Source organism: Gigantopelta aegis, chromosome 10 (genome assembly GCF_016097555.1).
Source record: "Gigantopelta aegis isolate Gae_Host chromosome 10, Gae_host_genome, whole genome shotgun sequence".
NCBI lineage: Eukaryota > Metazoa > Mollusca > Gastropoda > Neomphalida > Peltospiridae > Gigantopelta > Gigantopelta aegis.
This window is the reverse complement of record NC_054708.1, coordinates 21557909-21702087: the sequence shown is the minus strand read 5'-3', so window position 1 is coordinate 21702087 and position 144179 is coordinate 21557909. Positions and strand designations below refer to the sequence as shown.

The window sequence follows — 144179 nt, the reverse complement described above, 5'->3', positions numbered from 1 at the left end:
ATCAGGCGAGCGCTTTACCACTGGGCTACGTTTCGCCCCTCGGGATCAGGCCAGCAAAGTGATGCGAATATGTTTTCCACAGATCACTCGTTGACATAAAAATCGTATTCGAAAAAACCCCATGAAATAGCTTCTATTCATTATTCAAATATTAGTCGTCAACATCATGGTAATAAGCAGAGCTGTACCTAACCTAAATGAACCTACGACATGCAGTGCAGTGCAGTGCACCCACCCACCCCCACCCCATTCTCCCCTCCCCCAAATTAAAAAAAAAAAAAAAAAAAAATAAAAATAATAATAATAATAATAAATGTAGAAGAAAAAAAACATGTCTCATTAATATAATTACAAATGTATATGTGTATATGTGCTTGCGCGCGTGTGTGCGTGTGTGTGTTTGGGTATTCAAATATTTTATGCTAAGGTCAAAATGTATCAACAGAACAACCTACCGCAAAGATTGGACGCGTAACAAACGACACCTTAACTAAACGTTTACGAATATTAATTCAAAGGAAAAACGTCGCATCGCCTACACTTTGAAATACTACTCCTGGGGTTATTTCAGTTTAACCGGTGTCAGTTATAGATTTAGCGAAAGTGACACATCGAACAAAACGATACACAGTACAAACTCAGTGTCGCTCGCTTCCATTTATATCTGCTTTGCCTAGTTATGAATGACGATGATTTATATTAGCCAAAATATATACTCACCAAATTGTTAATCTCTTTGACAGTGGTGAATATCTGGCGTGAAAATACCTGAAAATTACAGGCCACGGGAACAAAGCCGTTGAGATTCGGGTGTTGGTTTATAGTACTATTGTCAGTCAAAATAGGAGAATTGGAACCAAGCTGGGAGTACGCCAGGGAGATCGCATTTTGGGTTTTCTCTTTCCATATTGTGTCGCATTACCTTAATTTGACTGTAACATCGAACGCAATATTTTGGGATTATATTTCCTAACATTGAAGTAGACTTGTTCACTTCTTGGAGGATCATTAACGTCAGTCATCTGCAAAAAAGGATCTTTTCTCCTTAACTCAGCAACGCGAAGCCAGCTGACGCCTGTTGGTTCTCTGGGCGGTCACCCAAATGATATGTTTGTCAAATTTTTTAAAACGTTGTCATTTCGCAAAGTTATGCTATTCTATTTCGATGATCACACGCAGAGATAATGCTATTAACTCGTCTATGAGATAAAAACCCTTTACGAAAACTATAGTTACACACAGCTTACAATCTAATCCTTTAGTTTGCGTATATTCATAGTTTAGTACACTGGAGATTTTTATCACAACAAAGTTCTAACTTACAAATACTTAAATTAGGAACGCACCCCTGGTCTCTTAGATTATTTAATCGTTAGAAACCGTTTAATCGTAATAGACTCATTAAAGAGGTGTTCACTAAGTGGGCTTAAGAATGTGATGTGTCATAAATATCAGGAGATCGAATATGACCTTAAGTAATAGTTCCTATAAAGAGACATACCCTAGTTTCAACCCGTGAAAATGCACACTAAGTTTAGTTAAAGGGACATACCCTAGTTTCAACCCATGAAAATGCACACTAAGTTTAGTTAAAGGGACATACCCTAGTTTCAACCCGTGAAAATGCACACTAAGTTTAGTTAATTTACAAACCTGTAACACACTTGGATAAAGTTACAATTGGGTGAAACATGAGTTTGTGACTTCTAAATAGTGAAATACCCTCTAAAAATAGACTAAAACTCGACTCCATAACTTATTTCTCAGACGCATGGGCGTTAAAAAAAGAAGAAAGAGAAATGCATTTTGTGATATTAAAAACACCAGGATGACCAAAAACACTTCGAATGTACGGAAATTGATAATATAACTAATAAAATCTAAGTAAAGTATGATTTCAGTTATCAAAAACGGCTCTTAATAGTCAAAAACTAGGGCATGTCCCTTTAAGTAATAGTTCCTTTAAAAAGGCTATTCCGAGTTTGCTACTAGTGTAACACGTTTCCGATTGACAGAGCATTTTAATGACTAAAATTACATATGATATGCATTTGTGTAAAAAGGAAAATCAGACTAGTTTGCCAACCAATAATTTTGTGTGTACTAAAAAAATATATATATATATTAGGAAGTAAATTGAAACGCACTGAATATTCAGACGTTGTCTGATTATAGAGTTGGGTTGATGTGGGTTAAGAAGTGCCTGCATATTTGATTTTATTTCATACCTTAAAAAAATAAAAAAAAAAAAAAAAAAAATCCCCCCCAAAATCCCCCCCCCCCCAAAAACAAAAACAAAAACAAAACAAAAACAAAACACGGAATAAAAGGTATGCAACTACAACGACGACCATTGTAATACAAAATCAGAACATTTCTTTCTAGTCTTTTCATTGAATGATAAACCATTTTGAAGATACGTATCAATGTTTACTGCACACATACAAATGCTGGTGTTTTATTTGCATGCATGGCTGACTTTATCAAGTTGGTTGTAAAAATATCCACATACTAGGACAACGATATTTAAAGACCCGGATATATCGACATGTGAAATTTACTGCCTTGAAGTACCTTCTTATTTTATTTTCAGAACTAATCAATTGTCGATAACGTATAGTGGTAGGAGTGTACATATCTTTTAATTTGTTGACTCAAGAGTATGATATACACACGTGGGTATGCCAAGATCCCCCCAATACTCTTCTCTGAGCCTGGACGATCGACCACGTATCCATATAAGGTCGTTCCCTCTCTGTACTAATATTCAGTTGCCTTTTTTTTGAAGACCTAACTGTAATTTGTAAACAGTGTCTTATTTACATTTCGTCTTTGACAATGTCGCTATCAAGAGCCAGTACGATGTGGGAGGCATTTTAAGAGTCCAGAGTCCTCGAATCTGCCAATATACGAGCTAATATACCCACGCGACGAATCTGCCTTAACCCCCCTGGATCGATTGGGAACATGGTTTATAGCTGAGCCCACTTGCCGAGCGCTGGTGTGTGTTTGTTTGTTTGTGTGAATGTTGTGTGTACTACTGACTGACTAACCCGAATTCTAGACGGAACGCTACGTTTGTTGAACTTCCATAAAACAACGGGAAAGGAGATGAATGGCCTTCTTGTTGCTGTTGTTTGATGGGGATTTCTGCATATGAAATAATCTGGTTTAAATAAAGAAAGCAAGTAAGGGGAAGGTCAAACACTTCATCAGTCATTCAGTTCATCCATCATTGAATTAATGAATAAATTCATCAATTAATCAACCAACCAATTCATTAATTCATTTATCCATCCCTCCATCCCTCCATCCATCTATCAACCAACCAACAATTCATCCATCGATCAATCAACCAACCAACCAACCAACCAGCTAACCAACCAACCAATCAACCAACCAACCAACCAACCAACCAACCATCCATCCATCCATCCATCGACCAATCAACCAACCAATCAATCAACCATCCAACCATCCATCAATTAACCTTCCAATCAACCATCTAACCAACCAACCAACCAACCATCCGTCAACCAATCCATCTATCAATCAACCAACCAATCATCCATCCATCCATCAAATAACCATATAACCAACCAACCATTCACCCATCAATCAATCAACCAATCAACCAACCACCCAACCAACCAACCATCCATCCATCCATCCATCGACCAACCAACCGACCAACCAAACAACCAACTAACCAACCAACCAACCATCCAACCATCTATCCATCGATCAAACAACCAACCATCCATCTATCAAATCAAGCAAGTAATCACGCGATCGATCGACCAATCAAATAATTAATCAACTGGTTAAGCAATTAATTAATCAACAAATCGGTCAATCAATCATTCAATCAATCAATCAATAAACTAGTTCACAAGAGACCAATTCTCCAGCCAACCAGCCAGCCAACGTCCCCTATCCACCCAGGCAGTCACCCTTCCATCCAGCCAGTCAGCCGGTAAGTCCGTTAGTGCTTCTCGACTGTTATCTAAGCACGCTGTTTACGACTAGTTATGTTCAATGTCAAAAGAATCGTCGTTCATTTGATATGGTGCCAGAAATTTGTGTCATCATGAGAATTTATCTTATGTACAACCTGAGGAAAAAAACAGCAATAAGGAAGTCGTAATATGTCATCGCAATACTCTTACGTCTGATTTAAAGTGCACGCTTGCAATATTGTTGTTACCTTTCATGTAGAGCAACGGAACTAAACTACTAGCTGCAGGCGACTGCTAATCTCGTATCTAAGTATGTGTATATATCCAGGTCCAATCAGAAGAAAGGAAGGAAGGAAATGTTTATTTAACGACGCGCTCAACACATTTTATTTACGGTTATATGGCGTCGGACATATGGTTAAGGACCACACATATATTAAGAGAGGAAACCCGCAATCGCCACTTCATGGGCTACTCTTTTTCGATTAGCAGCAAGGGATCTTTTATATGCACCATCCCACAGACAGGGTAGTACATACCACGGCCTTTGATATACCAATCGTGGTGCACGGGCTGGAACGAAATCGCTTGAGGTGGATCCACACAACATACACTTCAGGCGAGCGCTCGGGGAAAAACTTGTTAAAGCCGTAGTTGAGTGTGTGTTTTGCATTAGCAAAAGAAAGTGAAAGTTTGTTTTGTTTAACGACACCATCAGAGCACATTGATTTATTAATCACCGGCTATTAGATGTCAAACATTTGGATAATTTTGACATAGGCTACAATAGAATCTCATTGGCTCCAACGCCCAACGGTCGAACCTTCCGGTATTCTCGAACCAAGAACAAAGTCCCGATTTTTCTCTCTATTATACCCTTTTATTTTGGTGCTGCTTGGTTGAATACCCCTGGGGTCGAACAGAAGCTTTCTCTCGAACCAGTTTATTGGTCCGAATGTTAAAATTAATCATATTTAGCTCGAACGGCTAAGTCTATTCGACCCCCCCCCCCCCCCCCCAAAAAAAAAAAAAAAAAAACCCGCTACATTTTTGCATGCACCATGCTGTATACAGGATAACACTTACCAGGGCTATTTAGTGTCAAATATTTGGTAATTTTGACATATAAAGTTTGTTTGTTTTGTTTCACGAGACCACTAGAACATCATGATTTATTAATCATCGGCTAATTCTGAAATATAGCCGTAGAGAGGAAACCCGCTACATTTGTTCCATTAGTAGCAAGGGATATTTTTTATGCACCATCCCATAGACATGATAGCACATACTACGACCATTGATATACCAGTCGTGGTGCACTGGCTGGAGCGAGAAATAGCCCAATGGGCCTACCGATGGAAAGAAAAAGAAAGAAATGTTTTATTTAATCACGCACTCAACACTTTATTTGCGGTTATATGGCGTCAAACATATGGTTAAGGACCACACAGATAATGGGAGAGGAAACCCGCTGTCGCCACGTCATGGGCTACTCTTTTCGATTAGCAGCAAGGGATCTTTTATATGCACCATCCCACAGACAGAGTAGTACATACCACGGCCTTTGATATACCAGTCGTGGTGCACTGGCTGGAACGAGAAATATCCCAATAGGGCCTACCGATGGGGGATCGATCCCAAACCGACCGTGCATCTAGCGAGCGCTTTACCACTGGGCTACACCCCCGCCCCTAGCACAAGAGTTTGACTGATGGCCTAACACGCAATGTTGGGCCGGGGCTTTATAAGTAAATTAATGTTGAGGAAGCCGCTGGGGATCAGGTATACGATATGCTTTACTAGTATGCATTCCCACGCTCTTGTCTTTAAAGCATTTGGCCGGGTACAAGCCAGGTAGATAAAGATATCTCTAATCAAAATTCCAAACAACTTAAGGAATGCCCGTGAAGCGTGTGATGCGTGATTTTAAGAAATGTAATTCTAGATTAAAACAAGGTGTGGCGCGGTAATTTTGTCAAATGAAAGCTATCAAGTCCAGGGCTTCCAAACCGTTATCATCTTTCGTGCTTTATCGCGCATTTCATGTTATAATAACGCACCTGTAACGTCGTAGATATTAATGACTGGGCGTCATCTGGCTCAGCCCGTAGAGGTTGTAGGATCGAATATCCTCGGTGGATCAGTTGTTTTCTTCACTCATCCCAACCAGTGCTCCACGACTAGTATATCCAAGGCCGTGGTACGTGCTGCCTTGTCTGTGGGGAAAGTGTATGTAAAAATATCTACCGGCCTCGGTGGTATAGTGGTTAAATCGTCGGACATACGGCTGGTAGGTACAGGGTTCGCAGCCCGGTACCGAGAGCGAGTTTTAACGACTCAATAGGTAGGTATAAGACCACTGCACCCTCTTCGCTCTCACTAACCACTAACAACAAACGACTAACCCACTGGCCTGGCCTGGCAGCCCAGATAGCTGAGGTGTGTGCCCAGGGCAGCGTGCTTGAACCTTAATTGGATATAAGCACGAAATTAAATTGAAGTGAAATGAATAAAACATCTATTTCTGCTAATAAAAAACAGGTAACGGGGTTTCATCTGAAGACAACGTGTCAAAGATACCAAATATTTAACATCCAATAGCTGAGGATTAATACATGAATGTGTTAAAGTAGTGTCATTATATGATTATAATAAACAAAATCAACTTACAGTAATTTTTTTGTAAACGACGTCCATTGTTTGAAAGAGCATACTAGCTGGGGGACGAGTACATTCATTCTCGGATATTTAAAATTTACTTTTCTATCATATTGCAATGAATTAATTTTCTGGATTGGAAATATTTAACGTGCATGTTGAGAGCTTTTTTGTAAGTTATGGCGTACGCCTTTCTTGGACGCAAGTTTTGATGTGGGTCAGTTCTTTCGTCCATGAGAGGAGGGGAGTTGGGGAAGGAATAAGAGGGGGCTCACACACTCAAACTGGCAAGTGCTGGGGAACACAGGCAGCTCTATCCGAAAACCTGAACAATTTCTACTTTTATCGTAAATATATAAAATATTGTATTAATACACTACCAGTTATCTCCCTTATACCGTGTGCTCGATTTACGCCAAGCTTTAATGCATTTGACTGCATTTCATAACGAGTGCTTATGTTACACACAGAAATGTATCCCTGCATTAAAAAGTGACATTCCGAGGACTGTTAATTAAAATTCTGTAACAAGAGAAAACAGATTCCACCATTACCCCGTCACCCGAACCCAGTTCACACAGTCACGTCATCATTACGTTAACACAGTGCAGCGATATCAGGGCATCTCGTGAATGCCACTTCTAAGAGGATCCACAGCTTTTCACGGACTCGATAGCATATACATAGTACATCTGATAGTGCATTAACATTTTAAGGGCAAATCCAGTAATAATCATATTGGGTTTGGGGATGAAAACAGTTTGTTGTTATGTATAGTTGTATATACAAACATACATATATACATACATACATACATACATACATACACACACGCGCGCACACATTATTTATATTATTTTTGTGCTAATATCCAATTAAGGTTCAAGCACGCTGTCTTGGACAACACCTCAGCTATCTGGGCTGTCTGTCCAGGACAGTGGGTTAGTGGTTTGTGAGAGACAAGTCGGTGTAGTGTTCTCACACCTACCCATTGAGTCGTTTAAAACTCGCTGTGGGAGGGAGCCGGTACTTACCAGCCTTGTGCCCGATGGCTTAACCAGGACACCACCGAGGCCGGTACGTACATACATACATTCATATACATACATATATACATATACATGTACATGTACACGTACACGTACACGTACATATACATACGTGTGATAGTGGTGGTTTCGCTTTTGTTTTGGGTTTGCAACGGATGTTTTGGTTTTAAATTTTTAATTGAAATTATTGTTGTTGCTTTTTACACTGTAATACTTGTACACGTATGCATGCACGTACGTATGCCCGCATGCACGCCCCCCCCCCCCCCCACACACGCACACACGCACACGTAAATCAATAAGACATTCCAGGTACATTTTTCAAATTTGATACTGTTGCAAAACAAGTACTTGATCGTAACATTTCCGTATCAGTTTAAATTCCTGACATAGTTTCCCACATGTATGTGTTTCAGAACTAATCGCCACGCTTGTATACATCACTATCTTCAAAGTAAACCCAAAGGTAAGGATGAATCATATTTGGAGAATTTTAATGATCAGGACGAATAAAACTCGTACAAAAAACATCAAATGCAGCACTAGATTTATTTTCTTTTCTGGTTTTTTCTTTTCTTTTTTTCCTTTAAAAAAAAATCAAAAAAATCAGTCAGGCTCCACAATGTTGAAATATCTAAGTAACGGCTAATTTAGATTGGATACGTGCGGTGCGCATAAAAAAATTAATTCGAAAAACATCGACGTAGCGTCAAAAGTTGAGACCCAAGACTGTAACACGAACATGACGTCAAAATGTAGAAATAAATGTGTAAAATTTAATTTAATTTCAATAAAAGCGTCTAGACTGAATGCGTGCAAAAACGCATGCGGCCAGCCGTAATGAAATAATAGTATATGATGTACATGCCCAAGAAGGAAGAAAGGAAATTTTTATTTAACGACGCACTCAACACATTTTATTTACGGTTATATGACGTGGGACGTATGGTTAAGGACCACACAGACATAGAGAGAGGAAACCCGCTGTCGCCACTTCATGGGCTACTCTTTTCGATTAGCAGCAAGGGATCTTTTATATGCACCATCCCATAGACAGGATAGCACATACCACGGTCTTTGATGTACCAGTCGTGGTGCACTGGCTGGAGCGAGAAATAGCGCAATGAGTCCACTGACGGGGATTGACCCCAAACCGACCGCGCAACAGGCGGACGCTTGACCACTGGGCTACGTCCCCGCCCCTATGTCCGATGAATTAAGCACTACACCACCGAACAAGCATGCTGTTCTGGATACACGCTTCAATTGTGCGGGTGGTTTACTAATAGACTAACGATACTGTTGTCGGCATAATGACCACTCATCTCTACGAGGACAGTGCAGTTGGCGTGCTTCTGTTAAAGTGACAGACCCTGGTTTTTAAACACTACGGCGAGACACTTAGAGACAAGTTTATATGTATCAATAGAATAAAACATTATCTACATTTTTGTTGTTTATATTATTCATTCCTGTACATCCGAAGTTCTTTTTTTTGGTCATCCTGCGTTTTCTTTTACCACAAAATGTATTTTTCATATTTTAACAACGCACGTACTTCCGATAACAAAAAGTTTGTTTTGTTAACGACACCACTAGAGCATATTGATTTATTAATAATCGGCGATTGGATGTCAAACATTTGGTAATTTTGACATATAGTCTTATAGAGGAAACTCGCTACATTTTTCCATTAGTAGCAAGGGATCTGTTATATGCACCATCTCACAGACAGGATAGCACATATCACAGCCTTTGATATACCAGTCGTGGTGCACTGGATGGAACAAAAAATAGCCCAATGGGCCCACCGACGGGGATCGATCCCAAACCGATCACGCATCAAGTGAGCGCTTTATCATGGAGCTACGTCCCGCCCCATACTTCCGAGAAATAACGGTTATGGAGACGGACTCTAGTATATTTTTTAACGGCATTTACCCGTGCCAATGTCACATACTCTTGTTTCCTTCTATTGTAATTTTATTCAAACGTGTTACAGATTTGTAGATTAGCTAAATTTAGTTTCCATTTTCACGGGATGAAACTAAGGTCTGCTACTTTAAAAGAACTGTCCAATCACATCTCATTCTGGACTGGAACAAACATTATTTTTCATTTCGACTTGTTTTCGTGCTTATATCCAATTAAGGTTCAAGCACGTTGGGTACCCACCTTAGCTATCTGGGCTGTCTGTCCAGGACAGTGGGTTAGTTGTTAGTGGTTAGTAAGAAAGAAGAGGGTGTAGTGGTTTTGCACCTACCCGATGAGTCGTTAAAACTCGCTCTGGCTGGGAGCCGGTACCGGGCTCTGATCGTAGTACCTACCAGCCTGTAGTCCGATGGCTCAACCACGACACCACCGAGGCCCATGCAGTCCATTTCATTTCATTTCAACTTATTTTCGTGCTTACATCGAATTTAGGTTCAGATACGCTGTCCTAGGCACACACTTCAGATATCTGGGGCCTAATTCACAAAGGTCTCTTACGCTATGCTAGACAACAAAGCATCCTCTTTGTATGTCTTTTAGCATTGCACTGCGAGATCGCAAAGTTGCGAGAGTTTAGTGAATTAGGCCCCTGGTTGTCCAGAAAATAAATTGTGTTGAGTGCGTCGTTAAATAAAACATTTCTTTCTTTCTTTGTCCAGAACAGAGTGTTAATGGTTAGTTGTTAGTGAAATAGAAGCCGTGGTAGTGGCCTTACACCTACCCATTGAGTCTTTAAAACTCCCTCTGGATGGGAGCCGGTACCGGGCTGCGAACCCTGGCTTAACTACGACACCATCGAAGCCGGTGCAGGGTCTGTGTTGTTGTTGTTTGTTTGTTTTTTTGTTTGCAATATACCGGTGCATATACAGACCCCATTGGCATATAGATTATTATGGTACATAATGGTAGTAAAATGATTCGAGAGACACGTTTCATTTATGCTATTAATGACGCAAATCTTCATTCTTCAATTTCAAACAAATTTAAATGGTTTTCTCTATTTATATTCCTAAACAAACATACTGCTGTAGATCTCATAGAGGCGGCAATGAATTATATCTCTCATTGTATGTGTGGTCCTCAAACAGAGTCACAGTGGTCATTAAATAAAACATTTCTTTCTTTACAATAATAAACGTACGAGACGGGGGGTGGGGGTGGGGGCAGAGAGGCAACCCCCCCCCCCCCCCAGTCCTGGAGCAAAACGTTAAATTCGAGTAAAAATTATAGAGATATTCGATCAAAATGAGCTAACCTGAGACCATTTTACCATGTATTTCCATCGTTTTACCCTCAAAATTAGTTGTAGCCTAATCCATTTAAAAATCCGTAATGATTCGTTTGCCACCTTATATAGCTGTTAGGCAGTAATGCTAATATGAAAAAAAGGGTTGTTATCCAGATTCGGGCATTTTCGTTTCATTCGGGCAAAAACCAGCTCCACCCCCCCCCCCCCCCCCCCCCCCCCCCCCCCCCCCCCCCCCCCCCCCTTCCTGTTACAAAAATGGGAGCCCGTACACCTATGTTTACAATAACAATAATAATATAGCTATCAAGGGAACTAACTAGCATTCAACGTTGTCCTCTTATTGTACGTTCAGAATAGTGTTTGCGTCCTAAACGATTGCGCGTTGTGCAAACAGTCTGGGGATAAATATAATATTACTTCATTTTTGACGAGTTGGCTATTGTGGCAATAACAAGATGTCATGCTTTAGAATTTGAGCGGATTATCAAACACGCTGCTCATTCTCGCCTCCCTTGATCCTGGAGGCCACCGGGGGTACGCGGCGGTTCGAAGTAAACCGTTTTCAATTATAGCCTTATTCTTGCAGTAATGTGTTCTTCTAAAGTGAACAAAATTACATTGGAGGTAAACCGCGTTTTCAATGGAGGTGTAGTCGTAGTGTTTACCGTCACAAACATATCGTTTAACTGCGATTAGTTTATTCTGCCGTACAAAAGAGGACACCGTGTGGGTTTTGGGGGTAAAAGTGTTATAATCTGTACTGCGGTGAAAATTCCTGGCGCCATGTATTTACACAGTCGGGTCATATTGCAAAGGAGAACGGAATGCAATTTTAGTTGAGTAAATTTTTTTTTTTTTAAATTGTTGTTTTAAGAACGTCGCCCCTTTAATGAACTACGGGCCTCGGTGGCGCAGTGGTTAAGTCATGACATCTGGTAGGTACATGGTTCGCAGCCCAGTACCGGCTCCAACCCAGAGCGATTTCTTAAGGGCTCAGTGGGTAGGTGTAAGGCCACTACACCCTCTTCTCTCTCACTAACCAACTAACAACTAACCCACCCTGTCCTGGACAGACAACCCACAAAAATAAGCTGAAATAAAATGAAATGCACTATACTTGTAGGGTACATGCACTTGTTGTTGAGAGCTATAGTAGTTCTATAAAATGTTAGAGGCCAGACATGCAAATGGAGATAACTGGAAAGAAGAAAACAGGATAAAAATCAGGTAGGAAAAAAAAGTGAAACAGTGAAAAATAAACAAAACCCCCCAGATATTCATACTCTGTCAGATGTTAAAGGGGCATTCCTGAGTTTGCTGCAATTTTTAAGATGTTATCGACTAACAGAGACTTTTTAACGATTGTAATTACATATCAAATTTAAAAAGGATTGTAATTACACATCAAATATATTTGTCTGCATAAAATATTAATGGCTGTATATTAAACGTGTTTCTGATCGTTCTAATGTTTGTACTAGGTTAGATTTCATTTTATTTCCTAAAATATAGTTTTTTCGTAAGTACGAAATTATCTGAACACAAAATCCAGTTTGGGCTTCTTAGAAATATTAAGACGACCAGAAACACATTGATATACAGACACTGATATTCTACACGAGAAAATATATTTAATATGTAAGTTTAATCATAGAATATTTTATTAGTCGGAAACATCTTACAATGGGGCAACCTCAGGAATGTCCCTTTAAAACGTTGCACAAAAAGGGAGAAGAAAAACACTCCAAATAATTCACATATTTATCATATGATTCTACTGGAGATTCTTCACGACATCTGATGCCAAATCTTTATTCCCTATACTTAGTTCTATACGTGGAGTCTTTTGATATGACTTATTACATTAAACGTATCACATTTATATCACATTCATTCACCATGAGCAAACGCCAATGGTTCAATGAGAAGCCCTTAGTGATATGGATGTTGTGCCCAACACCATCCAGAAAGTCCAGAATCGACTTGAAGCCACTGGCACGGTCCTGATAGAGGTTCCAGAATCGACTTGAAGCCACTGGCACGGTCCTGACAGAGGTTCCAGAATCGACTTGAAGCCACTGGCACGGTCCTGACAGAGATTCCAGAATCGACTTGAAGCCACTTGCACGGTCCTGACAGAGGTTCCAGAATCGACTTGAAGCCACTGGCACGGTCCTGACAGAGGTTCCAGAATCGACTTGAAGCCACTGGCACGGTCCTGACAGAGGTTCCAGAATCGACTTGAAGCCACTGGCACGGTCCTGACAGAAGGTTTTCGGCAGACCTACTTGCTTATGGTTGATTATCAGTATTGATTATGATAACATTCTCTAAACCATTTTATATCTTTAACATATTCACTATGATTTGGGGATTCCGTTAAATGCAATTACGGTTCAGGATTTAAAAAAAAGGTATCAAATATACTATTAGGGTTATTAGGTTTCTCAGGACTGTTTTCTTTTAATTGTTTCATGAAAGGTCAATGTTGTTTTGTTTAACGACATCACTAGAGCACATTGATTTATTAATCATCGGCTATTGGATGTCAAACATTTGGCAATTTTGACATATAGTCTTAGAGAGGAAACCCGCTATATTTTTCATTAGTAGCAAGGGTTCATGATGTCTTATATCCTACACTCGTGTATGGTTTTGCCTCTTCCTCAGACCCAAAGCCCCTACTAATAAAAGAAATGCATAATATCATAAGATTAAAGTTTGTTTTGTTTACCGACACCACTGGAGCACATTTATTAATTAATCATCAGCTATTGGATGTCAAATATTTGGTAATTCTGACTCGTAGTCACCAGAGGAAACCCGCTACGGACAATTGCTCACCGGACAATTGTTCACCGGACAATACCTCACCGGAATGAGAAATAGGACAATTGCTCACCTTTATTATTATTACTGTTTACTTTCCTTTTTCATGATCACCCTAATGTCGTGGTCACCTTTGATATGTTTTCTTTTGTTAATAAAACATATAATTTCTAAAGGCACAACTTCGAAGCTGTGTTAATAACACAATTCACTTAATTAAAGGGACATACCCTAGTTTTTAAACACTAAGGCAGATTTTTGACTATTATAACCGTTTTTGATAACTTAAATCATACTTTACTTAGATTTTATTGTTTAGATTGTCAATTTCCGTACATTCGGAGTGTTTTTGGTCATCCTGGTGTTTTCAATATCACAAAATGCATTTCTCATATTTTTAAAAACGCACGTGCGTCTGAGAAGTAACAGTTATGGAGTTGAGTTTTAGTCAATTTTAGAAGTAATTTCACCATTTCAAAGTCGCAAACTCATGTTTCACTCAACTGTAACTTTATCCAAATGTGTTACAGGTTTGTAGATTAACTAAACTTAGTGTTAATTGTCACGGGTTAAAATTAGGGTATGTCCCTTTAATGTTATTGTTGGTTTAGGTAGATTCCTTCAGAACATCTCGCACAATATTCGATTGTGCTGAACATTTCTATACTGAACTGATGTGCTGAACTTGTTTAAAATATAGTTGTTTTATAATTGGTTTTGTTATTTTATTAAAATGTGTTTAACTGACATTTCTATACTGAACTGATGTGCTAAACTTGTTTAAAATATAGTTGTTTTATAATTAGTTTTGTTATTTTATTAAAATGTGTTTAACTGACATTTCTATGCTGAACTGATGTGCTGAATTGGAATAAAATATAGTTAATTTAGAATTAATTTTGTTATTTTATTGTGTTTAACTGATATTTCACTGATACTGGAAATGAAATTTTTATTTAAATTTTTTTTTAAAATTAAAATGAAAAATAAAGGTGAGCAATTGTCCTATTTCTCACTTTATTAGTGAGCAATTGTCCGGTGAGCAATTGTCCGGTGAGGTATTGTCCGGTGAGCAATTGTCCGGTGAGCAATTGTCCTACATTAATTTTTCCTAATGCAACAAGGGATCTTTCATATGCACTTTCCCACAGACAGGAAAACACACACCACGGCCTTTGACCAGTTGTGATGCACTGGTTGGAACGATAAAAAAAACCCACTCAGTTGAATGGATCCACTGAGGTGGTTCGATCCCGACTGAAATGAATCCAGCCCCAATATCATAAGAATAAAAAAAACTAAATAAATAAACACATTAAAAATTAAAACAAAATATAATAATAATAATAATAATAATAATAATAATATTTAAAATCTTTATTGTCACTTTTTAAGTACTAGTAATTTAAAAGTGCGATTGGTCGGCCTCACATATTTTAGGCTTCTACAATTATATCCATTACATATATTTTAATACGTCTACGTACGTGCGGATCATCACATTAACAAATCTGTTTCATGTTTATATGTACTAAGTATATGTTTTATTCGTCCTTATGTTACTGCCTGCATTATGCGAGTCTGGATCCGCCCAGGGTGGCCAACGACAGCCCGGATTAGCGAGACACAACATGACACGTCCGTGGTACGTCAAGAACCTTTGTCCTAGACTATCGGACGGTTTGGACGCCAATTCTACCTGTCAGAGGGGATAATACGGAGCAGCATTCGTGAAAGGAGAACGAAGGATGTCATAAATTTGAGTGCTGAAGGAATTAAGACGAAGCTTAACACCATTTAGATGTCCTCCGTCTGGCGAATATAACACCACTCGGAACTGTCACGTCGCCCGTGTTATCTGGAGCGCTCTGTTGCCTCTTGTAACAGAATCCAGGAGAGATGAGGGAGAAAAAGGAAAGGAAAGTGCACGAGCCAATTCAGAAGACCCAAAAGTGCAGTGGGATAATTTTGCAAGGTCTAGTTGGTGCACTGGAGTAGCCTGAGAAGGGGGCAGGGGGGTGGTGGGGGTTTGCAGGCGCGTGAGGTTTCGGAAGCGCCATGCGAATTTTCTTCTTTCAAAAAAAATAAAAAAATCCCGAGGGACACGACCCGAAGCCCCCATGAAACCTCACTTACCAGTACAGAGCTACCCCCACCCCCACCCCTGCAGAATTTCCTGCAAGCCCTCACCAATCACACCTCTTTCTGTACCACCACCTTTTATATTTGCCCGACACCCCATAACACGACTCATTGACAGTGTAAAATCCTCGTTGTGTCAATGGGTCAGCGAGGGATGGTGTGTCAAATTAACATTCTATATAACATAACTGCATAGCCTACATCTCAGGCACAGCTGCTGGATTTTTCTTGGGAGGAGTGCATCTTCAAAAGAAAAATGGCCCATACAGTACTTCAAAGTAAACTAACATGCATCAGAGGCGGATCTAGGGGGCCCCAGGCCACTCCTAAATTTTGCGATAGTTATAATTTTATTATATATTATTTTCATTTTTTTTACAAGTCCCCTTGGCATTCCACCTCATGTCACTGCCCCCCAATGGATTTTCTGGATCCGCCACTGTGCATTATATAAAGGTGATCGTCATCTAGAAAAATACAGCCGATTAAAATAATCTTCCTCAATAAAAGGAACTAAATTATACATTATATGCACACCCCAGCTCCCTTCTCTGGATCCAGGCCTACAAATTCTACTAACATCAGGAAGGAACGAATGTTATATTTAACGACGCGCTCAACATGTTTTAATTACGCTGACGTCGAACATATGTTTAAGGAGAGATGAGATCCACCGACGCCACAATGGGCTACTCTTTTCGATTAGCAACAAGGGATCTTTTATAGGACTAATTCCATAAAGAAAGAAAGAAATGTTTTATTTAACGACGCACTCAACACATTTTATTTACGGTTATATGGCGTCAGACATATGGTTAAGGACCACACAGATTTTAAGAGGAAACCCGCTGTCGCACTCTTTCCGATTAGCAGCAAGGGATCTTTTATTTGCGCTTCCCACATGCAGGATAGCACAAACCATGGCCTTTATTGAACCAGTTATGGATCACTGGTCGGTGCAAATGGTTTACACCTACCCATTGAGCCTTGCGGAGCACTCACTTCACTCAGGGTTTGGAGTCGGTATCTGGATTAAAAATCCCATGCCTCGACTGGGATCCAAACCCAGTACCTACCAGCCTGTTGACCGATGGCCTAACCATGACGCCACCGAGGCCGGTAATTCCATAAAGAGGATAGTACATATCACGGTATTTGTTACACCAGTTGTGGAGCACCGACTAGAACAAGAATTTATAGTCCAATGAGCCCACCGACGGGGTTCGATCCTAGACCGACCGCGCATCAGGCGAGCTCTTTACCACTGGACTATACCCCACCCCAACCAGCATCAGATGGTGTACATGTACTGTGGCACGAAAGGTTACCATGTAAGAAGTTACAAAGGGTGAAGTGTGAAGGTGGGCGGAGTTAGGAAATAAGAAATTATGTTTTGTCCTCGGGCGCCGCACACCCTCACTAATCCAGTGGCCATAACAAGATTAAAGAAACTGTCCCGAGTTTGTTACAATTGTAAGACGTTTCCTACAGAGCATTTTAACAATGAAAATTACATATTGAATACATTTTTGTTGGTTTTGAATATCAGTGTCTGTATATCTAATGTGTTTCTGGTGGTCCGAATGTTTCTTGTAACACCTGGAGATTTTGTCGCACAATAAATTCATACGTACGAAAACAGCAGCAACACCACCAACAACAACAAAAAACACCCAGAAAACGAAGATAGTCTTACATTACGCACAGAGGCGGATCTGGGAGGGGGCACCTCATGTCACTGTCCCCCCCCCCCCCAAATTGATTTTCTGGATCCGCCACTGACGAAGTAAAACGAACTTTGAGCTACTACGAACATTATTTAGGCTTACCAGACATTGAAAACAAGAAAATGCAATTTTAGTCATTAAAAATTATCTATTAGTTGGAAATATCTCACAGCAGCAAGGGATCTGTTACATGCACATACCACAGCCGTTAGCAGCAGTTGTGGAGCACTGGCTGGAACGAGAAATAGCCGAAATGTCCCACCGACAGGGATCGACCCTAGACCGACCGCAATCCAGGCGATCCCTTTACCACTAGGCTACGTCCCGCCCACAATCACTGATAAGTTATAGTAACCATCTCTGTTAATCCTCAGTCAAGAATTCCAGGCAGTGTCAGACGAAACGATAACTATGAGTCTGACAAAAAAACAACAACAATTTACGAGAGAATATTTTTTTATGCTAATAAACTGGATTAAAGAGATACACCAACAGACCCTAGACCGACCACGCATCAGACGAACGCTTTACCACTGGGTTTTTTCCCGCCTTCCATCAATATAGTATTAGCGGGAGGGAGGGGGGAGGGTAAGGGGGCATGTGCCCCCCCCCCCCCACACTTTGTGGAAGCAGCAATGTTTTTTAAAAATATATTTTTATACATGTATTTATATATACACGTGCGTGTGCTGCCTCCCCCCCCCCCCCCCCCCTCTTCCACACACACACTTTTTGGCACTTTCTTACGCCCGTGAGTAACCATCTCTAGTAATGCTCAACGAAGACTTCCTAGGCAGCCAGATTAAACGATAACTATATGAGTCTGACGAAAAGCAAAAACTGTTTATGCGAATAAATTGGATCAGATACACCAACAGGAAGGAAGTGATTTATTTAACGACGCGCTCAACACATTTTATTTACGGTTATATGGCGTCGGACATATGGTTAAGGACAACACAGATATTGAGAGAGGAAACCCGCTGTCGCCACTTCATGGGCTACTCTTTTTCGATCAGCAGCAAGGGATCTTTTATATGCACCATCCCACAGACAGGACAGAACATACCACGGCCTTTGATATACCAGTCGTGGTGCACTGGCTGGAACGAGAAATAGCCCAATGGGCCTACCGATGGGGGATCGATCCCAGACCAACCGCGCATCAAGCGAGCGCTTTACCACTGGGCTACACCCCGCCCCTAGCACAAGAGTTTGACTGATGGCCTAACACGCAATGTTGGGCCGGGCTTTATAAGTAAATTAATGTTGAGGAAGCCGCTGGGGATCAGGTATACGACGGGGAGATACACCAACAGATCCTAGACCAACCACACGTTATACGAGCGCTTTACCACTGGCCTGCATGTACGTCTCGCCATCCATCTCTAGTAATGCTCAACGAATAATTCCAGGCATAATCAGACTAAACGATAACCACGAGTCTGACAAAAAGCAAAAACAATTTTCGATTGAAAATATTGTTTATGCTAATAAACTGGATTAGAGAGACACACCAACATACACAACATTCCATCGTGTAGACGTCTGCCTCGTATCATTGTAGCGATTGAACCGAGTGATCGTCGACCACTGTGGACGCCAACAGCTGGATACCTAATAGAGTCCAGTTCATGTCGGGTAACACCCGTGTCAAACACGTGTTCCGGCCCTGATTTAGGACCTGTTCTTGTGGATATACGAGAATAGGTAAGTCAACAGTAATCCACTCGCACCATCTTCCCTTTGTTGGCTAGGCGCGTATGTGTGCAGCTTCCGAGGTGGCATGTCGGGCCGGTGATTGCTTTTACGTCAAACCGTCTCATCGGCTACAGCGAAAGACTGCAAGTTTCAAATGTCTTCTCGCCCGGGTCATGGTGGAGGGAACGGGTCATGACCCGAAGAAAAAAAAGAAAAAAAAAGAAGAAGAAAAAAAAGAGAGATGCAGTTGTGGTCGCCCTAAGTCTGTTTGGCAGTGTCACTGACATGTCAATGGTATTCCTTCCCACGCAAGACCTACCTCGTCAACAAATGCGTCGCCATCATCATCATCATCACCATCAAGATTGATAATTTTCCTCTTCAACTTTTGATGTTGTTCGAGATGCTCAAAAGACTGCTTATAGCTTGTCATGTTTTTATTTTAAAAAACCTAAAGTCTACATTTTTTTCATTACTAGGATTTTTTTAAATGCACCACCCCCCCCCCCCCCCACCCCCCGATAGAAAGGACAGCACATACCATGGCCATATATCAGTCGTAATGCACTGGCTGAGACGAGAAATAGACCAATGGGTCCACCGACGGTGATCGATTCCAAACCGACCGTGCATCAAGCGAGCGCTTTACCGCATATATGTTTTTAAATGTCTGCATCAACCTTTTTTTGCAAATTATAGCGGTTATTTAAATTTGCGATGTTGAACTGATGCCATCTTACATATTTTGACAAGCACATAACTTCAAAAGCCATATAAAAGTTAGACTTTGAAACAAAGTGAACACATCATTTATGTGATGAAACGACAAACGGTTACCTGTACAAACGCATACAATGGGTATTTTAACAATGCTTTAAATCAATATTACAAAAAACCCCACCCCAGAATTGTGCCTAATATGTTGTATGAAAATATCCTGCCAGTGCACCACGACTGGTACATCAAAGGCCGGGGTGGTATGTGCCATCCCGTCCGTGGGACGGTATATATAAAAGATCCCTTGTAACTAATTAAAATATGTAGCCAGTTTCCTCGCTAAGACTATATATGTCAAAATACCAAATGTCTGACATTAAATAGCCGATGGTTAATAAATCAACGTGCTCTAGTGGTGTCGTTAAACGAAACAAACTCTCTGTATTGAAATCCTTACGCAGTTCAGAGCGTCTGCACACAAGAACTGTATTCGAACCTTCAGTGGACGGTCACGTCACTGACCAGTGGTTATACTATGAATTTATAATTTTTGGAATCCTATGAAAAAGTTTTTTGCATTGCGGAAAGTTGACAACGAGAGACCAAGTTAATATTTAACAAACTTTATTTGCACATATAAAATACCTCCAAAATAACAATGTGATATTTCAAGCTGCAATGAATTTTGTCTTCTAAAATACTGTTAAACACCAAAATCACCACTACAATGAATGCCATAACATAAACAACCCACGTGAAACGAATGTTTAGCGTACTTTTTAATATGATCACATGGGGAATGCACAAAAGATATATATCGAGGACTGCCAACTAGAATTGATAACGTCTAAAGTCATAGGGACAAATTTAGGAAGTTTGGGGTTTTTTTTTTAAACGCAGGCGTTTAAGCATGGTAAAATTCAGGTGACTGGCTATATATGTATAAGACAAAAAATTCGGCCTGTAGGGTGTCTACTACCAAATCAAATCCCATAGACGACAATCTTAACATATGTGGCTAAAACTCCTACCTGCAGCGTATCAATCGACATAAATACTCCACGCCTCACCCTTGAAGTGAATCGGAAAAAAAATAGGGGCCAAGCTGCTCATTTGTAAGTAACGGGTAGCGTCTATGACGACCCTAGTTCCGCACAAAATGCGATTTAAAAAACCACAGGTATCCCATCCATACATGTTTGAAGCACAAGACTACTTCACACAGTGGTACTAGATAAAATAAAATTGAATACATTTTTTGCCCAAATGAAACTATTTTTTTAATTAAAAAATCAACACACATTTAGCACCAATTACAGGACTTGTGATATTCACTTCTCTATCAAAAGTGCGGTGCACCTCGAACTATGTCCCAGCCGGAAGTTATTTGATTTACTACTACCTGTAAAGTCGGCCCATGGCTTTCAGAAAAACCAAATTTTAATTTTTTTTAAATTCCTTAAAATTCGAAACAAAAGAAACTGTAGTAATTTTTCTGTCCAAATTATATATCTTTGCACTAATCCTTTAACATAAAAGACAAAATATGAAATAGTGGACTACTCACATTTTCACATAGAGTGGACATAACCAGTTCTGGGCCCAGATTTTTGAAGCTAATCTGAGTACTACGCTATGGCAACCCCTGCAATTAAGAAAATGTCCAAGGCAAAACAGTGCCGTGGATAATTGAAAACCCCACGGCAATCGGCAACTCCGTGAATTGCAGGGGTTGGGCATATGCGTCGTACTGGTGTCATAGTTTACGACAGTTTTACGATATCGTAGAGCTATGATAGCTTCGACAATCTCTAACCTGGTTGTCAGTTGCAGACATATTGTTCCTATAGTGTTGGATTGACAAAAAAGTATCATTATTTAAGGAAAATAATACATCATACCATCTAAATATTTGATTTAATATTTACGAGTTGTGCAGTACGGTTTGGTACTACATACCATGTTTTTTTTGTTTTTTTTTTTTTTGTTTTTTTTTTTGTCTCAACACTGCATTTAGCAATAAATGGTTACTGAGTAAAAAAAATAAAAAATCGTTTAACCCACAGCAGCAGATAAGCCACTCGGAACAATTTTAAAAAGTATAGCTCGCGGGCTTTACACGTGATATTACGGTAGTCGATTAGAGGGATGGGGAGAGGGGCAAACATTGGATCCATTCCTAACCACTGGCCACTGGCGTATTAAAAGTACAAGTAACTTGAAACACTAGCTTTCATCTTGTGAAATAATGTACAGTCAAGAACATATTTACATTAATACCATATCCCAGCCTCTACTAAATGTAGGTTGTTTTTGTTGTTGTTTTTCTTTGTTTTTCTGTTTGTTTGGTGGGGTTTTTTGGGGTTTTTTTTTTTTTATTAATAATTTTATTTTGGCAAGACGTACAAACTCATGGAAAAGTTTTTAAGAAATATTATATCTATTCTATATTTTTTGTGCAATTTGTTACACATTAGTGAATATATCAGTAAACCACCAGACAGTGATGAATGTCATCAGCCCCCAAAGGATGAAATATTTTATCGACTACTTTATACTATTAGTTCAAATAGATCTTTAAATATGCTACATAAGGACAGATTAAGAAAAGAATAATAAAATATGGAGTTTAGTAAGATAAATTAATCCATAAAGTATAATTTTATTCCAATACGTATACATATTTTATTGACACACTGACAAAATAAAAGACCTAAAACCATTTTAAATAAATAAATAAATAAATAAATCACAAAACATGCACAACACCCCCCCCCCCCCCCCCGACAATATTTTTTTATTTTTTTTAATTAAAGCCAACAAGAAAGTTCACAAAAAATGCAAAAAAATAAAATAAAATAATAAATAAAAAATAAAAATAAAATAATATAAAACAAAAAATAAAAAATCCAACAAGAAACGTTTAGTGGGGGCAGGGTATACACCTTTCTAACACAAAAAAAGTAATAATTAACAGAAATGAGAATATGGTTGCCTACCCATCGTTATTTAGACAGGGCAAACTGAGGCTTCGTGTAACTTGTTCAAAAGTAGAAAACATCAGAAAAGACCAACCTGAACTCCATAGTTTAAAGTTTCAATGGAATGCACTATACACACTATACAAAACATATCACATTGATGGCGATCTATCCTGGGACACATATCATACCTCAGAGATGAGTATTGTACCACTAAGCCATATCCCACCTCTAGTTCATATAATTGAATTCTATTGCTAAATCACACTGACATTTTTAAAGACATACCCTAGCAACTAAGCTCACATTATGTTCAACTACATGTGTTCTGTGAAAATTATATTGCATAGTAAGCATCAAAATAAAACAACCCCAGCCATTTACCTGCACCCCCCAAACCCAGCCATTTACCCGCACCCCAACCCCCCCCCCAACAACAACAAAAAACAACACCCAAACAACAACAAAAAACCAATCCCCTAAACCCTCCAAACACACACACACATGCACACACACACACACACACACACAGACACACACAGACAGACACACAAACAGACACACCGACAGACAAACATCACAACTGACTAAATGTTTATATCTTACATTATGTTTTAAATACATACTGACAATTTTTATCTTTTTAATGGAAAAATTGATATATAAATATACATGCAAGCAGGTGGGTTTATAAATAATGGTCTGAGACTAATACTGTATGAGACAATCTTTAGCAACATTATGCATGTGCAAATATATACTGGAATGTTTCAAGCAGGATTCATGGAGGGGTAGCTGTACATACATATATATACATACACATACATACATACACACATACAATTTGTGAGGCCAGAAAGGATTTAATTATCCCCTGTGCCAGTGCGTTAATATCCATGTATGTAACAGTCAACCTCGACATACATACAATATATAGATATTCATACATCAATACATACTTTTTTTTTTTTTTTTTAAATTTTTGGTGGTGGGGTGGAGGGGGAGGGGCAATGGGGGTTCAAAAGTATCAAACATACTCTAAGGATGTATCACCCTGGGTAGTAGCTTCATGGCAGAAGTCATGACCTGATTAAAACTTCTCTTTGACTCGGATTTGTGCAGATATGATTTTTGATTATGGTAATGATTTTGTCTTTTAAATTTATGGGTAATGATATTTACATAATTAATCTGATAAATTAACAGTAGTATCTACCTGTAACAGTCAAACATGAGCATATGCTATCACTGGGCCCCGTTCCACGAAGCGATCTTAGCACTAAGATCACCTTAATGCATAAGGTAACTATGGACTTAAGGTAATCTTAGGGCTAAGATCGCTTTGTGGAACAGGGCCCTGGTGTCCTTATCTTTCATTTTCTAATATATATATTGAGGATTTGTTATGAGTATTTTTTAATATGGAAAATATCAACTGAGCCTATGTTAATCGGTATTTGTTGACGCTCTGCCGAGACAAATACCTATTAACTAGATGAGGTTCATATGTTACATATTAAAAAAACATGAGTTGTGAATTCTATTTATCCTTTAACACTTCTAAAATAACATTTTAATTCGATTGTTAGTAAATCACAGTACTAAAGTTGCCTCCATTAGTAATATGATGTCACCACAATTCGCACAAACGAGTTTGACGTTTCGCATTTTAACTAAATCTTATGAACATGTATACAGGTCTTGTTTGTAAACAAATGACCCATTCACAGCAACATATTATTACCTAGAGACCTCACAAATTTGCATATACCTTTAAATGTGTATACCATTATTAACTGGGTTAATACACATGTAAATGCTATCTAACAGACTTGAATGTAGTTTTCTATTTCTTACATATCCTCGAAAAACCAGGTTTAAAACAAACTGAAACATCTTTTCCAAGTACAACAAGCAATCAATTTTAGGTTAACTTACAGGTCACAAAGCTATCAATTTCTATCGCTCCTATTTGATTGGATGGTATGACTGCTGTAATCAGGTCATAAAAGAGCAGGCAGATGTTATGTCTTTAAATTGATAAATTGATATGCGTCTTTCATAAAAAATTAATGATGTTCACACCAATGGGTGTGTAAGAAAAATAATTTCATTAGCATTAAATACATTGTAGCTTAAGCATTATATTAAAATAATGATATGTGTACAAATGGCATCAATTACAATGCATATTTTGCTGAATTTTTAATCTATAAATATGACAGGTTTTGCTATGAAACAAGATAAATGACCGTTTCAACTTCTGTTTTGAACATATGCTAGCAACCACACCCACATACCAAGATTTTCTTTCACTGAACTGTACCACAACTAAAATAACTAATGACTTCAGGCAATAAAATTCACATGTAATTAAATCTTTAAAAACCCACAAAACATTGTTCTATAGACTGTTAACATTATTTAGGTACATGTATCTTCTTAGAAAAATAATCTGAATTCCATAACTCCCTGAAGGATAACAACACCAACAATTGTTCGATCATTTAGGAGTTGGAGTAGACATGATGTGCCATCTAGGAACACTTGCATATAAAATCATTGGAAACCTCCAATACATGTGGTTTGTAGCACCACCCGTCAGTCTTATCTAAAAAGTAAAACAAAAAAGTGAGATGGGTGTTCAGTTTGAACAAGCATTTCAAGAGAAACAAATTTTAATATCTCTCATATAACTCTGTCAACAAGAGTACCAGTGAGGTACATGATACGCCCATCAGGAATTTGATGGAAAACCATATCTATATTAATGAATATGTTAGAGTATGATTCAATTCTAATAATGTGAAATTTTTGCAATGGGATGGATGAACAGTTTTTTTCACACCAACCACCATCCTAAGTTGTTCCTACAAGTGAGGTTTGATGGTCCTGTATGCATCTGTATGCAAGATATGATCCGGACAAGGATTTAATTTTATGTGCAGTAGACCGTGAAAAGTAGGTCACGGTGATCTAGTAATAAAACGCGACAGACAGCCATCCCAAGTTGTTCCTACATGTGAGGTTTGATGGTCCTGTATGCAAGATATACAATGTAGTCCGGACAAGAATTTACTGTTATGTGCAGTAGACTGTGAAAAATAGGTCATAGTGACCTTGTAATAGTACACGACACACAACCATTCCAAGTTAATCCTACATGTTAGGTTTGATGGTCCTGTATGCAAGATGTGGTCCAGACTAGGATTTACTGTTATGAGCAGTAGAGCATGAGAAGTAGGTCACAGTGACCTAGTAATAGTATGTGACACACCGCCATCCCAAGTTGTTCCTACATGTGAGGTTTAATGGTCCTGTATGCATCTGTATGCAAGATATGGTTCTGGACAAGGATTTATTGTTATGTGCAGTAGACCGTGAAAAGTACGGGCGGACAGACGAACGGACAACGCCATACCATAATACAACCCATAGATGGGCGTATAAAAATGGGTAAATTGCCATGAACGACAAACTTAATATAAAACTGTACATGATAAGGCTATACCCAACATTTCAGATCAATATCTTGAGGCATTGCTAAACAAAGTCCGGAAAACCATGTGGGACAAACGGACAGACGGACAGAAGGACAGAGATGAATCCTACAGACCCCTCTGGTTGCACCGATAGGGAACTAAAAATATATTTATCTTAAAACCCTTCATATTATATCATGATATAAAAAGCAGCTTATTTACAGTATTTAACACAATAGAAAACTTGAATGAACTTGTCTGAATGAATCATGGCAGGATGACCAATAAAAGGACATTATAACGTCTGTATTCCGTCATCACAGCTCTTCCTTCAAGTGCAGAGACTTAAACATGATGTTCAACGTGTTCACAAGACCCTGGAAATATCCATCATCCTCGAATTCCTCTTTCGCCAGATCCCTGTACTCTGTTAAAAGTCGTGTCAGGGTGGGGCGCACATCGGCAAAACTGTTCCGACATTCCTCCGTCAGTGACAACATGGCATTTAAAACCTTTTCCCGGCTGTCGTGTTCACTGACATCCAGAAGTTTTGCTATCAGTGTGCACCAGCCCATGTCCTTCAAACCGTCTTTTAAATTAACACTGAAAAAAAAGAAGAATTTTTTAATGTTAATTAACAATTAGGGCTTCTGATTATATATATTATTTTAATATGGTAGCCCCACTACCATGGCTAGTGATATTCAATGTTGGGCTAGTAAATAACTACTATTGCCATGCCCAACAGCTAGTGAATTGTTTTGTTGTCAAATGATGCAGTTAAGTCTATTTTGTAAATATGAATATCCTGCCCCCAACCCAACATCTCAATGTTAGTCTTTTTAAGCTCTATGTCCCTCTAAGAGTCTTTAGGTGTCATATCTGATTATTACTATTATTTAGTAAAATTGTATTAACTTAAAGTAAAGTAGGGCTAGTGAATTTTTAATTGTGGCTAGTAAATTTTTTAAATCACTGATCCCATGGCTAGTGGATTTTATAAAAATTGTAGAAGCCCTGATATGGAATAACAATTGAGGGGTCTGATTAACTGTTCTCCTGTCACCATGTAGCAACGAACCACCAGTCTGAAAAGTGATCTCTAACATACAATGCATATTGGAGATGAAAGTTAACTAGATTATAGGTGATCTCTCACTTGGAGCTGTAGAAAATTAATCAGTCATGCCAATAATTTTTATCTTCAAGAGACTATATCTGACGGCCATTTTGTCACACAGCAGTTTAGCAAGGTCTAGACCTGGGGAATTCAAATACGAAACGTAGTGGAACCATTTGTCTAGACATCTATGTGATTAGCCTAGTATTGCACTGTAAACAGAATTTGTTTTAGTCTCAGTTGAGGAGGGGAGATCATCCGACCCACCCCCCCCCCCTCCAGCCAACACCCCTGTTAGTTATGTGTTTTTACATTGTGCGTAGTTTAAATGTAATCCTTTGATTTATAAAATGGCAATATTGCAATACTTCATTAAAATACATACATTTACATTATTTTAAGATCAACATGATATTTTTCTCTGAGTCAGATTGTTAACATGATAGGATCACAACACAAAGAAGTTCACAAACTCATGAATAAAGTATGTAAGTTCATGATGGATTGGGGGGGGGGGGGAGGGGGAGGGAGAGAAAGGTGATTAATACCACAAATAGATGTGTTCTGAAATACTATGTTCACAAATATACCAGAATTTTGTTTTAATTTATTTTGCATGGCTTTGAAGTCAACATGCATGGGTGCAGTTATGTAAAGGAGGGATTACATAAAAACCCTTCTATTTTTCACCAGTCCCACTTTTAAATATTAAATAAACAGTGTTCTCATGCAGTGCACACATACATGATGCAGTAATATTTACAATTCCATTGTGGTTGGTTGCACTGAAGGCAATTTTATTAGCAAAAACCAGCAGTTGCTGCCATTAAATGTAAAGGAATGAAAATTTAATGTAACGGAAAGAGTTAAAATTCAAAAAAACGTTTTATAACTAGTTACGTCATTTTAAAAATAAAATATAGTTATGATGCAGCATGATGTAGAGTATATCACACAAAGCAGAGTTTTAACATCCTCTTCATAGAGCATAGATTGTGTTTTGATGGAAGCTTTGGGGCAGGACGTAGCCCAGTGGTAAAGCGCTTGCTCGATGCGCAGTTGGTCTGGGATCGATCCCCGTTGGTGGGCCAACTGGGCTATTTCTCGTTCCAGCCAGTGCACCATGACTGGTATATCAAAGACATCTATGTGATTAGCCTAGTATTGCACTGTTAACAGAATTTGTTTTAGTCTCAGTCGAGGAGGGGAGATCATCCGAACCCCCCCCCCCCCCCCCCCCCCCCGCCTGGTCTGGGATCGATCCCCGTCGGTGGTCCATTTGGGCTATTTCTCGTTCCAGCCAGTGCACCATGAGTGGTGTATCAAAGTCCATGGTATGTACTACCTTGTCTGTAGGATGGTGCATATAACAGATCCCTTGCTGCTAATCGAAAAGAGTAGCCCATGAAGTGGCGACAGCAGGTTTTCTCTCTCAACATCTGTGTGGTCCTTAACCATATGTCTGACGTCATATAACCGTAAATAAAATGTGTTGAGTGCGTCGTTAAATAAAACATTTCTTTCTTTGATGGAAACTTTATTGTCCTATTGGGGGGCGGGATGTAGACCTGTGGTAAAGTGCTCACCTGATACAGGGTCGGTCTAGGATCAATCCCTGTAGATGGGCCCATTTGAGATATTTATCGTTCCAGCCAGTGTACCACGACAGGTATATCAAAGACAGTGGTATGTGTTATCCTGTCTGTGTGATAGTGCATATACATGATCCCTTGGTACTAATGGAAAAATGTAACAGGCTTTTTCTATAACACTACATGTACATCGTATATATCAAAATCACCAAACAAACCTTTTTTTACTGTTCTGTTGTTGAGATGTATTAACATCAGTTTATAATTACTGTATGTACCTTCACTGCTGACAAAACATTTTTGTAAGTTAACTTATACAAGCACATCATTTTGGAAATGAACTCGTCATGTGATATACTGTTTTCTAGTTCTAGAAGAGATACCTGTATTTTATTTAAAAAACTGGAAGGGCTGTATCCTAAGCACATGTGTATATTAATAAATTTAGGTCATTACTTATTTACGTCAACACAATAAAATTTTGCTTAAATTTTTTATGAAACACTGAAGACATGAAAAACAAATTAGAAATTACAGCTGAAGTAAAATGTGAACTAATGCAGTTTTCATAACTTAGAGATGTAATTATATGTAAGTAATTTGGAAGCTATTAAGATTGGCTAATTTTTATATATTTTTAAAATTATTTCATGGAATGACATGGTATATGTATATGTATATGAACAACAGGACCCAGTTGCTCAGTGCTTTAAATTAAGGTTTTTACTCTATACCAGTACACTTTTCTCGGTGTTGTAGTGGTTAAGCCATCTAGTTAAGGCTAATAGGTACTGGGTTCATCTCTTGGTACCGGCTCCCACCCAGAACGAGTTTAAAGACTCAATGCTCAATGGTTCTGACCACTACACCAACTTCTATCTTGATCACTTACCACTAACAAACAACTACTAACTCACTGTCCTGAACAGACAGCCCAGATAGCTGAGGTGTGTGCCCAGGACAGCATGCTTCAACTTTAATTGGATATGAGCATGGGAATAATTAAGTATAAATGAATTAATACATTTCATTAGAAAAACGAAGAAGAGGACTATCCAAACTTCTCAAGGCCCATGCATGTATTCTATTCTTCATATCTTATAAGTTATACATAAATTATGTCATCATCTGAAACAACAAAAGAAATATCCCACAAGATCACTTGTTTGACAAATTATGTTAATAAATACATATAAAGTTCATTTTATTGATAGGTCGATGATCACAAAATGTTTATTACAAAGCACTTAGAAATCTAGGTCTAAAGTCGGACCTGATATAGAGGACACCTACATGTAGCCTTCTGCCCAGGAATTGGTCACTGGCTATGTCAGAGATTAAGTCTAGGGTGGGTGTGCCTAAACCTTCAGGATATAGGCACGTAAAAATAGTTCCTTCCCTACATGTAGTTGGGATACCCATGAACATATCTAGTAGAGGGCATTTGTCCCCACCCCCAATAAAATAAAATAAACTTTTTTTTTCTATCTAAAGAAGACCGTATGTCCTATATAATTTACTAGACAATATGTCCTATATAATTTACTAGACCCTATGTCCTATATAATTTACTAGACCCTATGTCCAGTATAATTTACTAGACCCTATGTCCAGTATAATTTACCTGACCATATGTCCTATATAATTTACTAGACCCTATCTCCTATATAATTTACTAGACCCTATGTCCAGTATAATTTACCTGACCATATGTCCTATATAATTTACTAGACCCTATGTCCAGTATAATTTACTAGACCCTATCTCCTATATAATTTACTATACCCTATGTCCAGTATAATTTACTAGACCCTATCTCCTATATAATTTACTATACCCTATGTCCAGTATAATTTACTAGACCCTATGTCCTATATAATTTACTAGACCCTGTCCTACATAATTTACTAGACCCTATGTCCTATATAATTTACTGTGTACTGATTTTTCTTTACAGCTGCCACACACACACACACACACACACACACACACTGAGATAGATACACACACACACACACACACACACAGACAAACACACACATACACACACACACACACACACACACACACACACACACACAGACACACAGAGAAACACACACCCTTCCCCACCATAGTTATTTTAGGCTATACGTAAGTATATGGTCCTGGTATCTGACACCTGATCACTTGAACCATGCAGCAAAATTGCCCCAATGCCCTATTAATTCTTATTCTCCAATGCCCTGAAAATTAAAGTTTCATGGCCAAATTTGCAAATTAGTAATATGTCATCATACTTGAACATGACTCCTGAAAGTTGTTTTATTTTATTATGAAAACATCAAATCGTTCACACTTCTTTAATAATTTTGAAGGCGTGCTGTTATATATTAAGACGCTTGTTACGTCTGCGTTGTTGGCCTGCCTTCTGATCATAATTAATGCCCTAAAAAAAATATCTCCACCCAGAGCTTGAAATAGCAGCCTGTGAAAAGCAGTAAAACTATTTTATACCTAGCAGGTGAAATTGATATTCATCTGCTAAATTTACCACACAAAAGTGCATGGTCATCTTTCATGAGATCTGCTATTTAGTTAGTAATTAATGAAAGTCAAACTTGACCTGTAACAGTACACGATAAAGAAAGAAATGTTTTATTTAACGACACACTGAACACATTTTATTTACGGTTATATGGTGTCAGACATATGATTAAGGACCACACAGATATTGAGAGAGGAAACCCGCAGTCGCCACTTCATGGGCTACTATTTTCGATTAGCAGCAAGGAATATTTTATATGCACCATCCCAGAGAGGGTAGTACATACCATGGCCTTTGATATACCAGTCGTGGTGCACTGGCTGGAACGAAAAATAGCCCAATGGGTCCATTGACGGGGATCGATCCCACACCGAGCGAGCACTGAACCACTGGGCTACGTCCCGCTCCCAGTACACGATAAAGCTATACACAGAATTTCAGCTCAATATCTTAAGGCTCTGTGAAAAAACAAAAAAACATCCAGAAAACTATATGTGGGACAGACAGACAAATAGACAGACAGACAGACTGACAGAGAGACAGACAAACAGAATTAAGGACAGAGATGAAACCTTTTGTCCCAGGCCTCTGCCTGGACCGGTAGGGGACTAAGAGAAGCAGCTTATCACAGATATCATGCTGGTAAACCCTTACTATAGCAATATAACTGCATGGCTAACACATACATGTACAGAATGTACACCCAGATATTAAGGACACCTGTTTTAGAGGTCATAACATTCTGCAGATCATTGTGCGACCTTGACACAAAGGTTTTTACTGTTTACTAATTACACACAAGTAAATATGAGTTATGGTAATGGTAACTCTGGCCCCTCACTTGGGCTCCGACCTTGCAAAATTAACACACAACAATAAACAATGCTCAGTGCTGTAAAAGCCTATTCCCGTTTTTCTTCCCAGAATTAAACTCTGTGACAGCCATAAACAGAGTGGTGAAGAGGTTGTCCGTGCTACAGTGTGTTTGTATATCCAAAACTATAATCCTTGTTTCCTAATTTAGAGCCACACTACTATCAGCTGTCATAATAATATACCTCGGGAGAAAGGCAACATTGTGATAAGAAAATGTTTACAGCATTTGTATCTCTCTTTGATGTGAAGTCAAGATGGTGTTAAGCCCCGTTTGTGATTAGATCCGCTTGTTGACTTGCCCTGATCAAGTTTGTGGTGTTGATATAACGGGACTTACGGTGTCTGTGCCATTGTATCTATCCTCAAGTCTCGTCTCAATCACAAGGGGGTGTTTCAATATTTCGTTGGTGCTGCTATTGTTTGTGGTGGAAATGAAAAAATCAGCAGTTCATGACAGTTTCTTTATTGTCATATATAATTTCTAGAGCTGGGCGGTATTAAAATTTGAGGTTCGGTATCGATATCGGTATTTTTTGGGTGATATACCTTGGTATCGGTACGGTATTCGGTATTGACACAATACCAATACCGATATTGAGCCGTATTTTTGGTATACACGGCTTTAAATGCATGCCTGAGTTAAGGCTAACCCACTAATTTCATCTAAATAAAATTAAATTTCATACACAAATGCCAGGAAAAAATGTTCAACACCGAAAGTTTGGTATTTAAAAATTTGCTTGGTATGGTAAATCGGTATTGAAATGATACCGATACCAAACCTCTCTGGACCAGAATATGTTAACATAATAGTACACTGAAGAAACCTAGGGGTGCAAGGGTTATAGCATTATTCAGCATATGCCCACTTTTGTTTTGCACAATAAACTTTTCCTGCCATCGTATATTCCATGATAATCTACTGCCCCCATCCATTACGTCTCACCGGCCTCGGTGGTGTCGTGGCAGGCCATCGGTCTACAGGCTGGTAGGTACAGGGTTCAGATCCCAGTCGAGGCATGGGATTTTTAATCCAGATACTGACTCCAAACCCTGAGTGAGTGCTCCACAAGGCTCAATGGGTAGGTGTAAACCACTTGCACCGACCAGTGATCCATAACTGGTTCAACAAAGGCCATGGTTTGTGCTATCCTGCCTGTGGGAAGCGCAAATAAAAGATCCCTTGCTGCCTATCAGAAGAGTAGCCCATGTAGTGGCGACAGCGGGTTTCCTCTCAAAACCTGTGTGGTCCTGAACCATATGTCTGACGCCATATAACCGTAAATAAAATGTGTTGAGTGCGTCGTTAAATAAAACACTTCTTTCCATTACGTCTCCTTCAATAAGCACACTGATACTCTGTTATTCATTCACACCACTGTTCTCATACAGATATAATTAAATTCCCATTACATTCATTACCACATAATATCATCCCATTGGTTCAGCCGTAGCAATGAGAGTTTGTTCATTTCTCGATGAATGAAAAAATTACGTTGTTAGGTAACGTCATACCTGATGACGTCATTTTATACTGGTAATTTTTCTTACTGAGCGTTATTGTTTTAACCCCAAAAAATAAATCAAAATAAAATATGAACTTTTCATGTTAATATTAGTAAATATGCTTCAAATTATATTATAAGTATTGTCTGTTATATGTTTTATGTTCATCAAGGTATGAACATAAAAAATCATCCACAAACTTTTGTGAGTACGGCTTTGCCAGTGCACCATGACTGGTATATCAAAGGCCATGGTATGTGCACTAGCTGGAACAAGAGACAGCCAAATGGGCAGAGTTTTATACATGTAACTGCAAACATGAAAAATAGGCAACAGTAACAGCTGCAATAGCCACCCAAAACTGCCTGCTATCTATTAATGAACATGCTGAAGTGTAACAAGAAGATACATGTAGCTGTAATACCACTATAACTACTAACTAGTATTTTCCCAAGACATTGTAGACTAAACACTTTTTTCCCTCACCATTCTAAGGGCACTTCCCCCACTCCCCATTAAAGACCAGAAATTAATTAAAATTAAAATAAATGTAATTAATGCACTTGCTTTAATAAATGAATGACAAAATTAATATATAAAGAGGGACATTTTATTAATTAATAATACATTGTCTGAGTGTTTTAATTTACAAAGGCAATTTTAGAATTAATTACTGAAAAAAGCTAGGCTTCTTTTAATCTCAGGGCAGCATGTCACTGATTACGGCAAGATAGCACTAAACCACTGAGACATGGTGCTACGCTATGCTAAAATAAGCTAGAAGAGAAAACACTAAGTACATGTACATGTATGTGTATACTGGCAAACTGGAGAAATTCAAAATTACAATGTGTGGCAAGACACCTTGCACGTATCTCATTTCAAAAGAGGCCGATATAGAATGAATGACTCCTTAACCTTCTACAGTCAGCGAGGTGAGTCATAAATCCATTACGTTCTACTAAATCTATCTCGATGATTGTCATAAATCTAAATTCAATCTCCTGCTACCTATCGCATCTATAGCTATGTTTACAAGTTCACTTGGTGCATCCATTAAAGAGAATAAAGAACACACGATGATGATCATAGAGCTTGGTGCATGTACAGATATTTCCATTCAGTTTGCATGCTAATGCTTATGCACAGCTTCTGTACTCTGACTTCAGTGGACTTGGTTTGAGTTTGGAGTTTTCTTTCTCCTAGGAGAATTTCCTTACTAGGATTCTGAGCCTCTCCAGCCCAGTTTTGATTTTGGAGTTTGCTTCTCCTAGACAGTTGTCTTTCTTGACACTCGTCCTCTGTCTGTCCAGTCCATATTAGTCTAGTTTCTACCCTTTGACCAGTCCAGCTTGGGTGACCCTACCAGGAGCTGATACTCCAGCTGGCATAGCTCTCTGAGTCATTGAGACATTCAAGCTACCTCACCACGTCAAGGAATGGACCATGAGATAGTAAAGAACACACATCATTGCAATTACATATCCTGTGAAGTCTTTGTTCGAACAAATTATGACCAACATTGAACAAACATATGCTACATTTTGAAAATAATTTTATAAATATAAATTAAACAGTCTTTAGTTCCATATTGATAGTAATATAGATCCATCAATTGATTAAGAGAGATTGAAAAAATGGGGTATGATCGATAGAAGAATATTTAAGTGGATTGACTTTTCTAAATGTTACAAATGACATTTTTGAGCATCAAATCAAAAAACTCCCAGTGGTTATTTTTTAAATGTTCTGGCGTAGCCAGGTGTTGGGAGAATGGGGATGGGTCACTGGCCATGCTCCAACCCCCCAATCACACCTCCTATTTCCACACCACCTTTTATTATGCACGTTGCCCCATAACATGACACTAATTAATGTGCATGTTCTCAACCCCACCCCACCCCACCAAAAAACCCAAATCCTGGTTATGCCAGTGTTTTTCCATACATGCTCACACACTTCTATTTATAAATTTCAAAGTTTGTTTTGTTTAATGACACCACTAGAGTACATTGATTTATTAATCATTTGCTACTGGATTGGTAATTTTGACAAATAGTCTTAGAAAAAAAGAAGAAAAAAACCTGCCACATTTTTCCATTAGTAGCAAGGAATCTTTTATATGCACCATCCCACATACAGGACAGCATCTACCACAGTATTTGATATTTCAGTCATGGTGCACTGGCTTGAATGAGAAATAGCCCAATGGGCCACTGATGGGAATCGATCCTAGACCGACCTCTCATTAGGCGAGTGCTTTACCACTGAGCTATGCCCTGCCCACTTCTATTTATATGCATTCTGTCCAAAATTATTTCTAAAAAAATGTTTTATGACACCTCAGCACATTTTAAAGATGTTTATGGTTAAACATCGACAACAATATAAATGTAAACACCTAAAAAAACATACCTGGGAAAACCCTGAACTGTACGATACATTTGCACACATATATACATGTACAATGTATACACTCTAATGTATGTAAACATAGGAAAGACCCAGGCAGATTGTTGAAATTTGCATTACATATTCACGTATGCATTCATTTTTGATTTAAAAGTGAAATACGTAAGTCAAGGGCACTGCCGTAGGATCTACAGGTTATCAATTACCACACAAAGCAACGACATTAAATGTTCCAGGTAAGAATTGGCCCACAACAAAAGGCTCTCATCACTGTTGGGGACTTACTCTACTATCTAGCCAATGCTTATCAACAGCATTGTTTGAAGAAGTGAGATTTATGTCACGGCAGGTGGGCCTTTACTTGTCTAAACGCAGGTAAAACACACACAAGGTCGCAGCTTTCAACAGCCGAAAACGTTGCCCACTTGTGGACGTCAGTTATGAAAATAAGGAATCTATCAAGAAACGATGAAAATGCTTATATCGAAGAATAGTGTCAGTGTGACTTCCACCACAGTGTTTCACTCTTTTGAATGGCTCTACTTGTGATGTCATATAAACATTGCAGTAACATGTACACATGTATGTATGGTTTGTACTGATGTACCAGTTGGTATGCATTTCATAATGCTTGTATAGTCAAACTTGTATTAAACTATATGACCACAACTAAAGAAGGGAGGGAGGAGGAGAGACAGTTGGCCCTTTAAAAAAAAAAAAAAAAAAACACCTGAAAAAGTGCAATTTTGTTTTAATGATCTAGATTTAGATGATCTAAAAACAAAAGATTTTGTTTTTTTTTAAAGTTAAAAGGTGGTAACATTTTCACAAATATATGGAAGAGCCATCATCAATAATCCACTGCAGGGTACTGTGCCTGTGGTACATGTATTCAGTATTTAAAAAAAAAAAATTCTTTGTTTGCCAGAATTTACACCCTTATCTTGATGTGACCTGATTTATTTGTACTGCCTCCCACCTCCCTTCCAGTTAATTTAGGTTAGGTATGGCCCTGTGAAATGCCACCTATATACATGTATATGGGAGTAATAAAATGGGTATTTTAAGACAGTTGATTGCTTAATATGGGTCACAAAGGTTTTGGATTGGAGTTCAGACGTGGTTTTAGACCAACCTACTGAACTCTTTCTTTAGCTGATAACTTTCTCAATTCCTCAGTAAAACAAATATGTTTCCATAACATGTGTTCTAGAAACAGTTTCAGTACTTCCTTCAGTTAACATTTGAAAAGTGACTGCTAAATGTTTATTGCATGAGGGCTAGTTTCCTTTTTAACAACTTAAAAAAAAGAAGCGGAAAAAACGAGAGGTAATTTTTATAATTAATTTCAAGTTAAAAAGAATGTCACTGGTGAAGGCATCTTATTATATATATATGTCCAGTTTTAAATCATTTATGGAAACTGCTGTACTTCATTTTGTCAGATCAGAGTTGTAAAATATGTGTACAGCAGGTAACTTAATTAGTTCCCTACCCAGAGGCAGATCTAGGGAGTCCCAGGGGCCCGACCCCCAAACATTTTGTGACAGTTATAATTTTATTATATATTAAACAAAATGTTTTTTTACGATCCCCCTCCAAACCTCCCCCAAAGTTCCCATGGCATTCCACCTCATGCCATTGCCCCCCCCCCCCCCCCCCCAAAACCCCCAAAATAGATTTTCTGGTTCCGCCAAAGCTACCTATTACTTGTGTTGGGAATTGGTTGGAATTTCATCATCTATCATACATGCAGGTTACAACTGGTTGGTTACAGTAATACACAATCGGTTAGAATTATATGAACACATAAAGGATTTTAATTATAATGACCATGCCCCAAATGGACCCTACAAATGGCTAATTTACTTCAATATCTATTTAATATCTTCTGGGGTTTTTATACATGTACTTATGAAAATAAACTCCTAACTCAACTTACTCGCATCAATTTCATCATCTAAACGGGAGGAACAATTATTACAGTTAACATTTTCCCACACAATCGATTGTGGATTTTTGTAATCGATCATCACATTTGTAGAGCCAAACCGATACATTTTATATTATAATCAATCATTAGATTCAGAACATCACTACAATACATATAATACATTTGAAGTGTTATTTTATCATTCTTTCTCACCCTCCCTTCTTCCCTCTCCCTGTCTCTCAAAACAGTGTATACAGTGCAGTAGAACTAGAACCAATTTTAGACCAATATTAAATGTGCCACCCATGTGTTATTTTATCATTCTTTCTCACCCTCCCTTCTTCCCTCTCCCTGTCTCTCAAAACAGTGTATACAGTGCAGCAGAACTAGAACCAATTTTAGACCAATATTAAATGTGCCACCCATGTGTTATTTTATCATTCTTTCTCACCCTCCCTTCTTCCCTCTCCCCGTCTCTCAAAACAGTGTATACAGTGCAGCAGAACTAGAACCAATTTTAGACCAATATTAAATGTGCCACCCATGTGTTATTTTATCATTCTTTCTCACCCTCCCTTCTTCCCTCTCCCTGTCTCTCAAAACAGTGTATACAGTGCAGTAGAACTAGAACCAATTTTAGACCAATATTAAATGTGCCACCCAAGTGTTATTTTATCATTCTTTCTCACCCTCCCTTCTTCCCTCTCCCCGTCTCTCAAAACAGTGTATACAGTGCAGTAGAACTAGAACCAATTTTAGACCAATATTAAATGTGCCACCCAAGTGTTATTTTATGGTAAACACACCACTTAAAACGGTCACTTAAAAACAGATTAGCAAACTGCTTTTTTTTCTTCTCTACTGAGGTAATACATACATACATATATAAAACTACAATACAGACAGGTGACCGACTCCCATAATCTGTTTAGCATATATTTGCACAAGGACTTAGAAAAGATATCCTGTTTTTAAAACTGTACATCAAAGTATGCCACACACATGGTCATTAATATACTACTATTACATACACATGGGAGTACGTGAATGCAAATTAAGAAAGAAAACAACACAAGTTTCCTACAAAACAGCTTGTGGACAATTTATGTTTGAGATAGTCGATGACATACAGGTGCTAATCCTGAGTATGGTTTAAAGTGGCGACATCATCAGTGTGACACTTCAAAGTGATGGAAGTGAGAAACTATCTGTTTTGTTGGTATAGAATACGCTGTTAACTAAATCTTCCTAATCCTCATCATAAACACTGTCCCACAATTGTTGATACCAGTGCCACCCACCCTTCATAAAGAACGACCAACATGAAATATTTGTACCGAGATGACAGTTTCGTGCTTCACTGAACTGACCTAATTTTATCAAGATATTAATATACATATACATGTACGTCCCTTTTTTTGTACAATTTACCAACTGTCATCTCCTCTCACTACAACCATGACTTGTTAGGTACTTGACATCAATCATTTTTTGAATTAAGAAATAAACAACCAAAGAATCATTTATTAAACAAATATTATCATGGTGTCAATGCAATGTACATACGGTATTATTTTATTATTATTATTTTGTTAACCTTTGTTTTATGATGTATAGTTTGTTGTAGGTGTTGTTACGTTAAGCAAAAGAAATTTTTGGTCTCTGGTCAGCATGTGTTAATTTTGACCCTCATGCATCAACATTTTTGTTTTTTAATTTTCTGCGGTATGACGTCGATTTTTGCCGGGCTATTCTTGCTATAAAACCGCATTTGAAGCCAAAATGCCATCGCACATGAATTAGGACGTGCATTCTGATTACAATTTAAATATGTCCCCTATTTCGGTATCAGATATACCCACCTTTTCTGTGCAATCCATGCTTTAAAAAAAGAAGAAAGAAAAAATGCATCGCAAAATCAATTCTGAAACTGTGGTCTGACCAGAGACAAACATTTTTGAGGGGCCTTAAATAGGCAATGAATTTAAGGATTCTTGTTTAGGATTCTGTCGGAATCACAAAAATTATGTACTACACATGTAGATATCTCATAACGTTATGCTTCCAACTCAGTATCTGGGGTTTGCAGAGGAATGAAATCAAGCTAAATTGACAGGCTGTTAAACATTAATTCTAGTTAATATTATTACTTTTTGAAAAAACCCCACAATTATTTGGTAAGTTCATATCGCCAAAACTATTTATTACAATCTAGTATATCAAAGGCCATGGTACACTGTACAATCTTTTCTATGGGAAAATGCACAAAATAATCCCTTGATGCTTTTTTAGTTGGAATAGCCTATATGACATAAGAAGGTTTATCTCTCCCCCTCCGTATCTTCCCCTTCCATCAACCCTCTCTCTCCCCCTTCCACCAACCCTATCTCTCCCTCCTTTATCTCTTCCTCCCTCCTTTTTCTCTCTCTCTTTCCCTCCTCTCTATTCCTCCCTCCTCTCTGTCTATCCTTCCCTCCTCTCTCTTGCTTACCTAAGTGTGGAAATAACCATGTTTTTTTACATCAAATAGCTATATATTTTAAAATATGCTGAAGTGTAGTGTAAATAAATACTATTGTTAATTTTATTTTATGCGTACAATCTTTTTTTCAAGTGTAATGTGGCAATTTCATGAAAGGGGAAGTGATTAAAAAACACCAAGGGAAACATGTAAACAAGTGAAAACAAAAAAACTTACTCTTTGTATTGTTTTTGTTTCTCTTTCAGTAACTTGTCCTGTCTTGAATCTTTGACTGTCAGCTCCTTCAGAAAAAACAAAATACATCCAAACATGAATTACTTATATTTGTTGTGGGTTCAATTTCTGAAATGTAATTTGACTTGGACAAATTTAGAAAAGAGAATTTCACATACAAATGGGAATTATAATTTATTTTAATAACCGTAACAAAGTCTCTACTTTCAAACAGGGGGGTGGGTGGGTGGAGAGACACACACCAAGACCCCGCCAAACCAAACATCATGCCCCTCTACCACCACCATGGTATGTCCTTAACTCCCTGAGTAGAAGGACAATACCAATAGAAGACCCACATGCTTTTAATGAGCAATAACATTAGTCCAGGGATCGAAATTAATGGTGGCATCAATTAATAGCAATTGGGGTAGCTGTGATGTGAAATGCCATACATGTAGGTCAGGGGACTTTACCGATGGCAGCTTTTTGACATTTGATAAATATTGGTTGGTTGGCTGATTGAATGGATAACATATTTGATTTTGATTTTTGTATTTATTTGTTGTCAAAGTTACTAGCTCAAAATTGACTTAGGTCTGCATTTTGCCTGTGGGAAAAAAACCTTCCAAAATTGCTGTGGCTACAAATTCTTAAATTCGAACTATGGTAGTTTATATAGTAGCAGCACCATCTTGTCTCTGTCTTCACACAGACATTCAATAGCCAATGATTAATAAATCAATGTGCTCTAGTGGTGTTGTTAAACAAAAACAAACTGTCTTTACATCAACTACAATATGCAAGCCACCAGCTAAACAATGTGCAGGGCTAGCTTTGACACTAACCAAATTCGCCTATAGTGAATTTTAGGAACATTTGGTGAATTTTATTTTAATATGGCGAAATAATTTCATGTTTAATTAATATTTTGTTAGAAAATAATTGGGTTTCTGCAGTTTTTGAAGATGAGTAGATAATTAGTAGATTAAATGTTCTGCTTACCCACAGCCAGCCCTGTGTGCTGTTAAACAGAGGATATTCCCCGAGTGTCTTGTGATTTCATAATTTATCAGCACGAGTTACAAAAGTATAAAATCTGAGGTTTATTGTTATCAACGAGTGCTAATAAATTACATCACAAGACACGAGGGGGTATTCTTTTTATCATCCATTATCATTCTTTTCATTTTAATTAGAATGCAGTGATTAAACTTTGACCAATCAAGATTATAAGAAGCGATATATCCTAGGAGAATATCACAGGAGATATCGCAAAATTATAGTGCCAGAGATACCTCCTACAAAAGCCTTTAATGGATGATAAACAAAAATCTCACCTTCTCGGTAACAAGGTCGTACATCAAGGTCACGGCTTTCACTTGCAGTTGTTCTGCCTCAGCACCAGAATCTTCAAACAGCTTCTTCAACGACGCCAGTCCTCCCAGCTCCAGGAACTTCTTCTGTGCGAACGGGAAATGTCTGAGTATGGACGAGAGGGCGTACATTGTTTTCTTCCTCACGGTGAACGAAGATTCTGTCGACAGGACTCGCAACATCGACTGTATAGCACCATTCTCAACAGCGGAGATCTGCACTTTTGGATTGCTGTTAAAACAATGTCGACAACAATCGTGAATTTAACAGGGATGGAATGATATTGAACACAAGATGTGGATATCTTTGCAAGGTGGGGGGTTGGACATTACCTAGTGGGAAAGTTAAAAGTTTGTTTTGTTTAATGACACCAGTAGAGCACATTGATTAATGAATCATAGACTATTGGATGTCAAACATTTGGTAATTATGACAAGAAGTCATCAGAGGAAACCTGTGACATTTTGTCCTAATGCAGCAAGGGATCTTTTATATGCACTTTGCCACGGACTTTGGCCAGTTGTGGTGCACTGGTTGGAACGAGATAAAATACAATCAGTTGAATGGGTCCACTGAGGTGGTTCATTTCTGTGATGTAAGCACCTCAAGCGTGCACTCAACTCACTGAGCTAAATCCCGCCCCCTAATGGTAAAGTGCTCGCCTGAGGCACAGTCGGTCTGGGATCGAGGCACGGTCGGTCTGGGATCGAGGCACGGTCGGTCTGGGATCGATCCATGTTGGTCGGCCCATTGGGCTATTTCTCATTCCAGCCAGTGCACCAAGACTGGTGTAACAAAAACTGTGGTATGTGCTATCCTGTTTGTGGGATGATGTATATAAAATATCCCTTGCTACCAATGAATAAATGTAGCAGGTTTCCTTTCTTAACCCTACATGTATATGTCAAACTTATCAAATGTGTGATATCCAGTAGACGATGATAAATAAATCTAGTGGTGTCATTAAACAAAACAAACAAACAAACAGAGATGGAATGATATTGAACACAAGTTATGGAAATCTTTGCAAGGTGTGGATTTACTGTGAGGTTTCAATGTGCTTTAGTTGTAGGACTGAATCCCCTCAATGGAGTCATTCTTTGATTAGGTTTTTTCCCATCCCAACCAGTTCCTCACAACTGGTATATCATAGGGCATGATATGTGCTGTCCGGTCTGTGGGAAAGGACATATGACAGATGCCTTTCTGCTAGTGGTAAAATGTAGCAGGTTTCTTCTGAAGACTGTGTCAGAATTATGGGATTTTTAATCCAGATACTGACTCCAAACCCTCAAAGCTCAATGGGTAGGTGTAAACCACTTGCACCGACCAGTGATCCATAACTGGTTCAACAAAGGCCATGGTTTGTGCTATCCTGACTTTGGGAAGCGCAAACAAAAGATCCCTTGCTGCTAATCGGAAAGAGTAGCCCATGTAGTGGCGACAGCAGGTTTCCTTTCAAAATCTGTGTTGTCCTTAACCATATGTCTGACGCCATATAACCGTAAATAAAATGTGTTGAGTGTGTCGTTCAATAAAACATTTCTTTCTTTCTTTTCTTGTGTCAGAATTAACAAAATGTTTGACATTCAACACTCGATGATTAATCAATGTGCTCTAACTTCAACAAAGGAAAAGGACAGTTACAGTTTTACATGTAGCACCAAAATGTGGCATTCTAGAAACAAGTCTGGAGGATGGCCAGGAAATTGCTTCAGCTGTAATTCCTAAACTGTGATTGCAGTAATTTGACATTCTAGTGATCATGAAACTGGAACCGTCAAATCAATGCTATATATATAATATGCTACATAAAATGTCATATTATAAGATCCTTACCTTGGTGTATATCCTCCACCCTCTCAACTACTGTTTCCCATCTTTTTAAATCCCAGCACACCCTCCCTCCACCCCCCACCCCCCACCCAATGAACAACAAGGACTAGCACTCCACTCCTTCCAAACACATTTTTTTTTTAATGAACATGAATTATGTTGAAACAGAAAAACTTTAAATTTAAGTAATTAATATACATGTGATCATGTCCTATCCCCTCTTCCCCAAAATACTATAAAACATTACTCTGCTCTGTTCTATTGTTATATCCCCATCCCAAATCTAAAAAAAAAAACCCACTGATTGGTTTGTGAAAAATTACAGATCATCCCATTTCATCCACTGCCAACTGTAATCAAAGATACCAAATGTTTACCTTTGAAGAGCGGAACCCAGAACAAAAGCAGCCTCAGCTCGGATATTTTCATTTGTATCATTCAGACATCTGATCAGATCTGGCATGGCTCCAATGTCACAGAAATGTACTGCATTGTCAATCTGAAAATTTAACATACATTACACGACGTCTAAGAAAATATGGAGCATCATGGCCCCATAGTTCCCAATCTATCTTAGCGCTATGAAACCGTAAAACCATTGTAAGCTATGACATCACTATAGTGTGTGCTGTTGTGACGGCATAGCCTACGATGATTTTACAATTTGTCGTAGCGTGGCCCATATTTCCCAATCTATCTTAGCGCTATGAAACCGTAAAACCATTGTAAGCTATGACATCACTATAGTGTGTGCTGTTGTGACGGCATAGCCTACGATGATTTTACAATTTGTCGTAGCGTGGCCCATATTTCCCAATCTATCTTAGCGCTATGAAACCGTAAAACCATTGTAAGCTATGACATCACTATAGTGTGTGCTGTTGTGACGGCATAGCCTACGATGATTTTACAATTTGTCGTAGCGTGGCCCATATTTTCCAATCTATCTTAGCGCTATGAAACCGTAAAACCATTGTAAGCTATGACATCACTATAGTGTGTGCTGTTGTGACGGCATAGCCTACGATGATTTTACAATTTGTCGTAGCGTGGCCCATATTTTCCAATCTATCTTAGCGCTATGAAACCGTAAAACCATTGTAAGCTATGACATCACTATAGTGTGTGCTGTTGTGACGGCATAGCCTACGATGATTTTACAATTTGTCGTAGCGTGGCCCATATTTCCCAATCTATCTTAGCGCTATGAAACCGTAAAACCATTGTAAGCTATGACATCACTATAGTGTGTGCTGTTGTGACGGCATAGCCTACGATGATTTTACAATTTGTCGTAGCGTGGCCCATATTTCCCAATCTATCTTAGCGCTATGAAACCGTAAAACCATTGTAAGCTATGACATCACTATAGCGTGTGCTGTTGTGACGGCATAGCCTACGATGATTTTACAATTTGTCGTAGCGTGGCCCATATTTTCCAATCTATCTTAGCGCTATGAAACCGTAAAACCATTGTAAGCTATGACATCACTATAGTGTGTGCTGTTGTGACGGCATAGCCTACGATGATTTTACAATTTGTCGTAGCGTGGCCCATATTTTCCAATCTATCTTAGCGCTATGAAACCGTAAAACCATTGTAAGCTATGACATCACTATAGTGTGTGCTGTTGTGACGGCATAGCCTACGATGATTTTACAATTTGTCGTAGCGTGGCCCATATTTTCCAATCTATCTTAGCGCTATGAAACCGTAAAACCATTGTAAGCTATGACATCACTATAGTGTGTGCTGTTGTGATGGCATAGCCTACGATGATTTTACAATTTGTCGTAGCGTGGCCCATATTTTCCAATCTATCTTAGCGCTATGAAACCGTAAAACCATTGTAAGCTATGACATCACTATAGTGTGTGCTGTTGTGACGGCATAGCCTACGATGATTTTACAATTTGTCGTAGCGTGGCCCATATTTTCCAATCTATCTTAGTGCTATGAAACCGTAAAACCATTGTAAGCTATGACATCACTATAGTGTGTGCTGTTGTGACGGCATAGCCTACGATGATTTTACAATTTGTCGTAGCGTGGCCCATATTTTCCAATCTATCTTAGCGCTATGAAACCGTAAAACCATTGTAAGCTATGACATCACTATAGTGTGTGCTGTTGTGATGTCATAGCCTACGATGATTTTACAATTTGTCGTAGCGTGGCCCATATTTTCCAATCTATCTTAGCGCTATGAAACCGTAAAACCATTGTAAGCTATGACATCACTATAGTGTGTGCTGTTGTGACGGCATAGCCTACGATGATTTTACAATTTGTCGTAGCGTGGCCCATATTTTCCAATCTATCTTAGCGCTATGAAACCGTAAAACCATTGTAAGCTATGACATCACTATAGTGTGTGCTGTTGTGACGGCATAGCCTACGATGATTTTACAATTTGTCGTAGCGTGGCCCATATTTTCCAATCTATCTTAGCGCTATGAAACCGTAAAACCATTGTAAGCTATGACATCACTATAGTGTGTGCTGTTGTGACGGCATAGCCTACGATGATTTTACAATTTGTCGTAGCGTGGCCCATATTTTCCAATCTATCTTAGCGCTATGAAACCGTAAAACCATTGTAAGCTATGACATCATTATAGTGTGTGCTGTTGTGACGGCATAGCCTACGATGATTTTACAATTTGTCGTAGCGTGGCCCATATTTTCCAATCTATCTTAGCGCTATGAAACCGTAAAACCATTGTAAGCTATGACATCACTATAGTGTGTGCTGTTGTGACGGCATAGCCTACGATGATTTTACAATTTGTCGTAGCGTGGCCCATATTTTCCAATCTATCTTAGCGCTATGAAACCGTAAAACCATTGTAAGCTATGACATCACTATAGTGTGTGCTGTTGTGACGGCATAGCCTACGATGATTTTACAATTTGTCGTAGCGTGGCCCATATTTTCCAATCTATCTTAGCGCTATGAAACCGTAAAACCATTGTAAGCTATGACATCACTATAGTGTGTGCTGTTGTGACGGCATAGCCTACGATGATTTTACAATTTGTCGTAGCGTGGCCCATATTTTTAAAGCTAAATTAACGCTATGATATCACTGGAACCTCTCTACCAACTATGTATGATTTACCCTGAGCATTGATGCGGCATGTAGTCAAAATTATACATAAAAGACAATGGAAACTATCAAAGAATAGTATGACACTGCAAGAAAGAAAACAAACCTAGCTGATCTATTTTAAATTCTTAAAATTAAAACAAATATTTGCAACATTGTGTCTTGAATACCTGGTGAAGATAGTACTCCAAATCTGTCAGGATAGCCTTCCTGTCAGAGTCAAATGGAGTTTTCCTGAACAGATCCACCAGCTCCGACACAATCTCTGCGTCAGTCTTTATCGACATTTTGGCCTTTGCTAACTCTTCTTTAAGTTCTTCATAGCTTCGGAACTTCTTTTTTCCATCATTTTTCTGCAATGAGTACAGCCATATGCCGTTAGTTTTTAATAAAATAATGAAAGTAAAACAAAGATTTCCTAATGGTTTTATATTTTGTATGCCAATAATTTCTGGCTCATCAAAATAAAATGTGATATTTACCATACAGAAACATAATGATCTTTGACTAAAACTATGTGAATTATAATAATTTCAATTCTATTCTTATTTTTAACCAGTTAACTCAGTTGCAATACTTGTACCAAGGTTTACATCTATAATCATTGATGTTGTTTTACAATTTAGTACAACTTGGAATTTTCACTTTAACTTAAAGAAAAAATTAAAAAGAGGTTAACTTCTTTGATACTTAAGTGGTAATTATTGTGGATAATTGTTTTTATTTACTTTGGAACTTATTACTAAAGGTATGGACAAAATAAGACACACACATGCTTGTGGTCTGAACAATGGTGTCGAATATGAGTTTTACAAAATGTTAAATTAAACTTTTTAGACCGAGACATACCTTTGTATCATCTTTATCTGAATCCTGTGCTTTGAAATGTTTTAGAGCTTCCTTCAACTCATCTCTGGTAAACTGTTTCTTCCCAGTGTTCAACATGCCTGCAAATAAAGCACAAATGTCTCATTTCTATACTGATCACAAAAATAACTTTTATCACACTGAATATCTGTATATTTTAACAGCACAACTATAACAGAACACATATTCATTATTATTTATTATGCTGTTAAAGTATTACAATGTAATAGCCAAATCACAAAAAAAAAAAGAAAGAAAAAAGAAACACGAAGAAAGAGCTGTATGTAGCCCAGCATTGCAGTAGTAAAGTGCTTGCCTGTAGCGTGGTTGGTCTGGGAATGATCCCCATCTGGGGGCCATGGTAATTTTTCTTGTGCACCACAACTGGTATATCAAAGGCAGTGGTATGTGCTGTCATATCTGTGGGGAAGTACTTATAAAAGATCCCTTGCTGTTAATGGAAAAAACCCGGCCTCGATAGTGTTGTGGTTAAGCCATCGGACATAATAATGGTAGGTATTGGATTCGTAGCCCTGTACCGGCTCCCACCCAGAGCGAGTTTTAACGACTCAATGGGTACGTGTAAGACCACTACACCCTCTTCTCTCTCTCTCTCTCTCACTAACAACTAACCCACTGTCCTGGACAGACAGCCCAGTGTGCTTGAACCTTAAGTGGATATAAGCATGACAATAATTTGAAATGAAAAAAAAAAATTGAATGGAAAAATGTAGCAGATTTGCACTCCAGATTATGTCAGAATTACCAAATGTTTGAAATACAGTAGCCGATGATTAATAAATCAGAGTGCTCTTAGACTAGTGGTGTTGTTAAACAATTAAACTGTGTTCTTCTTACCTTTCCTGCCATCTGTCTCCCAGTACTTGACACCATTCTCACCGTCCATTAACTTGGCTTCTTTCTTCCCAGTCTGCAGGTTCATCCGCACATGTAACCCACGGGGAATTGCCTGACCTGAAAAATTTTAATATGTTTTCTTAGTAAATATCTTACCTACCATAAAAATGTTTGGTGCTCTGTGATGAACATCCATAGTTGCAACTATACATTAAGTTTCTTTCATCTAAGGTAGGACTTACAGTTTGTGGGGAAACGGATCTTAGAAACAAAAAGGTTGGTGCCGTCACCACTGTTGAAAAATTAATACCTCTATCTCACCTTTTTGCTTCGTAAACTCAAGAAAAAACAATAAACATACATATACAGTTAACTTGACCCATTTATGGAATAATCATGGTTCATACACTTGTCACTTGGTAATGTTCCAAGACAATTTTCCAAATATTCTACAACCATTAACATAATAAACATTTAAAAAAACACAATGCAAGTATTTTCAAATGGGTTGGTGATAAATGATAGTTTCCAATTTTGATTCCAGAGTAATCAACTCTATTCTTCTGTCACAACTATTATTGATGCACATACATTGAAATGGAAACCAGCCTACTAAAGTCTGAACCACATTGTTAACAACTACGATAACTTACTTTCCTACCTTTAATTATTGTTAGATTTCTCCAATATTTTGTCCAGACAGAAATTGTGAAAAAAGCCATTATATCGACAAACTAGAATGTAACCATGTCACCTATATCGACTTCGCTGAGATCTTCTAGGACAAAAAGCATTTAATTTTTCGCTGTATGCAATTTTTCTTTTTTTATGGAAGACTCTTTAAGAGGGGTGGAAGCCTCCTTAGTATCTGACGTAATAATTGCCTATACTAACACGTCATGGTGTTGTTAGATTATGTTACATCCTTCCATCCCTCTTGGAGAGTATTCCATTAAAAAAAAGCAAAATGGCAGCCTACATGCTTTTTGTCCTTGGATATTTCAGCGAAGTTGATACAGGGCTTCTAGAATTTTATAAAAATCCACTAGCCATGGGATCAGTGTTTTAAAAACTGTACTAGCCATAATTAAAAATTCACTAGCCCTACTTTAAATAAATACAATTTTACTAATAGTAATAATCAGACGTCACCTAAAGAGGGAGATAGAGCTTAAAACCCTTAGATTGGGGGTGGGAAGAGGTGGCAGGATATTCATATTTACAAAATAAGACATAAATTCAGCATTTGAAAAGGATTTTTTTCTACTAGCTGTTGGGCTAGTTATAATAGTTATTTACTAGCCCAACACTGAATATCACTAGCCATGGGAGTGGGGCTACCATAATCTAGAAGCCCTGTGATATAGATGACATGGTTACCATCTACATTGTAGTATGTGGAATCTGGGCCATTTCAACTGTTTTTTTCACAATTTCTGTCTGGAGAAAATGTTGTGGATATCTAAATGTAATTAAAGGTAGGAGAGTAATTTATTGAAGTTGTTAACACTGTGGTTCAGACTTTAGGTCCACTGACGTGCATTGATCTAAAAACATTTTGTACCACAGGCTGAAACTGGTTACCAATAACTACAGCACAAAGAACATAAATAAACCAACCTGACTTGACAGTCTTCCATTCTTTTGAAGGATAAAACACTTCTAACGGATCAGAATCACCGATTTTCTTCTACTGCCACAATTCCATCTGAAAGTACAGAATACGAACATCCAACTACTGATATCTCTATATACATGTATCTATATTTCACTTTGAAACAATTTTTAAAACAATAATTTTAAAACAATATTTATTCAAATAAATGAAGTGGTTTGGCAAACAGGTGATAAGCTTATATAAATACATCATCACGAGATGACGTTACATACTGTAGAAATTTCAATGAATAAAATATAACATTACAAAAATATAATTTCAGCCATTACATACAAACTACAAATAATTTAAATGCATCAGGTTTCTTATTTTCCAAGCCAAAAATATACTCTTCAAAAAAAAAAACTTGGCATTGGTAACAATAATGTCATCGGATTATTTTTACAGGATCAAAGACATTGTAAAGACAATCAAGTAAGTGAGCGAATGGTGATGCAAAAACACTATAAAATGTTCGATTCGCATAAACATAGCCAATGTTTGTAGTGAAACGCAAAAGCGCAATACTCAGAAAAGCACATGTATCATGAAGTTCAGTAACTTTTCATGCCGAACCCTCCGTCACATCAGCAGTGATTCAAACAGACTGCATAACGACACTGTAGGTCATGCAATAATTCCAAGATTGACGTCAGCTCAAAGCAATAATGCCAAATTGGGAGATTGCAAGCAGGACCAACTCAACAACATGTGGTAAAGCACTTTGGCGTCTCGACTCTCCAGATAGATCATCTCTGCTTTATGGGCACGGTACAACACCACTCAAAATGTTACAGTAATGACAGGCCAAGTTCACGTCATCCCAGAGTAACCACCGCTGCTCAAGATCGATACATCCGGGTGTGTCATCTTCAAAATCGAACGACAACAGCAACAACCACAGTGACACAAATCCCTGGACTACGAAGAATTTCTGACCAGACAAATTCATAATCGGCTGAAGGAGGCAGGAATTTTCCCTAGAAGACCCGTATGACGTAACGAATTGATCCCATGTCACTTTGCGGAGTGTCTGCTGTGGTGCCAGCATGAGGGTGAGATGGACACCTGCCAGATGGAGAACAGTTTTGTTCTCAGATGACTCACGTTTTTTCCTGTCACTTGCTGATGGACGCACATGTGTCTAAAGACATCGAGGGGAATGTTATGCTCCTAACTGCGTGTAACAAGTTGACCGTTTTGGTGGTGGCAGTGTCATGATGTGGACAGGAATCCATCATGGTGGTAGGATGGCTCTTGTGCATGTGGCAGGTGTACTGACGGGCATCAGATATCGAGACGAGATCCTGTAGCATCACGTCATTCCGCACATGAACATCAATGGTAGAATGTTTCAGCAAGACAATGCCAGACCACATGTTTAAAATGTTAGTCAGGAGTTTCTGCAGCGCCACAATGTCCAGACATTACACTGATCTGCCCGTTCGCCGAATTTAAACCCAATAGAACATCTATGGGATGCACTGGATCAGCATGTGCGCTGGAGGAATCCACCATCCCAGATACTTCCGCAACTTCTTACGGCACTGCAGCATGAGTGGCAAAACATTTCACAATATGTTGTGCATTGTTCGATTACTTCCATGTGTCGTTGTCAAGCTGTCATCAGGGCTCATGGTGGTCATAACCAATACTGACATTTTGCCCACCCCTATGTCACACATATGCCTGTGTACATGTTTCAGGTGGATTCCCAGAGATACTGTTTCGGACATGTACAGAGTAATTCCCTTCCCATGGCATCTTGATCTTTGGTTACTTGTATCATGTCTACCATGTTTTTTTTGTATTAAACTTTGAAAATCAATGTCAAGTTTCTTTTCTTGAAGAGTATAGGTGATCACACAAGTAAAGCAGATAGCAAACAATTACACACATACATGTACCATATAATGGTCATGTGATAATAATTATTGTTACTTGCAAACTACTGCTGACAATTATTCATTAAAACCTTAAATGTTTATAAACTAGGTTCTAATTTATAAACATTTATACTTTCAATGAATGAATGAATGAATGAATAAATGAAGATTGAATGAAAACTACTATACTACTAACAACTGTAAATGAATGAATGAATGAACATAATTAATAAAGGACAACTATATAATTACATTAATCACTATTAATAGTGGTACTGCTCAAGGAATAGCCGAGAACTCTGCCGTTCGAGAGCTAGATGGACATTTGAATGGTTATAACCACTATCTCAGCCAGAAATAACTATATAGCGAAAACATGGTTATGGTAAATATCATTACATTGATAATTTTCGAGTTCGCTGATAACAAATATTTGACATATTAACCACTAATGCACACACACTATACAGAAAGAAACATGTCAGCACTTTCATATTTAAACAGAACATTATTGAAAGGGGGTGCTTCGGGTTTCTTCTTCAAGTGTACATGTGTACATGTATGTATTAGTGGTTAAAATGGGAAATATTAGTTATTGGTGAACTCAAAAATGTCAAACGTAGGGTTATTGGTGTATCAGAGTGAGAATCATTGCCTACCTGGTAGTATAGGCAGCCATTCTGTATTTTCGCTATATATTACTGGCTGAGACAGCGATCATAACTGTTCAAATATCTGTCTAGCTATATATCTATATCTATATATCTTCGTACCATCATCGTCATCTGCCTCGTCAATCTCCACCACTGTGAGGGCAGCTTGCTTTCCTGGGGGAGACGTTTCACACTGCACACACAAACCATAGTAACAGCCAGCCAGGAACACCACCAGCACAACCAGGTTAGTCACTTTAATACTTCTATAGAGAAAACTCATCATGGATATATATGCAGTTAGTCTGAAAAAATAAATAAAAATAATAATAACAAGAATTTGGAAGAACTAAATTTGTCGCCTACAATTAACATTTTTAGTGTACAAGCTGTGATGAAAATTCATAGGTGCAACTACAGTGAAACTTCTCTAACCGGACACCCTCGAGTCCAAGTGAAATGTCCAGTTTCAAGGAGTATCCGGTTTAGAGAAGTTAAGTTCTGTACTGATTTTTGAAAAAGGACTATGAAAGATGTCCGATTTGGGGGAAATTTCGGTTTACAGAGGGTCCCTGTATAAACCTTGTGTTTCATCGATCTAGGACTTACAGCATGTGAGAAGTTGATCTAAATGCGAAACTTCAACATTAAACTTTAATGCAAAACTTGACGCCGTCGCTGTCAGAAAAGTAATACATGTACCTACATATCACATTGTTACTTCGTAAAGGCGAGACAAAAAACTTAATTGAGATTTTGCAACATTTGTGTACCAACCATGGAATACCTAGGAGCATGTGATTCTCTGTACAAGTTTCTAAAGTCACTACAAAATTTATTTATACTGATTAACAGTTGTATATTGTGTGCGTGTATAACTCTGAATGAACTCTGTCTACCCCAGCATATTTTATCGGTCCCAAGTGAATCCGTTTTAGACAAAGAGTCCACTGTGTGTGTGTACATGTGTGTGTGTGTGGGTGTGAGTCAGTGTGTGTGATTATGCGACCAAATCGGTTGCAATTTAGAGGCCGGGCTGTACCAAAACTGGTCTCTGTACTCTTAGTATAAAATTGCACGGGAGAGTCAATATGGTGTTCAAAAGCAAAAGTACAAATAACACTTTTATGGGACAGTATGTGATATAAGAACCACACTTACTACGTCCCTCTGGACTATATTTGATAGGCTGAGGATACAATGCCAATGTGGTACAATTTATTACCTGTCCACCTACATATAAAAAAGAGCTTTGTTTTCCACTACAGCATGCAACACTATAATGTTCATGAACTATTATTTGTTTGTTTTGTTTAATAACACTACGAGAGCACATAGATTTATTAATCTACGGCTATTGGATGTCAAACATTTGGTAATTTTTACATATAGTCCTAGAGACGAAACCTGCTACATTTTTCTTTTAGTAGCAAGGGATCTTTTACATGCGCCATCCAACAGACAGGACAGCTCATAAAACAGCCTTTGATATACCAGTCGTGGTGCACGGACTTGAACGAGAAATAGCCAAAAGGGTCCACCAACGGGAATCAATCTTAGACCGACCACGCATCAAGTGAGCACTTTACCACCTGATGTAGTTATTAAGTTAAAAATAACTAATAAGGGTAAGAGCAGTTCAGCATAAAGTTAAACCAGTCTACTGTCTAGCAAAGTGTTTGCGTTTGGTCTCACTGAATGCAGCCCAGGTCGAAGATACCCTTTTTTTATTATCATAATGACTGGATGAACAAAGGCGTAGCGCCCGTTATGCACGTGCGTAATGTATAAAAAATAATCCGGGAATAGGTCAGGGCTGTCTGTAATTGTTCTATAAAATATCCTCTTCCCTTTTTCAGTAATTAAGTTTCCCCAATAAAGCGACTGCTTAATGCTAGAATGTTTTGGGCTATGACCCTGATGAAACTATCCCTACCTTACTCTTTAACTTTCGTAGATTCTGCCGCACCGTCACATACAGTAATCCTAATCAGTTCTACTAAGTAACACACGAAAAGTAAAACAGTTTGATTGCATTTTGGTTTTAAATCAACACTGCATCAATGGCGATAAGAAAAGTACATAATTTAGTTTAATCTAATAATTTAAGACAAAAAAAAATTGGCATGTACATCATGTTTTGGAGGAGGTTGGGCATTATATAAAGAGAGACCTTGCATCATTCTTCTAAATGTTGACTTGGCGCTCGCTCTTTCCTCCACGTCAGCCATTGCAGTTTCCGATTTCTTCAAAATGTGAATCAAATTGTTGAGTTCCAAACGATAATTTTTAATAATAAACAAAACGTAATACTGTGTATCAAATACAAAACTGTTAATTAGTATTATCACTTGCTTGCAATATATGTGTATGTCGAACATTCATATTCGCACAATCGCATTAATACAGGTCTAACGTATTCCAACGAACTATAATCCTATTTCGTTTAATTTATATATCGTATTTTTCACTACTTTGAAAAACTTTATGTTTAGAGCGGGGAAACACCTGCATCTATTTTTAGTAACCTTGACTAATCACGAAATTGTTCTTTCTTTGATGTTCGTCACTTAATTATTTCTTTGTCTAGTTAACAACAACAACAACAACAACAACAAGAATAATAATATTATTATTAATAGAAAAATAAATGCTTTATTGCTTACAATACATGAGGCATGAAACTAGTGGCGTGTGTGGGGGGGGGGGGGGGGGGGGGGGGGGCGCACGGGCACATATATATATATAGCCTATGCATACTTATCAAACCTTTTTGTTTTAAAAACTATTACATTTTATCAAATCATACATACATACATAAACACAAAACACACACACACACACACACACACACACACACACATATGCCCACCGCCCATATGACCCCCAATATAAAATTCTGACTACGCCAATGTATGAAAGTATGATGAAACCATATAGCCCAAGCTAGTGCAGGCGTGTGTTCAAGGGGTGGATGGGGGTAGGGCTATAACTACTATATATGTATATATTTTAAAATTGTATTTTTCATGGAAAATTGTAGTTTTTAGGGGTGGGGGTAGTTCGAGCCATGCTCCTCCGGAATATATATATATATATATTGTAATTCATTTTGAGCATGGCGGTTAAACGCCCAAAACAGACCCACATGCGTGTGTGTGTGTGTGTGTGTGTGTGTTGGTAAGCTATACAAAAAATTAAGAGGGTTTCCTTGACGCCTATATTATGTAATATACACGCCAGAAGACTCAGAATGACAAAATGTGTGATATTCAATGGCCGACGACCTGTTACTCAATGTGCTGTTGTTAAAGATAAAAACAATTAAAACAAACCAAAACAAAAGAAGTTACAAACAAACAAACAAACTTAAACAAAACACGTTAGTTTTCTTTTCCCTGGAGAATCCGTATTCAGGCGAAATGTCCCGAATCACATTACGAACAAATGCGACTCTATCGGAAATTCTTCATAATGGGTTCGTGTTGCACGTGCAGGACGATCACGTGCATAGGGCAAAAGTGATTATCCCAAAAGCTGTCTTTTCGTTCTTTCATTTGCGCGGTCAACGTGTTGTGGCTCATAATTACAGGTAGCCATGTCGTCGTCACATCATCACAGTTTCAACAGGACTGACCCGCAAGCCAGGGAATATTTCTGGGGTAAGATTAGGCGACACCATGGTTTAAAAAAAACAAAAACAAATAAAGACGTTCACGTCTTAAAACTGTTTAGCTGTTATAAATATGAGGATAAATTATAATTGTTGCTAGTAGCAGAAATGCTAATTATCAGATAATGTTTTTCTTTTAGGCTACAAAAAAAAAAAAAAAATTTTTTTTTTTTTTTTATCCGATAATTTGTTTTAAAAATCCAATACGGTTACAATTGTTGCAGGTTGTAACTAGTAAAGACAATTCATTGTTCGGCAAACGTCCTTCATAAAGGAAGATCGCAGTTCTTTAGAAAATTACTTTTTATCTGATAAATATTAAAATTTCATTTAGTGATAAATTGTTGCAGGTTGTACACTTAGTAAAGACAACCCAATAGCAAACTGGTCCTTCACAGAGGAAGATGACGACACAGATTTCATGGACCACACCCTATTCCTGAGAAATGTGAGTATAATTCACTCATTTAATTTTCTCAATTATGTACCCCAAACTCTTTTGGTGACCCACCCCTAAATATATCCAATTGCCTTTAAAAACAACACATTCACTGGGTTGCCCTTATCACATGCTATTGAAGTGCTCTTTTCCTCCTCTAGAGTTCTGACCCCCCAAATATTTCCCAGATTGGTCCCTGCCCTAGGCCAATAGAACATTAAAATTTCTATCCATGGTTTGTCTCTTTAATTAAATGTTTTCTTTCAGGCCACACTGGGACCATCTGCTGTGAACAATGAAAGAAACATCGTACAAGTAGAAACAACAAATTATGAAAGCAAAGAGATCAAACAACCACTTCTTTCATTAACCTGTGGACTAAAAGATTCAGTAAGCATTATGTACACACATACAATGTAGGTGATTAGTCCACTAGTGGTCCAACCAGAGGGGACTATATAGGTTTCATTTCAGTCCTTTGTTTCTCTTTACCGATGTCGTGGTTAGGCCATCGGTCAACAGGCTGGTAGGTACTGGGTTCGGATCCCAGTCGAGGCATGGAATTTTTAATCCAGATACCGACTCCAAACCCTGAGTGAGTGCTCCGCATGACTCAATGGGTAGGTGTAAACCACTTGCACAGACCAGTGATCCATAACAAAGGCCATGGTTTGTGCTATCCTGCCTGTGGGAAGTGCAAATAAAATATCCCTTGCTGCTTATCGGAAAGAGTAGTCTATGAAGTGGCGACAGCAGGTTTCCCCAAAATCTGTGTGGTCCTTAACCATATGTCTGACGCCATATAACCATAAATAAAATGTGTTGAGTGAGTCGTTAAATAAAACATTTTCTTTCTTTCGTTCCTGTTTTTTCTGTCTGTCCCACTTTTCTGGATATTTTTTCACAATGCCTTGAGATATTGGGCTCAAATTGTTTATTGCTTTATCATATACCGATACAGATCATGTTCGACTTTCATGGAGTTTGATCCATTTTTGAGTTATGGGCCTCAGAACTAGATACTGAAATTTGTTTTTCAGACTTGTTTGCAAAGCTAAAGGATATTGAGCTAAAAAGAAAACTCCATTATATTAATAGAAATACACTGGATATTTGGGTTAGTGAATTTAGGGGGACGATTTATGTACTCCAGCACCCTACTCAATATCCATACCTGGAGCAATTAATAGTTCTCATTATAAAATGATAGTTTGGAACAAATGCTGGGGAAGGATGGCATGACAAACATAAGAGCATTCTTATACACGTCCTTAAACAAAAAAGGTAGTTATAATTTCATTTTCATTTTGTACAAATTTCAGTGAACCAGATGGTTGCCTAATGAACTATCTATAAGAATTTCAGTCCATAAATTCTCCAATGACCAGGCAAGCTGTCAAATGTTCAGCACCGAATGACATTGTGACTTTGCACTTGCCATATAAGCAAATTGAATGTAAAGACTGGGTCTGTATTATTGCTGTTTTCACAAAATAATAATTAAATTTAACTTTCAAAACTTAATTTATTTAATTTTTCTAGTTTTTTCTGGACATCAGCTTTGGAGGGAAAACACCTGTAGTTTTCAGACTAATTGAAGGATCGGGCCCAGTTCATTTATCAGGCCAACAGTTAGTCGGTAAGTAACGGCAATATTTTACTTTCATTTGCTCTTAGTACTTTTATTTTTGTCATGAACAGTTTTTTTTTTTAAATAAGCATTGTATTGGATCAATCCTGAAAAAAAATCATCAGGTTATCGGTGAATCATGACTTTTTGGGGCAGGATGTAGCCCAGTGGTAAAGCGTTCGCTTGATGCACGGTTAGTCTGGGAATGATCTCCATCGGTGGGCCTACTGGGCTATTCTCTCCAGCCAGTGCACCAAGACTGGTATATCAAAGGCTGTGGTATGGTGCATATAAAAGATCCCTTGCTGCTAATTAAGAGTAGTCCATGAAGTGGTAAGTGGGTTTCCTCTCAATATCTACGTGGTCCTTAACCATATGTTAGACGAGTGCATCGTTAAATAAAACATTTTTTTCCATTTAACTTTTGTCTGTTCTATTGATCCGTTTCATAGTAGTCTATAATGTATTGGTTTTGACTGGTATACATGTAAGTGGTTACATACAAATTTCTTACAAGGCCTTTAAGTGGTATAAAATGAAACCTAAACTGGATGTGTATTCTTTAAAATTGGGGGGAGGAAAATATCAAATTAAAATTGTTATTGTATAGGAGATTGAAGTGAATGTGTAAATCACTATAAACCATGACAACTTTGTGTATTACACAATATATAATAAAACTAAATGCTATTTTTTAGAATTTCCGCCTGAAGATGAGGATGTGACGCAGGATGAAACTGAACTTCTGGAAGATAATGAAGAATTAGATGAACTGGATGATTCTATGGTGAAAGACAAAAAATCTTTTAAAAGAAAAGCTCCACCACAAAGTGCAAAGTCTAAGGTATTACTTGGAATGTTACTAAAAACCTGGGTCCACATGGGTATATGGGGGAAGGTTGTAATTTTTGACTTAATTGGGTTGTTAAAACTATGCACCATTTTCACAAAACAAATCACATGAATGTAAATCTATGACTAAACCACAATTCGTATTACTACTAACAGTACAACTAATATAGTTTGAAGTATACATATTGTTTTTTCTTTATACTCAATCCTAACCTCTGACCGTGTGCATTCCCCCCCCCCCCCCCCCTTGTCCACCTTATGGTCCAAACATCCTTTAAATCCATCTGCATGTTATTTTCTGTGTTTTCAGGATTCCAAACTTGTAAACGTACAATAGGTATAACTGCTTGTCATAAACATCAACTTACGATGTTGTGAAGTAGTCTACAGATTATTACATTTTGGTAAAAATGCAAATGCAAAATAGTCTGCATCAAAATTATTTTTGAGCATCATAAATTTGTTTAAGATTACCGTAAATAATTCTCAATTTTTATTTTCAGAAGAAAGGAAAGCTTGAGATATCTGCAGAATCTGATGAAGAGAGTGAGGAAGCTGAGGTAACATTTTTAGATTGATAGGTTAAATTTGTACAAAGCTTGAAGAATAAAATGTCACTAACCACTGAACCAGGGCGAGATGTAGCCCAGTGGTAAAGCGTTCGCTTGATGCACTGTCGGTAAGGGATCGATCCGCATTGCTGGGCCCACTGGACTATTTCTTGTTCCAGCCAGTGCACGATGACTGGTATATCAAAGGTGGTGGTATGTGCTATCCTGTCTGTAGGATACATGGTGCATATAAAAGATCCCTTGTTACTAATGGAAAAATGTAGTGGGTTTGCTTTCTAAGACTCTGAAAATTACCAAATATTTGACATCCAATAGCTGATTAATAAATCAGTGTGCTCTAGTGGTGTTGTTAAACAAAACTAACTTCTTCTAACGACTAAACCATGGTCCTGGACAGTCCAGGTAGATGACGTGTTCCCAAGACAATGTGCTTGAACCATAATTGGACAGAAGTTTAAAACTACCTATAAATAAAATGAATAATGAAATATGCCACCCCCATCATAATAGCATTTATGGATACACTGGAATCATGTTGCAAAACAACCATGTGGTGTTATAAAACAGTCTTATTAATTATCCAATGATTTTAAGAAATTTTATGCAATTCTGTTCTGTCAATCTACAAGGTACATGAGAATACAAGATTCCATCATATGTGGTCATCTGGGATAGAAAAAGTATACCAGAGGTGGTGGAAATTTCAACTTCGGACGAGGCTGGTCTAGTCCCAGGGTTGAAATTTTCACTTTGTCTATCCCACATGTGATGGGAGTCTTGTTTTTTTCTTTCGGGGGACAAGACGTAGCCCAGTGGTAAAGCACTCGCTTGATGCACGGTCAGCTTGGGATCGATCCCAGTCGGTGGGCCCCATTGGGCTATTTCTCGTTCCAGCCAGTGCACCATGACTGGTACATCAAAAGATCCCTTGCTGCTAATTGGAAAGATTAGCTCATGAAGTGGCGACAGCAGGTTTCCTCCCTTAATATCTGTATGGTCCATAACAATGTCTGACACCATATAACTGTAAATAAAATGTTGAGTGCATCATTAAATAAAATATTTCCTTCCTTCTTTTTCATTCATTCATTCAGTAAATAAACCATTATTTTACACAAACTAAGATGGCTGAATATGTAACTTTTTGTATTTGACCATTTTATCATAAACAAACTACCTTATCGTATTTGCTGTTTCATGTGTTAAAATGAAATAAAATTTAACACTACAAATTAACCAGATAGCTTTTATAATGAAGGTTTTAATAACTAAATATCTTAAAACTGTCTAATGACCTCACATAACATCTTGCATTAAAGAAGTTGTATATTACCAACAATGTCATATTAAGCGTAAGCAATTGTTGCCGTTAAGTTCGAGCACTGTATAGATGTTCATCAGAGCACCAACTTTTTTTTTTTTTTTTAGTAGGCAAGACAATTAATGCCACTGAGTTATTTTTCACTAAGCTATGTTTCTCGTACATAACATCAGTGGTTGGACTATACATAGGCTGTCTAAAAGAGCATAATATAATGCTTCTGATGTAATAAATCATGAGTTGGCTGATACATTTTTCAGTGTTAAACATTCTTGTCCTTTCTTTATAAATCAGAAAAATCTCATTGAAGAAATGTATTGAAATTTCCATATCCATTTTTAAATGTAAATGTGATATTCTGCAGGGGACAATATTTCAAAATCTTAGGTACTGCTTTATTTTTTTTTACCTAGGCCGTTAATTTATATACATTATTTGTGTAACCAGTGAGTTACATAAACCTCATGCTTGTGCTATGGTTCTGTAATAGACCTACATTCAAAGTATCTTGCAATGAATAGATTTTGTAATACGTGTTTGGTTTTGGGGGTTTTCTATTCAAAAATCGGTCTAAAACATTCTTGGAATACATGGAATTTTATTTACCTGAATGAAGTAATGGTGATCCTTCATAGTTTGAAACTTTAATTTTAGAACAATGGTTCACCATGTAACAGAATGGCTTTTCATACAAAATCAAAGTTGCATAACCATCTAGTTTACAGAATGACGTTTCGTAAAATATTTTGCCCCCCCTTTGTGAAAACATTTGTATACAGCCATAATTTATTCATATAATAAAACATAAAAGCTGCTCAAGTTACTGTGAAATAATTCGAGAAACTGCAACAATTGACCTTTTTTAATCCATGGTATAAAAGACTGGATTGTACTCGAAGCAGGTAAATGTACATATGGCCTGAACATTGTGACCACACGGGTGTTATCGTATGCCACGACTCGTCTGCATAAAGTCATCAATCTTCTTAATTGGTGGATTTTCTAAATGGATCTTTAGTGTTCAATGGGATAGAGTATCAAATGCGTGTGTGATAATGTATGTTTACGGCCATGTTCCAGGGATTTACGACTCCCCAATTGATTCGTCATCATTGTGCACCAGACAAGAACCAAGCTCCCAAGACTGCCGTGTCTTGACTTCGGGTCTCATTTTGTTACACCTGCACCAGACTGGATCAGAAACATGCATTTCTGGCATATTTTCTCACCAGGATTGCTTGATGAAGGAAATTATAATTGGCTACTATGCTAGGTCATGATATCTTGAGATAGTGCTTTTACAAGTGCATGCACACAGCCATTGCAATTTGTTTTATATATTAAGACTGCTTTGTGGTTTATGCAGTCAATTACCATTAAAAGAAATAAGGTAACCATGCTTTGTGGTTTATGCAGTCAATTACCATTAAAAGAAATAAGGTAACCATATTTTGGTTCACCCAAATTGCTCTGTAAGCTAATAAAAACTAACAATGTAGTCAGAAAGTTTGAAATTGTGAAAAAGGATAAGCCTTAATGTGCTAATTAATTCTAGTCTTTTTCAAAAGGTTTTGGGATCAGTCTGATATAGTGAAACCATTTATACATGTAGGTTAATGACCAACCAAGTAGTATCCCACCAGGCCTGTATGCAGAAATTTATATGGGGGGTGCGTAATTGACGGCCAAAAGGGCCGGAGTTGCTAGGGGGAAATTGTTTTAAATCTACAATGCAGGAGGTGCATTTTCCTGCATTCTAGGAAGTAAATTTGAAATGTTTCTTTGCCTCAAAATATTTTTAACACAGCCACAGACGGACCTCGGCAGACATGTGTACGGGCCTGCCCACAGAACAAAAGCCAAACACTTTTTGGAGAAACTTGGCCATAGCACAGTATTTTAAAAATAACAAATTATGAAACAAAATGTAATAAAATGATATAAGGTGTATTAAAATGTAATCAAATACAATGAAATAAATAAAATAATACAGTGGAATAGAATACAATGAAACAAAATAATAACTCATATTCATGTAATATATACACCTTTTGACACCAAACAGATTTTTGTTTTTAGCTTGGATGTTATTAAACTTTCAGTTTCTAAATTAATAAAAAGTTATATTAAAACAAAATTAATAAAGTAATAATAAATTAGCTAATTAATGCCTGAATTCCTCGGATCAAGCTGTTGCTAGTACATGTATACTTACATTTATCATATAATATTTTACATTTTCAGTGCAATCAAAGTATGTGATATTTTTCAGATCACATTACTTTGAAAATTTGATAACTTTGCAAATTAGATGTAAATTAGTCGAGGTCTTGGCACTAGGTTTATTGACATTTAAGCAAACGTACTTGGATGACACTCCATGATTAACATATGCATTCATAGTCATCAAATAAAAACATTTCAATGGCAATTTGACACTGAAAGCTGTCCAGCATTCAGAAAACAAAAATCATTAGGCATAACTTTATTTTGATGTAAGGACATCCAGAATGACATCATTTCCATTCAAAAATACCCCGTGCCACATATTCTTATGTCATTTGAATATCTAGTAATGGCGGACTGGAATTAAAGTTGCGTGTACAGTTTACAAAAACATGTATTAAGCTTGAGCTTATATGATAAAGAGATTATTACACGTGTATTTCGGTATCGTCAATATCATATTAGGAATAAAAATAATGTATTATAATAATGTATTATGCTCGCCAGAGGCTCGCATAATACAATTTTTATTCCTAATATATGATATTCACGATACCGAAACACACTCAGGTGGTAATAACCTATGTATTAGATAAAACAATTGTCAGGACTGGAATTGACAGAATTAGATTTCGAGCTGTAGCCCATAGTATAGACCACATGACTGTTAAATATAGTGCTCTAAGGTTTTGGTTTTACTTAATACTTATATTATATTTTTAAAATTATATTTTTAACTATTTGAAAAACAAATTTGCAGGACTGTTCACTTCAAACTTGGTGAGCTTTTGTTCAATGGAATTGTTTGGTGGGCTATTGTCCATACACCATTAATTCAGGCTATATTAAACGTCAATATTGGCTTAAGTTTCAGTTTCCATATATATACATGTATTGAGAAATATACTTTAAAAACATTTTCTTTAAAAAAAAAAATGTCTTTAAAAAAAAAAATGTATTTGAGTATGTGGCAGGAATTGTTCCATACTTGGTATGTGTTTAAGGTTGGGGGAGGGGGGTGGGGGAGTGCATAATTAAAGAACAGCCTATTAATCTGGTGTAGCCCATGTGGAGGTCACATAAGGTCACAGGGCTTTAACGTGCACATTCAGAGCAAGCTGCTGTGCACACCTGTCATGGGTGCAGGTGTCAACCCATGCTGGTTCAGGACGGATTGGGATGTAGCTCGAGCAGTAGCGTGTCCACACGTGAGGCGGTCTGTCATTGGATCGATCCTTCTCAGTAGACCCATTTGCAGTTTGGGTTATTTTCCGTTCCAACCAGTGGTTCACATCTGGTTCATCAAAGGCCATGGTATGTGCTGTCCTGTCTGAAAGTTCATATAAAAGACCCCTTGCTGCTTATCGGAAATAGTAGCCTATGTGGCGGCAGTGGGTTTCCTCTAAAGAAAATGTCTGAATGACCATATGTTTGACATCCAATAGCCGATAAGATAAAAAATCGATTTGCTCTAGAGGCATCGTTAAATAATACAAACTTTACTTTATAGCATGGGGAGGTTAGCTTAACACTTTACACTATAGTTTAAACTCACATTTCTATATAGGGAGAGGATGAGGAAGACGTGGATGATGATGATGATGAAGACGAAGAGGAAGAGGAAGATGATGATGACGATGAAGATTATGGAACGACAAAAGGGTATTTATTTTCAGTTATTTAGCTTATACACACAAAAATTATACACACAAAAATATACTATCACTTAGAAAACATTCAATGGGGCTTGAAAATTAAACAACAAAGATTAACTGTCTTGAGCTTATTGTGTTCCTTAAATTTACATGTTAATTATGGGTGAATGAATGAATGCTTGATGACACCCCAGCACATGGGTGACATAAAAGTAAGTATATGAAAATAATAAAATATTAATTTATATATTTATGTAAAACCAGTAAGTATGGGATGCATTGGAGTAAACAAAAAAATATACATCCACTTTATATAAAAGTTTAAAGAGACTGACGTTTTTGAGAATGTTTCAAGCAGTATTATTAAATGTTCATTTCTGGTCATTAAAAATATTTGTTGATCAATAAGATTTAAAAAAAAATGCCTGTGGTATATAACCAAGGGTTGTCTGACCCAAACAAATTTTTAAGTAAAAAATTACAAATTTAGGTTTAGGCTAGAACAAGATTCTAGATTAAGTTAAGTTGAAAGGTGGGTTGCTAGGGTTGACCAGGAAATCAGTAGACTTCCTAAGAAAAATGAATTGTGTAGACATGCACAGCTCAACAACTTGCAGATCTCTGTATTTCAGCAGTTTGATAATGTGAAAATTAATTTGAAAAAAAGATACGGAGGAACCTAGATAAGTGGTACTGTTTATGGAAAGAAATAGCCATAATTATAAACACTATTGTTTCATAAACAAAATTCATTTTCTTTCAGCAAAAAGACTAGCAAACCAGCTAAGGTATGTGACATTTATTTTTGTCTTAAATTTCAGTTTTTAATTCTACAAGCTTAGTTGTAGGATTGTTCTGACATGTCTTAAGATTGCTTTTCTTTATTTCAATCTTTACACCGGCCTCAGTGGCGTCGTGGTTAGGCCATCGGTCAACAGGCTGGTAGGTACTAGGTTCGGATCCCAGTCGAGGCATGGGATTTTTAATCCAGATACCGACTCCAAACCCTCCGCAAAGCTTAATGGGTAGGTGTAAACCACTTGCACCGACCAGTGGTTCATAACTGGTTCAACAAAGGCCATGGTTTGTGCTGTCCTGCCTGTGGGAAGCGCAAATAAAAGATCCCTTGCTGCTAATCGTAAAGAGTAGCCCATGAAGTGGCGACAGTGGGTTTCCTCTCATAATCTGTGTGGTCCTTAACCATATGTCTGACGCCATATAACCGTAAATAAAATAAAACATTTCTTTCTTTCAATCTTTACCGTAATCCTTAATGTGTACATGCAATATGTACACATCAAAAGCAGTGTGTTTTTAACGAGTTAAGTAACTGTTTAATTTACATCTTTACATCTTAACTACATGTAGCTATTTCTAAATTCATTTTCAATATCTAAAAATTTAAAATACGAACAAAATATATGTCTTATCCATAAAACAAAATGAAAAATGCATTACATAAATAATAGATAATTACTTAATTGTGACCATTAAATTTGTAAATGCCAAATTGTGAAATTTTCGCATAGTAAAACAAGGGTACATTTTGTAACGAAATGTCACATTATTTCCACCACTCATATAAAGTTCCAGACAGCACCCTATATTTATTTATGTACGTGTAGCACCAACAAATCTGACATGATGTATAATTTACAATTTGCTGTTTGTGAGAGCTTAGTAAAACATGTATGTATTGCTGAACCTTCACTCTTATAGCCTAATGGTACCACCAGATTAGTACAATTCATCTTAATAGTTCATTGCAAGTTTATTTTTTCTTCTATAAAATGCAAAACTCCAGTATTGACCCGGGGGCGAGACGTAGCCCAGTGGCAAAGCGCTCGCTTGATGCGCGGTATGTTTGGGATCGATCCCAGTTAGTGGGTCCATTGTACTATTTCTCAATAAGCAGAATGTTTCACTAGTCCACCGGACAAGTACATCTAGAAATCTACTTGTCCACCAATATTTTCACTTGTCCAAATAACTGGTTTGTTTTATTCAAGTACAAGACAATGTTTTTGATTACTTGAAATGAAAACTGCATTGAACAATTTGTACTTGCCCACTTGACAACCATGAAGTAAATTTTTCTTGTCCAAATAGACTTTCACTTGTCAGGACAAACCGATAAGTGCTTATTTTGTACACTTGATTTTGTCCATGATATTCAAAGCATGGCATTCTTAGTAGTTGCTGTTCACTTTCAAATGTAGCATTCCACTGTATTTAGTCCGAAATTGAGCAGTCACTTTTAATTCTGATATTAACTGCTCATTAATCAGAAAATGTTTACCACAATGTCAGTGTCCATTTCAACAAATCATGTTCTTTCATGCAGAAAATATTCCATTGAGTGATGAGAATGGACCATTAATTTTTATCACTTGATTGACCAAGCATTTGACATGGGTCCAGGGTGTGACAGTGAATGTTGGATACACTATTGTCCGACACGTAACTGACACATGTTGTACATTTCAAATTCTCCACTATGCTGACCGGAATGAGTGATCGCAGCCAAATGGCCAATTTCATCTGTTGTGTTTCATAAGATACGTCGACTATAGATTTGCATGGAGATATTGAAAGGCAACAGATTCCTGTGAATGAAGCACAAGAGAGCAATGTCTGTCAAAAATTCATTCTCCCTTGCATATTTGTCACTGTCATGATGAATTAGTGACATCTTTCATTAAAATCAATGGATTAACACGCTGTTTGGGTCGTAAAGAGTTTTTACATGAAAAATGTGAGAATAATAGACCAAACACTTCTTGCATGTGACGGGGCAAATTATTCTCCATTTCATACTCTCATAAATAAAATATAAAGAAATGTTTTGAATGCACTCACAGCTCTTGTCAGATTTTGGGTGTACACTCTTGGATATTGTTTATAAATAAACCTTTTGGTATTGGGTGGGACTCTCGAGTGTGTTGGTATTAACATTGCTTCATACCATATGTCATGTATGTCGTCTATCTGTGGTTTACATTTCCTTTGGTATTTTCACAAATAGATTTAATTGTAGGCCATATATATGACAACATTGTTTCCAGCAGAATATTATTCCAGAAAACAAAATGCAAATCATTATATTAGACTAAATTGATGCCATATGTAATTGCAATAAGTGTAACCTATAAAAAAAAAAAAAAAAAATACCACCAAAAATGTTAGCCTACTTTATAGTTTTTATTTTATTTTTATATATACTCTTCAAAAGAAGAAACGCAAAACCACATTGTCGTAACATTTGGAGAATTGATTTAATTATTGAATGGTGAGTCCGATAATTACCAAATGTTGCAGGATTGTTCACAATTCACTCTAGTCCATTGTGAGTAAGTGATAGGACACACCACCAAGGTCAAGGTCATCTGGAGTCAATACCGGGTGTGGCCTCCGCGTGTGTTGACAACTGCCTGGCACCGCCTGCCCATTGAAGCAACCAGAGTACGGATGACGTCCCGGGGGATGGTGGCCCACTCGGCCTGCAAGGCTGCTGCCAGCTCGGGCAGGGTCTGGGGCTGTGGTTGTCGCTGTCGGAGGCGTCGGTCCAACTCGTCCCATAGATGTTCAATTGGGTTCAAATCCGGTGATATCGATGGCCAAGGAAGGACATTAATGTTGTTCTGTTGGAAAGCCGTTGTGAGACGTGCTGTGTGAGGCCTGGCATTGTCATGTTGGAACACTGCGTTGGCGTTGGCCATAACTGGAACGATGTGTGGCCGGAGGATCTGGTCAATGTAGCCCTGTGCATTCAGGTTGCCCTGCACGTGGTCCAGGTCAGTTCTGCCAGTGTGTGAGATGGCTGCCCACATCATGACACTACCCCCGCCGAATCTGTCCACTTCCTGCACGCAGTTTGCCGCATAACATTCACCACGACGCCTATACACGCGACATCTTCCATCATGACGTCGGAGCAGAAATCGGGACTCGTCACTGAACCACACCTGTCTCCATCGCAGTTGAGGCCATTGTCGATGAATCTGGCACCACTGCAGTCGGAGTCGACGGTGTTGTGGTGTTAAGATGACACCTCGAACTGGACGTCTGGCACAAATTCCTACCTCACGTAGGCGGTTCCGTACGGTCTGGTCGGATATCCTGCGCAAACCTGGTATTGCTGCAGCTGTGGAGGTGGCAGTAGTTAATCGTTCCCGAAGGTGGCGTACCCGGATGTAGCGGTCCTGCCCGGGGGTAGTGACCCATGGTCGACCGGATCTAGGGAGGTCACGTGTTGATCCATGTTGCTGGTAACGGTGTCTGGAGATGGTGCTTGGGGACACATGGAATGCCCTGGCAACGGCCGTTCTGGATTCGCCTGCGTCTAGTCGGCCGATGGCATTGTTTCTCTGCGGTTCACTGAGACGTGGCATGTCCTGGATTGTCAACTGTCGGCCAGATACAGAGGCCAGGCAAGCGAACACCCTGCACTTTTATACTGTCGGTGTTCATGTTGCACGTGCAGACAACGCACGTGCAGTGGTGACATGGTTTGCACGTGGCTGCGTTTTTGCGAATATTCACATTTTGGAACTTTATTGTACAGTAGCTGCGTTTTATCGAATGTAACCGTGGGAATGTGTTTGGGACATGCAATGACCTTATATTCACAAAGCATGTACCGGTAGGAAACATAAAATCGGAGTTATAACCCATTTGTACCCTTTTGCGTTTCTTTTTTTGAAGAGTATAGATTTGTTAGCCTAATTTACAGTTTTTGGGGGGTTATTTTTATAGATTTTCTTTTAAGATTGTTTTTTTTTTTTTTTTTGATTTTTATAGATTTTATTAACTAACATGTGATTAAATTAGTGTTTTGTAATAAATTCTTTTTTGGTATGTTTCATTCTGGGTGCATGGACATAAAACCTCCAAAGGTCAAAAAGTACTAATAGCTCTTGTACAAATATGTAACCTTTTAAACTGTTGGGGTTTGTTAGCAGGTGCTTAACATTGGTCCATATTCCTGAAGGTTTCTGTGAAACATATTCCTTAGATCTCTTCGTTTTGAAAGCATTAATAATTTGGTGTTTAGTAGCACCTATTTACCCCTTTGTGACCAAAGGTTACTACTTTCCAATAGATTCTCTACACTGAATGGTTTCTTCTCTTCATAGTTATCTAGGTTTGCCATTTTGCTGTTAAATGTCCAGGTGTCTATCCATTTTTGGAGGTCCTGACTTTTTCTGGCACAATTTTTTTTCTGTGTAAACCGTGCTCATGAATTCTAATCAGGGCTCAGATATTGAGTTACTTCCATAAGCATTCATCTTTGCCAGTCATTGTTAATTTATACCATTGTTATATGGGTGCTGGTAAAAGAGAAAAAGACGTGTCTGTACCCCACACACTGTCATTGTGTTGGTGGAAAATCTTTGAAAACAAAGTTAATGGGTTGTACATTTTCCATACCAGTTCATTTAACCGGGTTGAATAGCTACTGAAATTGCTGAGTGTGTACTGCAGATAAAAGTCGATTCTTTTCACTTTATACTGTACGTCGTGGCCCGTATTGCCAGTCTGCAGTATGCAAATAGTTTTCTTATATCTTTTGCACTTGGATGTATAGCGAGTGATGACACTTTGTGAAAGCCCATCTAAAAAGTACAAGCATCCTAAATTGTAAATGTTAATGAAACGAGTTTGCTGGATATGATACACCCTTGCTGTGGTGTAAGTAACATCCAGCAGGTGGTAATTTGAAGTTATTTACATAAAATATAAATTGTTAACTGTCCACTAAGAAAAATTATGGTTTTGTACTTGATTGCCTGTTGGGGTTTTTCTCCCTCACTAACCAGGTTACATATACATGAATATGGCCACAACTAGGTGTGGCAAATGTTGCATCAGATATTAAGTGTATATATAAATCAACGTGGTAATGGGTTATTCTATTAATAGCTAAAATAATAAAATGTGTGAAAATAATGTACAAGTTACGGGTAAAATTACAGAACAGTGTGTAGATTATTAGACTTTTTAACAAGTTTGTTCTATTTAATGCATTATTATTTTTTTATTTATATATAATTTATGATTTTCTGTTCATTTGATTATTTTCAATTTACAGGGTAAAGACAAGGGTGTCAAAAAGATTGCTAAGAAATCTGAGAAAGTTGCATCCAAGGTAAAATGGGAATAAAACCGTGCACTTTTTCCTTTGATCTATATGTACATATCCATTTGTTGCCTTCCATTCCCAGTAATGTTCTCTAGAATGTTGGGAGACAACAGCTCATGATTAAGCACTGAACAGGTGGTTATGTGCTAATGCTACTTAAAATTAGTTTGAATGCAAGATAAAATGTTAGCATGGGGGTTTTCTTTAATGGAATTATTTGACAGCTGTATATAGTAATTGCAGTGTGTGAGAGATGGTCTTTCTATGTGTTTTTTTTTTTTTTTTTCTTTTTTTAAGTGGTCATACCACACTATTAAAAATTATCCTCTGCATTTCTTTCCCACACTTCCCAACCCCCCCCCCCCCCCCCCTCCCGCCCCGGAGTCGGTCACTGGCGAAGTCAGAGGCTGAATCCGGGGTGGGCGTGCCTGAACCCTAGTGGATAGGGGCACGTAAAATGAGTTGCCCGTTGCCCGTTGCCCATTGCCCGTTTCTGTGTTTTGTCTGCACTGACAAGTGAAGGATTTGTAATAAATGAAGTAGTAATTTTTTTAACTCTTGAATCTTGAAATTGTTTAGGTCTCAATTTCAGTCACAGGTTTTTGGTGCAAGTTGCACGAACTTGTGCATTAAGCCATTTCATCGACATGCATGTAGAGCACCTATGTAATTTCTTTTATTTAAATTTTCATTTATATTTTTTATTCATTTCATTATAATTTTTCTGCTTATATCCAGTTACGGTTCAAGCATGCTGTTCTGGTCACATACCTACAGCTATCTGGAATTGTTTTGAAACTTGGTACAGTGATCCTCTTGGACACCCTCCATAAACTAACAAGAGATATTTTGAATTTCTTAATTTTTATTAAATTTTTTAATAAATTTAAATTGACAATTTGATAGTTGATCGGATGGTTCTGGAAGTTGGTACTATCATTCTCTGGCAGTCTAAACAAAGTAACAGATTTTAGAATTTGTATTAAATTTTAACAAATTAAACAAACATTTCACCTTGGCAGTCTTTACAAATTAAAAACATATCTACTGACAAAATTGAAAATAACTGGCAGTTCTCTATAGGCCTATTGTCCAGGTTAGAATAATTAGGCCAGACTTTTTTTTTGTACACTGGCCGATTCTTACACAAAACAATGTAGGGAATTAGAATAAAAATAAAATTATAATACTGGGAAATAGCTGTTACATAATATAAGAGTTAAAATTATTTATATTGCTTATTTCAAATATGACGATGCATTCATCTAGTGGAAGGGGCGTGATTTAGCTCAGTCGTTTAAGTGCTCACTTGATGTGCTTGTCACAGGATCGAATCACCTCAGTGGATCCGTTCAACTGATTGGGTTTTTTTTCTCGTTCCAACCAGTGCACCACAACTGGTCACAGGGTGTGGTATGTGCTTTCCTGTTTGTGGGAAAGTGCATATAAAAGATCCCTTGCTGCATTAAGAAAATGTAGTGGGTTTCCTCTATTGAATAGTCATAATTACCAAATGTTTCACATCCAATAGCCGATGATTAATACCGGTAAATCAATGTGCTCTAGTGGTGTCGTAAAAAAAATCTTTTTTTACTTTATCATCTACTGGAAACCATGTCCAAAAAATGCTAACTTGTTCACGTTTTTATTTAACATGTGCAGTTGATGGTATAATCACACAATGCCCAATCTCTACAATTTTATGCAAAAAAAGAGTTAAGAAACAAGGTTAAATGGAGTTTTTTGTCTTTAAATCTTGAAACATATCACTATAATTGCAAAAGACTCTTTGTTTGTCATGTCCTAACAAATCCTGACACTACGATACTCCGGTTTATTCTTCCTCTGACTTGTGCAAAACCATCTAAGCACAATAGCAAGAAATAAGACATGACAATACTTTTTGCAAAAGAATTGTCACATAACATTTGTTTAACTTGATACGTACATGACTGTGAATGAATATTATGAGAAAGAATGCACCTGAAGTTCTAGTTAACACTGGTACAGAGTTTTAATTGGGCAGATCTAACACGGGACATACAAAAAAGTTCTGTACAATAAAGAAAACGGTTCATGTGTCATTATTTGTCTAAACCAGAGGAATGAATGGACGAGATGTTCCTGGGGAACAGGCCTCTCATTATGCTGGGAGCCATTTCATTGAAGCGGCTACTGTGGCAATACGAACGCCAACAGACGACTCAGCACAGGATGTTGGTGTTCGAGATTAATTGTATTCTCAAGACCACCTCTTGACCAGAGCACACTTGTCTTTTGCGTTTGTTCAGTTAAAAAAAGAAACTTTAACAAGCATTTTTTTTTTTTTAACCTTCACTTTTGGGGAAAAGAAATGGAAAATTATAATTAAAATAAATCATGCATCTTGCCTTGTAAATTTGAGGATTGACCTAAACTGACCCATAGGTGGCTTGAATGTGTCCTTAAGAATGAGTAGTGTTGAGGACATGACAAATATTTTGAAACTGACCTTAACATTGCAAATATTATAGAATAATTGTCCTAGCTTAAACATAAATGGATAATACAGTTGAAAAAAGGTGTTGCAGTAAGCCTTGTACACAAATATTATATACAAGTCTGTTTTTGTAGCAAATGTCATGAGGACAATTGTTTCTTTAGCAAACTGTTTAAAAATGGAACATTTAATATTGACCAGTTTGCAAGAATCTATTTTTGTAGCAAATCTCATAAGAACGGTACTTGTTTCTTAAGTAAACAATTTTGAAAATGGAACATTTAATAAGGCCATTTTGCAACTCATTTTCTACTGAACATTTGTTTGCCATACAAATACATGTGTATTATAGTTGCCGAGTCTTTAATTTAGTTGAGGCAGAAGCCCTTTTATGTAGTAACACACCTATATATAGGTCTTGCAATCACTTAAGGAAATGAATCCTTGTAAAGAATTCTTTATTAAAAAAAGAGCTGCTAACCTATTAAACGGCTATACAGATTTGTTGCCTGATCGGACCTCCTCGACTCAATTTGCTGACCAATAGAGTCCGATTATTGGCAGTGTAGTATCTCCACACCCGTTGAAAGCCGAACTTACATTTGTGTGTAGAGCTAATATTTATCCTTCTCTTGACACTTAAAGAAGAGTTGTTTGTGCCCTGTGAGGTCTATAGTACATATCAAAGGCTGTCGTGAACAATACACAACTTCCACAAGCCTCTCGTGGGAACAACGGTGTTTTGGGCCGATTGGTTATTACAACAGATTTAGCCGGCCTATTGCAGCCACTCCAACACTGAATGGTGTGGATTTACATTGTAATCAAGTCTAATCTAAACACTGCATCATCTCCATTTCATGTAAACAAAGCGACACTGAAAGTGCACCAGATTATTGGTGCTGAATGCAGGACATAAAATACAAAATGGTAATGAAGTAGGAGCTGGGTGGGTTAGGTTTCTGTGATAAATATTGAATTTTTTTTTCAGTCGCTTACCTAATCGGACGGAACTATAGGTTTTATCTCCATCCTGTCTGTCTGGGGGCAAGCCCAGTGGTAAAGTGATCGCTCGATGCACGATCAGTCTGGGATCGATCCCTGTCGGTGGGCCCATTGGGCTAGTTCTCGTTCCAGCCAGTGCACCACGACTGGTATATCAAAGGCTGTGGTATATACTACCCTGTTTGTGGGATGGTGCATATAAAAGATCCCTTGCTGCTAATTGAAAAGAGTAGCCCATGGAAGTGGTGACAGCGGGTTTCCTCTCTCAATATCTGTGTGGTCCTTAACCATATGTCTGACACCATATAACCGTAAATAAAATGTGTTGAGTGCATCGTTAAATAAAACATTTCCTTCCTTCCCGTCTTTCTGTCCATCCATTTTCTAGATGTTTTTATTAGTCCTTGTCCCACATAAAGTTTTTCGGATGTTTTTTTAGAATACCTTGAGATATTGAGCTGAAATTTTGTGTATAGCTTTATCATGTAGAAACAGGTCAAGTACTTTCATGGCAATTTTACCATTTTTGATGGAAGTTATGGCTCTTGTTATAGGTATGAGCTGAAACAAGTATCACATATTTCACATGAAGCACTGCTAAAAATTGTTAAGTTTTCACTGTTTGAATGTGAACTTAATTTTTTAAAGGAAATAAAAAAAAATTGTGTATTCTGGTTCAGAAAACAAGTTGATTTAAGATTGCAGCTTCAATATATTATCTAACTGTCAATGTTAGTATGCCTTAATTTCTATGTACATAGCAGAGTTGAAAATTAACGTGAAAACAAAGGTCGCCAGCAGGACCAGTTGGAAGAAAAATCTTACTGGCCCTTCTCAAATTCAACTAGCCCTCCAATTATCACATTGGAATTTAACTGCACAGCTAAAATTAAAACTAGTGGGTTATTTCTTTGTTGAATAATAACTGTTTGCGTTAAAGAAAATCGATGAATTGACGTTTAACTTCATAATGAATAAAGTAAAACTTCATTATAAAAATGTCATTAAGTTTTAAACTCATACCAACTCAAAAAAAAAAAAAAATTGAAAAAGAAATCCATTATAAACAAACATGTTTCTTTACAAAGTACCATTAAATTAAACATTAAATCTCATTTTTAATACAGGGTAAAACATAATGCAGTACAAACATACTAAAGGTTAAAAACCAGTACAGAACTTAAAATATCAAGAACCAGATCACTCTTAAAACAGGACATTTGTCTTGGTCCCAAGGCGGTCCGGTTTACAGGGATTTCACTGTACTTGTAATACTTTTACACTGATAGTTTAATACTCTGTGGGCAGATTTAGAATTTTATATATTCAACATTTGATGGTCAAAGCAAGTTTCATAACTAAAATCTTATACATTTTACCCTCCTGTAAACTGCACACAATTTAAAATGTGAAGCTAAAATTTATGTATTAAATGCCAAATTAACAAACTGGTTATCCATTAACTTAAAATATTTCTTTTTAATGGAAAAGGGTAAAGGAAGATATATTTGGTCAGATCTAATGCACTTGGTCAGATCTAACATTCCCTGGTTTTATAACCTTTTGTCCAACATTGCAGAAAATAATACAAAAAATATTAGGCATTAATTTTATCTTGTATTGCAAACTACTAGTAAATCTAAAAAAGTAAAATTGTGTAATTCCTTAAAAATATATGGGTAAATGTATTGAAAATACTGAGTTAATGGTAACACCCCCATGTGTTTTGACACTCAGGAAAATTGTGTATGGAAGTGTACTATGTGACACTGGATTTCTTCTGTAGATGTGCAATTAAGTTGTGTTTGGCCTTTTAACACAGGTCACAATGTTATCTGAAAATTAGCAACACCACATTTACAGAGATCTTAAAAAAACTGCAGGGATAGGAGGTCTTAATTGGTCGACCACATCTAATAAATGTTGGAACAACACGGTCACCCTGTACGCTCTTTGTTGAACTTGGCCTGCCTATCCCCCAATTACAATACTGGTATATTTCTGACAAGTGAAAATAGATCCTGAACCAGTGAAGGCCTGTTAAATATGTTACATTCTTGACCTTTTTGAGACAGAGCCACACCTATATTTCAATAACCTACACGCAATTAAGTGAAAACTCTATTCTCGGCTAATTGGTCCAGGACACTGTAAGTGATAAGTAGGTCTTTTAGAGGTTTTGATTTCAGTTGGGAGTGCAAAAAACTGAAAGCCATTGACCAGTTTGTGAAGTGCTGTGTAGGTGATAATTACTTGCTAAGTTTAATAAAATGGCTTTCAATTATAGATTCTATGTTTGGACCATTTGTAAGCAGTAACATTGCAGTATACATGTATTTATAAAAATACATTATAGAGTATACAGTTGATAAAGGTAGACAAACTTTTAATTATAGCTATATAAACCAGTGATGCTTTTCGAGTACTGAAATATTAAAAGCTTCTATATTTTATATTGGTCAAAGAACAAATTAAACTATGGAACTGTATACTATAGTGACCAGTATTTGAATTGACTAAAATGGACATTATAATATATATGTAAACACTGTACTTGACGGCTTGCGGTCATTTGCCCCCCTGGACATTTGCCCCTTTGCTTATTGAGAATCCGGGGGGAGGGGGGGATGTCTGGGGCGCAAATGTCGGGGGGGGGGGGGGGGGGCAAATGACATGGACCCGCACTTGACCAAGCACTGCAGTAACAAATTGTTCATGGTTGTTTTTTTTCAGGTTGTGAAGAAAGTTGTAAAGAAGGCCAAGAAATGAATGGATTGTAAAGAATGAAATCTGCTGCTGCATATTTTCTGTTGTACATACATTTAGTGATAGTGCTTCATAAAATTCCCATCAAATACAAATGTGACACTTTGATGTTGGAACCAAATGTCAATAAAGGAACTGACACTTTTTTGTGTTTTATTATGCAATAATTGATTATCCATTAAATATTTGTATTACTTGTAATATTAATTGATGGAATATACTTTGTCAGCTAGCCTATTGCAGAAGTAATGAATTGTTGTTTACTTGCATTTGGCAAATAACATCTTGTGCAGATTATGGAAAAATGTTAACAGGAAAACCTTATCTTGAGACTCAAAATTACCAAATGTTTGACATCCAGTAGCCGAGAGCGCTCGCCTGATGTGCGGTCGATCTAGGATCGATTCCAGTCGTTGGGGCCCATTGGGCTACTTCTTATTCCAGCCAGTGCTCCACCACTGGTATAACAAAGGCCATTGTATGCACTATCCTGTCTGGGATGGTCCATGTAAAAGATCCTTGCTGCTAATCAAAATTGTGATATGTTAACATGTACCGAGTACATGTCTACTACCCTTTTCCTAAAGGTATAACTTGGATACGATTTTACAAGAAAATATTTTAAAACCATTCACTGTATTGATCCCAATTTAACCCACATACAGTGTACCTTGGAAAATAATAATCTTCATTACAAAAGTCTCTGAATGAATGAATAACTGTTTAACGACACCCCAGCACGAAAAATACATCGGCCACTGGGCGTCGAACTATGGTTAAAAAGAAAAGAAAAATAGAAGTCACAAATGCGAAATGAAAATTGGTTTGAATAACATTAATAAACGTGAACCACCTTCGAGGCATGTTTGCGAACATGAGATAGAAGGCACTTGCAGTATTCTAAAATACATGCCATTATAATATTTTAGCAAATTCATGTTTGAGCAAGATGCCTCTTCTCCCCTACTGAAAAATATTTATCAGTTTAACAGTGGAAATTTGGGCAACAAAGAAGTTGGTAAGATGGTATACGTATGCACAGTATCGACATTCTTACTGAAACCTAGCCTAGTGGTAAAGCACTCGTATTGGTGTAGGACCAACGTGGTCATTTCTGCTTCGAGGCAATGCTAGATAACTGGTGGAACAACGCCTGTGATATGTACTATCATGTCTGGTCCTACATATAAAATATCCATTGCTGCTATTCGGGAGAAATAATGTGTGGCAACAGCACGTTTCCTCTCATTTGCATGGTCCTTGAGAGCGTTAAATAAAAAAAATGGGTGGATAAGTTGAATTTTAACGACACCGTCTATTGGATGTTAATAGTGACGCGTGGTCCGCCATTAGCAGCAAGTGATCACATGACCGCACATACCATTTCCAGCTGTAGCAGTTGGATGGTTTAAAACAAGTCATCGACGGAATTCAACCCAAGCACTACCGACTGAGCCAGATCCCTCCCCTGGTGGGCAAGGTTGAATGAATTAAAGCTTTAACAAATGAGTCAATTTATGGAATAGTTCATGCAGGAACTACTGCTATGATCACTATTGTCTATAGAACTTCCAGGGTTAAGCTATCGCTCGCTAAATGCGAATTAAGGTTGGAATATGGCGATTATATTTCATTGCTAATTTGAAAATGTAACGCCATTTTTGCCGTTAGGCTAAATTAATTTGGCAACACATTTTCTTAGCAAATTCGCCAAATTATTAATAGTTTTATGGTCTTCATCCTAAACCCTGTAGAATGATAGAAATATTCGATCTGTTGTCTCATGTTATCGAAAGGAAGGAAGAGGAGGTAGCAAGTAGACTGCCAGGAACAGAATTTACCTTCACCACCGTCAACCATAGCACAACCCTATTATTGTCTTGTTAACCGGCCTCGGTGGCGTCGTGGTTAGGCCATCGGTCTACAGGCTAGTAGGTACTGGGATTGGATCCCAGTCGAGGCATGGGATTTGTAATCCAAATACCGACTCCAAACCCTGAGTGAGCGCTCCGCAAGGCTCAATGGGTAGGTGTAAACCACTTGCACCGACCAGTGATCCATAACTGGTTCACCAAAGGCCATGGTTTGTGCTATCCTGCCCGTTGGAAGCGCAAATAAAAGATACCTTGCTGCTAATCGAAAAGAGTAGCCCATGTAGTGGCGACAGCGGGTTTCCTCTCAAAATCTGTTTGGTCCTTAACCATATGTCTGACGCCATAAAATATGTTGAGTGCATCTGTGACGGAACATGCTCTTAATTTCTTTTCGCCTGTGGCGATATTAATTGTTTTAGAGGGCCGTGTGCAGTCCCAATATGCACTTAAGACCAGATGGGCTTTGTTACGTAATACCTCCGCGCGACCGTACCCTCTAATACACACCCAGACCAGTTGCAGAGGCCATGTGGCCAGTAGTTACATAATACCTCCGCGAGTGCGGTTTTTACGTCCGTGATTTTGGCGACTAGGCGACAGTAAGTCTGGCCATCTAAGAGAAAATTGCCGTCTTGGTCGCTGTGGAAATATCACTTGTAAGATTCAGTACCGCTATGTGTCCCCAGGCGATATTCGGCTTTATAATAAATAGCTAGGGTTTTAGAGATATCGAGGAGAAACATATTGGAGGGCCACCTGGGAACGTTAGTCCGTTTGGACTGGTAAATATTTATTTCTGCTCTGTTGTATAACCTTGATGTGATTGATGTGACTTAAAATATTTTAATACTGTATTATACCAATATTATTTAGACAGTGTTTCCGGTAAACTGACGAAGTAAATTGTAGGCTTCACTGTGCTAAAATTAATAAAGCTTAGCCGGTCATCCTAGAGGACCTAGGTAAACTGTATGTTATTGTCTTTATTGTGATAGGTACCAGTATTAAGTCTGTATTACAAGGTTACTGAATGAGTAGTTACAGGTTAATTAAAAATTAACCAGTTAGGAATAGAGTTGTAATTCCTTTATTAATTACGTTCCCCTGGCAGCATTTCTCAATTATCACACGTGTGGGTGTTGTGTCACGGTGAAGTGATTAGAATATTGTGTAAACTAGACACCTAGTGATTAACTAATTAAGTGATTAGTTCTGGGTTGTTATTATTTTGTTGTTGTTAATTAACTACTGCGGCAGTACATTTGTCAGCGTATTAATACAGATTCCAAAGTGTATTGTGTTTTTGTTGTGTTTTCTAGTGAACTAAACGTGCTATAATAACATATACTTTATATAAGATCTTATCTCTGATCATACCCAGACGAGCCACGCGGGTTTTGAACTGCCAGTTACAGAGAGATCTAATAGATATACAGTTAGGAAAGATATTTGGATAATCGTGTTTTATTCAGTTACGGGTATTATAGGATCCCCGTGACAGCATCGTTAAATAAAACATTTCTTTCTTTCTTTATTGTCTGTTACTATTTGCGTGTTCCCTTATTTCTTTCTATCAATATAGACTGGCACTTAATATGTGCGTGTGTGTGTGTGGGGGGGGGGGGGGGGTGGGGACGAGAAAGATAGAGATATGGAGATGTAAATCGATCGACCTTGCTAGCTACTGCAATTCAGGACAACTCGCCATCGAACAGGAACCAAAGAAGGTCTGCTTGGGAAAGTATGCGCACAATCATCGGCTATGGGGCTAGGAGAAATCATTTGCACTCGGTGCTTCTTGTGATATTCAATGTTGGGCTAGTAAATAGATCGTGAACAAAAAATTATGAAATGTTGCAGTTACGTCAATTTTGTAAATACAAATAACCCGTTTTTAGGTGACATATGTGATTATTACTATTATTTAGTAAAATTGTATTAACTTAAAGTAAAGTAGGGCTAGTGAATTTTTAATCGTGGCTAGTAAATTTATTAAATCACTGATGCCAGGGCTAGTGAATTTTTAATCGTGGCTAGTAAATTTATTAAATCACTGATGCCAGGGCTAGTGAATTTTTAATCGTGGCTAGTAAATTTATTAAATCACTGATGCCAGGGCTAGTGAATTTTTAATCGTGGCTAGTAAATTTATTAAATCACTGATGCCAGGGCTAGTGAATTTTTAATCGTGGCTAGTAAATTTATTAAATCACTGATGCCAGGGCTAGTGAATTTTTAATCGTGGCTAGTAAATTTATTAAATCACTGATGCCATGGCTAGTGGATAGTATAAACATTCTAGAAGCCCTGACACTGTATTCAAACAAAAACATTAAATTTAAAACATCAGTCATTTACCCCCCCCCCCCCCCCCCCCAAAAAAAAAAAAAAAAAAAAGGTAGACCGTACACTATTCACAATACACATGTAGTTTTGTGGAGGGTTCAAAAGACCATTTTCTAATTTGCATTGTTAACGAGTAAGATATAAATAAGTCTGAGTATATCCAGATTTGCCAAACGGGCATCTCGTGAATGCAAAACGTAATTTATGAACTCCGCTGAAGACTTGCTGGGGCAGCAAGACATGACAAGAAAACAAACAAAGAGTTCTTTAATTCTAATCATGTTATCTATATTGTTTATGTAAACATCAAAAACATGCACTTCATTGACGGAAATAATGCCAGTGAGTTATCATCCATTGTAGAGTAGATCTGAGAGATTTAAAAAAAAAAAATTGTACCTGGGAACTACATGTATTCTGTAAGTCGAAGCTAACGGTGATGGGTGCAAACATCGCTAAGAAGAGATATCCTTCATGTTTCACTTCTTGATGTTAAGTATTGAATTTTATTGTGCGGTATACATTTTGACAACCGTGCACAGTCACTGGAAGAGTGCTTTCAATAGACTCTGTTGTCCCTGTCCACAGGTGTATTCAGGTCGGGGGTGGACCCCCCCCCCTCCCCCCCCCCCCGGAAGCAAAAATGTTGGGTTCTTTTTTTCAAATACATTTTTCGAGGGAGCATGTCTCGAATATCCCTATAAACTTCGCTCACCACGGTCTAGAACCCCCTTACCCGCCTGCTAATATTTCTGCGCACGTGACTAGTTAATCAAAGACCGTGGTATGTACTGTCTTATACAAGATGGGGAAACGCGCTCGCACACACGCACGCGCACACGCACATACATAATGTCATGTACCGTAAATACCTGTATGTGCTATTCTCTTTGTAGTAAAGTATATATAAAGATACCCTTGATGTTTAGCGCAAGGACTTTTTAGCTCATTCTCTAGACAAAGTAATATTAATCATAAAAAGCACGGGTGTCGCAATTAATAGTGATGTGGTCTTCGAACAAATATCCTTCTTAGCATGGTTTGAATGTTTAAAAATAATCAGAATATTCCAACACGTCAGCTGTCTTTCATCTTTGAAAACTGCCAGCGAGAGCGTCTCGGTCAATGTTGACGTGCTTTCATTCGAATACTAGAAGTTACAATTGTCTTGTCCGCCATTCACATTTCGACCCCGAAGTTGTAATTTGCTAATTCCACGCACGATCTGAATTGTCACTTTTCATTTTTGTTTGGTTCCGTGTGTACCGAGGCAATCCCGATCTACTGGTGTAATCCCCGTCTACAATGCAAATCATTCCGGCCAATTGAAGCACAAAGGTACCACACACACGAGCCATTTAACAAAGGTGAAAGAGGAATTGCCAAAAAACCGGCGGCCTTGGGGGAATGTCCTAACAAGTTGTTAAGCCCAGTGTTCCCGCGTTTGTCGTGTTTAGTTTCTTGTAATTAAAAGTACACTCCGAGGCGTGAATGGGATGAGGCGCTATTAGTGCGAGCCTACGAGCAGACGGACATTCAATCTCGGCGTGAAGGGGACAACACCAAAAACGTCCTGTTTGCTGATTGATTACGAGGACTCAAGAGTTTTGTTCTCAATTCTATGGAGATGCTTGAAATGTTTGAAGGTCCCCGCTTCGCGAGGAGGGTGGTGTTTAATTATGTAAACTGATCGCAGAGTGAAATAAAGGGGAGTGTAGCGGGAGACGCACGGGGGATTATAGTCTTGTGTTAGTCAGTACTGCAAGACCTTTGAACTTGTAGCGGATTTCCTTGCTCTAACTCGAGAAGCATTCCTTCATTTCAGAAGCTTATGCCGCCTGGGAAAATTTGGGCAACGTGTCTTTAAGGTAAAAGACAGCCGACAATTTATTAACCGAAGAAGGTAGTAGTAATTATAGGTTTATACTTACACATACCAACAAACGCATTTGTTATATGTATACTAAACATTTCGTAAGGTTAGAAAAAAGATATCTGATGACGCTTGATGTTGGAAAGGAAAAACAAACTCTTTTGGTTTGACATCTCAGTAGGTTGTTTAATCCGTGACTGTGAAATGACATACGTGTACATTGTGAAACCCGCTACCCGCAACATGTTAGTGAATCCAGAACAAAAAATAATGTAAAGTCAGTGTTAAGATCTTTGATGAACGGAATGCCAAGCGCTGAAAGCTTTGTTGAGCCAAATGTCGTCGGTTGCAATGCTACCACTACTTGAATTACTTTTATAAACGTTAAAGTTTTGTTTTATTTAACAACACCACTAGAGCACATTGATTAATTAATTATCGGCTGTTGGATGTCAAACAGTTGGTAATTTGGACACGTAGTCATCAGGGGAAACCCGCTTCATTTTTTTTTCATTAGCAGGAAGGGGTATTTTATATGCACTATACCACAAACAGGAAAACACATACCAGGGACTTTGACCAATTGTTGTGCACTGGTTGGAACGAGGAAAACCCCAATCAGCTGAATGGATCCACCGAGGTGGTTTCATCCTGCGACGCAAGCACCTCGGGCGAGCACTCAGCTGAAAAATAGGTCGAAACTTAAAAACAATAATAATACCATATCTGCCAAGTAGACTGATGGGAGGATTCCGGCAAAAATATATGGGTGGGGTTAGGGAAACTATCAGTATCTGAATGATTACACCAACAAAACACATTTGAAAGTTAGCAGACTTTCATTATGGCAAACAATGAACATTTAAAGGAACGGAAATAGTGTCTTCGAGCTTTTATTAAGACCATTGTTTCAGACAGAGAAAGGAGCTGGCAGGCGTACCCACAAATCTGTTTAGAAACAGCTCACGCCGCTTCCACTGATTGCATGATGTCTGCATATACAATCCCTACCTACACGTAGCTGTACTAATTTCAACTGCAAGAAACATTAAAAGGAACAGCAGGTGTGTTTTGTCAATAACTGTCACCTAGGGGCAAAAGGTTTTGATCTGGACTTACCTTGTCCAGCAAATGAACTTCAAATTCCGATTAAAACAGACGGAACGTCCCCCTGCCCTCCCCTCCCCTCCCCCTCTCCATCACTCATTTGTAACAAACTAGGCGTGGCTCACAAATCTGCCATCTTTTGTCCTATCTGACAACCACCAAACAGAATTTGTTTTGTTAAAAGACAAAATACATCCTATTTCAATGTTGTCTTTCAACAACCCAAAGTAAAACGTTTCCTAGCTGCTGGCTAAATCGCCAAGAGTGAGACACTCAAGTGTCTTATCTGGAGATGGCTCCATTGTTTGTTTAGTGCATTTGCCATTACAGACGCTGTTAACAGCGTATAATGCACAGTAGGAAAGCCCCCAAAGCTGTTGGTAAAGTAGCAAAGAGTGCACCATCCACCCAGGAACATATTGTATTGTCACGGTATCGTATTGTAATTTCTGATTACTTTTTTTTCAAGTGAAACCTTTTGCACTTAAGGCAATTTTGATACAAACCTGTCGGTATTTTTTTTCTAAGGCATGGTATTTGAGGTATTGGGTATACATTGAACGTTTATGATTTCAGTGCCGTAGCTAGGTAGCAAGGGAAGAGGATGGAGGCATATCCAATAACGTTCAACATTCACCATTAAACCACTGTAAGTTAGCATACAATACAACACAATTCCGTGATGTGCAGAGTATATTTACAATTCCTGTTCCCCACACCCACGTTGCTTTCGGCTTTGTAAAAAAAGAGAAAACTTTTGTGGTCCTAAATGACATATTTACTACAGATTTTGTATATTTTTTCTCGAAGTTGAAACATATTTTTCATTAAAGCAAAATAAGCAAACACAAATTGATTCAACCAATGGATTTGACGGGAGTTCAAATGCCACTATGCCAATTTACAGTGATTTTCATTTTGTTTTATTTTTATTATTTTATTAACAAGGGGGTTGTCTCAAATGTACCCGTATCTCAAACGTACTGGCTGACATTAGCAACTTTCGAGATATAGAGCGTTTACTCTATTTGTAATTAGAAGTAAGTTGGATAAGTAGTTCCCATTTCATTTTCTATCCCGAGTCAAGCCCCTGACATGCTCAAAACCTTTGTGGTATATGAGCATGTTAAAATTAGCCAGCCAGCCATTTCATTTGTATATAATACACGTATCTAATGTATGCAACAATATATTTGTTCAGTCAACGAGTTGATCATACGAATTTGCATTTTTTTGGTTATCACTTTAGTTTCCATTGCATCTTGTTTTAGGGAGAGATGCGAGCTACATTCACTGTAACAACAACCCTGGTTAAATGAACTGAATTTTATCTATTAATTTCAGCAATTGCTAGTATTCGAAGACTCAGCCAAAGCTGTTGGTGGTCGCCTTTTAGGTCCATATCGCTCATTACACCAAAAGGTGTCTTCGGCATAAAGATCGCAAGGAATTTTGCTCTTTTTATGTGGTATCTGTTGCTTTATTTGGCTTCAGTCAGATTACGTTCAGAATCGGAGATCTTGGAACAACGTTTTGAGGCTCCGGGACGCGACCGAGGCTAGACATCACGCTCAGTTCGGTGGATGATGCAACAGAGCAAAGATTGGGATGATCGCACGGCATTCCAAGATAACTTTGTTTTTCAACCAATCATGCCGCGGGCCGGATGCGAAAACTTCCTCATATTTTCAGCATGCGGGTCGGACTGATAAAATACACTCGTTCGACGGAAAGGTTGTGTACACACTACGATTAAGTTGATACACGGTCTCGAAACAATGCGTGAAAAGAGGTGATTAGGGGTGTGTGTGAGTGATAGTATTGGTAGTTGAAATTTCGGTTTCGCGTTAACGAGAACTCCATTACCGTATACTGTCTGATCACTGGCTATTGTCAGTTAGATTACGATTCGTATTGATAATATTTGCACCCACCACAGATGGTACTATTTTACATTAATAGCACATACATTCAGCGTGTATGCAATGACCTTCGATGTATTGTTTCATTCCTGTCAGTTCACCACTACTGGTGTGTATATATATATATATATATATATATATATCTATATATATATATATATCAAATACCGTAGTTTGTGCTATCCTGTCTATGGGACGGTGCATACAAAATATCACTTGCTACTAATAGGGGAAAAAAATGAAGCGGGTTTCCTCTCTAAGACTCAAAATTTGACATTCAAGAGCCGAGCTCTAGTGGTGTCGTTAACCAAAAACAAACTGATTCTTATGTATTGTCATACATCAATGGAAATATACTCAATATGAAAAAAACAACAATTCCCTTTAACATTCCATTGGTATATTTATATTACATACATAACGTATAGCAAAAACATTCAAGCAGATAAATGATATCCATTAGTTGGTGCAAACGTTTGTCTAGCTTACAGAGGCGGATCCAGGAATATGTAAGAAGGCGGGTAACAAAATCATTAAAAGGGAAATTTGAGTTTGAAGGCAAATTAGCCGAGTTCCAAAGGGAGCAATATTTGTAGGGGTGTTCAGAGGCATGCTCCCTGTATATTTTTTTGTAAATGGTGAGACATGCGTTTTCAAGGTAATTTGGTGTTGTATAATGTAAATGATGAACTATGATTAAAAAGACCCCCATCCAAAAGTCATTAAAAAGGGCATTTCAAACGGGCTTTGAGGGATCAATGAACCCCTGTCAATCCCCTCCGGATCCGCCAATGGCATGTCCCTCTAACGACCGTTATCTAAATACTTATATACAAGTACAGAAGGTAAAACGACCAAAAGCCGGTTATCTCATTTAATATTTGAAAGACCCCCAGCTTTATAATAAAAACGAATAGGGTTTCTCGACTCATGATTTTAGACAATGCGTAGCAACTTTCGAGTGTCATGTCATTACGAAACGCACAGAGGTGGCATTTTTGGGTGGGGTTACGACCAGCCGGTTACGATGAATTGAAGCCCGCCATTGTGGAGCATTTATCTTTAACTAACTACCTTAATACCTACCTAACTTAGATTATGATGTTAGCGCACCTATGTTTGATACCGTACGTGTCCTTTTGTGTAGGTCGTACAGCGCTCGCTCGATGCACGATCGATCTAGGATCGATTCCCGTCTGTGGGCCCATTGAGATATTTCTCGTTCCAGCAAGTGTTCCACAGCTGGTGTAAAAAAGGCTGTGGTATGCACTATCCTGTCTGTGGGATGGTGCATATAAAAGATCCCTTGCTGCTAATCGAAAAGAATAACCCATGAAGTGGCGACAGCGGGTTTCCTCTCTCAATATCTATGTGATCCTTAACCATATATGTTCGACGCCATATAACCGTAAATAAAATGTGCTGAGCGTGTCGTTAAATAAAACATTTCCTTCCTTTCTTATGCAGGTCATTGTTAGAGCGCTCGCCTCAGGTGCAACTGATCGTTTTCGATTAATTATTTTCTCTCCCAGTTCGTGCCCCACGATATGTAAATGAACATACTCGCCTGCATACTACATATAAAATATATCCACTACCCAAATACGGATATGAATTGTAAAATATATTTTTGGGAAATCATTTTTAACACTAAATGCACGATAAATGACGTGTGTGTATAATACTAGTGTATACCCGCGGGAAAATGTTCCTGAGCACGAAATAACAGGGTCCCAAACCATCTGCAAAATTTGTCAATAGTTGAAATGTGAAGTCTCTGAAGAGAAGAATGATTAGTTAAACTAATTTCTGAAAAACCATTTGATTCTTCCTTCATTACAGCCAAACAATACATTATATATACACACAGAACAGCGAGAGGAACGCGAATCTTGTAATATATATATAAAATACGAAATGAAGTGATATGAGATTTGAATGTTATGCGATACAGTATAAGATGTGATATCATACTGCAGTCATCAAAAATAGGGCAAATTGCTATTGGGATTGATTTTGGCTCATGGGGATCTTTTCTCCTTTTTTTGCCACATGTATGCTAGACCACCAGATCATCAAGCTATCTCCTGAATCAACCAATCTTCAGTAATTGCATTGAAATGATTTCAGGCTAGACAAATTTATAAACATATATACGTATATATGTATGTATCTATGTTCCAAGGATATCATGACATTGTGATCTTTTACGAATGCTAACGGAAATTGATTTCATATAACTTTAACTTACTGCAACTACTTAGAAACCTCTATTACTAATTTTGCTTCAAACATACAGTGTCGTTTTAGATGACTTGTAGATGAAATGCTGTGGTATGTGCTGTCCTGCCTGTGGAAAGCTACATATAAAATATCCCTTGCTGGTTTTGTGTCTCTATAGGAATAGCCAATGTGACGACCGCGGATTTCTTCACTCTTACTGTTTTTCTTTCTCCGTGTCTTGACGAAAGTTATATATAAACAGATAGACATCCAACAGCTGTGGTTTAAAATGTAACTGAGGTGATGTTAAATATTTATTTCCGTTCTTTTCTACTTTACTCCAGGGTGCCTTGGAGAACTGCTAGTTAACCCATCCTCAAAATTCTTATCAAGATTCCGATGTCTTTTGGTGCGGGACTCAGTCCAGTGGTAAAGCGCTCACGCGAAGCGCAATCGGTGGGCCCATTTGGGCTATTTCTCGTTCCAGTCAGTGCTCCACAACTGACGTAACAAAGGCCGTGGTATGTACTATCCTATCTATGGGATGGTGCATATAAAAGATGTCTTGTTGCAAACCGAAAAAGAGTAGCCCACAGATTTACAGTTTCTTGTCTCATTATATGTGTGGTCCTTAACCATATGACTTATGCCATATAACCGTTAATATAAATGTGTGGAGTACGCCGTTAAGTAAAATGTTTCTTCCTTCTTTCTACTTGCCTTCTTCCTGGTAACGAATAAGAAAACTGTATCACAGCAACACATTTTCCTCTTGCCAACAACATACATTGATACGTTTTATTGAAACTATAACTCAACTTCCAAATAAAACCAGCTTCTTTTTTTATCGCCGTGCCTCTGTATGCTTAATGTCGTGTTATTAAAACAAAATCCTTATTTTCATCTATCTCTAAGTTTCAGGAGGCTAAGCCCGATCCCATTTGTATACACCGCAAGATGACAGTTACAGGTATATCAAAGTCGAATACAAATGTCATTCATTTGTTAAACTAACCCCCACAACTGACACGAGATTCCGACTGGTTTACATATCTGCCTTGTCACGTTGTTTAAGACTATTATTTAAGTCGCGATTGTGGCGTCATGTCGATGACAAGTAAATATTTTCGAGAAGTCACAAGCAATACGCTTAAGAATAATAAAATGCTTTCAGAATATTGTTACACCATTGAGCGGATTATGGGATCAGCGCTGGGGGAATTTTGTCCTGGCAGGTGGTGTAGGCATTTCACCGTCTGTGGCGTAATATTGGGTTTTAATGAGGGTAGCCGTTTGGAGGTACCCCACTGGGGTTAACCTTGTATCTGGTTTAGATGATAACAATATATCACCAATGAGGCTCCTTTCTTACCAGCCGAGGTATTTTCAAACTGTGCCGTATTGTGCGATTTTTATTACCTATTTTAATGTGCTATATCTACGTCACCGTGTATGGCGATGTACAGTTTTATGCGCTCGAAGTACAGAGCTGTTAACAAGATAAGGTGGAGGGAAAAAAAGAGGATACATTTCTGTAATGTATACCCTTGCATTGTTTTTGAGGTCGGATTAAGCTTTCTGTTCTTTGAGAGAGAGAGAGAGAGAGAGAGAGAGAGAGAGAGAGAGAGAGAGAGAGAGAGAGAGAGAGAGAGAGAGAGAGAGAGGGGAGGGAGAGAACGGGGAGGGAGAGATAAAGAGAGGAAGGAGAGATAAAGAGAGGAAAGAGAGAGGTTGCTTGAGAGAGATACACAGATATACATATACATATAGACAAACGTATACACACACACACACACAGAGAGAGAGAGAGAGAGAGAGAGAGAGAGAGAGAGAGAGAGAGAGAGAGAGAGAGAGAGAGAGAGAGAGAGAGAGAGAGAGTGCGACACATCGCTGGTGTCACATAGGTTACTCTTAACGATAAGCAGCAATGGGTTTTTTTTCTGTTACTGGTTCATAGCAGGATGGATTGGATCCAGAACGCCCCCGACGAGCACTAATCCAACAATCCATCTCGTTTCAGACGAGCGTGCTATCACTGATCTGTACATCAGCTTTGATCTAACTTTAGAGTCTGCATTCATTTTAACATATGTCTCCTCCATCTCTCCTTCCCACCTCGTCTCTCTATCCAATCTAATTAAAATTAGCTCCACTATTATATGTGGATCTAACACCAGCCAGTTGTAGCTCATGTCCACCAATCAAAACCTTACTTGCAGAATCATGCCAGTGATTTGAAAATAATTTGAAAATATTCCGAATTATTCTGAGGGTATACGATATGTTTCATGTGAATTACGAATGCCTTATTTTAACCAGTAGAACTAATTTTAATCAGATTGCTAACAACACTGCGTAGTCTCCAATGTCCAGGTAACATTTCGTCTGTAAATAATAATTTAAATATTGACCAATCACACTTCGCCTTTTATAACGTTATTTGGGAGCATACAAATTCTAAAAATATCGGACGAGTCTCTAATAGTTGCCGCAGTACAGCGAACCGTACCAATACGTACGGGATGGGTTATCAGTCTTCAATTTTACATTAATTTTTTTTTATTTATTTATAAAAAAAAAAAACTAAAAAAAAAAAAAATCAGTCTTCAGTTTTACATTACAAATTATTTATTTTATAAAATAAAATATGTTTTAAGGCATTCGTAATTCACACGAAACATGTCGTATACTATCAGGATAATTCGGAATGTTTCAAATTATTTTTCAATCACTGGCATGATTCTGCATGTACGGTTTTGATTGGTTGGACATGAGCTACAACTGGCTGGTGTTAGATCCACATGTAATAGTGGAGCTAATTTTAATTAGAATGCTCTCTATCAGAACACGCTGTTCGCGACACACTCGTTAAATATCTGGGCCCATCAATTAATGGTTGAAGACATCGGTGTAATAATCGTGTCCTCGGGTTGGATCCAAACACGCACTGGGACATACGAAGCCAGCAACAAATTAAACCAAACCTACTCCAAACCAAAGTCTATTACTATGCAAAATGTCGATTCTAGACGTAGATGTGTATCTGACGACATTGTGTTAAGCCCAGTAGTAAAGCGCTCCACTTGTTGCGCGGTCGGATTGGGATCGATCTCCATTGGTGGTCCCATTGGGCTATTTCTCGTTCCAGCCAGTGCACCTCGACTGGTTTATTAAAGGCTGTGGTGTGTGCTATCATCTCTGTGGGATGGTGCATATAAAAAAATCCCTTGCTACTAATGGAAAAAATGCGACAATATGTCAAAATTACCAAAAATGTTTGACTTCCAATAGCCGATGATTAATACATCAATGTCATTTAGTGGTGTGGTGAAACAAAAACGTGTTTTTTTCTTAAACATTACGAGATGATTTGCACAATTATGTTGCGATCATCTTATGAAATTTCAACAGCTGGCAAAACTTTGCTGCAATTGGGTTGGGACCATTTTATTTTGTACTAAGTTTAACTTTAACTTTTAACTTTAACCGTCGACATTTTGTTAATAATTATTTACCTCCGACAGGCATGAACAAATTATTACATCCAGCTATTGGATTCCTCCACATACCTCATCACTGGGGCACTGATGCCGGCCACTGTAGAGTTATTCAGAGCGAATGACTGCTTGGATAATAACATACGTAAAACTTAATGTTAGGATTTACACGGCAACAGATCCACTTTGATTTCAGATTGAAATATAAAGGCCGGTATTATTATCTCTGTAATACCCGAGTCCCCGGCCCAGACACAGAACCCGTGTTTATAATAGGACACGCTCGAGTGACAATCTTGAAATCTTTTGTCCAGTAATTATTGTTTAAATCAAACTGCATAAACATAACTTTTTGAAGTAAGGCTGGAGTGTGTGCTAGCGTTACACCTCAAGGATCCTGTATTGCGCGCACCTTTTGAAGCTAATAAAAAAGGAAATTCGGACTATGTATCTTTCTCAGCATCTTCTATGCAAATGAATTCCGAGCATACCAACAACGTCAAGCTTCGACAACCATGAAGGGAAGATTATACATTTGTCATTTTTCATATAAGTATTTGTGAATGATCCTTTGAGCCTCGAATACACTGGGTAATCTTGTAAGGACTTCTGTTGACACCACAAAGAGGTGCCGAGCCAAGCGTCGTGCCGGTAACCACCCTCAATCCCCCACCACCCCACCCCCAGCCCATCCACAAACTCGCCCTCCACCAGAATTATTTCTGTCATTCACATCCACAGGTGTCTCTCTGGGTTTGCGCCTGACGTCCCAAGTACACGATGGAAACAAAACACCCACCGCAATATGCTTATCCGACACGTGTTAAAAGTCGGGGTGTAGAGCACGCCAAAGACAAATTAATTTTATGCCAAATTACATTTGTTCAGCGCGACAGGCCGCAATTGTAATTTCGGCGTGTTTCGGGGGTCGTTGAAGATTAGGGTATATGGCAAGACCAATTGTCATTTGTGTTGGTAATGAAAATGCCACTACATTTACAAAAGCTGCTTCGTTATGTCCATGACAGATAGACAAAATATCACACTGCTGACACCAAATGAAAAGTGTAGGGGATGCCCTTATGAACCCTGAGCATGTCTGGAAGCATAATCGTGGGTTCAGTATAAACTGAGCACTTGTAAAGTCTTGATATGTCCTCGAACATTCAGTGACTATTGAGCACGCTAATTAAAAAACGATCTTACTATATCCGCATCACGTGTTTCCTGTCTCCAAAATAAACCTCCATGAGCTTCCTTGGATTTTGCCAGAAAGGGACGACAATCGGGTCCTTTAGACGAATCTAGGAAAAAAAGTCACAGGTAAAAAAGGTCATTAAAAACACAGGAAAAAAAGTCACAACTTATAATTAAAAAATATATTAAGCAATGAAAGACAGATCAAACATATTTTGTTAATGAGAGTTTTTGTCAATGTTCTTTTTCAATGTTGGTGGTTTAAGCGAATGTTCCACCCGATGCCAAGGAGAAATTCTGCCACAGTCTTGCGGACCACAAGACGATCGACACACAGATTGCGAAGGCGTTCTTGACAATATGACTTTCTCCAGTCTCCCCTTTAGACCTGGTACCACGCTATTTTTACTGATTGCTAGACGCAGCATATTTGGCGAAAGCTGGATTTTCATGTAACATTCTTGACTCGATATAACAGTTGCCAGATTTTTGGACATATACTAATTACGACGTATCAAACAAATATGGCCCATATCGTTTTCGTATCTATCTAGACATTATAACAAAGACAATTAGTTGTAATATGTCAGTAATCATTGAAAAAAGTTTTTTCTTTTTGATAAATGCTACAGTAGAAGCAAGCTCTGGATAGTCTCTTTATATTAAACAAATAAAATAAAGTGTAGTCTTTAAACATAGGTTATCTCATACACGTAGTTGATAATTAGCAATTAAATATATTTCCCTCTTCCTATTCAGTGCTCCACGACTGGTATATCAAATGCTGTGGTATGTGCTGTTCTGTCTATGGGGAAAGTTCATATAAAAAATCCCTAGCTGATAATAGAAAAAAATGTAGCGGTTATCTTCAAACACGTCAAAAAGTACCAAGTGTTTGCCATTCAACAACCGATGAACGATAAGGCAATATGCTCTAGTGGTGTCGCTAAACAAAGCAAACTTTATCATATTTTGACTGGCTAACATATATATATATATATATATATACCACACTAGTCATTGTAAAAAAAATCCCGGAGTCTATGGTTAATTAACTTCATGCCAACCAGACCATCACGAAATGAACAGAACGCCAAACAAACAAATCGTTTAAAAAATCTGTTCGACCCCCTCCTTAGACATTTTTCAAAAATCCTTTTTTGTAAACTGAATGCAATTAATACGTTCCGGGGTTATGGGAAAAGAAAAGAACATAATATTTACATGGAAATGTGTTACTGACAAAATAATACATGTAAACGTATGGAACCTGGAAAAAACCCATTCAAATGAATGGTGGTACCATGCTGTTCACCTTTTGAAGGCCTTCGTAATGTCTGATGAAGGCGTTTACCTGTGCTGACTCTAACCCCAGGGAAACCAAGTAGCAAACACATACGTACTGTTTTATTGTCGAGTATATTGTGGTGAAGGTTTGGTTCACAGGACAGAAAGTTATTACAAAAAACCCAGACTGTTGTAAATGAGTACGTGCACTGAAATGATATCAATAAAAAGCGTTGGGTGCGTAAAACGCGGGTATGTCTGGTGTGTTTTAATAAAATAATAATAATAATAAAAGACAACCTCAAAACAATTAAAACAAACCGAAACCACAAAAACAGAGAGACACACACACTAAAAAAACAACAAAACCCCCCAAACAAAAAAACCAACTAAACCTCACCCCACCCCCCAAAAAACCCCAACTAAACCTTACCCCACCCCCCAAAAAAACCAACCTTCCACAAAAACCACCAAAAATCAAATCTCTACTCCCGAAAATAAACAATAAAAGGCCAACGTAATTTGTATGTCCAATCAGTGCTTCTGTCAGAAAGACATTTTTGGGTATGGAACGAAATAGAAGGAAATGTTTTATTTAATGACGCACTCAACACATTTTATTTACGGTTATATGGCGTCGGACATATGGTTAACGACCACACAGATATTGAGGGAAGAAACCCGCTGTCGCCACTTCACGGGCTACTCTTTTCGATTAGCAGCAAGGGATTTTTTATATGCACTATCCCATAGACAGGATAGCACATACCACGGCCTTTGATGTACCAGTCGTGGGGCACTGGCTGGAGCGAGAAATAGCCCAATGGACCCACTTTTTGGGCATGGTGTTATGGAATTGAATATTTACAATGTGTGTGCTGAATGCAACCACAGTCAACAGAAAGAAAATGAGTTAATTTTAGGGTTAGGGTTAAGAAAATGATACAGTAATGATAAGATTATTAATTTTGTCAAAAGGTTAAGTTAAAAAGAAATCTGCAAAACAATTTAGGTATGGCGCCATACCCGTTTTACCCTCTGGCAGAATACTGGATTAAAAACTGTTAATGTATTTTGTTTCACCTATTCACAAACCCAAATAGAACATTCTTACCTGTTTTCTGAGTTTTGAAAATGAGTTTTTATTGTCAATAAATCTCGTCGATTGCTGATACGGAATACCAGGTTGCGTAGTTAACAATATTTTACTGCTGATGCAGGTTACAGTTTTTGACGCATGTGCGTTGAACTACTTTGATACATAACGGCCAGTTTAGTGCTCATTTAAAGCGTAGAAATACTAATAAAAAGGTAGCTATTTGGATAACAACTGTCTGTTTATAAATATTGCTATGCTTTAGAACCGAATGCTTATGTTCACCGAAACTGGTTTACCCATGATAATACATGTAACACACTCTGAAAGATTCCCCCTGAAATAAAAAAAATTTCTTCTAGTAAATGGAATTATTTGGTTGTAATTTTATAGGCATATAGCTGAAAGTATAAACTTTATGTATCAAAGCAAAAATTATAAATATCTTTGGCGGGAACCACCATTATTGCAAATGGTCTCGATAATTCAAAACACAGGCTGTGGTAATGGAAAATAATAGTTAAGACAAATCTTAAACATTGTTTATTGTTAAATATTCGCTACATTAAGATAACACACTACAGCTGCAATGTTTCTAATGAAACAAAAGCATTGGGACTAGGGAACGTAGAGTGGCTGTTAGCATGTTATCACCAACCTTCATCCCCCCCCCCCCCACACACACACACACCCCACAACTATAACCCTTCATCATTAAATACCTTTTACTTGTCTTGTTTCTTATTCTAAAGCCATGACCAGGTTTATCCGGATTTATTTTCATCGTCACCGCTTCCCCGTAAGTTATCCATCGTCCGCCACATTCGACTGCATTGCGGACGGATTTAAATGTGCGGAAGCAGAAGCGGACACATATGTTCGCACCTGATTTTAATGTAATCGAACTTGACGGACAACGGTGGAAACAAGGAAAGAAAAGAAACAACAAAAACAACAAGAAAACCCCGGATAAATCAGACCGCGGCGTTGGTCACTCTATGGCGTGCGCTACAATAGTTTGTTCTGAATGTGCACGTAAAACCCTATGGCCTGACCTGGTCACTCCATGTGCACCACCTTTATCTCAAGGAACGGAGCTATGTGTGACTCTGGAATCGTATCCCTCTTAACCTCCCGAAATAAAGCATTTCATGTGAAATTAGCTCACTCGCCTTCCATTCTGCGTGGCCGCCAAGTGGACTTTAGAGCGCGCTGATGAACCTTATCGACACCAGTAGGAGTCTTGTTTGACAGGAGGGTTGAGTTGGTCATCAAGTGTTTGTGCCATTTCCACTTGTTTGACAACACTTGTCATTGCATGGAGTCAATGCAGACAGGTCGGCGTTCAACACTAATGAATCATCAAACGAATGAATGAACAGAAATAAAATGAATGAATGAATGAATGGTCTAATGAAATGGTGGATGGATGGATTAGTGGGTGAATTGTTGGATCGATGAATTAATCGATGGATGGATGTATGAATGGATGGCTATTTGGATGGATGGATGGATGAATGAATGGATGGATGGATATTTGGATGGATGGATGGATGGATGGATGAATGAATGAAAGTAGAGTAAAGTTTGTTTTGTTTAACGACACCACTAGAGCACAGTGATTTATTTATCATTAGCTATTGGATGTCAAATATTTGGTAAGTTTAACATATAGTCTTAGAGAGGAAACCCGCTACATTGTATCATCACTAGCAAAAGATCTTTTATATGCACCATCCAACAGACAGGATGGTACATACCACAGCCTTTGATATATCAGTTGTAGTGCACTGGCTGGAACACGAGAAATAACCCAATAGGCCACCTACGGGGATCGATCCTAGACCGATCGCGTATCAAGTGAGCGCTTTACCATTGGGCTACGTCCCGCCCCGAATGTATGAATGAATGAATGAATGAATGAACGAACGAACGAACGAACGTACTAACTAATCTACGAGGAACGAATGTATGAACGAACAACGGAAGGGTTAATAATTAAATGAAATCAATAAGTACAGGGAGCATTATGTAATAAATAATCAAACCTTTAACCTATACTCTTCAAAACAAGTAGGGGGGCCTGAAATATTAATGTTAATATCAACTATTAGACCGAACATACGTTTTGACGACAGACATCCTAGTAAAAAACGTTCAGGTCTGTTTATCAGCACACCGAAACGCATTCCATAGTTTGCACATGCATCACGCATTTGCCCTGTACACGTGCGTGTGGTATTGTTTACTCCTGTCACGGGGATCCTATATACCCGTAACTGAATAAAACACGATTATCCAAATATCTCTCCTAACTGTATATCTATTAGATCTCTCTGTATCGGGCAGTCCAATACCCGAGTGGCTCGGCTCTAGGTAATGAGAGATAATATCTTATATAAATATATATATATATATATATATATATATATATATATATATATATATATATATATATAGCATGTTTAGTTCACTAGAAAACACAACAAAACACAATACACTTTGGAATCTGTATTAACACTACGCTGACAAATGTACTTGCCGCAGTAGTTAATTAGCAACAACAATATAATAACAACCCAGCTAATCACTTAATTAGTTAATCACTAGGTGTCTAATTTACACAATATTCTAATCACTTCACCGTGATACAACACGCACACGTTTGATAATTGAGAAACGCTGCCAGGGGAACTTAATTAATAAAGGAATTACAACTCTATTCCTAACTGGTTATTTTTAAATTAACCCTTAACTACTCATTCAGTAACCTTGTAATACAGAATTAATACTGGTACCTATCACAATAAAGACAATAACCTACAGTTTACCTAGGTCCTCTAGGATGACCGGCTAAGTTTTATATTACCAAATACTCGTATAAAATATTAGACAGTGAAGCCTACAATTTACTTCGTCAGATTACCGGAAACACTGTCTAAATAATATTGGTATAATACAGTATTAAAATATTTAAAGTCACATCAATCACATCAAGGTTATACAACAGAGCAGACAAATATATTTACCACGTCCGGACTGAACTTATATAGATCGTTCAGTGGACGACGATCGGTCCCCTGCAGCCTTCCAAAGTTTCTCCCCGATATATCTAAAATCCTAGCTATTTATTACAAAAGCCGAATATCGCCTGGGGGCACATCGCGGTACTCCCCCTATCATGTGAATTTCCACCACTCCCAGAGTCGATATATTTTCTTAGATGACCAGACATACTGTCGCCAGTTCGCCAGGAATACAAGGTCGTAAAACAGAACCCGCGGAGGTATTACGTAACTACTGGCCACATGGCCTCCACACCTGGTCTGGGTGTGTATTAGGGGGTACGGTCGCGCGGAGGTATTACGTAACAAAGTTCCCACCTGGTCTTAAGTGCATATTGGGATACAAGACTACCAACGTCGCGCGGGGGTATTACGTAACCAAGCTGCACACAGTCCTCTAAAACCATTAACATCGCCACAGGCGAAAAAGATAAGAGTATGTTCCGTCACAGGTATCATTCTCGATTTTGACAATTTCCAGAAAGGTCCATTAATCACTGTGGAACATTATTTCTGTTGTTATTGTTTTGTTTTTAGTCATTCTTTTGGTTTGAATTTGCGATTTATTGATAAAAAACCCGTCAACTTTCAAATTTCACTTCTGACCCCAATCGTCCTTCAAGATCTTTGGTGGTCATAAAACCTACTGTAATACTGAACTACCTGTTGTAATGTTTGCCCAATTAATTCACTATTATCGTATAACCATTCCCCACAGCTAATATACCTTACACTTTTGGCAATTGTAAATTCTTATTAGAGTTCCCCTACCTTTTTTTGAAGAGTATATATATATATATATATATTTATGCGGGGGTGGATAAACCACTGCAATACCAGAGATACACTCATTTTAAAACGTATGTGAACTAATGGTCCACATTCATAGTTTGGACTGATGACATACCTATAACTATAAATAAATGACGAACAATAGCATATTTGTTTTACATTTGACTTCACATATTTATAACTTATATGGACTTTGTTCTGGGGGTATTATGACTTCTGTGTTGTTGGTTTTTACACAGGTCTTTAATTTGGTTGGTAAAACATAATGTGTACGTTTCTTTGACGTATTTAGTCTTATCCTGTTTGTAATATTGGTAAATTCGAACACTTATTTTGTAAGGGAAAAGGTCTCAAGGACCAACTCGCGAAAAATGGCAACCCAGTCGAGGCATGGGATTTTTAATCCAGATACCGACTCCAAACCCTGAGTGAGTGCTCCGCAAGGCTCAATGGGTAGGTGTAAACCACTTGCACCGACTAGTGATCCATAACTGGTTCAACAAAGGCCATGGTTTGTGCTGTCCTGCCTATGGGAAGCGCAAATAAAAGATCTCTTGCTGCCTGTCGTAAAAAGAGTAGCCTAAAAAAATCTGTGTGGTCCTTAACCATATATCTGACGCCATATAACCGTAAATAAAATGTGTTGAGTGCGTCGTTAAATAAAACACTTCTTTCTTTCTTTTCCAATAAAAACTGTAAACAACTTGTTTAATTTGCACTTATTTTTATTAAGGGGCAGGTCCTCAAAGTCCCCTGCCTTGGATCCTCCCTTGATCACGCATCATACAAGTTTAACTAAATGTGTTTTCCTCTCAATTTGGAGCATGCTAAAAGGTTGAGGTTAAAGTTTGGACAATACTAGAGCACATTGATTTATTAATCATCGGCTATTGGATGTCAAACATTTGGTCATTTTTTAGATATAGTCTGTGTCCCATTATTTTACAAATATTTTTTTTATTTTTTTTTGTAAATAATTTCAGTTTGGTTTCACGTAAGAAGAACAGTAAAACTGTTTTTGAAAAAAAACCCCCAATAACCCCCCCCCCAACAAAACCAAAACCCCCCAAAACAATAACCCCCCCAAAAACCCCACAAACAAAACAAAAAAAACCCCAACAACAACCACAACAAACGAAACGAACACTATTTTGGTGTGCAATTTAGAAAACAATTGGCTCAGTAATAAAAAACTTGTAGTAAATTCCATAGTATGAAAAAAGGCGTCCCCTGTTGGAAGGACTATAGCAAGATGTGATGGTCTATCTTCAAAAAATCTTAAAGACTGTCGCGAGACCTCGTCTCGTATTCGGGATCTCGTGTGTCGTTTATACAAGTGTGGAATCGTTCCATAATGTGTGAGATTAGTCTGACACACAGACGACGACGTCCACATAACGGAGTACGCTACACAAACTAAACACAAGACAAGACGACCACGCCCATATGTCAGTCAATGACAGCGGCCATCCAAAGACTCGTAACGTTTTAATTACTGCATCACTCGAGACAAACTTACGGTTCCTTTACGCTTAGTTAATTCCCGTTGCCAACAATGTTAACACCTTGTAATAAGAATTATAAATGTAGAAACATCGTATTAACCCACCTAGGCAGCACGCGCGTGCGCGCGCGCGCACACACACACACACACACACACACACACACACACATATATATGCCATTACTCGTAAATATTAGACCATACTTCTTTACTTTTCAAGACAAACTTACGGTTCCTTTACGCTTAGTTAATTCCCGTTGCCAACAATGTTAACACCTTGTAGTAAGAATTATAAATGTAGAAACATCGTATTAACCCACCTAGGCAGCACGCGCGTGCGCGCGCGCACACACACACATATATATGCCATTACTCGTAAATATTAGACCATACTTCTTTACTTTTCATTTTAAAGAAGTTAGATTTCAAACTTCCAACAGTCATATTTTAGTTTGCGTCGGTAGTCAGTGAGAAGAATTATCGGCAGAAACATAAAACTGAGAATCACTGATGGTGGAAATATACAACAGTTAAAATTGCCGATGACGGAAATATACGACAGTGAGAATCGTTTATGACGGAAATATAATACACACGAATGCGAGAACACCGGATTCCGAAAACACACGACAGTGAGCACTACTGATGGCGGAAACACACGAATGTATTAAAACTGTGTTCGGGCTTGCCTTTTCATTAATACATTTGATTAAATCCCCTTCACCCCCTCAAAAAAAAAAAAATCTTAATCATTCATTGTGAATTAGGACTAAAAACTGAACAAACCGTATCTCCTTCATAATCGCATGCCTTTTTAACCCAAGTCCTAAGTGTGATTCAAACACATCGTGGCACATTTACAAGAGAAATTTTGCCTTAACATTAAATGTAATTTTTTTCTTTTGACCACAATTACCACAATAATGTCATTTTCGTTCCCCTGCACGACGACACTAATAGTATTTTACAGATATATTTTTCATAATCTGCACGGCCTTATGGTTTTTATGACTGACAAAACGGAAGTAATGGGTCATCCATGATGGAAGATAGATCCGGGCATTTGACTGACAGCTCCTTTCTAGGCAATCTGCCTCCTGTCACCACGCATCAAGTCTTACAAAAATATCATCTTTTTAAAACAAATTTCAGAATGAATGACCAGGATATTTTTTTTTTATGTCGATGGAAAAGTGCGCTGGGACGGACGATAAGACTGGGATGACAATGGTATCTTTATGGGTCCATTAGGGCAAGGCCACAAAGGAACGCACGCGTGGACGATCACAAGAGGTGGTTGGGAAACACTAGTAAGTGGACACCTTGTAGGAAACCACATTTCAGAATAAACTGACTCGCAGTAAACCAGGGCTGAGTTTAACCAGATTGGGCAGCAGGAACGTTAAGGTCCACGATTTTGTTATCCAGGCCCGAAGCCAGGATTTTGAGGGGTGGGGGGGTCGTTTAGGCTTATGGTGAGGCACTAGAAACCCCTGCAATTAGGTAAATATCCACTGCAAAAACAAAACAAACACAAGAAACCCTAAACAAAACAATACACCCCCTCCAAAAAACCCACAACAACCCCCTCCCCCCCAAAAAGCAACATAAAACCCCCACCCAAAAACAAAAAACCCAACAACAACAACAACAAAAACAAAAACAAAAAACCCCCAAGAAAAAACAAGAACCCTCACAACAAATATAATCCACTTAAAACAAAAAACTAAATATGCCGTGGAAAACAAAATCGAATATAGTCCACAGAAAAACAAGTGCCACGAAGAATTAAAAACTCTATGCCATTGTCGATTGTGAGGGCAATTGCGCTAGAGCACACTGATTAATTAATCATCTGCTATTGGATGTCAAATATTTAGTAATAATGTAAGTTTTGAAACTCGTCTTCTGAGGAAATTCGTTACATTTTGTTTTCCATTAGCTGAAAAAGATCTTTTAAATGCACTTTCGCATTGACAGGGCAACACATTTCACATTCTTTGATATACCAGTCGTGGAACACTGCTTTGGACGGGTTATACCCAAATGGGTCCACCAAGGAGGTTCCATTCTAGGAACCAAACACCTCGGACGAGCGCTCTATCGACAGCTAAATGCTTGCCCGTGTTGGTGAAACACTCACTGGATTGATTATTGTATATAAAGAATAACTAGTTAATGCCGTCGGATATCTGATTTATCCTGTGAAGGTAAGAATGGGAAATTCCGCAAAACTCTCCCGAGCGAAATTTCTCATTCGGCCTGAGCAGGATAAAGCAGATATCCGACGTCATTAACTAGTTATTATTTTTATCCTGCAGACCATAAAAATTAAGGGGAAAAGTTATTATAACTGTTATTTCTGCCACATTGTACGACGACCTAGAGGTCAAATGGGCAATTTTGTAATGTAGTCATATGAATGACGTCAAAAGTTATAATCTGCTAGTATACGTTTATGACTGCTTCAATAGAAACAGTGTTTGCCGGATAAGATTTTTTTTAACCAAACAGCTAACCCGAACATAAGAGTCAAACAGGGTACAATAAAAATACAAGAGTACACTAAAAATTGCTTTAAATCCCACGAACCACCTTTTTTCTTTTCTTTTTTTAAAACAGTTTTTTTTTATAGCAAGTTAAATGTACCCAAGTGAGTTTCCTGGATTGGTTGACACAATCCAATCCAATATATATTTACATGCTCCTATACCACTAGGGTTTCAAGCATGTCTGTCACGGGCCCCTCCTCTGGATAGCCAGAGGAGTGGTCCGGGACAGAAATATAGGGGCAATTTTGAACTTTACTCCAAAAAATATTTTAGGGGACATTAACAATTTGTTTGTGCCTTTTTCTAACATAGAAAACCTATCCCTAACAATTTAGCCACATTTTTTACCGGGCAGTCCAAACTTAAACACCTCTAATCTATATCTTATTATTTAGCCCTAGGGGAATTAGGGGTATGGTTCATCCATAACTTAACCGCCACACGGAAAAGTGTATCATTTGGAAGAGGCGCCACGCCGGTATTGGTAATCCAAGTGTGGCAGGCAGGAGGGGGCCGAGGCCCAGGGGAGGGGGGGCCGGAGCCCCCCGGACAAACCCTAACTCTCCTACAGCCAAACCGCCTACGCCTACGCCTACCTCCTACCCTCCGGTGGTCTCCCGCCCCCCATCCTCCACCCCCCCCCCCCCCCCCCCCCCACCGTCCCAACCACGATGCCCTCCACCAGCACGGCCCTCATAAAGTTAGTTTTAAATTTATTTATTCTATCTATATACTCTTGTCTCTTATCTTTAGTTTAATTACATATTAATAAAGTGAATGTCACTTTCAGAGTGACAGAATCATGTCCGGACGACGGAAATGGAGTCTTCGTCTGTCCCTTCGCCGGAGCAGAAACGCATCCCCGGTGATCTCTCAGTTCCGGGCGCCTCTCTGCAATCCCAGAGAATCTAAAAGTTATGTCATCCACAGACGCCATCACCCTTTAATCTATAAAAACCGAAAAGCGGTCCAGGGCAATAATACCAAGGATCGCCAGACGGCATGGGTACTGTAAAGTCCCATTAAATTAGAGAGGGAGCACATCTGTCTTCCTCTCATACTTTATTCAAAAATCATTAAAAATATATAATAAAATAATATATCAAAATATTAAAATACAGAGCACGCTTGTAAACATTTATACAAATAAATTAAAATCCAAAGGATAAACCAATACCAATACTTTTAAAAATTTCATATAATTATAATGTAGCCGGTGAACAATTTAGAGATGTCCAACTGCCAGGTTAGACACCTCACCACTACACCCAAGCTGACCTACCTGGTTGACACAATCAATGCTTTCAATTTTATTACAAAATGTCAATATTATCAGCAATGGGGATCACTTTGTTGTAAAAGGTTACGTCAGTGGACAGGAAGGAAAAGAAATGCTTGCTTAAGCACACGTTAAACTTCGGTTTTTATTTAGAATGCAAGAGAGGAAAACCACTTCCGCACTAAAGTCTATTTCTACTGAAAAGCAACAAGGGATCCTTTGATATGTGTTTTCCTGCTTACAGAAAAGCAGATACTGCATGTCAGCTGTGGCGCCATTGTTAGAATAAGACCAAATTCACTGAGTGTACTGAGGGATTGAACATACGCCTCATTTGATCTAACAGGCTCGTAGCAACAATATCTGGAAGGGGGTACAGTCTCTAGTGGAGAGGTGGGGGTACAGTCTCTAGTGGAGAGGTGGAGGCATAAGCCATATTTTTGACTTTATTTATATAAAGTATGACAAAAAATATTGGAAATGAAATAAAAGTTTGATTTGTTTAACGACACCACTAGAGCACATTGTCTTATTATTCATCTGTAATGTGATGTCAAACATTTGTGATTTTTGATACATCTACATTTGGGGTCTTTAATATGCACTTTCAAACATACATGACAGCACATACCTCCACTTTTGATATACGAGTCGTCGTGCACTGGCTGCAATGAGACATAGCTAGCCCAATGGGCCCATCGATGGTGATCGATCAAAACTACCGGATATGCCGAGGAGATCGATCTTATGGCTCTTTAAACCTAAGGCGACGAAGAACGACCGGGGGGAGGGGGGGGGGGGGGGGGGGTGTGGAGGTGTTTGACAGAAGAAAAAAAAACAGAAAGAAAAAAAACTCACACCCGTGAGTGACCGCACTCACAGAATGGGGCAACCGGCCATGAAGTGATTTCACACGCTACTGAACGGGGTCCGTTTGGACGGGCGACACAAATGAACAAGTCACCGATTCAGGGGTGTACACGCAAATGCGAGTTCGCAATGGGGGTCTTGCATTTATCGAGGACCTCATTTGAATACAAAGAATCCCACCCTCGCCACATGTCCGCCTTGACTAATTACCCGCGATGCAAGGGGAAGAATTCTCGCCGTTCCCCTATGACTTTGGGGGGGGGGGGGGGGGGGAGACCGCAGACACGCGGGGCTTCGCACAAAAGATATTTGAACAAGAGCACGAAGAAAGGAAGGATCAACCAAATGAGGAACGCCGCAAGACGAACGCGAGCCTCCCAGCGGTGCCGTAAGAATAGCGCCGACTCGTAAATGTGATTGGAAATAAATTTTTATTACCCGCTGAAGTGGACCGTTGATAATAAATTACTAGTAAACTGTCGAATTTCGTGAACGACAGTGGCACCGCGGCCATACAAATGTTTTTAAAACTCGGCAGGAGTGCCCAACAGGTAGGACTTTGCACGTTGCTGGTCACTTAGCCATATCTGTTAAATATGCACTTATTTTAGTGTCTCGAATGATTCGTCTCAGATTACTGTGGGGTAGGGTTGCTACAAAATGTAGATATTCAGTTTTAACACGTGAATAACTTTACAAGAAACATTCCATGACTGTTTTGATTTTAAATATATAATTTATAAAACTACATTTTTAATGTTATGCAGATATTACGCACAGATTCGTGAATATATCTGCCTATATGATATCTATAATTTATTAAAGAATCCGAACATTGTTTTTAATAAACTAACACTAAATTTAAAAAAAAAAAAAAAAAAAAAAAACCCAGCAGAGAAAAACAATGAAATTGAACTTCGTTAGGAAACCTATCAGTCTATCTCAAACGAACTGTTTTAGTATTACATATTATTTAGAAAATATAAAAGTGTAATCATATTAAATGTGAAATATATGATATAATATTTTAAAATTTATTTCTACAAACTTGTAATTGAACTAAATCATTATGCAACCAACGCAGCACAGAGAAACCACTAACCGATCGACCACGAACGTGAAATAAAAATAGTACTTCGCTTTGTCGCATTTCGTGGGTGGTATGCGAAGCAACCGAGTCATGAACATTGCTTGAGCACATGTCAGTATTTTAATATGACTTTATACAAATATAAACAAGAATGCCGACAGAGTAAAAATGCTTCATTTCTTTTTTAAAATCATTCATATTTCAAGCCGTTTTCTCTGTAATTCAGTTCAACAATGGCGTATTTGTGACAATTTGATGTGGGCAACCATGTAAATGATGCGATTTTATATTAAAAAAGGAAACGTTCGTATTAGTACCACAAGCTACCAAGCACCCCGCAAAGCGAGTCTTTCTTTTTCAATAGACAATGATTCTGTTTATGTTATTTCCGCCCGTACCCGTAAACGGTAGGACGAAATAGTGATCCTTGCTGAAAACATTATTCTTGAACAAAGGTCAAACATACAGGATCTAAAAATGATATATGGCACAGAGCGCGTTGAATAGATAGTGGTGTCGTAATAGCTATGAGGTTATTCGTAACAAAACTTCACTTCAGGAAGTATATTATTGAAGATAATCCCTAAAATTGAACCAAATCTTCCCTTTTGAATGTATTTAAACGAAATCGTATGCAGTAATTCCGATATTATTTATTATCACACTTAAACCACTACATATACACACACAACAGATAGATAGACAGACAGACACATACACACACACGCACACACGCACACACACACGCGCGTTAAATTGACATATTATCATAAAGGTATCATTAGTTTCTAAATCGGTACCTTACGTTCAATAATTAAACGGAATTCATTAAAATATCATTATCAATTTACAAAACTGTAATATAACCGTTTTACGAAATCGCCTAGAAACGCATGTTTTTCTGATAGTAAATAACTAATAATTACATACAGCAAAGAGCTTTAGAATTCTTTAAACACCGATTGTATATTGACTTACAAAGTTGGTAAGCATTTAACACATCTGGGCGTCACCACGTCTGTCTCAAGAACTTTATTGCTTTGATTGTTGTAAAGTTAGTTCGTATTAGTGCATATGCACATTATGGTCTCATGGGCTTTCATCAGAATCATCTTGTCGATTTATAACCCACTTTTCTTTATTTGAAATCACACTGTGTATTAAATTCCTATATACGTCTAAAGATGTTATCTAATATTGTTGCCGGTATTATATATATATATATATATATATAACTATATTTATGAAAGTGCCTATCAAAGCATTGTGATTAATCGTATTTGTATTTATTATAGCTAATAAAATGTCTTCAGTCACATATGGAATATATTCTATGTCCTAAATACGATTTAAAGGAGCACACTATACTCAAGGATACTAATATTTTATCATAGAATTGAAGGCATTGATACCATGAAGAGCCAAACAAACCCAACACAATCTCCACTACCATCTGCCGTGGTAGAAAATGACACCTTAGAATTGTCAATATGCCACACACATCCTCGGTACAAAGAGGTTCATTCATAAGACATATAACCACTGTTCAAATAATATTAAAAATCATTTTCCCCTTGCAACTGATACTCGATCTGACCGGCACCTGAATAGGTAACGGCTTTGATACGGTTAAGTACAATGCGCGAAGCCGCATACCTTCAAAATTAGGCAAGGAATGAAAAACAATCTGCAAATAAAATAGAAAAATCATATTGAGTGTAATGGAAACAGCTGAGAAAGGCCAAAAGTCTTACTCCGTGTTGAGAGCTAACTGCTCAATTAACCCCCGTGTACAATAGGATCCGTTGCCCACTTTTCTGTCTCTGTTCATGCCCCTTGAAAGACATGGAAGAAGTCTTCACCGGGATTCATAGCAAACCAAACAAACTTGCGTGACCGGTCACAATGGTAACGCTCGTCTCCTTCTCTTAATAAGGTGCTAGGAACCGTCCCGCTAAAAGACAAGTCCCTTGTACTCTGTGGTCATAGTAGTTTCGTGGTGTGTGTGAATATTAGAACCTCGTGGACGGGAAACAATGGGTCAAGTGTTCGAGTTACACGTCGCCAGATGGCAATGCGTCTACGATTTGAACAACATAGAGCCGGTTTCTTTCCCAAACTGTTGAGAAGGACGCAGTAATGATAGAATACTGCACCAAACGTAACTGTCCGTGTCCGTGGAAGATCATCCGATTTCTGGGATTCCATACCGACACTGGCGGTAGACAGTGTCTTGTCTTAGGGGTTTTATGCGAACGTTCAAAGCAAGCTGTTGTAGCACACGCGATTAGGGTAGACGGTTAGTGTGAATAGGTTTACAAATAAGATATTGCATCGCAGGCACATGTGCAGTGGGTTGGGTTGGAAGTCGAACCTCCCCCACCCACCCATCCCCGCTCAAGCAGATTTTCTTGTTTTTCAATATATTTCCCGCAGGAGCATGACGGAACTCCCAATAAACGTTGCTCGCCACGGTCTATAACCCTTCACCGCCACCGCTAAAATTCATATAAACGTATTCTGCCATTTATGGTCATCTTAATTTCACCTATTAGTCAGTTGTATGCGTAGACGCCTTCGTGGCCGTGCTGAATCTTAATCGGATATGTATTTTGACTGAAACATATTTTACTGCTTTTTAAAGAACAAATGGATTAGGCACAAGTTCCACAACTTACTAGGCCTTCTCCATAATACATACATGTTACGACAGTAAAAAAAGAAAGAATAAAGGAAACAGAAAAAAGACGCAATAAAGTTTTCTATGTGTTCTGTAATTAGACAGCAGGTTTGATAAAAGAAAACACAAGACACAAACAAGGCATCGCAATGATTACGTAATAGCTACAAAAATAATAATAGCAATACAATAAATAAATGCTAATAATTTTAAAGATCCATACTTTATTTACTAATTAAGGGAAACGTTTTGTTTCATTTATATATACTTATGTACATGATTCTTTTTTTCTTTATTGTCTTTCTACTTAGAGCATTTTTACCATTTAAAACTAGTTGTGAATCTATTGGCTGAAATCTTTGCAATGAATTCCAGAAAGTGCAGATATGTATACAACCTTACGCTGTTGTAAACGTATTGTAGTTTAGGACACGGACGAAGAAGACGTTCCTGTTCAACAGTTGTTTAAAACCAATACTAGTAATATTTAATTAATTTTCTCCATGTGTCTGTATATAGGCCTACTTATTTTGATAAAAAAGGAGGAAAACACCCATTAATAATATTCATAATTAGATTGTTACACTTAAAGAAACAATGTCTGGAATCGATTTGGCCCCGTGATCTCTTTTCTTACAGTATAATAAAACAGAACAGGTTCAAGTGGCCACAACTATGATTGCTAATTTGAACCAGAAGTACCTACCGGTTATCTAAGATTAAACTGTCAAAGCACGAAGCAAATAGGTTTACATTTTGGACAGGACAACGAACCATTTACCAAGATCTAAATTTGAACGCCATAGCTTAATCTATTTGCTCTTCCAATAATGACTTATTTTGTACATATTCATGACTTGTTTATATATTTTCTGAATGCCGAACATACTTCAAATGCCCTAATTTACTCAAAACACTTAATAATAATAATAAAAACAGGAAAATAACTATTTCATCGAACCAGTGTTTTGCCCACTTGTGACGCTGTGTAATCTTTAAAAAATGTTTAATCATATCTAATTAAAAGGACATTCCTGAGTTTCCTGCATTGTAAGATGTTTCCGACTAATAAAATATTTCTACGATTAAACTTACATATTAAATTTTAGTTTTTCTTTAGAATATCAGTGTCTGTATATTCAATATGTTTCTGGTCGTCTTGATATTTGTAAGAAGCCCAAACTGGATTTTGTCTTAAAATAATTTCGTACGTACGAAAAATCTTTTTTAGGAAATAAAATGAAATGTAACCTAGTACAAATATTAAAACGATCAGAAATACGTTTAATATACAGCCACTAATATTTTAAGCACACAAATATATTTGATATGTAATTACAGTCGTCAAAATGTCTCTGTTAGTCGACCGGCCTCGGCGGCGTCGTGGTTAGGCCATCGGTATACAGGCTGGGTTCGGATTGCAGTCGAGGCATGGGATTTTTAATCCAGACACCGACTCCAAACCCTGAGTGAGTGCTCCGCAAGGCTCAATGGGTAGGTATAAACCACTTGCACTGACCAGTGATCCATAACTGGTTCAACAAACTCCATGGTTTGTGCTATCCTGCCTGTGGGAAGCGCTAATAAAAGATCCTTTGCTGCTAATCGGAAGAGTAGCCCATGTAGTGGCGACAGCGGGTTTCCTCTCAAAATCTGTGTGGTCCTTAACCATATGTCTGACGCCATATAACCGTAAATAAAATGTGTTGAGTGCGTCGTTAAATAAAACATTTCTTTCTGTTAGTCGATAACATCTTAAAAATTGCAGCAAACTCAGGAATGTCCCTTTAATAATAACGAAAACATGAAAATAACTATTTCATCGAACCAATCTTTTGCCCACTTGTGACGCTGTGTAATCTAAAAAAAAATTAATCATATCTAATTAAAATATGTTGTATTCAGAATCAGTCCGTGTCAAATTTATATCGCGATATCTCGTTTTGAGTTACTGAAATAAATTGATAAATTAAATATCAATTAATAAAAAGTTAAAACGTGTTTTTTTTCGTATCACTACACCTCTAGAGCATAGTGGTTAAAGGGACATACCCTAGTTTTTAAACGCTAAGGCATATTGTTTACTATTAGAGCCATTTGTCGATAACTGAAATAATATTTTACTTAGATTTTATTGTTTAGGTTATTCATTTCCGTACATTCAAAGTGTTTTTGGTCATCCTGGTGTTTTTATATCACAAAATGCATTTCTCATATTTTTAAAAACGCACGGGCGTCTGAGAAGTAACAGTTATGGAGTCGAGTTTCACCATGTCAAAGTCACAGGACTCATGTTTCACTCAGTTGTAACTTTATCCAAATGTGTTACAAGTTTGTAGATTAACTAAACTTAGTGTTAATTTTCACGGGTTGAAACTAGTGTATGTCCCTTTAATGAATTATTCGTTTTTGGGTGTCAAACATTTGCTAATTTTAAAACGTAGTCTTCAGAGGAAACCCGCTACATTTTCCCAAATTGTCTTTTATATGCACTCTCCCAAAGACATTCATTTTATTTTATTTTACTTTATTTAATATTTTATTTAAAACATTTCTCAGACAGGACAGCACAGCACATACCACGGCCGTTGATATACCAGTCGTGGGGCACTGGTTGGAACGGGGAAAAAATCAATTAATAAATGCATCAAATAGACTGACAATTAAAGTTCGTTTTTCATGTGTGCTGTTTTTGACACGACTACCAATAACCGTGCTACAGATGTAGGGACACTGCCATTGATAAAAAATGTTGTCTGTTTTTCACATTTCGTGTTCGCGCCGCGCCAAAACCCCAAACACATGGAAAATTACCCTAATAAATCTCGTAATCGGAAGCATGGAAACTCACAATGTGTCAAATAAAATAGTCCGGTGTTTGAGGGTGGTGAACAATTTGTTTGAATATTATTACCACCAAAAATGTATCATGTTATATTTTTTGATAATGGTAAAGGTGCCAACAACCTCCATTTCCCCATGGTGCAAACGCAACTGTGTATCTTCTGTATTGACCTTAATTTAATTGTACGGTACATTAAATTTTAATGACTTTGACATACTAATGGTAAAACACTGGTTGGAACGGGAAAATTATGTCCCTTGTCCAAAATAGAGGTTAATGGGTGCACACTAACACATGAGAAAAACCCCAAAAACCAAAACAAAAATAAATGGGTTGAATGAGAGAACTCAATCGAATACCAGAAATCGTTGCAAAGCTACATTTCGGCCGGTTACATAAAAATAAATAAACAAAATAGTAATATGTTCATGACAATTCGATCGACTCTAAAGAGAGTTAAAGAAACACACCCCTGGTCTACGTAGGTAAAGTGACATTATTTATACAGAGAATGACAAAAATGCACATTCATCATCCTACAAACAGGTATTCAACGAATAGGGTCTTCTTACATAAAATGCAAACAAAGCTTAGCATAGAAAAAAAATAACTATATGATGAACAGACACTTTGAAAAACGTCATTATGTCTTCTGACAGCTTCCCCACCGCGCCATCATCGGCCGATGGAAACTGAAGAAGTAGCATTTGTTTAATGCATTTGTTTTTCCTCTGTTAGACTCCCATCTCGAGTTCCTCCGTCAGAGCGGATGCTTTGAAACACCGCCAAGGGGGAAAAATAGGACATCGTGGTAATCTATGCTTCTGGAAGGACTAATAACATTTTTTTTTATCAAAAACCACCATCGCTCATAATTACATGGTGTCGTCATGTATACGACCTGATGTGTCAAACGAGCTGTCGTCTGCTGTCACATGGTCATTTATCCAGCAGATGTCGCTGTCCACCCAGTGACGTGTGCTCCTCGTGCTCGGTCGGCGTCAGTACCTGCTATACACACCCCGAAACGAAGGAAAAAAGGTATGGGTTTGAGTATCTTGGGAGGAAGGCAATGCAAGACATTGGGATATACCCATTTGACCCGTGATCTGTTTTCCTTCAGTAAATCACTACAGGGAAGAAAATAAAATGGGCTCGATCGGTGTTAGTACCCGCTTTACACGCACGCACGCACACTCGCACACAGATGCGCACATACACGCACACGCTCATACATACACACACACTCTCTCTCTCTCTCTCTCTCTCTCTCTCTCTCTCTCTCTCTCTCTCTCTCTCTCTCTCTCACACACACACACACACACACACACACACCACACATACACACACACACACGCACACACACACACTCTCTCTCTCTCTCTCTCTCTCTCTCTCTCTCTCTCTCTCTCTCTCTCACACACACACACACACACACACACACACCACACATACACACAAACACACACGCACACACACACACACACTCTCTCTCTCTCTCTCTCTCTCTCTCTCTCTCTCTCTCTCTCTCACACACACACACACAAACACGCACATGCACACACACACACACACACACACACACACACACACACACACACACACACACACACACACACACACACACACACACACACACACACACACACACACACACACACACACACACACACACAGACACACACACACACACAGACACACCGAAATCAAGGGATAACGTATGGGTTTTGAGTATCTTGGGAGGAAGGCAATGAAAAACATTGGGATATATCCATGAGACCAGTGATCTGTTTTTCTTCAATAGATCACAGTAGAAAAGAAAAATACGAGCTTCGTTAGGGTCGAGTAGCGATCTAAGTCCATAGGTTTTTTTTCAACTCTACCTCGCAAATTAAAGGCCGAATTTAGGAAACCTGTTTTTTTCTTTCTTAAAAGCAAATGTTTAAGCAGTGTAAACACATGTAGTTACACGCGTATAAGTTAAGAAAAACCCCATACCCCCCCCCAAAAAAAAAAAAAAACAAAAAAAAAAAAAACAAAAAAAAAACAAAACAACAAAAACACAACAAAAAACAACAGCTTTTGTAAATTGGGTCCTAATTGTTTTAATGATAGATAAAAGAGTTTGAAAGTCAGACACAGTAGAAAATAAGTCCGACGTAAGAACGTCTAAAAGGAAAACATTTTTTAAAATTTAAATAATGAAATGAAGATGATACGCTGAACGAAAGCGTCAGTAGCAAGGGACCGCGGAATGGGGTGGGTATGTGTGTGAGGCGAGGCTATGCTCACCACGTGATCAGAAGGCTGGAAATGTATTTGAACGACTGAGATTCAAAACACCCTCGTCGGAACACGCCCCCATCCCCCTCTCCGACAGTTTCAGGGCCTTTGGACGTCAGTCTTGGTCACGGCACTAAACGGCCTCTAATTTAAAGCTACATTGTCGAGTATATTAAATAAAATGTAACACTTTTAAATATATGTTTTACACCAATGTTCTTACCATCTCACGCCATTCTTCGATACGCTCTGACACACTGACTATCTACGTCCCATGGAAATGTACCAGTCTCCATCTTAACACTCAGAAGTATTCTGCTATGCCACTGTTTCGCATTAAATACTAAATAGTACTAAATACATAGCGATTGACTTGTACGTTTCATGAAGATAAATAGAATAAAAGTAAAGTCTCTGTTTAAAACCAGAAGTTTAAAATCTCAACATTTCGTCAACTAAATGTTGACATCAGGAGAAAACACACGATGTATAAATATTGATTGCAGCAGCATACAGACGTTTGCTTTATTTACATTAAAGAAGATAATATAATATGGTGAGGCGAGATCTAACTGTAATCATATACTACCGAAGTGGATCAGACAATTGTAGATATGCTCACATGTCCTCAAAAAAGTACAATGTTTTGTTTATTTTGTTTTTGAAACTGGAAAAAAAATTCTCAATGGAAAAAGATTCCAGGAATGTCGGTCGTCTTTTATTAACGTGAACCAGTTTTACGCTTGCAACCTCAAGGAACGTCAACCGTGTTATTTTTCGTTTTTTTTTTTTTTTTTTTTTTTTGTCTTCTAAAAACGTAAACCAGTTTTATAGAAATCGCATGCAATGGGCCAGATTATCTGATAGATTTTCACCCCTATATGCGCCGGCGTCTAACCAACTCAATGGACGTGTCATCTGTTTGTGAACGTCCCATTATTGGCCCGCGCTCTCCCAGTCCGACCTTATTGTACGACGTCTAAATATATCACTTGAACAGTCGGGTCGTTAGAAGGAATTAACGGACTCCAAACTCTAGCAGAAGACCCTACATATTTACTGTTACCAACTCGGCATGAGTAAACAACATTTTTGGCGGTCAACCACCCGTTGATTTCTGCTTTACACTGGTACACATGTAGTTGTGATGGCCATGTATACATACGCAACGAGTAGAACGAGAAAGCCATCACGTGATCGGTCGATTAAACGGATTCCCTATTTTGAGAATTATATAGTTGATGTAAATGTATGCTATTCCTCTAGCGATCAACACTGTATATATTATTTTAACTACCCCCCAAAAAAACACCAACAACAAAAAAACCCAAACAACCCAGGACGGAAAGAAAGAAAGAAATGTTTTATTTAACGACGCACTCAACACATTTTATTTACGGTTATATGGCGTCAGACATATGGTTAAGGACCACACAGATTTTGAGAGGAAACCCGCTGTCGCCACTACATGGGCTACTCTTCCGATTAGCAGCAAGGTATCTTTTATTTGCGCTTCCCACAGGCAGGATAGCACAAACCATGGCCTTTGTTGAACCAGTTATGGATCACTGGTCGGTGCAAGTGGTTTACACCTACCCATTGAGCCTTGCGGAGCACTCACTCAGGGTTTGGAGTCGGTATCTGGATTAAAAATCCCATGCCTCGACTGGGATCCGAACCCAGTACCTACCAGCCTGTAGACCGATGGCCTGCCACGACGCCACCGAGGCCGGTTAACCCAGGACGGATGCAAACCACAAAAGACCATGGGGCCGAATCTACGAAGCCTGTTTTTCTTACACGCAGGTGTTTAAGCATTGTAAATTTATGTAGTTACACGCGTGTAAGACAGGTGTTTAAGCATTGTAAATGTATGTAGTTACACGCGCGTAAGACAGGTGTTTAAGCATTGTAAATGTATGTAGTTACACGCGTGTAAGACAGGTGTTTAAGCATTGTAAATGTATGTAGTTACACGCGTGTAAGACAGGTGTTTAAGCATTGTAAATGTATGTAGTTACACGTGCGTAAGACAGGTGTTTAAGCATTGTAAATGTATGTAGTTACACACATGTAAGACATACACAGATTTGGTAAATTCGACCCATTTAATGTCTAGATAATAAATTACATTTTCGAAACACATGAATAAATTCCTGTTCCAAATCAATAGTAACATGGCGTATATTTTTCCCGATTTCACAGTACACAGTAAAAATATAATAACGGGACTTGAATATTTTAGACTTTAGATTTTGACTTGTCGCTATACGAATAACAATGTAGTTTATAAACCTAGTCCGTTTGTTAATATCTCTGTTACCCTGATTCCGTAATTAAACAATTAGAAAAAAACAAAAAAACCTCTGCCCTGTAAAAATCAGAGAATTTGTTTTGTTTATACTTGAAACAACGTCTTTCCCCCATTAGATAACCTTGAACGCATACATAACCGAACAGAACATAATTTTAGTTTCTCCCAGGCTAGTCTGCAATGGCGTAAGATAGACATGCATACATATCAAATTAGGACAAAATGGTTTACAAGAGGCTATTTTACCTCAACAACCACGCGTTAGTAAACTACAATTTAGCGATATCCCGTCCGTACAAAAATAAAATTGTCTGCATTGGGTTTTTTTTTCTTTTTCTTTTTTTTTCTTTTCTTTTCTTTTTAGTGTTCCCCTTGAATGACTTAAGTCAGTAATACGTCCATAAGAATATTAATATTGTTCTCGCTGTTTGTGAGAATTTTCAGGGCGAAGAACAATAATGTTTGTTTGACAAAAACCCCAACATATTTAAACGACGACTATCAAGTGTTTAATAATGACTTAGTACGACACTTAAGCAGAACGACAAAACCGTATCTCTGCACAAGGCTGAGTGAAAATGATAGTTTAGCAAAATGGTGATCAAAACCGACATTTGGAGAAAACGTTTTATTTTATATCACATATCACATGTCTTTTGACATACTGGTCTTGAGGCTGGTTCACGAAAAACACTCAAATGCAGAGGAGGATACAATGTGTGTGTGATGGTGGTGGTGGTGTGTGTGTGTATGTGTGTGTGTGGTGTGTATGTGTGTGTGTGTGTGTGTGTGTGTGTGTGTATGTATGTGTGTGTGTGATGTGTATGTGTGGTGTGTATGTGTGTGTGTGTGTGTATGTATGTGTGTGTGTGTGTGGTGTGTATGTGTGTGTGTATGTGTGTGTGTGTGTGGTGTGTATGTGTGTGTGTATGTGTGTGTATGTGTGTGTGTGTATGTGTGGTGTGTGTGTATGTGTGTGTGTGTGTGAGGGGGTGGGTGGTGGGACCAGTGGAGCCGTTAAAATATTCAAGGGCCCTAGTTTCCTATTCTATTTTTTCCTATTGATGCCCTGCATGGATCCGCCCCTGAAATCGACCCATTTCTCCGAGCGGGGATCGATCCTAAGACCAATGCCACCTCTAGCGAAGCGATCGCTTGAATACTGAACCAATGCAGCGGGTTTCCTCTTTAAGACTATGGCAGAATTATCAAGTGTTTGAAATCCAATAGCCTATGATTAGTAAATCAATGTGCTCTAGTAGTGTCACTAACCAAAACAAACTTTAATTTTTTTTCAAAAACCTATTACTGAACCATGTCCCACTTCTTGCCGGGACTGGAAGATACGCCCGTGACACCACTAATGATCATAGCCGATATCCCCACACCGTCGAACAATAACCAGACCAGTCTTGTGACTTCCTTTCATGCGTCGGCCGGATAGCTGTGTAATAAAACTTATACCATTATTTCTGAATGGCAATCATAGACCCTCAATTAGGCTATGATTTGCTCGAACTACCCTTAAAACCGAGCATTTTCACGGAGACACAATATTCGTGTCGGATGAATACAACGGGTTTTGTTTGGTCGGACTGACTTGATGTTTTCCCCGAAAACGGGTCACTATCCTATCTAAGGAAGCCATCAATACTCTTATCAGTTCCAATGATCGAACACCCCCTCCCTTTTTTTCATTTTCCCTTCGCCGTGTGATCACGCTGTGAGCAAGGTAAGTGTCTGCGTTTGGACGTGGAGTTAGGACATGCAGAGCAAGTCTTAAACTCATTGCCTTCACGCTTGCATAGTTATGTTCAAAACGCCGCAGTGAATTGAATAAAAAAAAGAAGAAGAAAAGATTATGAATAGACGAGATTTTTGTTTCGCATAAAGCAAACAATAATGTCAGCATATGGTACTTACTATCTTAGTATTATCCTAAAATATTTGTCTCATATAATTTTATGTTAAGATATATCTTGAAATGCTTCGAATGCTTGGATATTTGTTTTCTTCCGTCATGAAATTCGTTTGCAAGTCATTTCAGATCGGCTTATAATGTACAGCTAAAATAGTATTGGGTACAGAAGAATGACATAGCAAAATATATGATGGTGCAAGGTACAAGCTGATGGGGAATAACGGGTGTGTACTATGGATATAAACAAGGGAAAATCACCTAAGCAGGGGTGTAGCGAGGGGGAGGGGGGTGGGGGCACCGTGACAGGGTCCATGTCCCCCAATCAAACCTTCTTATTTTTACTGTATTAAATTTTATATAATCATAAATAGATAGCATGGGTGGGCTCCCCCAATATGGGTTGGCTCCCCAATGTAAAATCGTGGCTACGCTAGTGCATCTAAGGACAGGCGTATGGAGGTGTATAGTAAAAGAAGTCGCTATACTGAGCACAAGTATAAGTTAAGGATTGTCTGTTATTTCTTTTACGTTAAAACAAAATAATATAAAAATCCGCAAACTGTGTGAATCGGCGAACATGACGAAGTCCGTCCACATATAAGTTTGCCGGGTGATTCTTTTGTTTGTTCCTACCCCGATGAAATAACAGACAATCTTTAAAATTAAATTTGAAATATTCTTACTAATGGTGACACTAAAAGTTCATATTTTGTTACAAAATACCAATATAAATTGATGTCATCAGACTTAACGTTCCCTGACAACGTTATACTTACGTTCATCGAGAAATGAACAAACTTGCCAATTGGTAATTAAACAGAACGCCCTTAAAATAGTGGTGACCCTTGCCAAAAAAAGACGTTTATGGCTTTACACTAACTGGATAGAGAGAAAAAAAAAAACCAGGTTCATTGACAAGAAAATATGTAATACGTATTGTACTTCAGTAATGTTTTTTAGTTTTGTTTTTACCACCAAGTTATATTCCGTTTCGGCTGTTTTGAAAAAAATATATATACTCTTTTGCTTTATTGAATGATGATGATGATGATGATGATGATGATGATGATGATGATGATGATTATTATTATTATTATTATTATTATTATTATTATACAAGGTGAACTGTATAAATACAAAATAGCAATACTAAACCAACTTTGAATTCGTAGAAACGCTATATATATATATATATATATATATATATATACTCAACAAAATTAATTAAGGACCAGGCCTGGGCCCCTGCTTATAAAACTTTTAAAATCCAGACTCAATTTCAAATGATGTCACACGCATGCAATTTGTATGGCGTTGCCATGACGTTAAAGTCTCTGACTCTAATATTAGAGTCTCGAATCTAGACTGTAAACGTTTTATAAGCACCAGGCCAGAAGGCGTTTTGGTAATTCTTTGCTAATGATTTGATCACAGATTACATGTCAGGCGCGTGTGCAGGGGGGGAGGGGGGTTGGGAGTCGAAACCCCCCCCTGCTCAAGGCGAATTTTTTTTTCATATCCCGATTTTTTACATTCCTGTGAAAGCAGCTCGGCTAGCCAGCAGAAAACACCTCAGAGTAGCCCTAGAAGGGGTAAAATTTTCGGGGGGAGGGCCTCCCAGACCCACCACCACGGGCTTCGCGCCTGCGGTGCTCGCGGTGTCGGGCTTCGCCAGACACCTCGACCCCCCCCCCCCCCCCCCCCCCCCCCTGCAAAATTTCCTGCGCACGCCCCTGCATGTACTTCTAAACATTTGGTCAGTAACATTTTACCTTTGATACACTTAAACATCTTGAACACAGTAGGCTTTTGGAACATTTAAGAAAACTATCGAAATACGCATTCGGTTAGGAATTCGTCAGTTACTGTTGTTGATACATATGACGATACTTGCTATTTGGCTGGCTGTAAATTTTTATTTAAGTAATTAATTTTAAGTACATGCCACACTGAAGACACTTTACTACGGAAGTAGCTGTATTTTGTGTTTTACCATATTTATGGGTGCAAAGTACAAAAGAAGAAAGTTCCGTGTCAAAGTTCGAGGTGCACTGACAAATGTTTACGGAGTAAACACAGCTGTGGCTGTTATTGGTAGTAATGTGTGACATTGATTAATTATTTGTGCAAATGCTATTATCTATTGACAATAAATAAATACACTTTTATTTGTTATACAGTTGTTATGCAGTATATACCATAGGTTGAAACTAATGCAGGATACCCCCCAAAAATGGAACTGCAATTTTCAGTAAAAATGACGGTTGCTAATAAAAACATTAATTAAATATCTTAAATTGTTTTATGTGACACCCATTTTCTTGCAGGTAGATTAGATGTGAGATGTCACACCTTTTATTGATCTACTTCTTGGGTGTGTTGATACGCTGCTAATATCAGTTTTATTAGTTAACATTATCGGTAATAGGAATTGATTTGTTCTATTAGAACCTTATATTAAAGAAGAATGCCGGAAATATCTACTAACTCTTAATTAATGTTGTTGAGTATAATTGTATCTGTCTCAGCCAAGGGGAAAAGTGACAGATTTATTACAGATAAATTATACATGAATATGTTACAATTAATTCATAAATGAATATTATTTGTATATACACGCATAAAGCCATGTTTCGCAACGGGTCTCAATTTAAATCGAAACATCTCAGTTACCATATGTTAAACATCTATTAATAGCAGTTGGTTAACGATATAGCCACACAGCAGATTATCTACTAAATTCCCAAAACCAAATAATGCTTGAGTATATCATTTGTCCCGAAAAACTAATTAATTATTCATTAAATTATGGCCATGTTGTAAAATAAAATCTTAGTTCGTCGTTTTTGTTAAAGTTAGCTGTTTAGAATGCTTGCAGAAAAATGGCTTATGGTAGCTAGCGTTAGCTGAAATGGATTATAGATTATAGGTAGCAGGGAAGTAAATCATAATAGACTGTCCACCATGTTAACATATCGGTAAATGCAAAACAGTGGAGAACAAGAATTGTCCTGCGTGAATCACATACATAGAGATAATAACCGGTCCATAGTTTGAACTTCAGAGATATCTGAACTAGGTGTTATCGACCTAAATCTGGAAAAAAGCTTTCACTTTTAAAGGCAAAATCGAATTTGTCTTTTCACGGTTGCTAGGAAGTCACTACACCCCAGGCTTGTATTCATACTCGGTACACGGCAATAGGTGATGTAAAATAATATCTCATTTAACAAACTTGTGAACATACACAAGTGCCATCCTGTCAGATTTCGTACTAACTTGCCAACCATTGATCCGATCCGATAATATTTTAACATGCTCATATACCACGAGGGTTTCGAGCATGTCCGTCCCAGGGTTCGGCATCTGGAGGCCAGGGGCCCAATCCGGGGCAGATCAACCATTGAAACTTTTTTTTTTCAAACACGGGCTGCATTTACAATGTACTACATGTACATTGGTGTGTAACACAACGCTGATTGGTCAATTTACTTCCCTGCTACCAATAGAGTCATCATGGATTACACATAAATATTGTGTACAATCCAACAAAAACAATTTGTTTTGTTTAACGACACCACTGGAACACATTGATTTATTAATCATCGGCTATTGGATGTCAGACATTTGGTATTTTTGTCATATAGTTTTAGAGAGGAAACCCGCTACATTGTTCACTTAGTAGCGAGTGATATTTTATATGCACCACCCCACAGACAGGATGTCACATACCACGGCTATTGATACACCAGTCGTGGTGCACTGGATGGAACGATAAAAAGCCCAATGGGCCCACCGACGGGGATCGATCCGAAACCGACCGCGCATCAAGCGAGCGCTTTACCTCTGGGCTACGTCCGGCCCACAACCCGACAGTGCAACTACCGTGCGACCCTAACTTTCAACAATGTGCTGAGGTGCTAACAAAACCTAATTTCCGCTCCTTTATGTATCTCAACAGACACACCAGAAGTACCCTTTATTAACAAACGGCTGTTGGACACATTAAAAAAGTAGCAACGCCGAAGTTTACAGAAATATAGATTTCAAGTCTCCTCAACGTGCCCACCCATGACTCTTTGTTTTCTTCCTGTACCTAAGACAAACTGAGGGTTCAGGGTGGGCGGGGACCCGGGCACAGAAGGTGTTTGCAGAATAATGCCACATGACAGTGGATGACACGTGGACAAATACCTAGGGTGATTGTGGTTTTTAACAAAACACGTACAGGGTTTGTTGGATTTGAGCTTAGATCATGTTACTAGTGCTTGTGTGCTTTTCTGAAAGGTCTGGGTAACACATAGGAGTTTTAGTTTGTATAGAAAAGAATGTCATGTGGTTAGTGCTTTGGTTTCGATAAAAAAATGTCAACATTTTGTTTCTCAATACTGTATTTCTATCTACGCAGTGTACCATGTAAATGAAATATGTTAACATTTATGGAACAACAAATTTTAACAATGAAATATGATTTCTCCGTGTTTCTGAAAATAAACTCTTTTTTTTTTCTTGGTTTATTTACGTTACAATACACTTCACATCTTGGTAAATAATATAGTTATCCATTTTAATTTATTTTCATGCTCTTCGAGATTCAAATATGCGTTCCTGGAAAAGCACTATTTGCGCAGCGCTACACATTTTAATGTGAATAATTTCTACAAAGCTTAGACATTGTACTGCAATGTATTCGAGTGTACTTACTAATCCCTTTATTTAAACTGGCAACGAATTCAATGGATCAAAGTTCATTATTTTGTCCTATCTTGGTTTTCCGACGACAATGCATTTTTTTCCTGCAAGCGATGATATGTTCCGGGTAATATTTCGGCTGGAGTCTAATTTCATTGCAGCCAAAAGACTGAACCTCGACAATATGTAACATTAGTATTAGTTTATGAAGAAACATACTATAATGCGTGTTCGAAACCCTAGTGGTATATGAGCACGTAAAACTAGTTACCTACCTACCTACCTACTATACTATAGTAATTTTCTTTCTTATACATAACGTGCGAAGGAACGCAATTCCAAGCAAACCAAATATACTTTCCTATAACAATTATTGTACTTTAAAATGAATGAATGAATGAATGAATGAATGAATGTTTAACGACACCCAGCACGAAAAATACAAATATCACAGATAGATACTGACTTTTACTCAAAATTTCAATTGTGCTGTATTGGCCATTCTCAAAGAGAATGTTACACCCTTGCACCACGGTGAGGTTACAGCACGCGCAGGGGAGGAAGGAAGGAAATGTTTTATTTAACGACGCACTCAACACATTTTATTTACGGGTTATATGGCGTCAGACATATGGTTAAGGACCACACAGATATTGAGAGAGGAAACCCGCTGTCGCCACTTCATGTTCTACTCTTTTTGATTAGCAGCTAGGGATCGTTTATATGCACCATCTCACAGAAAGGATAGTACATACCACGGTCTTTGTTACACCAGTTGTGAAGCACTGACTGAAACAAGAAATAGCCCAATGGGGCCACCGACGAGGATCGATCCTAAACTGACCGCGCATCAAGCGAGCGCTTTACCACTGGGCTACGTCCCACCCCCTTTAAAATGAAATTTAATTATGTCTGATATTTGTGTACCAACAATTACATGATTTTTCTCAAGCAAAATTTACCTCTGTCGTTAAGGATCCTGCCTTAGTTAAAGAACCAATGAAGCTCAATGGCTATTTGTGGTTTTTTAGTTCCAACCAGTGCTACATGATTGATCTTATCAAAGGCCATAGAATTTGCTGTCCTATTGATGGGAGCGTATACAATTAACCCCACTGCCCCGTTAATCGAAAAGAAGGTATTTTTTGGACTCTCATTGAAATATCTGGTTATATTCTTACCTAACAGAATCAACAGAGTTTATATTGCCCAGCACAGCCTGCTTAAAGCATATTTGGTTTATCCGATACAAGTAAGAAAACAAATTATAACATCATTGTCCGACATGCTGTTATAGGTGAACGTCAATTCGACTTGGATTTCCAAATATTCACATTAAAAAACCCACACAATTTGAAAACCACTTGTCTTGAAAATTTCATATTTTCTGTTTTATGACAAACAGCTAACATATTATGATTAAACAGCACGTCGTCCAAACTCCACCCCACCACCCCACCAACAATAATAATAATAATAAATAATAATAATAATAATAATAATAATAAATTATCAGAAAACCGAACACCCTTTCCCCGAACCCCCCAAAAACCAAATGAAAACAAACAAAAACAACAACAAAAAACCCACCAAAAACCAAACAACCCCAACCCCAACACTACAGCAATCGTACGCTGAGCAACGCTCGGACAACAGGTGTCCAGTTAAGATTCTATCTGTTTGAACACAGGTTACTAGTAAATTGGTAAGATGTCCTGACATTAAAGTTTTGTGGCTTATTGAAAAAGCTGTTTTCCGATGAAAACAGTTGGTGACCTACTAAAACAACCAGGGTCCTCTTAAAGCAATTGGTAGTTTATTATATCAACGGGTGGCCTATGAAGACAGTTAGGTGCCTAGTATTATAATTAGTGGTATATTAAAACAGAATCTAATTAAGCCAGGTGGTGGTCCATTGTATTAAGACAGCTGCTAAATATATCGCATTATAATACGACTGATACGATATGATATGATATTTGCATACATATGGTATTTTCAATATTTGGTTTAGAAAATTAGTGGGGGAAAAACATTCGCTTCCGTACACGTATATATTTGAAACTACAGTAATTAAAATATTAAAATGGATAATAAAGTTAAAATATTTATGACTTTCCTCATAATTTTGCTCCGTTTTGGCGGGACCCAGCCGCCTTGACCAAGGGATTGCAATTCTCACAGTTCTTTACATTGTCCATCTGTACCATGGACGATCGAGGATTTTGTAAAGGGGCGGAGTTTCACAAAATTCTAAAATGGGCAATTTGACTTTGTCGAAGTTACTCGCCTAAGGTGCTTGCATCGCATGATCGAACAACCTCTATGGATCCATTCATTCAACTGATTTTTTTTTCTTGTTCCAACCAATGCAACTGGTGTTTTCTTGCCTGTGGGAAAGTGCATATAAAAGATCACTTCTTGCATTGAGAAAAAATATAGCGGGTTTCCTCTGATGACTACGAGTCAGACTTACCAAAGCCGATGATTAATTAATCAATGCGCTCTACTGATGTCGATAAACAATACAAACTTCTTTTGTTTTTGGTCGAAGACACACGAGCCGAGCACGCAAAGGAAGCAAGATCTGTTAGGGGGATTTGGGGACATGAAATAAAGAGAGAGAGAGAGAGAGAGAGAGAGAGAGAGAGAGAGAGAGAGAGAGAGAGAGAGAGAGAGAGAGAGAGAGAGAGAGAGAGAGAGAGAGAGAGAGATTATATCGTGACTGATGAATAAAAAAACAATTCATTAAAAAGGGCATTTCAAAGGGGCAGGGGAGGTGTGTTACGCGACTCCTGTGACCCCCTCCCCTCTGTACCCACCAACTGGCGAATGTTAAATACAAGGCCAAATGAACTGACTTTCCGTACAGTTTGAGAATCACTACAAAATTATCAAAACGGACTAGAAGAGTATTCTGACACAACTAGAATGAAAGAAAGACGGACGTAGAAAAAAGGAAGAAAGTAGAAACAATTTTGCTATCGAGTTTTAATCGGCGCATATCTATCATTTTTTTGCCGACCAGGACGGAAAATTCCTATCGTTGTTGTCGTCACTTCATTACACAGTTTACACGGGTTGGGAAGGCATTTCCTTCGGTTCAATAAAGATACACGATCATTCGCTTTATCAGTGGTATTATCATAAAGAATGCTGAATATCATGTCATGCATCTGACCGCAATAATAAGGACGATCTCTTTTAAGTGACATCAGTGACAAACGCGTCTACGATGCAAAATTGAAAGTAAGGAAAGGAGGATTAGTTGACAATACACCCAGCACTTTCAAAACTACGACTACTGGGCGTTTAAAGGCACTATCCCGAGTTTGTAGTCGTAGCATTACTTCCGTTTGTTCCCCTCAATATAATAAACATACATCCTGCTTTTTCCTGTTTGTTTAAGAAAAGAAAACAACATCACCCCCCCCCCCCGAAAAAAAAAAAAAAAAAAAAAAAAAAAAAAAAAAACCTAACAAAAACACCCCCCCCCCCCCCCCCCCCAAAAAAAAAGAAAAGTATCTTACCATAACAAGTTTGATCAAAATAATAAAAATTTCGTTTGACCGTTTGAAGCAATAATAGATTCATACGTACGAAATTATTTTAGACAAATAATATTTATTGAGATACTACAACAAATTACGATGTCCAGAAATGCATTTATAAATATATTCATATTCTAACCAAGGACATTTGAGTAAATTGTAATTTTAATAATGTGGAAATATTTTATTTGGCAAAAACGTTTTAAAATGCCTTCAAACACGGGATAGTTCCTTTAATATAATAATTAATATGGTAGTTGCACCACTAGTTCAGGCGCAGAGAGAGAGAGAGAGAGAGAGAGAGAGAGAGAGAGAGAGAGAGAGAGAGAGAGAGAGAGAGAGAGAGAGAGAGAGAGAGAGAGAGAGAGAGAGAGAGAGAGAGAGAGAGAGAGAGAGAGAGAGAGAGAGAGAGAGAGAGAGAGAGAGAGAGAGAGAGAGAGAGAGAGAGAGTGAGAGAGAGAACATCCTGTTTAAAGCTGTTAGGTAATATATAGTTTGTCTACTAGTGTTTTGTACACTTAAGACACACACACACACACACACACACACACACACACACACACACACACACACACACATACACACACACACACACACGCGCGCGCGCGCGCGCGCGCCTGATGCAGCATATCACACAACATTCTTGATCTGTCAACTCTCCCAGATTCCAAGAGAGTCTTCCGACATTTGAGAGTCTTCTAAGAAAAAAAGAACAACCGCACTACTTTATCTGTATGTAATGGTGGAAAACTCGGTGGGCCCATTGGGCTATTTCTCGTTCCAGCCAGTGTACCACGACGGGTATATCAAAGGCCGTGGTATGTACTTCCCTGTCTGTGGGATGGTGCATATAAAAGATCCCATGCTGCTAATCGAAAAGAGTAGCCCATGAAGTGGCGACAGCGGGTTTCCTCTCTCAATATCTGTGTGGTTCTTAACCATATGTCTGACGCCATATAACCGTAAAAAAAATGTGTTGAGTGCGTCGTTAAATAAAACATTTCTTTCTTTCTTTCTTTTTGGTGGAAAACTTGTGCCTGAATTTTACTCTTTAAAAAACAAATATAGGCATTGGAAATGTTTAAAACTAAGTGGACAGAAATATACCAGAATGGGAAAAGTAGCAAATGGACATGTCCTGGATTGTAATAATTTTTATTAGGATTAGGGACTGTATGTCCCCATAGAAGGGAAAGTTTCGTGATAATCTTAGCAGAACTCAAGAACACATGTACTAGGACCCACTCGCAAACATATCACTCCAGGAAACGAAATTCGTGTACAGTATGCAGTGAGCATTATATATAGATAAACATTTGGTTCATAACATTATAAATATTTGACGGTAACCTTGATTTATAACACAAAAGTCCTTTATTTGTACGGACAACTGTTTGGGACATCGTACTGCTGTAGACCTTTTAAAGGGACATTCCTGAGTATGCTGCATTGTAAGATGTTTCCGCCTAATAAAATATTTCTACGATTTTACTTGCATATTAAATATATTTTCTTGTTTAGAATATCAGTGTCTGTATATTCAATGTGTTTCTGGTCGTCTTAATATTTCTAAGAAGCACAAATTGGGTTTTGTCTTCAAATAATTTCGTACGTACTAAAAAACCAATATTTTAGGAAATAAAATGAAATTTAAACTAGTACAAATATTAGAACAGTCAGAAACACGTTTAATATACAGCCACTAATATTTTATCTAGAAAAATATATTTGATATGTAATTACAATCGTTAAAAAATCTCTGTTAGTCGATAACATCTTAAAAATTGTAGCAAACTCAGGAATGTCCCTTTAACAAGCGCTGTGTAGTATAGACTTCATTCATTTTATTGTAACTTTACAGGTTTGTAGATTAACCGAAAGTTAGTTTCCATTTTCACGGGCTGAAACTGGGGTCTGCGACTTTAAACGCATGTTCGTAACCCAGTGCAATATATAGTAATGCACCCAATTACACCGTAATGCCAGCGTTCCTTAGCGTGTTTGAGAAACAAAACACGTTACCAAATGCTGATTAGTATGTTTGACAAACTGCTTAGACGTTGAAACAGATATGGATTTCGCCACATCCGGGCGCCTTTCTAACAAGAACGCAAAACTGCCACTCACATAGTTGCGCAGTTGACATTGTTAGATTACAAGGTCACGTGATTACTGGATGTGAATTACTGAGGTTACCCAATCTCATGGTAAATTTAAAGTTGTTCAGGTTAATCAATTTCATGGCAAAACAAATTATATTTCATAAACTGAAATCTTTATCAACTGCTGTGTAATGTTATTATCTGATCATAAGCGTTTAAGCATTGCATTTAATTTACTAAAAAAAAAGAAGTACGCGGAACGGCTTTGACCCTGTAAACTAACCTCTTTTTCACATAACCTTGCCTGTTTCATTGAGACATGCATAAAACCGATTTTGTTTATTGATCGTATCGTGACTCGGTCATATGTAGATATATCACTATGCCCCACAGGAAGAGTTTAAACAACTTAATGACCTAATTGTGACATTCATTCACAAACCACGCCAGTATGACACGAAATAAAAAGGTTAATGTCATTGTCAAGCACACGTTTACGGTATGCCACGCACATGTGTATGCATCTAAATTTATTTTCTCCTTATTTACGCGTGTTTAAGCTCAGTGCTGTATCGAAACAAGTGTTTGATGTTTTGAGCTATTGGTCATTACTTTGTGTGCGTACTTCAAATAAAACACTTAGGTTCTTCGAGATAACTGAAGCTGTTGTGGTTTCAGACAAGGGGAGCACTTGGCTGCATTGTTATTTGTAACTTATGTGATTGTATTATTGTTTTTGTTGTCAGCAAATTGATTTATTTATACTCTTACTTTAGCTTGCTATAATTATTTGCTTCAAGTGCGAATAGGCAAATGCGGAGTCAGCATTTTTCATGGGTTTTTTCTTCAAATGGTGCAACTGGTAGCAAATACACAGCTTTTGACTCGTCAGTCATGGACTATCGATGAGGGTGGAAATTAACCAAAAGAGTCCAGAAAGAGAGTGGGAGGGAATTACAGTAGAACGTTCATTTTATACTAGACTCTGCCTTTGGTCATCTATTTGGGGAGGGACGTAGCTCAGTAGGAATGCGTTCGCCTAATGCGCGGTCAGTCTAGGATCGTTCTAGCCAGTGCATCACAACAGGTATATCAAAGGCCGTAGTATGTTCTATCCTGTATGTGGGATGACAAGTTAAAAGATCCCTTGCTACTAATGAAAACAACATCCCGAAAAAAACATGTAGCGGGCTTCCTCTCTAAGACTATATATGAATATTACCAAATGTTTGACATGCAATAGCTGATGATTAATAAATCAATGTGCTCTAATGGTGTCGTTAAAAGAAAAAAAACTAACTTATCTCTGGTCATCTCTATTACAAACTTCATGGCTCTTTTTGACGTGAAATTCACAGAATGCAAAAACCCCACAAAAAACAACAAAAAACACCACGATACTTCTGGTCTCTACAGACAGTTTTTGAACGACATGTACAAAAAACAAACATACGTATGCGCAGAAGTTACAATATTCTCCGTTTTTTTCTGTCTCACTTAACTTCAAAGACAATTATGCGCTTGTTATTCTAACTTAAAAGACGACAATTCGTGGCTAGTTTCTGCCTAAAGTCAGGCAGATCGCTTGCAGGACGTCGATTTGTTTGTTTCGCTATTGACTCTCCACAGTCGGGACAGATACTATAACCCCAATGTTTACTTGTGTGTCTATTTAATATTCGTCACATTGAGGTTATGCCATACTTGAAAAAAAGAACAAAAGATGTAAAATGCTAGACAAAAGAAGTCAGCATGTCGGCTCCCTTTTGAAATAAGTGCTTCTATTATTGGTTAGACATGTACATGGGTATTTTGGGCCATTTACGTTTTTGCAACAACGTGTTTGTCAATGCGTCAATAAAAAAAAGAAGAGGAAGCATAAAAAATTACTTGGTCTCGTATTACGTCTGTGCACTGTTACATCATCATCATCATCATCATCATCATAGCCGATGTGATTTTTTGTACTTGGGTGTCGTTAAACATTAATTATCATAATCATCATCATAATCATCATCATCATCCTTATTAGTGGTAGTGGTAGTAGTAGTAGTAGTAGTAGTAGTAGTAGAAGTAGTAGTAGTAGTAGTAGTAGAAGTAGTAGTAGTAGTAGTAGTAGTAGTAGTACTAGTAGTAGTAGAAGTAGTAGTAGTAGAAGTAGTAGTAGTAGTAGTAATATTAGTAGTAGTGGTAGTGGTGGTAGTGTTACTGCCATAGAAACAGCAGAAGCAACAGCAATTACTGCTGCTGCTATTACTACTACTACTTCTACTACTACTACTACTACTACTACTACTACTACTACTACTACTACTACTTCTACTTCTACTACTACTACTACTACTTCTACTACTACTACTACTACTACTACTACTTCTACTACTACTACTACTACTACTTCTACTACTACTACTACTACTACTACTACTACTACTACTGGCGAATTGTTTACATACACAATGTACTACATATTGCATGCTGTATTAGCATAGGTCCGTTAATAGTGACAAAGCATGTCTTTATTATCACTGGTGTTGTGTATGTGATATGCATCGACAAATTGAAACATTTGTTTGTGTCTTAGCCCGCAAAACACTGCATCATTACCATCATCATCGGGGCGGGACGTAGCCCAGTAGTAGTAGTAGTGCTTTCGCTTGATGCGCGGTCGGTCAAGGATCGATCCTCGTCGGTGGACTCATTCGGCTATTTCTCGTTCCAGTCAGTGCTCCACAACTGGTGTAACAAAGGCCGTGGTATGTACTATCCTGTCTGTGGAATGGTCCATATAAAAGATCCCTTGCTGTTAATCGAAAAAAAGAGTAGCCCATGAAGTGGCGACAGCGGGTTTCCTCTCTCAATGTCTGTGTGGTCCTAAACGATATGTCTGACGTCAAATAACCGTAAATAACATGTGTTTAGTGCGTCGTTAAATAAAACATTTCCTTTCTTCCATTACCATCATCGGACTTGCGATACTGTCCCTTTAAAATAAATTCAAGAAATGTAGTTGTTACCGAGTGCAGATCGAGTTAAGAATAACATTGCTTTGCATGACAGTAGGGGGTCTCACCTTATCGTTACGACATTCCCATTGTTTCCAAAGTCTCAGCTCCAAGACCTATCATGCCTATGCGTAACTCTCATTCCAGGCTAATTAACCACTTCCTGTGTTTTTCAACCAGCAGTGTAAACGTCATTGACGTCAATGCGCTTCATAACCTTGGGCAAGTCCCCGCAGTAACGTACGTTAGTTCGTAAGACCTTTTTTTTTCTTTTGGGTAAAACCTGAATACGCCGTGGAATGCAACAGGTCATTCGTTGTTAAGAATGACAAGCAGAGCAGGTGAAATTTTATTGCAGGAAGAGGTGCATTTACTCAGGCGGTTGGGTCAACATCAAGGTGGATGTCAGTTAATACCGGCATCAATGCAGCTAAACAGTCACGCAAAGACACCCTTTTTCCTGACCTCACGGCACAACCTGGTCTTGACCTCCAAATATTACTGCGCTGGCGAAAGGTGCACGAAGCACACCCGGGTTCGAGCTGAATCAACGCGAAGCGCTGCAATAAAAAAAATGAAACCAAGGGTATACTTAGCGAAAAGTAAACACATTTGGCCAGACGAATGCACATCAACGGTTGAGTTCATTGTCTGATAACTGGCGCGGATTCCAAATAATTTGTTTGCTTGGACTTGAAGGTCGATTTGCAATCGTTTTGCCTTAGGCTTCTTCTTTTTTCTTTCACATAGGCCTACACCAAAGAAATTATTAACAGGTCATTGATAATATATTGTTTATTTACGTTTCTTTGTGGCCATTGTTTTTTTTAGTTGCTCAATTCGTCCAGCCGCGTGATCGTCCGTCTGTTGTGAGACAGTGTCGCGCGTTCAAGAGGCCGAGCGCTCGCGAACAGCCTGACAGGTACCATCATCTTCTATCACATCATATATAATATATTCATCTAATGTCAGTCGCAAACTGAATGTATTTATGCTGCATACAGTGAGGTGTAAACGAGGCCGAGAGATCCCGAACGATTTAACTGGTACCACCAATCTCTTTAATCCAAGGTTAGATGCAGAAAACAGTCTAGCTAGCAATCGCGACCGCTAGCCTCTCCCGAAAATGTCCATTGCTGCATGCATACATTCTTATTCTGAAATAAATAGGCTAGGCACCAATTAGAAAGAAATGCTTTATTTAACGGCGCACTCAGCACATTTTATTTACGGTTATATGGCATCAGACATATGGTTAAGGACCACACATATATATAGAGAGGAAACCCGCTGTCGCCACTTCATGGGCTACTCTTTTCGATTAGCAGCAAGGGTTCTTTTATATGACACAGACAGGGTAGTACATACCACGGCCTTTGATATACCAGTCGTGGAGGCACCAATTAGGGACAACTGAGTCTTATTTTGTAAATACGACAAACACAGAAGAACATAGGGGCGGGACGTAGCTCAGTGCTACAGAGCTCGCTCGGTGTGCGGTCGGTGTGAGATCGATCCCGGCCGGTGGGCCCATTGAGACTGTCGTATCAAAGGCCTGTCTGTGGGATGGTGCATATAAAATATCCCTTGCTGCTAATCGAAAAGAAGTGGCGACAGCGGGTTTCCGCTCTCATTATTTGTGTGATCCTTTACCATATGTTTGACGCCATATAACCGTAAATAAAATGTGTTGAGTGCGTCGTTAAATAAAACATTTCTTTCTTTCGAAGATAAAGACTACGTAATAACAATACTGTTATTGTTAGTCTCGGTACAATCAAGTATTTTGAAACGAACAGCGTCTCGTCGATTATCGAAAGTTGGAGGTGACGATTCTTCGAATCAGCCGAAGAGTTCCGAGTACAACCGATCCGCCATATCTCAAGCACGTTTTCAACCACAGATCCACAGATAAACACGTGTAGGGTAGAAAAAAAATCAAAATAAACTTTACGTGATACTAAATTAAGACATTTTGGTACACTAATAAACCTGTCACAGTGACACTTTTGCGAAACACACATATCAAAATATTTTGAAATAAACTTTACTTAGAAACACTATAATCTATTTGTCCATGTTTCTAAAAATACATGACAATAATGGATAGGTGCCATAAAACATTTTAACACCTAATACCGGGGTCTACTGGTTACGGTGGAACGATAACGCTTATTATAACGACAAACAAAGAATTTGCAAGTTTTTGTTTTGTTTTATGGCCTGCGCTTAATTCTGCATATTACGATGTTGCGCAAAACACGTATCGTAACAGCACCGTCGCATTTCGTTGTCACCCGGCAGGCTGTCACAACAATAATACAAAAAACGTGTTATTTCATCTCCACGTGTTTATTAAAACAAACGCGTTTGTCTTAAATACAGGTAAACTCGGTTGAAACATATTCCGGTATGGTTTAGTTTTGTCACAGATAATAATCTTCAATTAATCAAGATGTCAAAGGACTGAGTGCTACAAAAAGAACCTCTTTAAAATATATAACAATAAAAGCCGGGGACGCAGTCACAGACGAGGTCAGGAAGGAAGAAATGTTATGCTAGGATCAGACTACCAACTATCACGACGGAATTGGCCAACTGGATGGTTGCGTTGTATTTTTTTTCAACTAATCGGTCGTAGGCGTTATATACGACGTGAAACGAGTTGTAAGATCGCGCAGACTAGCAACTGGACAGTTGTAGAAGTCGTGAAATCGGCGAGGTGGCCAACTCCGTAATGCCAGTTGGTAGTCTGACCCTAGCATTATATTTAAAGGCACTATTTCGAGAGTGTAGGCATTGTGATAGGTTTTTGGCAAATAAAATATACCTTTATTTGATACCCAATAGCCGATGGTTGTTTTTTTTTTTTTTTTTTGTTTTTTTGTGTGTGTTGAGGTGTCGTTAAACATTTATTCATGGATGTCTATAATCAATGCATTTCTGGACATCGTAATGTTTTATAGTATCTCAATATTGGATTTTGTTTGAAATAATGTCGAACGTACGGATTTATTATTTCTTCCAACGGCCAAACGAAATTTGAAATAATTCGGCCAAAGGTAATTTCAAATGTACTTATGCTTTAAAACAAATATACTTAAACGTTTTTAATTTTCAGTTGTTGAAAACAAACCTGAAATATGAATATTCGTGGTTGGGCTACCTAAAGCAAGTTTGTGCCACTAAAAAAAAAAAATAATTAGTGTCCCAGATAGTTTATGTTGGGCCACCATATTTTTCTGATAAGTTTCGAGCCCTGCCTCCCACTCCGAGTACGGCCCTGTTATAATACACATAACCTGAGAAAATGGCGTTTTTACCAGTGCTCTCTTGTTCGTACACAACACACGCGTGTGTGATAATCTCTATATAATGCACCTGACAGGTAATGTCGTAATTTACCAATTACGTTCTTCATTTTCTCGAGAGATATATGAAAAAAGCATACGCCCCACGCCTTAGTGTGTTATGTTAATTATACGTCATGCATGTTACATAAAAAATACGTCTGTTTTAAAGGTAGGTTTCATTTTCATTTCAACTTATTTTTGTGCTTATATCTAATTACGGTTCAAGCACGTTGTTACGGGCACACACCTCAACTATCTGGGCTGTCTGTCCAGGACAGTGGGTTAGTTGGTTAGTAGTTAGTGAGAGAGAAGAAGGTGTAGTGACCTTACACCTACCCATTGAGCTCTTAAGAACTCGCTCTGGGTTGTAGCCGGTACCGGGATGCGAACCATGTACCTACCAGCCTGTAGTCCGATGGCTTAACCACTGCGCCACCGAGGCCGGTAAAGATGGGTTTTCACAAATATCCATATTCGGCAGTTAATTTTTAATATCATCATTTGGCGTCGTCGTTAAAACCCGTGTTAGACAGTAAAACCAGCATGCGGAAAACGGATGTACAAAAATAATAATTTCTGTTATGATAGCATTGATTTCGTAAGATCCCGTTTTAAAGCCGTATTCCATGGTCACTATTTTTGTCGCGGCGCGGGGCAGGAAGACGAAATGTGGTTGCTTAAAAAAATAAATTAAGTTCTGTGGTTATCAATAGCAGTCTCTCCATTATGAGTAGCCTGCGCCAACCCAAACCCCCAACCCCCAAACAAAATCCAACCCCAACCCAACCCCCCCACCAAAACAAAACAAAAAAGCAGAAATAAAAAAAGAACAAAAGAACAAAAGCAAAACAAAAAACTCAAAAAAGAAAAAGAACCCTCATCAAAACCCACCAAACAAATAAAAACACTTGCAAGAAACAAACCACCAAACGTGTACATGGAAAAAAAATCATACCTATTCTAATATAAAGAGCAGTCTAAAAACAAATCGGGGTTCAGTAATACAGGGCTTTTCAAGTAAAAAAAAGACATGTTTTCTTATTTTCCTGCCCCATTTACACAGACGGTTAAATCTATACTATAACGCACAAAACCTTTTAAACAGTTTTCGATCGTTCTGGCCGTTTCTCATCTATTGAATCGAACTGCCGACAGCCTTCTTTGCACTTGCCCGATGTCGCACTTCACAAAGATCTTCTTGGGCTTGGGTCCAGTCGACTACCGTACACATCGTGCTACATATTACGTAAAAATTAATTTCATAAATACAACCACAATGGAAGCCGCCATCATTGTCACGGCGACCACTATATATATATATATATATATCTATATATATATCTATATATATATAGATATATATATATATATCTATATATATATATATATATATATATATATATATATATATATAATAGGGGTCTAATGAGGGCTGCCTATCTACACGGCGGTCATGTTTCAGGGGTAAAGTTACAGTGTAAGGCTACCAAACCCAATCTAAACTTTCCCTAGTACAACATAGTTACCAATTAAAGCGACTAAAGTTTTCTGCCATTATAACATGTTTACGACTACGAAATGTTATCTGCTGATTAAACATATATTTTCTTGTTTAGAACATCAGCATTTGTGTAAACAATGTGTTTGTTGACGTCCTAGTGTTTGTAAAAACCTAAAAGAGATTTCACCTTGCAATAATTTCGTACACAGACACTGGTATTATAAACAAGAAAATGTCTTGAATATGTCATTGCAGTCGCTTAAAACGCTCTACTAGACGGAAAAATCTTACAATGACTGCAAATTCAGACAGTCTCTTTAAACGACGACGTTTAAAATCGTTTTCTATGGTGTAGTTACACTCCCCCCCCCCCCCTCCTTTTCTCTCCTGATATACGGATGAGAACCTATAGCCTAAAGGCTCGGCATTTCGTGTTATCCGTCAGTGTCTACTTACACTGGAAATCTGATCATATCTGCAAAAAAGGAAATGTGATTCATTTCAACACAACAATAGGAAATTGATTTATTATCTATGTGGTGAGCGCGCCCTTCTCCCCCTCACATTTGTATGGGTGTAATGAGACGAGCTCATGACACGTGACTCAGAATACATTTTAAAATTTTCCTTTCTTCGCTTGCTTAAGAAATAGTGCATAGAATAGGCATAAAATGAACAACTTGACGATTAATTTATTTTCTTTGCAACTGAAAACGGAAATGACGCTAGAGAAATCAAGTTACTATTATATTAGAATCTATTACTTTTTCGGTGTTTTTCTGGTATATTTACAGAATACCCAGAAAGCGTAAAATCGTAATGGAAAAAAGATATGCATTTACGACACCCAAACACAATTGCTGTATTAAGAGAGAGAGAGAGAGAGAGAGAGAGAGAGAGAGAGAGAGAGAGAGAGAGAGAGAGAGAGAGAGAGAGAGACAGACAGATACAGAACGAAAGAGAGAGAGAGAGAGAGAGAGAGAGAGACTAAAGAGACGGAAAGAGAGACAGAGACACCACAACAAAGAAAGAGACAGACCACACAACACACACACATAGAGAGAGAAAAAGATAGAGAGAGAGAGAGAGAGAGAGAGAGAGAGAGAGAGAGAGAGAGAGAGAGAGAGAGCGAGAGAGAGACAGAGAGAGAGAGGGGGAGAGAGAGAGAGAGAGAGAGAGAGAGAGAGAGAGAGAGAGACACACACACACACACACAAACAGGGAGACAAAGACACACACACAGAGAGAGAGAGAGAGAGAGAGAGAGAGAGAGAGAGAGAGACAGACACACACACACACACACACACACACAGACGTACACACAGACAGACACGGATACAGAACGAAAGAGAGAGACACAGAGAGAGACAGAGAGAGAGACGGAAAGAGAGACAGACACACACACAAATCGAAAGAGACAGACACACACACACACATAGAGAGAGAAAGATAGAGAGAGACAGAGAAAGAGAGAGAGAGAGAGAGAGAGAGAGAGAGAGAGAGAGAGAGAGAGAGAGAGAGAGACGGACAGAGAGAGAGAGAGACACAGAGAGAGAGAGAGAGAGAGAGAGAGAGAGAGACACAGAGAGAGAGAGAGAGAGAGAGAGAGAGAGAGAGAGAGAGAGAGAGAGAGAGAGGGAGAGAGAGAGAGAGAGAGAGAGAGAGAGAGACACACACACACACACAAACAGGGAGACAGAGACACACAGAAAGAGAGAGAGAGAGAGAGAGAGAGAGAGAGAGAGAGAGAGAGAGAGAGAGAGAGAGAGAGAGAGAGCGAGAGAGAGAGAGAGAGACCGAGAGCCCATACCACGACCTTTTATGATTGGGACTGGGAAACTCATTTTACGTGCCCCTATCCACGAAGGTTCAGGCACGCCCACCACGGATTTAGCCTCTGACTTCGCCAGTGACTAACTCCGGAGCAGGGGGGGGGGGGGGGGGTAAGTTTGAGGTGGGCGGAATTTGGAAGAAAGCCATTTAGTAAGGTCAACGCGAGCGCGGACCAAATAGCAGACACTTCGTAAACTTGAAGTACACCGAGTGGGAGCCGTGCTCTGATTGGCTGAATTTCGATTCCTCGGTGAAGCCTGTATTTTACCTAAGTCTACAAAGAGTAACTGCATCCAAAACATGTCCGGACTCTAAAATATAACCCAAAATAGTTAAGACTGCTCAGCCAAAAGGTTTTTAAGGTGATTTTGAGCAATTGAACGGGCGCCAAAGTAAAATGCGTTAGACTACTTATACAAAAATAAACATAAGAATTTTGAACTGCTTCCAAAACGTTTAAAGTCTAACTAGCCCCAAAAAAGAGGTTGATACCTGTCCTAGGAAAGGTTGTTAGCGGGGATGTCGTCACGGAGAGGCGATGAACAGGGACGAGTCCAGATGGTTGAGGGCGTACCGGTTTGTGGACTTGGCGATGTTCTCGGTGATTGGACGGTAGTCTTCCCCGACAACGGTCTTGATGACGCGGTGGATGGTCGGGTTGTCCATTTCATCGAGAAGCATCCCTTGGTGGAAAAGTCCCTTCCGGCGGACGGTGAGGCAGATCCCTCGCCCATCGTTTATCGTGATCCTGCGCACCGAGAACTCTCCTTCGGTTCGTGGCAGAGGTTGGTACGACTCCGGGCTCGGTTCACAGAGGAGCTGACGGACATCCCCAATGTTGGTCTTCACCAGCCTCGCGTAGCGTGTTGGTAGCTTGCCGGCCTGCAGTGACCAAGGTTGTTCAGAGGGCTGGTCATTCGCTGGAGATGAAGTAGGTGGGGGCGGTTGTGTCGGCGGACTTGGCTTGGCTGGTTGGTCGCCTGGTGACACAATCGCCTTTCGTTTTCCAACGACCACAAGACGGGCCTGGGACTCTACAGCGCCACTCTTCCTGGGTGGGGGTGGCATCGCTGGAATCCCGGGGGTTGAAGTTGTCGGAGTTGTGGGTGGCGATTCCATCAGGGCCTGGTTAAAGACCGTGTCCGCCACTGGCGAGTCGTCAACTGGATCCTGCAGAGCTGGAACAGCTGGCCTCACTGGTGTTGACTGGGGCTTGGGGGGTGCAACGGGAAAAGTCGCCGCCGGTAGTTGAGCTACCGGTTTTGACCTCCCCCGGTCCGCCCCTGGCGCGTCCGTCTTCCTCCTCCTTCTCCTCCTAGGTGGTTTCTTCACTGGGTCACCGTACACCAAGGTCACGGTTGCCCGTGACCCGGTGTACGCGACGCGGTATTCCAACAACACTCCATACGTTGTTATGAGTCCCCCCAGGTGGGGGGGGGGGGGGGGTGGTAACTCCAGAGAGCATGAACACAGGTCCTGCTTCATCTTAAACAAAATTGGAATGCTGGTCCTCGATCACTGGTTGGATAATAAAGACAATCCAAAATTAATCTTGTCCTACGCTGCGACCCACAAAATCGCTAACAAGCTCTAACCGCTTAACCACTAGGATACAATCCGCTTTCAAAAATCGGAAGTGAAGTTATAATACACACTACTCTCCCCACATAGTTTACCCTCACCGACTAATTTCTCATTGAACAAATTATCATTCCTCCCACGCCTAGAAAACACACAAAGTAACAACACACAAGACAAATACACACAAACACCACCCCCCTCCCCCCCCAAAACAAAGTCCCCACACAACAACAACAAACAAACAAAAACAAAACGACAGAAAAAAACCGGCCTCGGTGTTGTCGTGGTTAAACCATCGGACATAAGGCTGGTAGGTACTGGGTTCGCAGCCCAATACCGGCTCCCACCCAGAGTGAGTTTTAACGACTCAATGGGTATGTGTAAGACCACTACACCCTCTTCTCTCTCACTAACAACTAACAATTTACCCACTGTCCTGGACAGCCAGCCCAAATAGCTGATGTGTGTGCCCATGACAGCGTGCTTGAACTTTAGTTAGATATAAGCACGCAAATAAGTTGAAATGAAATGAAATGAATGACAGAAAGAAAAAAAAAAAAAGGAAAAAAAATTCCAATGAAAGTAAGTTGATAATGTGAGGATTGAACCCCAAATTACCTTACATTTAAAAAAAGTAAAGTTTGTTTTATTTAACGACGCCACTAGAACACATTGATTTTTTATCTTATCATCGGCTATTGGACGTCAAACATATGGTCATTCTGACACCGTTTTTTTTAGAGGAAACCCGCTGTCGCCACATAGGCTACTCTTTTACGACAGGCAGCAGGGGATCTTTTATTTGCGCTTCCCACAGGCAGGACAGCACAAACCATGGCCTTTGTTGAACCAGTTATGGATCACTGGTCGGTGCAAGTGGTTTACACCTACCCATTGAGCCTTGCGGAGCACTCACTCAGAGTTTGGAGTCGGTATCTGGATTAAAAATCCCATGCCTCGACTGGGATCCGAACCCAGTACCTACCAGCCTGTAGGCCGATGGCCTAACCATGACGCCACCGAGGCCGATCACCTTACATTTAACTACAATTCCATTCCATTTCATTTGAACTTATTTTCGAGTACGCTGTCCTGGGCACACACCTCAGCTATCTGGGTTGTCTGTCCAGGACAGTGGGTAAATTTTTAGTTGGTTAGTGGTTAGTGAGAGAAGAAGGTATAGTGGCTCTGGGTTGGAGCCGATACCGGGCTGCGAACCATGTACCTACGAGCCTGTAGTCCGATGGCTTAACCACTGCGCCACCGAGGCCGGTCTACAATTCCGTGGGAATCGAGCACTAGTACAGACATATTTATAGAATACTAATCATGCTGCCATTTCATATCAGGTTTAGGTCTACGGTGAAATAAAATATTCACCTGTCACAATCCTTTTTTTCTAAACTCCTATATATGGGATATGAACAAACATGACGAAAATGCCCATTTCTTATCATATAACCATATTGCTTAAAACACGATTACTGGGTAATAATTAGGATATCAAACTCTCAGGCAATACTAATTAATAAATGCTTGATTATTTTATTACGTCCAATACGCTTTGTTTCGCGACAGGTAACGCCAGTGATAAATTCTTACTGCAGGTGGCCCGTCAAAACGCGCCGACAAATGACTGCACTCCTGAATGCAGTTCCATTCATTGCAATAGACCTCTTTCTCATTCCACTGCGCATGTGCCCGTTGCGGAGTTACTCGAGGACGCAAACCGCGAGATTTCGCGAGATCTCGCCAAAATAGACCTATCTGCAAATTGGGGGGCAAAAGCAATGGGAGGCCACGCCCATTGTTCAATTGTTAACTGTTCCAATCGCATATGTCCGGGAAATTCGTTATCCTTCCATCGATATCCAGCCAATGGATATCGGAAACGTTTGTGGGTAATCGTTTCACGTAGAAAACGATTTTAATGTTACTCTAAGTACGAGGGTTTGTTTGGTACATTTTGTAGGAGGGAACCCAGTGAACGCATAAGGGACCAAAACCTTACCGGTTATGTACAGGACGTTCCTACACAGGGCGGTCTAGTATACTTAGATATGGTGGAAAACACATTAACAGTAAAGAAAATAAATATATATTTTGTATATAAAGAAAATATATGTATATTTCGAATTATACTCAATAAAATATATAACGTGGCGTGTGTAAATATATAACAAATATATGTAGTCAGGACAGCTATGTACAGAACGTTCCTATACAGGGCGGTCTAGTATTCTCTACTTGGATATGGTAGTAAACAGTAAATAAAATAAATAAATATATATTTTGTATATACAGAAAATATATGTATATTTCGGACAATACTCAACAGAATATATATATATATACCCCCCCCCCCCCCCCCAAATCCCCCTTTTTTTAAATTCCCACTTTATGGATATACATGTAACAGCATAAAATCAATTCCTTTTTTTAACTTTTCCCAATTAGATAGAGACACTAAGAAAAATGCAACACCAAAAACACCTTCTGATATATATATATATATATATATATATATATATATATATATATATATATATATATATATATATATATATATATATATATATATACACACAGTCAAACCTGTCCTAGCGGCCACCTGTACTCAGCGGTCACCTGCCTTAAGTGGCCACTTTTTTCCTCCCAAACGATTTATAATGTAAATGCACCTGTAATAAGCGGTCACCTGTCTAACGCGGCCAGCGGCCACCTAAATCGGATCCCAAATCGCTAAAATACCTGCATTAAGCGGCCACAGTAAAGTTTTACTCTTATATAAA

The 144179-nt window shown here is 38.3% G+C and overlaps 2 protein-coding genes across 2 annotated transcripts; one reads left to right on the top strand and one right to left on the bottom strand.

Annotated features, from left to right (window-relative positions):
- Positions 1 to 26351: 26351 nt before the first annotated feature.
- Positions 26352 to 55628, bottom strand: LOC121384125 (nucleotide exchange factor SIL1-like). The gene is given in 11 exon segments (XM_041514365.1): positions 26352 to 27089; positions 41151 to 41215; positions 42488 to 42755; positions 44738 to 44859; positions 47642 to 47824; positions 48321 to 48418; positions 49197 to 49313; positions 50817 to 50878; positions 50880 to 50904; positions 53513 to 53697; positions 55566 to 55628. Coding segments are annotated over 10 exon segments (1392 nt in total). The 5' UTR covers positions 53679 to 53697; positions 55566 to 55628; the 3' UTR covers positions 26352 to 26803.
- Positions 55629 to 56893: 1265 nt separating this feature from the next.
- On the top strand, positions 56894 to 78296 carry LOC121384421 (nucleoplasmin-like protein ANO39). Its single transcript, XM_041514813.1, has 10 exons — positions 56894 to 57054; positions 57416 to 57513; positions 57772 to 57894; positions 59047 to 59143; positions 59833 to 59978; positions 60490 to 60546; positions 65673 to 65767; positions 66524 to 66548; positions 71852 to 71908; positions 78120 to 78296. The coding sequence occupies exons 1-10, from the start codon at positions 56991 to 56993 to the stop codon at positions 78153 to 78155; spliced, it is 798 nt and encodes a 265-aa protein (XP_041370747.1). The 5' UTR covers positions 56894 to 56990; the 3' UTR covers positions 78156 to 78296.
- The last annotated feature ends 65883 nt before the right edge of the window (positions 78297 to 144179 follow it).

Excerpts from the sequence above, each read along its gene's own strand:
- LOC121384421 (XM_041514813.1), top strand. The coding sequence starts at position 56,991 with ATGTCGTCGTCACATCATCACAGTTTCAACAGGACTGACCCGCAAGCC. Across the intron at positions 60,547-65,672 it reads AAGAGAGTGAGGAAGCTGAG|GGAGAGGATGAGGAAGACGT; the intron begins GTAACATTTTTA and ends ATTTCTATATAG. Across the intron at positions 66,549-71,851 it reads AGACTAGCAAACCAGCTAAG|GGTAAAGACAAGGGTGTCAA; the intron begins GTATGTGACATT and ends TTCAATTTACAG.